This window comes from Rhododendron vialii, chromosome 9a, assembly GCF_030253575.1.
Source record: "Rhododendron vialii isolate Sample 1 chromosome 9a, ASM3025357v1".
Taxonomy (NCBI): Eukaryota; Viridiplantae; Streptophyta; class Magnoliopsida; order Ericales; family Ericaceae; genus Rhododendron; species Rhododendron vialii.
In genome coordinates this window covers 10,197,433-10,341,611 of record NC_080565.1, presented here as the reverse complement: position 1 = coordinate 10,341,611, position 144,179 = coordinate 10,197,433, and the positions used below count along the sequence as shown (strand labels likewise).

The 144,179-nt window shown below is 40.2% G+C and overlaps 7 protein-coding genes and 1 long non-coding RNA gene across 10 annotated transcripts in view; 4 read left to right on the top strand and 4 right to left on the bottom strand.

Annotated features, from left to right (window-relative positions):
- The first annotated feature begins 3,224 nt into the window (after positions 1-3,224).
- Positions 3,225-12,257, top strand: LOC131299453 (small ubiquitin-related modifier 2-like). Its single transcript, XM_058325014.1, has 3 exons — positions 3,225-3,509; positions 10,496-10,645; positions 11,884-12,257. The coding sequence occupies exons 1-3, from the start codon at positions 3,420-3,422 to the stop codon at positions 11,953-11,955; spliced, it is 312 nt and encodes a 103-aa protein (XP_058180997.1). The 5' UTR covers positions 3,225-3,419; the 3' UTR covers positions 11,956-12,257.
- A 38,916-nt stretch (positions 12,258-51,173) lies between these two features.
- On the top strand, positions 51,174-56,474 carry LOC131299444 (F-box/LRR-repeat protein At3g48880-like). 2 transcript variants are annotated; one of them, XM_058324998.1, is made up of 3 exons: positions 51,174-51,376; positions 55,115-55,467; positions 55,881-56,474. In XM_058324998.1, exons 2-3 carry the CDS (start codon positions 55,115-55,117, stop codon positions 56,374-56,376), a joined length of 849 nt encoding a protein of 282 aa, XP_058180981.1. In that variant the 5' UTR covers positions 51,174-51,376; the 3' UTR covers positions 56,377-56,474. The 2 variants fall into 2 exon arrangements, with proteins under 2 accessions (XP_058180981.1, XP_058180982.1); XM_058324999.1 differs by lacking the exon at positions 51,174-51,376 and adding an exon at positions 52,789-53,612.
- A 17,820-nt stretch (positions 56,475-74,294) lies between these two features.
- LOC131299450 (uncharacterized) lies at positions 74,295-76,506 on the bottom strand. The gene is made up of 2 exons (XM_058325007.1): positions 76,316-76,506; positions 74,295-75,425 (listed from the first exon to the last, which is right to left on the bottom strand). The coding sequence occupies exon 2, from the start codon at positions 75,420-75,422 to the stop codon at positions 74,802-74,804; it is 621 nt and encodes a 206-aa protein (XP_058180990.1). The 5' UTR covers positions 75,423-75,425; positions 76,316-76,506; the 3' UTR covers positions 74,295-74,801.
- A 2,775-nt stretch (positions 76,507-79,281) lies between these two features.
- On the top strand, positions 79,282-89,623 carry LOC131299433 (purple acid phosphatase 15-like). Of its 2 annotated transcripts, XM_058324982.1 has the most exons (8): positions 79,282-79,767; positions 80,767-80,958; positions 83,404-83,737; positions 84,782-84,999; positions 85,436-85,626; positions 87,066-87,347; positions 88,858-88,987; positions 89,387-89,623. In XM_058324982.1, exons 1-7 carry the CDS (start codon positions 79,512-79,514, stop codon positions 88,969-88,971), a joined length of 1,587 nt encoding a protein of 528 aa, XP_058180965.1. In that variant the 5' UTR covers positions 79,282-79,511; the 3' UTR covers positions 88,972-88,987; positions 89,387-89,623. The 2 variants fall into 2 exon arrangements, with proteins under 2 accessions (XP_058180965.1, XP_058180964.1); XM_058324981.1 differs by lacking the exon at positions 89,387-89,623 and having other exon boundaries at positions 88,858-89,139.
- A 1,109-nt stretch (positions 89,624-90,732) lies between these two features.
- On the bottom strand, positions 90,733-96,060 carry LOC131299449 (PLASMODESMATA CALLOSE-BINDING PROTEIN 3). Its single transcript, XM_058325006.1, has 3 exons — positions 95,539-96,060; positions 94,315-94,348; positions 90,733-91,301 (listed from the first exon to the last, which is right to left on the bottom strand). The coding sequence occupies exons 1-3, from the start codon at positions 95,861-95,863 to the stop codon at positions 91,034-91,036; spliced, it is 627 nt and encodes a 208-aa protein (XP_058180989.1). The 5' UTR covers positions 95,864-96,060; the 3' UTR covers positions 90,733-91,033.
- A 6,619-nt stretch (positions 96,061-102,679) lies between these two features.
- LOC131299601 (uncharacterized) lies at positions 102,680-105,678 on the bottom strand. Its single transcript, XM_058325187.1, has 4 exons — positions 105,408-105,678; positions 104,375-105,128; positions 103,431-104,308; positions 102,680-103,164 (listed from the first exon to the last, which is right to left on the bottom strand). Exons 1-4 carry the CDS (start codon positions 105,676-105,678, stop codon positions 102,680-102,682), a joined length of 2,388 nt encoding a protein of 795 aa, XP_058181170.1.
- A 1,077-nt stretch (positions 105,679-106,755) lies between these two features.
- On the bottom strand, positions 106,756-109,250 carry LOC131299600 (uncharacterized). Its single transcript, XM_058325185.1, has 2 exons — positions 108,995-109,250; positions 106,756-108,901 (listed from the first exon to the last, which is right to left on the bottom strand). Exons 1-2 carry the CDS (start codon positions 109,248-109,250, stop codon positions 106,761-106,763), a joined length of 2,397 nt encoding a protein of 798 aa, XP_058181168.1. The 3' UTR covers positions 106,756-106,760.
- A 34,118-nt stretch (positions 109,251-143,368) lies between these two features.
- The window catches only part of LOC131299462 (uncharacterized), a 15,044-nt gene continuing 14,233 nt past the window's right edge, over positions 143,369-144,179 (top strand). Inside the window, exon 1 of the long non-coding RNA XR_009190781.1 lies at positions 143,369-143,690. This is a non-coding gene — a long non-coding RNA (uncharacterized LOC131299462). The remainder of the gene's footprint in view (positions 143,691-144,179) is intronic.

Below are 144,179 nucleotides of genomic sequence, written 5' to 3'. Positions count from 1 at the left end.
AAAAGTTGTCGACTGAAACTCTCTAATTAATTTCGTGTGATGTTAATGGGTAATGTTCAAAATTTCCACCCCTACCTCCGTACCATGTCATTGATCCACTATTTTTTTTTTTAAGGTGTGCTGATATATTAATTCTATTTGAGAAAGTCAAAGAAAAAATTGGTTAGCTTTTTACAAACTAACCCCCATAGATTGATTGAAATCTACTCCCTTCGTCTCATTTTGTTTGTCCATTTTTTACGATCGTGCTAGCTTTCAATCGCTTACATCTTTTACCATAGATCTCTAAAATATGCAATATCTTGTTTGATAGTTCTCGACTAGTCCTATTATACAAAGTTACTATCATTATAAACATTACAGATTAAAAGAAGCGATTGAAATATTGCACAAAAAAAAAAATGGACATACAAATTGGGACAAGTGGAGTATTATACGAGGAAGGATGGTGTAGACTCCACTAGAAGACATTTTTAGTGAAGGGTTGAGATGGATTTCTCTTATATTTCAGCAAAATTTAATCATGATTCAATAAGCTATATAGGTAATTTTATGGGAAGTGCCGTAGACATGGATAATTTACTGGTACCTATAAAAGTAGAGAATGATAGGTAATGTTCAAAATCTAATAAAGTTGAATTTATTGCACGTCCCCATAAATAGTAAAGAATTTACTGTACATGACCATGACCAGCAATTTGAGAAGTAGGAGTAATATGTAATTAAAGCTTACAACCTGTTAAAGAGATTGACAAAAATCCATGATATTTGATATTACATTCATTTGGTCATTGATTCTTTAGGGGTCCCCACCAATCAGCAAAGTACTCCTGTAATAAGTAATATTGCAACAGGAAATTAAAATCCATAATATTTGATGTTACATTCATTTCGTCATTGATTCATGAGACATTCAAAATGAGATCTATATTAATTAGATATACTTCAAACAAAACTGAAAATTTAAACTTTTGAAGGAAAAGTGAAATAATGTTGTGATTTGTTGCAAATAGAGATGAAAATAGAGTTTTGGATTGGAGTTGCAATGGATAATTGAATAGTAAAGTCTATATATGCATTTCTTGGATTAAATAAAGAGATTTAGGCCCTGTTTGGCTAAATAAATTAATTAGTTTTTTTTTTTTGTTCTTATTCAATTTTTTTTTTCATATTTATTAGTTTTTTGTCAATTTTTTAGAAATTATCACATCGTCATAATGAGAAAAATTTAAAAAGTAAAAAATTATGATCAAAATTCAATTTCTTTTGATAAAAACGAAAAAATTGGCTTATTTATCGCTTTCATTGACCACGAAAGTGGGCCGGAGGCAATTTGGCAGTGTTCGGAAACTTATTTATCGCTTTCATGGACTCAAAAAGTCTTGTAATGAAATCATTGTCATGCAGAGACAGAACAACCAAACCACCACCATTACTGGCAAAGAACAAACCTCACGATGGAAGAAATCGCAGAGGCCCCTTAATAGCTAGCTTAGCCCCTCCCCCTAGCTACCACGTACATGCGGCCTACAATGAAGAAAAGGGAACCCAGAAAATGACTGGTAATTAATTACAAATGAAAGTTACCACCACGCCTCTCTCTCTCTCTCTCTCTCTCTCTCTCTCAATTACAAATGAAAGTTACCACCACGCCTCTCTCTCTCTCTCTCTCTCTCTCTCTCATGTGAGAGACTGTTTGTAAATAAATGTTCACTAGACTAGAAATAGAAAAAGGAAACCAGAAAATGACTAGGGGTTGTTTGTTTCCCTAATTTTCAGCTTCTCATTATCTCCTCTTTTCCAATTCTGACTCTTTCTTTGCTCCCCTTTCTTTTTTAATTTTAACAACGTGCGCAGGTGTCCAAGTCAGTTTACATGTGGATTAATTCTATGGGATCCCAATCCTAGAATTCACTGATAGAACCCAATTAAATCCTAAGCCAAATCATGTATGGATCCAAAGAGTTGAGAACACCTAAGAAGTTTCGTACCTAAAAACTGAGGAGGAATTAAATCCTAGATTTCAAATGTCGACGATCAGGCTATTCCCTTGATCCCATCTCCTTCACTCTCTAAATTAGACCATTATTTCTATCGTCTTGACTTATCCCATGCCTCTACATGCGACTCCTTGGAACATTTGCAGAACACAAACAAATTGGCGAAGTTTTCTGAATCTAGGTTTTGAGTCCGTATGTGTCATAAAAATTTTGTAACAAACACCATAAAAATTTTAAGGTTTTTACGGTATCCATCACGTGCATATATTTGTAATTTTTTTTTTAAACTTTTAAAATGGTTACATTTCTCCTAGCTCGTGTTTAAGGTGCAACTGCTCCTTGTGTGGAGGTACATATTTATTGTGTGAGAATGTAAGTTCTACGTGCCATATGCGTAGAATGCATGTATGTGAGGGCCGAGCGAACTGGTGCAATTATATTTTTAACTGGATATATACTTTTTATTTTGTTGGTAGACAATGTAAGATTTTTCTAATTATTATCTTTCTTTTTTCATTTTAAAATGTGATAATTCTTAACTTATTTTTAAAAATATATAGAAAATAATATAGATGATGCAAAATTACGTGAAGAATTAAAAAGATGCTCCCAATTAAATTACTCAGAATCCAAATATATTAAGAAATAAGTAGAATGCTAATAAATGAGAGAGAATGGAGGAGTAGTATCGGTAAAATTAATGTTTGAGTTTCTGTTGTTTGATCGCATTCGAGGCGGGACTTAACAAGACCCAATCTCATACCGACCTTGTAATATCATGGCGCTTGTTTAATGTGCATGTGTAGATCACAAAATAGGGGAGAGAGAGAGAGAGAGAGAGAGAGAGAGAGAGAGAGAGAGAGAGAGAGAGAGAGAGAGAGAGAGAGAGGCGTGTGTTTTTTTTCCCCTCTTCTCGTTTTGTGCGTGAGAAGGGTATAATTGCCCATGTGATTCCGCTCAAAAAGGTTGAATCCCATGTCTAAATTTGTAATTAGAACTCATCGATCTATCCATGGCATTGAGATTTTCAAACCTAGGCCACTGAAATGTAATTACGTAAATAATTATGCTACAATTACACATATTTACATACACAATCATACAAATTCTCTCACATTAAATATGGAGCCCACGTATATATACCGGATGTATGGACCCCATGTTTGATAAAAAAACGTTTGTACAATTGTATAAATGTGTGTGGATAGAGAATTATTGCTCTTTGATATATTCCCCAACCTATATTTCGTCAGCTGTACATGACAGTAACCACCTCTCTCTCTCTCTCTCTTTCCCTCCCTCCCTCCCTCTCTCTCTTTCTCTCTCTCTCTCTCTCTCTTCACAAAATCCCCAGGAGAAACCCACCTAGTTTATTAGATTTGTGGGGTCTGTTTGAACTTTGAAGCAGGAGAAAAAAAGATGCCCGGAGCAGAAAACAACAGCAGCAGGAAGAGACCACTGGAGCAGCCCTCATCAGCTTCTACTTTAAGTCTCAAGGTCAAGGGTCAGGTCTGTGTGTTTCTTCATTTCTTAGTTTCTATCTAAACACATATACATACACATATACGTGCATAGACTCAAGTGCATTCATCAGCTATCCTCTGTTTGTTTGGATTAAGATTTATTTATTTATTTTTGATATGAAGTTTGGATCTTTGGTTAGAGCATGAACACAAGAATGAACACAAGAATAGCCAAATGGGCATTTGTAGCTATTTTACCTAGTTAACATCCCAAAAACAGGGTACAGCAGCTTAGGTAAACAAAAAGGTTACTACCTCAACGAAAAAACCTCTCTACTTTTCCCGAGCTACTATTCACAAGGTATCCAATTGCTTTTTTCTCTCTCCTCCCTCATCAGGGTTTGATTTCTCTCTCTCACCAAGTATATTTTATGAATAGTTGATGGATAGAGAGTCTTGGTGCATATTGAAGGAGAAAAGGAATTGGGAAACACAGAAAGTACCTTTTTGGGTAGGTAGTTTTGCTATGCTTGATGTACATGCTCTTACTTGTTCTGTGTTCCGTTGATACGACAGGGTTGGGTCAGGTGCAGAGTTCAGGTGGGGTTAGTCATGATCTGATCAGAATTGATCGTCTATCATTTGGTAATGTATGATGTCCCGGATGAGCTTGCGCACATTTCGGACAAATTCCTGCACCCCTCTCCATGCCTTTTCACTCTATTATACGTGGGGTGAGATGACCCTAAAAGTTACCGGCATGGAGAATCGAACGTAAAACCTTAAGTGGGAGCGAATTCCTAAGTCCCAATCACACCCAATGTGTGGGCCCTAGGCTATGCGCACCCACTAAGCACGTCTCTAACCACACCCCTTGCATATATGTGCGGGCTACGGACTAGGGCCTACACATATGTGAGAGAGGTATGACTGGAGGTGTTCCACCAACCGGGTCCACCCAGTGTGGGCCCACACATGTGGGGTGCGATTGTTGGGTGTGTCTGTATTTTTCCTTCGCCAAAGGAGGAGTCTTACCCCAACCACATATGATCATCTTTTTCGTCAATATTTTTCTATTTGTTTGATATTTGAATTTTGAAGGTTTTAATTTTTGAAAAAAAAAATAGGAACACTTAATCAATCGGTACAACCTCTCTTACACACTATTACAATAATCGTAAAATATGACAGTTTAAAAGTGTCATTAAATGTGAAAGGTGATAGTTTTGAAACTGTCATCTATGGAGATATCATTAAAAGTCTGAGCCTACCTGTGATCAACTTCTTTACTTTTCGTTTTTTGAGCCTTTTCCTTTACGAAATTAGATGGAAAGAGAAAGACCGCCTCAAATGGCTAAAGGAGGGCGATAGAAAGAGACCAGATTGATTCATCTCTCAACCACACTGAAGCGGAAATAAGAAAAGACTTGGCTTCCCTACCCCTTTCTTCGTCTTCTGATTTCTACCTTGCAAAGGCCTCCCTTTCAAAAGTGAACTATGGCACCTTACCTCACAGCCCTTGAGTTCCGAAAAAAGGAAAGGGCATCTTTCCATGTTTTACTATAGGTCCTGTCTTGTCTTATTTCAATGCTTTGAAACCAAGGCTTACCCACAGTGAACGACCATAGAGATCCGTAGTCAATCAATCGGATGGTCCCTGAAGAGTCACCCCCGGGAAGTCTCCCCATAGTTTGGTACGCCCCTTGGACCTTAGCCCCTTAACGGCCTGTTTGGATGGCGGAGAAGAAGGCGGATTTGTGAGGTGGCCGGATTTGTAGTCCTAGTCCCACTCAACTCCGGTGTTTGGTTGAGTTTTGAGAGAGCCAGAGATGAACACTGTAGCGGCTTCAAATCCACTTGGAGGTGGATTTGTGAAGCGCTGGTCTGACCCCGTCGGTGGCAAATCCGAGGGTTTTCAGCCGGTTTTACCCCTCCAAATCCCCCCTTGGACCAGAAGAGAAAGAAAAAGAAAAAAGAAATTCGGTTACAGAGAGAGAGAAACGAAGACAGAAAAGACTACCGCTCGTCACTGAAGCCTCCCTCGTCGCCGGAGCTGCTCTCTCTCCTCCCACCCTCCCTCTTCCTCTGCTCCTTCGCTAGGGCCCTCTCTAAACTGTAATCAGAAGAAATTTTGAGGGAGATTTGAGGATTTGAGTTTTTCAGTGGTGAAGGTATAGGGAATTTGGGGTATTTGAGTGTATACGGTGGGGATTTGGGCATTTGGTTGCAGTCGCAGGTGGGGAAGAAGTAAAGTGGGGAGGGGATTTTGGGATTTCGGTGGTAAAGAAGGCAATAACATATACATATGTATATGTATATGTATTATGTATGTATGTATGAATTATGTTTTTAAAAAATTACCACTCACATATTTTCAACCACTCTAAATAAATACATAACGATTTTATTTTATAAAATTTGGTTTTAAATTTTTTTATAAAAAAATCATAATAAATATTAAGGTTTCAACATTGTAAAGATAAAATGAATTTATTTTATCCAAAAAATAATGATAAATATGTATATATTCTAATTATAATGGAATTAATCCTTATTATCTATTAAATTAATAAAATGGGAGCAACGAAATCATTTGACATCTTATCCCATCATATCTATCCTCCAAATCCCCCTTCTCAAAAAAGCATCCAAACACCTCATTACAAATTCACCCTTTTTAAGGGATGTGACCACCATTCTTAACATATTACCCCTTATTACATATCCACCCTCAAATCCACTCTCATTACATATCCACATAAATCAAATCCTCCATCCAAACGGACCGTAAGGGTTGGGTTCTAGCGGCGGGCTCTTTGGTCATCCGGACCCATATCCGGTAAAAGTGGTGGCCTGGTTGGCCCCACACTCTTTATCATGCGTGTCTATGGGAGCTGTTTGTGCTAGCAATTTGGCGCTCGCCTTAATTAAACAGTCATTAATATCTATAAAGATGAAGTTTTATAAACGTAATGGAAAGTAAAAGAAGACAGTTGTGAAACATCATTAAAGTACTTTAAACCCATCATCTTTTGTAACGATCCGCTCCAGCCCTGTTCAATATTGTCCGCTTTGAACACCAAACCCCATCAAACCTCTCGGTGAGGTCACTCATCCCAGGATTACTCCCAATGCGAGCACGCTTAACTATGAAGTTTTAATTAGTTTTGGTACCCTCATAGTTTTAAAAGGCCTTGCACAAGGTAGGATGACGATATATTATTTATAGCACACAACTGACATTTCACCAAGCGATGTGAGACCACCCTCGGCTGACCCTTTTGGTCATCGATCTGACAGCCCCCCGCAAGGGTCCCAACTGCCCTTAGGCCAGTTGACCACTACCTGGAACTCTCCAGGGGCGGGGAGTCACAATCTCCCCCACTTAGGAACACACGTTCTTGTGTGGGTTCGAGATTCTGTCCCACATTTTCAGTTGGCACAAGCTCTGATACCATATGTAACGACCCACTCCCGATTTGAGTCTTCAAAGCAACTACGCTCATAGATAGTGCCGTTTCCTCTAAAAATAAATTTTTGTTCTTCAATATCACTTATAAGGAGAGACTGATATTAAAAAAAAAAAGAATAGTTATGTCATTATTTTACAAAGTGATATCATAAATATATTAGATCACAGTTTTGGAGAAATTGACTTTAAAAAGAAAGAATAGTTATGTCACTATTTTAGAAAGTGACATCATAAATATATTATATCACAGTTTTTTAGATGACTGACATTATTTATCTATTGCAATCTTTTTAATTACGATTTTTTCAAAAATTGACATCTTTTTACTTTTTCACGCGTCATCTTTTAACAATATTATAGTAGTGACAAATGATGGTGGGACCACCAAGGCACCAATCTATCGCGTGGGGCCCAAAAAAGGACATTCGTGAGAGATGCTATAACGTACCAGTGGATGTGCCCTAGCATTGCTTTACTTTTGTAAAGCTTCATCAACGTGGGACAGGGAATTAAAGGGTCAGTGCTGTGAGAAACCTAGATGCTATGAGTGTACGTAAATGGGGCTTACTTTCGAGTTCATAACTTGATCAGAACTGTTCTTTTGGTGGGCTCGTCGAACAAGTAATTTTGTGCAAAAAATTTCATAAATTGGAACTGGGTATGTAACCACACGATCGGGGGCGATATCAATCATAGTCTTTCACAACATTGTTATTTGTTAGTTTACGTGATATAATCATCTGTCTATCTAAAAAATGTTTGATCAACTTGTTTTTCCTATCTTATGGAGTCCATAGTACGGACTATCTACTCAACGAGCCTGACAGGATGATCATTTCGGGTCACAAAGATGGACCTTTGGTTAGCTTTCCAATGCTCACAGTACCGACATTGTAATTTGGGCTCACAGCGTCTACCCCAGACCCCGCATTGCTCCCAAGCAGGAATCAATATTTTCTTGGGACATTGTTCCTTTAGTATGTTGACCACACACCTAGTATTACCACTTTTGTCATTTCACTTGCCCTAATCAAACTTGTTGATGTCTTTTACATATCTTTTTATTTGCTTAGCAATAAGAATTTATTGATCATTTGATCAAGAGTACAACGATTAAAGGGACAAAAGGCATGGCGCCATCACAACAAGAAATAGGCATCTCAACTGTGTTAGCACTCCTACACCCAACAATCATATGCCACCCTACACCCAAGAGGAAAGAAAAATACACAGTTGGCGAGAAGCCAACCAAGGGGAACATCCGGATTAAATATATATAAAGATTAGTTGAAGCAAAACCAAAACGAAAAGGAAGCATCCCATTAACACGAGAAAAGTGAAATCTTCACTTGTCAAACTGAAGCAGAAAGCCGTATAACATTTGAGCCAAGCTTGCTTTTTCATTCTCACAACATTTGCACCATCAACAAACATAGGTATATCATCGATAGGACCAGCCACAAAGGAAAACGGAACCCCAATCCGAGTATCAGTAACGCTAGAAAAATTGAAACTTTAGTATTAAACTACTGCATCAGGAGAAACCACCTGTGGCTAAAATTAAACCATGACCCTTGAGACATCACCCAAAAGTTAGTAGAGCTAGCCAACCCCTAAACCCTCGCTTGTCTAATTCCCCTCCGAACATCTTTTGAAATCCTCAGTACTTATAATCCTTGATGTTTTATTTTCCTTTGATCCATATAGCCGCTCTCACCTTCACAAGATCACTGATCTCCTATGCTTCAGGGGTTATATTCTTGAAGATTAGATCATTTCTTGTCTTCCATATTGATCATTTCTTGAAGATTAGATCATTTCTTGCATTTTACTCCAAATTTGCTTGCAAACCACTATTCCATAAGCTTCAACAGATCACCGGGGCAAGACCACACTAGGTTCCAATACTGAATAATTGCAAAATACTCCAAGAAAATTAACAATGCATAAGAAGGTGCTTTGGTGTTTCCTCCTCTGCTGAACATGGTGAACACTACTCTCACCATTACCACTCCGGAGTACAATGCATCTTCTTAGCAGAACTGATTTGGCGTCAATCCTTTTTTTAGTTTAGTTGATCAGTTTTCATCCTTATGCATGCTTTAGGTAAAATCATGACTGTCTGTCTTGTCTCATTTGTGAGACCCAAAAATACGGTTAATTGAAATGGATCTCTTCATTCTATTTATGTTATGGAAAGGATCTTAATCCTTCCAATGCAGATAAGTTGTAAAGAAGCCTGGGGACCATATTTAGGTAATATTTACCAAGTAAACATATTTATTTCACCTTTAATCAATGCTTGTAATGCCAATTTTGCTTTGGCATTAGTTTCATAATCGTGTTCTATTTTCCTATATTTTGTCCTTTTAACTATAGCGTCTTATGAACAACCTACTGGATTTTGTGTGGCAATCAATTATTTCAATTTTCAAGGAATTTTGTGGCTAACTAGCTATTTAGTTCGTCGGCTTCTTTTCTTCACACAACTCTCTGCATCAATTTTGTTGTTCGTTCATATTCATTAGTTCCAATTAGTCTCCCACAGAAATCATTGTGGTGACGTATTTGGTTATGCAACTTGAAATATCTTAGTGGCCAATAATCTTTGCATATCATTTTCACAGTATGATCAAATCAACTTAGCTCATAAATTTATTGTAATTATTAATTACTTCATTCGTTTGTCCAAATATATTGCCAAATACTGAACTATGTTAGTAGAAACGATGATGGAGAAATAAGGAGAAAATGTTAGCACTCAAATTGAGTAATTTCAATTGGATCAGTGAATGCGATAATTGTCTAGATTCCCATTGCGAATCCGTTCATAAACTTGTGGTTATGCATTTATTTGTTCTTCTTATTGACGGGAGATTAGTTGGGAACTCTTTGAATGGTGACCCCAGAAGCCATTTGTGCAAGAAATCTACTCACAAAACTCAAGTTTGCCCAACAAAATTAATAGTAAAATTTTCTGATCTTTTGTGCTTTGTTAGATTGCTGCTGTTCCATTGCAGCACCGCACATACATTGAAATGCTAAGAGCAGTTTACAAATTAATATCTCTTATAAGTATGTGATCATGGATGGACACATCCTTTTAACTTTGAGAGGCGTTTGCCTATGTAAGCGAAAACATTGAAGAGAGCATGCAAAATATTACATCAAATCGTACCCGCAAATAGATTTCATTCAAGAACAAAGAACTCCTTTACACTCTAAGGAATAGATTCAAGATTACAAGCCTTAGCTAGGTAACATCCAAAATCGTTCTTGACTATCCGCTTTATGTTTGTGTTCTTCCATTTGTCTCAAAGGTGAGGACCCTATCAAATACTACTCCGATAAATTTTGAGATGACGGTTGCCTAAAGAACATGCCTTAGGTTCACATAAACCAGTAGCCCTGATATTTTTCCATTTGTGATTCTTTTACCTTGATAGACTCTCTAGTCTCTTCACACTGGCTTCAAAATCCCTCAAATTCAGAGGTATTACTCTGTTATCTCATTATATATCTTGTTTCTCCCCTTTGTTATTTGTTCACATGATTTGTAGGATGGCATTGAAGTGCTTTTCAGTATCAAACGTAGCACCGTGTTGAAAAAGCTCCTGGTGGCTTATTGCCAAAAGCGAAACTTTGACTACAAAACCATGGAGTTCCTCTACAATGGCGATTGCTTTTCTCATAATCGATCCGCTGAAGATGTAAATCTCTCTCTCTCTCTTTCTCTCTTTCTCTCTCTCTCTCTCTCTCTCTCTCTTACATACACACACATACGGAGGCACATACTCACATAACATTGGTCATTTTCCTTATCTTATTCTTACGTGTTACTTCATATGGATTATGTATTTGGCTACAACAAGTCAGTCACTTGGCAATGATGAGTGGCGCGCAAATGGTATTGGTGTAATGTGTCGAAGCAAAAATAAAATTTCATGGTCTGGTATGCAAGGACAACTGTTGTGAAATGCCTTCCGAAATTTTTTCGAAGTATCAAAGAGTTGAAAATTATTTGAACGCATCATACGGTGATAGTGAGAACTTATATAGGTCAAAGTCTTTTAGAGTTAATTCTGAAATGTTCCTTATCCCCCGGTGCTATAATGCCTGCTTTGGATCACCAACACTCGGATAAGGGCATGGGATCCACATCCGACATACTAATGGAGATTCACCTAAGCATGTTTTACATTGTAATATGGTTATCATTCATAAAGTTAGTATAGCAACAATTGAAAATCCAACTAATGTTTACTGGATCTAGTCGAAAATTAAAGTTATTTTTCACTATTATGTCAAATGTTCTCGATTTCTTTCATATACGAAAATAAGCACACTTGGGCCTTGCGTTTGCTGGCTGGAAATTGAATGGTTAACCACCAACCGATCATCATTTATTAACCACCCATATGTATTCTTTATTCTATCCGTAGAAATTGAATGCTTATGCCACTTTGTTGAACTCTTTATTTGTATGGCTGTCCACTATTACAGTTAGGTAGCCTGTCCATTCCATTAGCATTTCTAATTGTTGATATTTTGTCCAAGTATTTCAAAAGCAGAGGTGAACAAAATTTAGCAATCTTAGCTATGGAAAATAAGTGAATATGCTGTAAGTAATATTTTTCGAAGAGCAATGCTATGCAAAGTCATAAACAGAAAGACATATGCACAAAAAATTAATAGAAAATGATCTTGAATTTCCATCCAAGTCCCATCAAGATGTCTGTTAGTTGCTTAAACGCCACAGCTCCATCATTCTGGTCAGAATATTGTACATACAAACCAACAGAACAACATTTATCACTTGTCAAATTGGCACCATTCTTGTAGCTGATATTACAAAACTGTTTAATTTTATTTTTTCTGAATTTCTGTCCATTGTTTTGAACTGCACATGCTGTATGATGAAGGAGAGATTTTGTATTTGAATGTGCAGCTTAACATGGGCGAAGAGGATGAAATCGATGCCATGTGGCACCAAGATGGAGGTGGCTGTGTGGGAAAATGACTGCATACACATACATATAGTGCAAACATGGGTTCTGGCAATGTGGATATTTAGCACTATTTGCTTGTGGCATGCTTGTGTTTGAACTAACCAGCGAAGTTTTCTTTTTTCGTAGCGTTTCTAATTTTCGGTTTATGTGATGCAAAACTCTGGATATTTTTCTTCACATATTGTTAGGTTACCCTTTTTCTAGTGGCGAATTTCTTCAAAACCGCAGTGCAGGGGTGTTTTTAATCCTTAATTCCTTTGAATCGGGAGGGTTAATCCCGATTTTTTACGGTTGTTATCTCTGTCATTCATTATTCGTACACACTTGCTTGATTTAACTTGCATATCATTGGACCATTGCGGGGGACATACTAGCACTACTTAGTGAGACGGAGCGAAGAGCCTATTGCGCGTTGTTTCGTTTGACCAGCCTATCTTCTTTATATAAGCAAGCTCCCTCCGGCCATCAACGGATTGGATGGCCCCAGATAGCGTTCCCTTGATGCCCAGATAGCGTTATTGGATTAGCAAATGGTACAAGACAAAGTAAGTAGTCGTACAATGCCAAATAAGGTCTCTGGGCTTCCCGTGAGAGTTGTGAACTTCGATGAAGGGGTGTTTTTAATCCTTGATTCCTTTGAATCCGGAGGGTTAATCCAGGTTTTGTATGGTTGTTATCTGTCATTCGCTACTCGCACGCACTTGCTTGGTTTAAGTTGTCTATCATTGGATCATTGCATGGTAAAGAAACTCTATGTCCTGGCAGGGGCAGGGCGAATGCCTAATATTTGGCTAACATCCATATATGTGGCACTAGCGTTGTGTCCGTTCTATGCACGGGCAAAACTAAACCATTTTAGCATTGTGCCCATTCGAACCTATTTTTATTAATTGTCCCGTGCATCGAACGGATACAACGCTAGAATGAGTTAATTTTGCCCGTGCATAAAACGGGCACAATACTAGTTTTTAATTAATTGTATATCTATATCGACATACATTTCTTAATCAATAAACTAACTACTTTACAATGAAGGAAATCATAATATATGAGTGAAAATAGCATAAGCAACATTATGAGAGGGAATGTGAACAATTCAATTGATAAAAAATTTAAAGTTCTGTTATTGTCAGTAGGTAATTACAAAATGAAGACTAACAAATTTTGGTGGAGGGTGCGGTGGAAGCAAGAGGCTAACAAATTTTAACCATGAGCTAAAACATCTAGTAGCAGTGAACATTTCGTTTCCTTTTTTGCTTTTAAGTGGACAATTTGTGCCATCCATGGGAGTATGGAAGTCAGGAAGTGGAAGTGAACGTGTGGTATGAAAGTTACAGAGTATGGAGTATGGACGTGGGAGTTGGGACATATACGTGCTTCTTTTCTTTTTTTATTAATGTTTTGAAAATTACAATTGTAGAGACCCGTATTTTTCAGAAAATATTTAAAGATCATATAAATGTCGAAAATTGGGAATAATGAGAAAAAGTGGTTTAATGGGTGATTAATTGATTTGGGGATTGAAGTGAAAGAATAGAGTGTTGAGGGATTAAGTGTGTGATTTTAGGATATGTGAGTATAAATAGGGGTGTATGTATGTAGGAGAGCATTTTTTCTCCATTCTCCTTCTCTCTCTACCATCCCTTTCTCTCTCTCTCCACCGGCTCATCTATCTCTCTTCTCTTCTCACTCAAAAACCTCACTCAATCTTGCAAAACCTTCAAGAATAAACCTCCCTCCGACCTTTCGATCGTGCCTAGAGCTTGGAAATCCTTGGGTCAAGCCCGAATCGAAGATTTGAAGTCCAAGAAAACTAGAGCTCGTTCCAATCTCGAAGATCTTTGTTATCGTCTTGAGGTAGGGATTTCTTTACCTCTTTTATGTGTATATATGTTGAAATGATGTAGAAATCGTGCTTGGATCTTCCCCCTTTGGTGCTTTGAATGTCTGTCAAACTGCAGAAAATCGCCTTGAAACAGCACGGTATTGATACCCAAAAATGGGGTATCAATACCCCATCCGTCTCTGGACTTCCAGCCTGCCAGGTATTGATACCTGACTCGGGGGTATCAATACCCCTTGTTGTTCTGGACAGCTTTGATGCTGTTTTGTGTTCCTTCGATTGTTTCAACCCCTAATCGCTTCTAAACCCCTTTCGGATACCTTTTAGCTCATCTTTTTCTTATCTAATTGACTTCCTATGATTAGTGGATGTTATTCTTGAACCGTTGGCCCTCCGTTAGTAACGATTAAATGATAGTTTACTTGATTAAATGTCAATAAGATGCAATTTGTGATTGATTGATTAATTATGAACGTTTGTGGTATATATGTGATATAGTCGGCATGTTGTAACACATTTCATGTATGATTGTGGTCTCGGGAAGGTTATAGCTTGTATATCGAGCAAGGAAATAATTGTTGATGTCAGGAGTTGATTTAGGAAGTCTCGTAACGCAAGGGGTGGTAATACGAAGACTTAGGCAGTCCCGTAACGCAAGGGGCGGTAATACGGTGACCTGAGTTGTTAGGGATCACTGTGACGCAAGGGGTGGTAACACGGTAATCCTCGTGGTGTTATACGGTAACGCAAGGGGTGGAAATACCGATGGAGGTGATTGGCGACAGTGGGTTGTATCGAGGTTATTTGAGTTGTTTGACATTGAGTGAACTTGGTGACATCTTAAGCTATAGGCATGTGATAGAATGATCACGATGAACATTGGGAATACCCTTAAATCAGTTGTTTTCCATCGTTTGAGCTGTACGTCTTGGCTTCGTTTCACTTGCACATTTCATCATGTTTGCATATAGAATTGGTAAAGGTTTTCCTATTAGGCTAATGTAGCTCAACCTAATCTTTCTTTTCAGGACAAAATGCTGGACAATAGCTCGCATACTATGTGTGCTTGGGAATGAAAGACCCTCTTTTTTTTTGGAAGTTAACCTCAAGTAGTTACTTAGCATCTTTGTATTAACTTTATTTTAACAGAGATGTAATTGTAGCTTATTATCTCAATCCTTTTAACTAAACGTTTGTAACATTCTAAACAGGATCGTACTTGCATTTATGTATATTCGGGGCCGAAGTACCACAGTTGTAAATCTTTGATTGTGGGGATTTAAATTGTAATTTAAGACAGATGGGAACTCTTTTGGGTAATATGTATGATATGCGAGGTTCTTTATTTAAAATGTATTACTTAAATATGTTGAAAATCAAGGGCGTGACAAATTGGTATCAGAGCGTCTAGGTTTGAATACTTTGAGACCGTGGGGAGACGTTTAGTCTCATGGGTTCAAAATATTACGACTTTCTACATAAATCATATGTGCTTGTGTGATCGATGTTCATTATACTAAGTGACATCGTATTTACATTTGAATAGAGCGACGTGTTGTTGTCGACTCGTGTTAGGAGTTAGAGGCTTGACCTTGTAGGTGCTTTGGTTGCCGTTGATTGCTCCCTTTCTTTAATTCTTGCGATGGCTTAAAATTACTTGTTCTGCGAGTATGTATGTTTGTAGAAAGTTAGGTCTTAATGTGATTGATGTGAGGTGATTAGACTTGGTGATGGTTATGTTTTTGTGAGTATTCTGTGTGTTTGCCTTTGTCATATGCTAAATACACTTGGTGTTTGTTTGTGTTATCTTGAGTGATAGAGTTTGAATCCACAATGTGTCTAATATGTTTATGTTAAGAGATGTTTGATTACTAAAGGTGGATATATATGTGGGCACGCGCCCCCGGAAATTTCTAATTTGTGAAAATCGGGTGCGGCCCTTTTTGTTAGAAAAAGCGCGGCGAAACGCCTCGATTCAGAGTCGCCACTCGGGTTTTAGCGGTGAAAACACCCAAGGAACCGAACTCGAAAACGTTTGCCACGTTTGTTTGAGTTTGAAAAAGGCATAGACTGGTCCGTCGTCACCTTCGATATCTGAGGTTCGGGAGCCAGGTTACGAGAGGGGAAGGGTTTTATGGCACCCCTCTCGCCCAATCCGGAGATCGGTCTCTACTCGGGCATTTTGTAAAAGCGCTTGCATTTTTCTCTCATTTGATCATTTTTAGCCAGTTAGGGCGGGGGAACAGTTAACGGGGGTTAAAACTTTAACAAGTTGTGATTTATGTGACAAAATGTTTAGGAATGGCTTGATTGCAATGCTAAATATAGATTGAGAACAAGCACTGAGCAAACTGGACAAATTGCAGTACGCTGCCCCGCAAAGGCCTGAGCAAGTTCTACCAGCATGCACTGGTCGAGCCACTGCATGCTGGTTTGACTTGCGCACGCCACAAGGAGATTGGCGTACTCCACTCATCTAGTTTCACAGTCCTTGTTTGCAACCCTCTGGGCTCTGGAAAAGGACCAGCGCACACCCAGGACAAACCATACAGTTAAATAAGCAGGATATAAATATTTACAGACAGCTGGGATGTCTTGAAGCCACGAACATAGACAAGAAACCCCCTAAACAGAGTGGGGACAGAAAAGAGGCCAAGACTGAACTAAGATGCAAGAGCCAGCCACTGGATCCTAGCTTTAACTGCCGTACGCCAGTCATGGACTGCCGTACGCAGGTTTGATCCTGATCCAGTGCTTGACTTTTACATCATCTGGGCTCTGGAACGTGACTAGAAGGATCCCAGAGGCCTACCAAACAGATAAAGAATAAGCAATAAAGTTTGTGTAAACAGTAGCAAACACACAGAAAATTGTAAACTGGTTATTTAGCATGCAAGAGTGATTGACAGAAAAACAGAACAAAAGAATGACGATCCATGATCCCCACGCCAGTTGTGCTCATACTGCCAAAACTGGCGTACGGCATAGGTTTACTGGCGTGCGCCATGTTCGATCTGATACGATCGTCATATTTTACCAGTTTGAGGCCAGGACTAGTATTACTTACTAACCTGGGCCTCAACGGTTCCCCTCAGGGGTCGAAAACAGAAAAGAACGTAAAGGTGGTATACCTCTTGGTATTGAGGTTTGGTGGTTGTGTTGAGCTTTAGAGATTGAAGATGGAGGTTGTATGGTGACTGAACATCAGTGGGTGTATGGAAGTGGACTTCCTTCTTTTCTCTTTCAATAGAAGAAGAAGAGCAAGAAGAGAGGAGAAGGGAGCTCTATGCTTCTTAAAGAGACTAACCCCTTGCAAATGAATGCAAGGGGGGTATTTATAGAGGGGGAGTGACTGAGATCAGTCTGGTGCTAAGGCCTGTTTGGCTGGTTAAGACAAGGTTAGAGCCTCCCATGCATTAAATACATGGGACTTGCCTTGATGGGGGGTGTAGGAGAGAAAGGGAACGTCTCTGCCAAAAGTAATCATCAGGGACGCTGTAGCCGACGTCAGGGTGGCACAAAAGTCCCGCCCAAGTTGCTGCATAAAGTTGATTTGACTGGGTTTGACTGGCGTGCGCCAGTAAAAGATGGGCCACTGGTCGATGACTGACACGTGGCAGATGACTGGCGTACGCCTTCAGGACGCTGGCGTATGCCAATTGGGTTTTGCTGGGGCTGTTTGGCTCTGGTTTGAAGGGTTTGAAAGGGGTTTTGAGAGAGGTTCCGGACGCTCAAAGCTCAACCACACCTTTGTCCTTAAACTGTTTTCGACTAAGATCATCATTGGGGAAATAAAAGATCGACAAATAACGTTATCTGGACAGTCCAGAATGGGGTGTCTACAGAAGCCCCCCTTTGACGGCACTTGATGCACCATTGACTGGAGACAAGTAACGTCAAAGGTTTTCTAGACACCCTCTTTCAAGGCTATCCAGAATGCAAGAACTTTGAAGAACCTGTTTGATTTGACGTAGGGGTGGATAGACCGCTGCTTCGCTGTCTTTGATAGCCAGATCACGGAATGTGGACTCTCCTGGGGAATGATCCCTTTTGCAAAAGCATCGACTCTGCTCGGGAAAGCAGATGGTAGGACGGATAGATCGTCTTTGAATTGAATTTGGACGGATAGATCGCCGTTGATTTGAAATTGGACGAGAGGATCGTCGTTGACTTGAAATTGGACGAGTGGATCATCGTTGATTTGAATTTGGACGAGTGGATCGTCGTTGATTTGAAATTGGACGGATAGATCGTCGTTGATTTGAAATTGGACGAGTGGATCGTCGTTGATTTGAAATTGGACGAGTGGATCGTCGTTGATTTGAAATTGGACGAGTGGATCGTCGTTGATTTGAATTTGGACGAGTGGATCGTCGTTGATTTGAAATTGGACGGATAGATCATCGTTGATTTGAAATTGGACGAGTGGATCGTCGTTGATTTGAAATTGGACGAGTGGATCGTCGTTGATTTGAAATTGGACGAGTCTCTGCTTGGAGATGGGTCCATGTGAGCTAATATGAAGCTGGGCCACCTCGGGCCTCGAGGTGGAAGCAAATTTGAACCTTCATAAAAGAGTTGGGCCTGCGGCCCAAAATTTAGTGGCGTACAGCATAATCTCACTGGCGTACGCCAGCTATCTTGATCGAACCAGCCCAGATCCAGCCCAGACCCAGCCCAGCACGGTCCCTACGTCGTACAAACTTCTGTATCAGACGGGAAACCGCCATTCTTCAGTTTTCGAACTCTAAACTCCCAAAAACTCTCTCAAAACTCTTCAACCTCCTAGTCAATCTCTCATCTTCTCCATCATCCACTCGGCCCACTCCATCCATGGCTGAATCCGGTGAAGGTGGTGGCAATGGTGATGCCGGAGAAGAAAGGAACCCACCAAGGGGTGAAATCGAGGTCCCGGGGCCACGAATCGACGATCAAACGACGGTAGGGGCTTCATCGAGCATCGGTGCAGACAGTACAGGCAGCGACGATGGCGGTGGTGGCCATGCAGCAGAGGCAAGTGGTGGTGATGGGCGGTGTACGCCAGGGGAGGAGGGGCGTACGCCAGCCGTTGTCCGTACAGTGGGTCCTCAGGTTCGGCGATTGGACCCACGGAGCGGTGTAGAGGGCGTGGTGATTACTGGTCTGGGCCCGGCTGGAGCCGGCGGCAGTGGCAGTGGCAGTGGCAGTGGTGACGGTGGTGATCGACCGGGGACACCACCGAGGGATCCGGCGAGGGGCAAGGGTCCCGTGGTTGAGGAGGGAGTGTCCGGAGAGGTACCCATGGGGGAGGTGGAGTTTAGGCCTGCAGTGGGGTCTTCAGCGCACGTACCCATCACTCGGGGGGACTTTGCCGAGTTTGTGTCCGAGGAAGAACTCGGCCGGTTGCTCCGGGAGAACCCGGGGGTGGTGGCTGCAGTACTGGCAGCAAGGGAGGATAGAGCCCGGCAAGTAGAGAGAGCGCAGGAGGAGGAGCGCTTGAGGGAGGAGGCCGAGAGGGCCAGGGCCGAGGAGGAGGCCTTTGTGAGCGAGACCGGGGCAGCAGAGGAGGCTCAGGGGGAGGTGTGGTCCTTTGAGCGGGCGGTGACACTCGCAGAGTCTGTACGGCTGGCACCCCGCGCTAGGTTTGACGCGGCCACGTACGTTCTGCCCGAGCCACACGTGTTTATTCCGTCTGGGATTGATAGCCTGGCACCTTTGAGGGGAAGCTACGACGCAGAGCTTGTTCTGAGAGACCCTCAAAGACACCTGTCCGTGAACTGGGCGCAGGTATTCCTTTGAACTTTTCCTTCGATATGCATGTCTTGTCATTTGAATCCAAATGTAGCTTTGAACTGTTGTAGCGTAGTTCGCAATGCCTGTTGACTGTAACCCTGAACTATAATTTGATAGAGAAAGTAGAACTTCGAATAGCGTACCTCGACTTTTGAAACTTAACTTGAATGATAGAACACTCGAAGTAGTTGAATCGACTTACAAGATGCCCAATGACTTTGAGAAAACGGTTAGTGCCAAACTAGAATCGACCATAAGTGGCTTTGATCAATAATACTGTCCTTTGAACTTGAATTCGACTAAGTAGATTGCCATGACATGACGGACGCCCGGATGGCGTGCCCAATAGCTTGAATCGACCATATTGATAAACTGAAAACTCGTGCAATCGACTGAGAGATGTACCTTGAGAAAAGGGAGGCCTTGTAGCTCGGAACCTGACTAAGGAATACCTCTGAACTGATTCGACTGATAGCAGGACTGGACAGGAGAATACAAGTGCCCGGTAGCTCTGTTCGACCTTTATGATACCTGTTTCGCCTGTAGAGTTACTTTTGAAATTCTGAATTCGACTAACTGTGTGGTTTGCAATTATTGATGAAATCCTTTCTACTGTCTGTCTTTGCTGTGCAGAGGGGGGCAGCCAGCACTCGGGGCCATGGAGGTCCAGCGAGCTCGCTTGAGTTGTACAGGAGCTTGCCCGAGCGAGTCAGGGCCTTGGTTGACGCTGCAGGGTTCCGGCTGTTTATCCTTACTCTGACGGCCGTGAAGAGCGACCACGCTCTGCTGACAGCATTGGCCGAGAGGTGGTGGGATTCCTCAAATACCTTCCACTTGCCGATTAGGGAGATGACGGTGACCCCGTCTGACTTTGCAGCGCTCACAGGCTTGAGGGTAGGTGGAGAGCCTATCCCGTTTGACTCAGAGATTTACAGGGATCCCGAGGCTCTGGCGTGGTTTTTGGGGCAGGCGCCGGCGGGTGAGGCAGAGACCGTCCATTATGACCAGTTTAAGCGGTATTTGCACGGGAGGGAGCCGGAGTCAGACTTGGAGGCGGAGCAGATGGCGAGGGCCTACTTGTTGTACTTGTTCGGGGCCACCTTGTACCCGAACCAACGATCCACGGTGCACCTGTCCTACTTACCGGCCCTCCATGACTTAGGCGCAGCTTCGAGGTTTAACTGGGGAGGAGCAGCTCTGGGTGCCAGCTATAGTTTCATGGGAGAGTTCTCGCGCGGAAAGAAGGCGACGGCCGGCTACTGGAGAGTGTGGGAGGTAGGAAACAAAGCTTGTCATTTACTTCCCGTTTTTCTATTTCTTGCATTTGTCTTTAGTTTGCCTATAAACTGTATTCTGACACTTTGATTGCCTGACCATTTGCAGCTGTGGGCCTATGAAGTGCTGAAGATGTACCCGCCGGAGAACAAGTGCCCGAATCTGAGGATGCTCCCTCGTGCCATGATCTGGGGTCCCATGTACAGCGGCAAGAAGAAGTCGAGAGGGAGCCTCCTAGCCTTCCGGTCGTACTTGGACGAGCTGTCGGGTACCCAGGTACGGAACATGCCAAACTGATTATCCTGCCTTTTAGAATTGCTTTAATGCTGTCGCTGATGTTTTAAAATCTGTGCCATTGTCCTACAGGTGGATTGGAACCCGTGGAGTAGCGCCGAGCCTGAGCCTGAGTACCTAGCACAAAGCAGGGTGGTGACAGCAAGCCGGGTGTTGTTGGAGTCTGCTTTCGGGTGGCGGTGGTACCTGGGTGATCGGGTGACACGGCAGTCACTGGGCTCTCTTGAGTATCAGGTGCCTGGGCCACTGCCTCCTCATGCTTCTCACACGGATAAGTACACGCTGGCCGAGCTGAGGCGTTTCACTGTTCCGGCCGGGCTTGCTGCCTTTCTGAGGCCTGGGCGTGACTATGCGGTCTACCGGAGGCAGCGCTTGGAGTGTTGGAGCATGTTGCCGTGCAGAGCGAGGCGCTTGAGGCTGGCGAGGAGAGGCGGAGCCGGGAGAGCAGGACAGCCCAGCCGAGAGAAAGGAGCGACTATGCCACAGCAACGGGGCTGCCTCGGCTTTCTTGGACTCTAGCTGTGCGGGACACGGCAGGAGAGGAGGCTGTAGTTCAGTTCGAGCCCGCCAGGACAGACCCAGCAGAGATCACAGGGCCGGTAAGACATTCCTTTACCCTTTTGTAGTTCCCGTATTTGTTTTCAGTATGTACACTTGACTTGCATTCTGATTCTGTCCCGAAATCTGTCACAGGCTCCGATAGAATGGGTACGGGAGGCAGCTCGCCTGATGAAGGCCATGGAGAAAGAGTTCCACAGGATAGCCGGCGGCGCCTCTTTGCAGTTGGAGTACCCATCACCAGCTCCAGCTCCCGTTGAGCAGCCTCAAGTATAACTTTTCCTTTTACTTTTGATCAGGATTGCTTTTGACATTTCCTGCACTCAGCATTTCAATATATACAATATGCACAATGTATGTTAACTGAATTGAATGACTATGCAGGGACATGCTAGGGCGGCTCCTAGGAGGAAGAGCGTGCGGCCTCCCCCAGCAAAGAAAGCAGCTTCGAGCTCTTCCCGGCCAGCGGCAAGGGTGGAACGGGGAGTGCAAATCACTCCGGCCAGCGAGGAGCTCCAGTTCCGCCGGGAGCTGAGGAAGAGGCCTGCAGAGAAGAAGCCTGCCGAGGGACCCTCGCAGAAGAAAAGGAGAGAAGAAGAAGAGGCAGAGGAAGAAGAGGAAGAGGAGACGTCCCTTAGCAGCGGCTCCGACTCGGCGAGCGATCCGAGGTTCTGGATAGACCCTCGAGAGGTAGAGGACAGCGAGGACGACGACGACGAGGAAGACCTTTTTGATGACTGAGGGCTATCACCGAGCCTTAGTTTGTTTTGCCAGTACTTGCCACTTTTGGATAGATACTTTGATACTTCGACATTTTGGATGGGGCCTGCGTGCCCCTTGATTTTGTGGGCGAGTGTGCCCTGATACATTTAGCTCTGCCCGGGCCATTGTGCCGTTTGATACTTGATACATTTCCACCGTTAGCTTTGACACAGTAGTATATAACATATGCATTTTCTGTTTTATCTCTTTCCCATTACTTTGGTGAGACTTGGTAAAGGAAAAGAACAAAACATCCGCTAATATCTAACATGCATTGATGAATACTTTGAGTCGACAACAAACACTTGCATACGCACATAATTGACTTTGCTCGAAGAGAAGATGGATAAAAAAGTCCTAGGATACGACACGTATCCCAGACACGCGGGGGATACGGGAGTTTTGGGCGCCGGTAGGCCAAACTCCAAGATTCTCCCCGGGGAAAGAAACTGACCCTTTTGAAAGGTAACATAGGTGTATAATGACTTGCACGAGCCATAAAAACCGGAAAAATTGCCCCGGTGCAAGAGAAATAGCTAAAAATGTCGCAAAAATGGACATAAGACGCCAAAGATGACTCGATATGGTCCCGGACTGAAAACGACGCCCCCACACAGTCACACAAGGCCTATGTAACATGTATGGTATGACAAAACTTGGCAAGAGCCCCGGAAACGAGTTTTGGCCATCCGTATCCTTGATTTTAGCTTGACACGGGCCACCGGGGGTCCAAAATCTTTATCGGGCATGGCTTTTAGAATCCAACGCGCTGCCATAGCCTTAAATGATGTTTGTGACTTGTATGAATCCTCAAATGGCAAAAACCAACCCCGGAATCAAAAACGAACATGCGGAGGCAGTAGCTGCTGCAAACTGGTTTCTGGTGAAACCTACTGGCGCACGCCAGAAGTTGAGGCCCGTACGCCAGTAAGTGGGGGACACGGACACGCCAGTTATAAACTGGCGTACGCCAGGTTCTTGAACGCCAGATCCACTTGACTGACCAACTGTCCTTTTTCAGGGGCCACTTTGTTTTTACTTCCACACGGTTTGCACACGGTTTCTGGGTTCTCAGGGGGCAGTGTCCTTTGCAGAGGGGAGGTTTGGAAGCTAGCATGAAGCTTTGGTGGCTTAATGGTGATGAAAGGGTAAGGCCAAGGCCTATAAAGCAGAGGCATAAGTTCTGTAGTCTTCAAGACTGCATTGCTTCCCCTTTTCCCCAGTATACTTCAACATTTGCCATGGATAACCCCCTCCCGACTTTACTTAGGCCCTGGTTAGCGCAATTTCTAAGCGTAGACTGGCTCAATTTTCAATACCACGGCCTCACCTCGTTCCGCTTTCTTCGACATGTGCCACTCCGCCCAGCGCTCTTGCAGGCTGCTCTCAGATTCTGGGATCCGGACGTCCATGTCTTTCGCTTTGGCGACGACGAGATGTGCCCCACTGTCGAGGAATTCCAGGCGTACCTTCGGACCTTCTCGTCCCCTACGCTTGTAGTTCCACCCTACCAAGCGAGCATGCCTAAACTGTTGGCCAGTTCACTCAACATTTCCCGGGGCTTGGCGAATACTATCCTCGAGGGCGGCCAATTGAATACCATGCGGTTGATCGAAATGTACAGCCCGGACGGCGACTTGGATAGTGATGACGCCCAGGCGCGCCGCCGCTTCGCCTTGGTAATTTGCTTGCTGGCCGCCTATTTGCTCGTGCCGGCCCATGGGCAGGTCAGCCCTTCGCTTGTGAGCGTTGCTGCACAGATGGGGGCGCGAAGGAATGTGGTCCCTTTGGTCCTGGCTGAGACACTCTCGGGTTTGGACTTGGTGTATACGGGCCAGTCGGCCGTTTTCAGCGGCAGCCCTCTCTTGCTTCAGGTAATCTCACTCAGCTCACCTTTTTTCGATTTTTCTCACGTTCTCATTTTACCTCGACGCTCGGCTTAGGCTGCTCCCTAGCTCCTTACTTGTCTTTTCGCTCAGGTTTTATCTGGCTTCTTACTTGTCTTTTCCTCTCGTGCAGTTGTGGCTGTTGGACAGGCTGAATCTTTTGCACCCTCCGGTGGCGGGTTGGAATCTCTTTCCGAAAAGGATTCATCAAAGGGAGATGCGCTACCCTGACATGGATACAGAAGGCTGGTACGAGTTCATGCAGCAAATGCAGCCTGACGAGATTGCCTGGAGGTGCCCCTGGTTGGATCTCCCGGACATGGCCATCCGCTCCGATGGGTTCGACAGGGTGGTGATCGCGGGCCTGTCGAGCTTCACTTTCTACATCCCCGGCCGTGTTCTTCGACAGTTGGGTGCTTCTCAAGAGAACCACCGCATCAGCATTGGGGATTTCCGTGTCCCGAATTTCAATGCTCAAACACTCAATGGTTACCAACGGCGCTGGGGCCTTAGAGCCCTTCAGGCTGAGATGCCGGATTTTTCAACAGGGTTGAGGAGCCGCTACAGACAGTGGCTGAGAGCAGAGGTGAATGCAAGAGAAAATATTGACTGACTCCAGGCCACTTTGCTATGCTTAGAATAAACTGCGAGCTGTTAGGCTTCTTAAGCATTTTGTTCTGTTTTTCATGCTCCAACTGTTTTTTTTAAGGCTTTTATGCTCAGCTTATGTATTAGAAGTAGTAATTTTCAATAAAGTTGAAAGACAACGGGTTTCCCCCTTTTTGATTCGCTTCAGTGCTGCCTTTGACTTGTGATCGACCTCCTCAAACTGCGATGTGGACCCAAGAACGTCAAACCTGGATCGAAATTTTGATGGAATGTGACCGAATCTCAAGGTGAGATTGCCTACGTATCCCTTTTTCCAGGGAATCAGGTTAGAACGTAGTTCAGGCCAAGGTTCACTCGTGTATTTTACCTCTCCTTTTACGCTCTAACTTTTGCCTAATACCGCCTTTTCAGGTTTTCGGTCTAGCGAGCTTTCGACTTTTGCCTATTTATTTTTGCCTAGAACCGCCTCCTTAGGTTTTCGGTCTAGCAGGCTGCTCTAACTTTTGCTTGGAATCGCCCACCCTTGTGGTTTTTCGACCCAACGAGCATCTCTCAGGGAAAATAACGCTTGAGCTGATCCAGGTTGACCATGGTGTTGAATTCATTGCCGTCGAGGTCGATGAGCTTAGCAGCACCCCCAGATAGGATGGTCTTGATGATGTATGGCCCGGCTCGCTTCGGCCTGAATTTCCCGCGGAGATCAAACACTGGAGCCCGGATCTCCTTTGTGACCATGTCTCCTTCGACCAAGCCGCTGGACTTCACCTTTTTGTTGAATGCTCGAGCAACTCGACGCTGATAACCCTGAACATGATACAAAGCCCGGAGTCTTCTCTCATCAAATAACATCAACTCGATAAACCTTCTGCTTAACCAGTCAGATTCCTCAAGACCGCTTTCGACCATGATTCTCAGCGACGGTACCTCGAGCTCGATGGGAAGTACTGCCTCCATCCCATAGACTAAAGAGAAAGGAGTTGCACCAGTTGAAGTACGGATAGACGTCCGGTATCCCCAGAGGGCGAGAGGCAGCTGCTCGTGCCAATCCCGTGCAGACTCGGCAGTCTTCTTGATGATCATCTCGACATTCTTGTTTGCAGCTTCGACCGCCCCATTTGTTTGTGGGCGATAGGTCGTTGAATGGTGGATCTCGATACCAAATTCCTCGAAGAGCTCCAGAACCCTCCCCTTGAAATGACTTCCGTTATCGGATACGAATGCCTGAGGAACCCCGTACCGGTAAATGATGTTCTTTCGAATGAACTGAGCAACTTGAACCGTTGTCAGTGTCTTGTAAGACTCAGCCTCGACCCATTTGGTGAAATAGTCTATCGCCACTAGTATGAACTTGTGGCCGTTTGAAGCAGACGGTCTGATCATCCCGATTACATCGATGCCCCAAACAGAGAATGGCCACGGTGAAGACATGCCATACAGCTTAGATGGAGGGACATGCTGCAAGTTTGCGTGGATTTGGCATTTGTAACAACGCCGGACATAGTCGATGCACTGCGTCTCCATTGTAGACTAGTAATAACCCTGCCTGAGGATTTTCCTAGCGAGCATGACGCCGCTCATGTGAGGCCCGCAGACTCCTTCGTGGACCTCCTCCATTATCTTTATTGCCTCGACGCCGTTGACACAGAGCTTGTGCATTCCGCAGTGCGACCTTCGATACAGCTTCCCCCCACAGATGATGTACTGAGAAGCCAGCCTCTGTAAGGCAATCCGGTCCTTCTTCATGGCCTCAGTAGGAAACTCCCCGCGCTCCACAAAGTTCCAAATGTCATGGTACCATGGTAGGCCATCATCGACATCATCAATGGCGTTGATATACTCGTAAGCGGGCAGGTCCCTCTGTTCAATCACGATTGGCCGCAACTTAACACCTATTGGAAGTTCGATCATTGAAGCCAAAGTCGCCAAAGCATCGGTGAACTGATTCTTCAAGCGTGGGACATGGGTGAAAGTCACCTTATTGAAGCGAGGAATCAGTTCTTCCAAATCTTGGTGATAAGGCTTCAGCTTTTCTTCACGAACCTTCCAATCTCCATTGGCTTGGGAAACCACCAAGTTCGAATCGCCAATTACTTCTAACTTCTCGACTCCTAAAGCGATAGCAGCTTCCATTCCGACGATGCAGGCCTCATACTCGGCTTGATTGTTGGTGACATCGAAATTCAGCTTGAAGGCGAGCGGAATGTGAGCACCGGCGGGCGTGATCAACAACACTCCAATCCCAAACCCCCTCTGGTTAGCAGCCCCATCAAAATAGAGCGTCCATACTTCCTCGACCACTGTTAGGACCTCTTCGTCGGGGAATGTGAAATCCACGTCTTCCGGGCCGTCGATCGGGTGATCGGCTAGAAATTCGGCCACAGCGCGCCCCTTTACAGACTTCCTCGTGACATGTTGGAGTTCGAACTCAGCCAGCAGAAGCAACCAACGTGCTAGCTTATGGGTGAGCCCAGGCTTCTCGAACAGGTACTTGATAGGATCCATCCGAGAAATCAGTCTCACCGAATAGGCTAGCATGTAGTGTCTAAGCTTTCTTGTAGCCCAAACTAGCGCCCAACACGTCTTTTCCAGAGGGGTATAGCGCTCCTCAGATCCGACCATCTTCTTGCTTAGGTAGTGCACAGCCTTCTCGACCCCATTGCTTCCTTCCTGTGCTAGCAGACATCCCATGGCTGTTGAAGAAACGGACAGATAGAGAATCAGAGGCCGACCCGGCGTTGGCGGCATCAGTACCGGTGGGTTCTGCAAATACCTCTGAATAGACTCGAAAGCGGTCTGGCATTTCTCCGTCCATTCGAATGGGACCCCCTTTTTGAGCAAATGGAATAACGGCCTGCAGGTTAGAGTCAACTTGGAGATAAACCTGCTGATGAACTGGACCTTCCCTAGAAAACTTCGCACACCTTTTTCCGACTTGGGCGGCTCCATCTCAAGAATTGCTTTGATCTTGGAAGGATCCACTTCAATTCCCCTTGCGGTGATCAGAAACCCCAACATTTTTCCAGACGTGACCCCAAACGTGCACTTTTGCGGGTTCAGGCGCACGTTGTATTTGCGGAGCCTTTCGAGAAATTGCCTGAGTGTCGAAAGATAGTCTTTTTCCTCCTTTGCCTTCACGATCATGTCATCGACGTAGATCTCGACAGTCTTATGGATAAAATCGTGAAACAAGGTCGTTTGAGCCCGTTGGAAAGTGCACCCGGCGTTCTTCAGTCCAAACGGCATTTTTACATAGCAGTAAGTGCCCCATTCCGTGACAAACGTTGTTTTCTCTTGATCCTCGGGTGCCACAGAGATCTGGTTGTAACCAGAGAATCCGTCGACAAAAGAGAGCAAGGCATGCCCGCCGTGTTGTCCACAAGCATGTCAATGTGTGGCAAGGGAAAACTGTCTTTGGGGCTTGCCTTGTTTAAGTCCCGGAAGTCGACGCAGACTCGGATCTTTCCATCCTTCTTAGGAACGGGCACGATATTGGCCACCCATTTGGGGTATTCTGCAACCCTTATGAACCCTGCATCAATCTGCTTTGTAACCTCTTCCTTGATCTTCTGAACCCAATCCGGCCTCATCCTGCGGAGCTTCTGTTTGACGGGGACAGCCCCAGGCTCCAACGGGATCCGATGCTGCACTATTTCAGGATCGATGCCGGGCATATCCCTGTGAGACCACGCGAAAACCTCGGGAAATTCCTTGAGGAGCTCGATCGTTCCGGCATGATTTTTCGGGGACAGATTTGCACCGATTTGCATCATGCGGGGGTCATCCTTGTCTTTCAAATTTACAAAAATTACTTCTTCTTTTAGAGGCTGAGCATGCCTTTCGTCTTCCTTTTCGATGAGGGAACGCAACTCAGCCGGGATGTCCCCGTCGAAGTCTGTTCCTTCATCGTCAGGGTCGACACAGTTTATATAGAAGCTAGCAAAGTAGTCAGAAGTAGGATCATGCATTTCATAAAACCCCACGGGGTTGCCAAGTACAACAGACTCGAACTCGAAGTAAAAGCTACGACGTGGAGGGCCAAGAGGCACAAGCTCCGACTCTGAGCTAGACTTAGACTTGACAGACTCTATGTCAGACTCAGACTCATCGTCAATGCATGTTAGACGCGGAGTGAAAATGCAGTTATTGAGACTTCCCTGTGCCTTCACGATGAGAGAAGTAGGATCCTTGAGAGCATTTGAGGAGTCGGGCCCGAGCATCAGCACTTCAGCTTCTTCGCCCTTGCCAACCAAACCTACTTGGGAGAACAGCATCTCCAGATCCCCTTGATCAAAAGCCTTCAGCCAGTCAAACTCTCCCTTAGTCTGACCCAGCTGCTTCTCGAACTCCTGTTTGGCCAGTTTTTCTTCGGCCGTCTCCTCATCAGACCAGGTGTCCGTAGCAAATATTTCAAATCCCGGCAGCCAAGTGGAAGTCTCCGGATCCCAAAACGGCTCTATCTGTCCCGAATAAGCAGAGCCTCCTCCCTCTCGCACGAAGTAGCTGTCGGGGTTACCAAAAAGGGTTCGAGGTTTTCCCGTGTCTTTCCTCCTTTCGGCGTTTTTGGCCGGTGGAGTGTAACTGAGACCAAAACGACCTTTGTTGGAAGGAAAGACAGGGAACTCAGCGATCCCTTGTTGGTTGACCCCGAGTCCTAGGCCCGGCATGAATGACATCTTCCTCATCATTTCGAGGACAGTTGAGCTTATGGTGAAGTCATCATCCATGGCAATGGCGAGGACAGAGCCAGATGTGTCGAAAGAGAAACCCCCGAAGTCCGAGTCTTCTTCACCGTGCATAATACCCAAAACAGGTGTGCCGTCATCCGTGAGCGGGCGGATCCCAGAGTCTGCGCAGATTGTTATGGTTTCGGTAGGCAGCCCCAGCATGACTTTCTGGTGCAGGGTTGAAGGTACAGCCATAATGTCGGCCCTATGAAGCCAAGGCCTGCCCAGCAGCAGGTTAAAGGTGGCGGGGACGTCGACCACGTGGAACTCTACATCCATTTTGAAACCCTCAGCATCCAGTTTCAGCATCAGAGTTCCTTCCACCATGCGGCGAGTGCTGTCGTATGCCTTGACGGCCAGATTGGAGGGCGTTAGGTCACTCTTTGAGAATCCCAAACGGTAGGCAACCCTCATCGGGCAAACGTTGATAGCCGAGCCGTTGTCAGTTAGCACGGTTGGCACCCAATGTCCTCGGCACTTGACGGTGATGTGCAGCGGGCGGTTGTGAGCAGTTCCTTCAACGGGCAGATCCCTTTCGGTGAAAGTGACGGAGTGTTTAGAGAGAAGTGGCAGCACGAGAGCAATCATGGCCTCGGGAGTGATGTCGATCGGTACCGTGAGCCGGGCCAACGCGGAGGATAGCTTCTCTCGATGCTCCTTTGATGACGAAATTAGGCCCCAGATAGAGACAGCGGCCGGAATCCGTTCGAGCTGTTTCAAAATGGCGTCTTCTTCTGGAACCCCATTTGGAAAGAGCGGATCAGTTCTCTGAGCAGCGGGAACAGTGGCTTTCTGACCGGGCGGATTGGACGAGCTTCCAGCTTGGAGGTTGGAGGGCTGAAACACTCGGCCGCTCCTAGTGACATTGGCCACGTCCCACCAAGATGATGAGTCAATAGAATCCCACAGATCGGCCGGTACTTCTTCCAGCTTGCGCTTCCCTCTGTCCGTTGATGCCACCGTTGCAGCCGAGTCTGTCCCCAGAGCGGTGTCCCATTCCAAGTCTTCCATCATTAGACCTTCCCAAAAGGCGGGATCCTGTGCAGCCTCTTCTTCAAATGGTGCTCCCGGGTTAGTGACGAACGGAACGTCCCAAAATCCTCCATCGACGAGAGCAGCATTGACGGTCCACACTTCGTTCCCCATGTTTAGGTCGACAATGTTGTCGACGTCCCAAATATCAGCTGGCGGTGAGGTCATAACGGTTTCTTTCGCGTCCCAGAGGTCGGCCGGAAGCGCATCTAGAACCATGATTGAGCAGTCGTCCCCGGGAGCAGAAACAATAAGGCAAGGCTGTTCCACAGAGACGAAGTCGAGAGTAGGATCGAATTCATGGATGCGACGGTTGAGCGTGTCAGCAATAGCATTTACCAAGGGTAACATGGCGCCTAGTGGGCGACGAACATCGGGCACAACCTCCCCCTCTTGGAACTGGTCCCAGTACTTCTCATCGAAGTCGTTTTGGTCCACATCAGTCTCGAGACCTTGACCCAATTGCCATCCACCAGGCTGTGGATCCCACACGTATTCCTCGGCTTCTACTTCGACTGGGTTTAATTCAGGCTGGTAAAAGAGCGCGAACAAAGAGAGACCATCCAGAGGGTCAGCCTGTGCCGCGTTCCATTCTACCTGCCACTGGTCTAGCCATATTTGATTGACCTGAGGGTGCGCGGGGAACCCCATGTTATACTGTTCAGTCCAATCACTGCAAAGCTCTTCCCATTCCTTGGCTCTGTCCTCCATGGCCCATCCGGCCGCCATCATGTTAATGCTTGGTTCGGAGGGGAAGGGTACAACTGGTCTTGGGTTGAAGGTTGAGGTAATATGGTCGGTGGGGTTGAATATGGTGGAGCTGAGGTTTATCTGGTTCACTTGAGGGTTAGGGTCATGTTTGGGTAAGGAATTGGAGATGACGTTGGGCTTTGCGGGTGGAGTAGGAAGGGTGCCATTGTCCACCAAATCCTGTATCGCATGACGGAGGCGGTAGCAGGAGTCGGTGTAATGGCCGGGCATTTGGTGATACGCACAGAAAGCGTTGGGGTTATGGCTAGGGGGTGGATTTTGAGGAAGTGGAGTTGGGGCTAGAGGCCTGAGGTGTCCGGTTTTGATTAGCTTTTCCAACACCGAGGAGAGAGGCGCCTCGAAGTTGGCGAAGTTACGGGGTTGATTGCGATTTCGGGGTCTTTGAGGGGTTTGAACTTGGTTAATGTCGGCAATGTGGTTAGAGTTTTGGGTAGAGGGGTTGTTGGCAGAGTTCGCGTTGGCGTAGCTGTTGCCATCGAACAAAGCAGTGCTGTTCCAGGTGTATGCACGGGGCTTTGATTTTGAGGCTGAGGTGGAGGAGGAATTGTCACTCCTAGGCAGAACGCCGGTTTGAAGGGCTTCTTCGATGGCCAGCCCGGAGTCATAGAAGGTTTCGAAGTTTGCACCCTGAACCAACACGAGGTTTTTGGCGAAGTCGGGCTGCAGATTACGGGAGATGATGCAGATCTGATCCTTCTCGCTTGGGCGATCGGGCATGAGAGCGGCCTTGGCTCTCCATCTTTGGATAAAGTCTGCAAAGGACTCCTTTGCAGTCATCTTGGTGGATTCCAACTCCCGAGTGGTCATTTTGAGTTGGGCGTTGTAGCTATACTGAGCATTGAAGGCCGTGCCAATGTCCTCCCATGTTCGTCTCTTGGAGATGTCGAGCGACAGAAACCATTGGAAGGCGGGACCGGCAAGAGTTTGCGGAAGCAAGAGGTTAACAAATTTTAACCATGAGCTAAAACATCTAGTAGCAGTGCACATTTCGTTTCCTTTTTTGCTTTTAAGTGGACAATTTGTGCCATCCATGGGAGTATGGAAGTCAGGAAGTGGAAGTGAACGTGTGGTATGAAAGTTACAGAGTATGGAGTATGGACGTGGGAGTTGGGACATATACGTGCTTCTTTTCTTTTTTTATTAATGTTTTGAAAATTACAATTGTAGAGACCCGTATTTTTCAGAAAATATTTAAAGATCATATAAATGTCGAAAATTGGGAATAATGAGAAAAAGTGGTTTAATGGGTGATTAATTGATTTGGGGATTGAAGTGAAAGAATAGAGTGTTGAGGGATTAAGTGTGTGATTTTAGGATATGTGAGTATAAATAGGGGTGTATGTATGTAGGAGAGCATTTTTTCTCCATTCTCCTTCTCTCTCTACCATCCCTTTCTCTCTCTCTCCACCGGCTCATCTATCTCTCTTCTCTTCTCACTCAAAAACCTCACTCAATCTTGCAAAACCTTCAAGAATAAACCTCCCTCCGACCTTTCGATCGTGCCTAGAGCTTGGAAATCCTTGGGTCAAGCCCGAATCGAAGATTTGAAGTCCAAGAAAACTAGAGCTCGTTCCAATCTCGAAGATCTTTGTTATCGTCTTGAGGTAGGGATTTCTTTACCTCTTTTATGTGTATATATGTTGAAATGATGTAGAAATCGTGCTTGGATCTTCCCCCTTTGGTGCTTTGAATGTCTGTCAAACTGCAGAAAATCGCCTTGAAACAGCACGGTATTGATACCCAAAAATGGGGTATCAATACCCCATCCGTCTCTGGACTTCCAGCCTGCCAGGTATTGATACCTGACTCGGGGGTATCAATACCCCTTGTTGTTCTGGACAGCTTTGATGCTGTTTTGTGTTCCTTCGATTGTTTCAACCCCTAATCGCTTCTAAACCCCTTTCGGATACCTTTTAGCTCATCTTTTTCTTATCTAATTGACTTCCTATGATTAGTGGATGTTATTCTTGAACCGTTGGCCCTCCGTTAGTAACGATTAAATGATAGTTTACTTGATTAAATGTCAATAAGATGCAATTTGTGATTGATTGATTAATTATGAACGTTTGTGGTATATATGTGATATAGTCGGCATGTTGTAACACATTTCATGTATGATTGTGGTCTCGGGAAGGTTATAGCTTGTATATCGAGCAAGGAAATAATTGTTGATGTCAGGAGTTGATTTAGGAAGTCTCGTAACGCAAGGGGTGGTAATACGAAGACTTAGGCAGTCCCGTAACGCAAGGGGCGGTAATACGGTGACCTGAGTTGTTAGGGATCACTGTGACGCAAGGGGTGGTAACACGGTAATCCTTGTGGTGTTATACGGTAACGCAAGGGGTGGAAATACCGATGGAGGTGATTGGCGACAGTGGGTTGTATCGAGGTTATTTGAGTTGTTTGACATTGAGTGAACTTGGTGACATCTTAAGCTATAGGCATGTGATAGAATGATCACGATGAACATTGGGAATACCCTTAAATCAGTTGTTTTCCATCGTTTGAGCTGTACGTCTTGGCTTCGTTTCACTTGCACATTTCATCATGTTTGCATATAGAATTGGTAAAGGTTTTCCTATTAGGCTAATGTAGCTCAACCTAATCTTTCTTTTCAGGACAAAATGCTGGACAATAGCTCGCATACTATGTGTGCTTGGGAATGAAAGACCCTCTTTTTTTTTGGAAGTTAACCTCAAGTAGTTACTTAGCATCTTTGTATTAACTTTATTTTAACAGAGATGTAATTGTAACTTATTATCTCAATCCTTTTAACTAAACGTTTGTAACATTCTAAACAGGATCGTACTTGCATTTATGTATATTCGGGGCCGAAGTACCACAGTTGTAAATCTTTGATTGTGGGGATTTAAATTGTAATTTAAGACAGATGGGAACTCTTTTGGGTAATATGTATGATATGCGAGGTTCTTTATTTAAAATGTATTACTTAAATATGTTGAAAATCGAGGGCGTGACAAATTGGTATCAGAGCGTCTAGGTTTGAATACTTTGAGACCGTGGGGAGACGTTTAGTCTCATGGGTTCAAAATATTACGACTTTCTACATAAATCATATGTGCTTGTGTGATCGATGTTCATTATACTAAGTGACATCGTATTTACATTTGAATAGAGCGACGTGTTGTTGTCGACTCGTGTTAGGAGTTAGAGGCTTGACCTTGTAGGTGCTTTGGTTGCCGTTGATTGCTCCCTTTCTTTAATTCTTGCGATGGCTTAAAATTACTTGTTCTGCGAGTATGTATGTTTGTAGAAAGTTAGGTCTTAATGTGATTGATGTGAGGTGATTAGACTTGGTGATGGTTATGTTTTTGTGAGTATTCTGTGTGTTTGCCTTTGTCATATGCTAAATACACTTGGTGTTTGTTTGTGTTATCTTGAGTGATAGAGTTTGAATCCACAATGTGTCTAATATGTTTATGTTAAGAGATGTTTGATTACTAAAGGTGGATATATATGTGGGCACGCGCCCCCGGAAATTTCTAATTTGTGAAAATCGGGTGCGGCCCTTTTTGTTAGAAAAAGCGCGGCGAAACGCCTCGATTCAGAGTCGCCACTCGGGTTTTAGCGGTGAAAACACCCAAGGAACCGAACTCGAAAACGTTTGCCACGTTTGTTTGAGTTTGAAAAAGGCATAGACTGGTCCGTCGTCACCTTCGATATCTGAGGTTCGGGAGCCAGGTTACGAGAGGGGAAGGGTTTTATGGCACCCCTCTCGCCCAATCCGGAGATCGGTCTCTACTCGGGCATTTTGTAAAAGCGCTTGCATTTTTCTCTCATTTGATCATTTTTAGCCAGTTAGGGCGGGGGAACAGTTAACGGGGGTTAAAACTTTAACAAGTTGTGATTTATGTGACAAAATGTTTAGGAATGGCTTGATTGCAATGCTAAATATAGATTGAGAACAAGCACTGAGCAAACTGGACAAATTGCAGTACGCTGCCCCGCAAAGGCCTGAGCAAGTTCTACCAGCATGCACTGGTCGAGCCACTGCATGCTGGTTTGACTTGCGCACGCCACAAGGAGACTGGCGTACTCCACTCATCTAGTTTCACAGTCCTTGTTTGCAACCCTCTGGGCTCTGGAAAAGGACCAGCGCACACCCAGGACAAACCATACAGTTAAATAAGCAGGATATAAATATTTACAGACAGCTGGGATGTCTTGAAGCCACGAACATAGACAAGAAACCCCCTAAACAGAGTGGGGACAGAAAAGAGGCCAAGACTGAACTAAGATGCAAGAGCCAGCCACTGGATCCTAGCTTTAACTGCCGTACGCCAGTCATGGACTGCCGTACGCAGGTTTGATCCTGATCCAGTGCTTGACTTTTACATCATCTGGGCTCTGGAATGTGACCAGAAGGATCCCAGAGGCCTACCAAACAGATAAAGAATAAGCAACAAAGTTTGTGTAAACAGTAACAAACACACAGAAAATTGTAAACTGGTTATTTAGCATGCAAGAGTGATTGACAGAAAAACAGAACAAAAGAATGACGATCCATGATCCCCACGCCAGTTTTGCTCATACTGCCATAACTGGCGTACGGCATAGGTTTACTGGCGTGCGCCATGTTCGATCTGATACGATCGTCATATTTTACCAGTTTGAGGCCAGGACTAGTATTACTTACTAACCTGGGCCTCAACGGTTCCCCTCAGGGGTCGAAAACAGAAAAGAACGTAAAGGTGGTATACCTCTTGGTATTGAGGTTTGGTGGTTGTGTTGAGCTTTAGAGATTGAAGATGGAGGTTGTATGGTGACTGAACATTAGTGGGTGTATGGAAGTGGACTTCCTTCTTTTCTCTTTCAATAGAAGAAGAAGAGCAAGAAGAGAGGAGAAGGGAGCTCTATGCTTCTTAAAGAGACTAACCCCTTGCAAATGAATGCAAGGGGGGTATTTATAGAGGGGGAGTGACTGAGATCAGTCTGGTGCTAAGGCCTGTTTGGCTGGTTAAGACAAGGTTGGAGCCTCCCATGCATTAAATACATGGGACTTGCCTTGATGGGGGGTGTAGGAGAGAGAGGGAACGTCTCTGCCAAAAGTAATCATCAGGGACGCTGTAGCCGACGTCAGGGTGGCACAAAAGTCCCGCCCAAGTTGCTGCATAAAGTTGATTTGACTGGGTTTGACTGGCGTGCGCCATTATTAACTGGCGTGCGCCAGTAAAAGATCGGCCACTGGTCGATGACTGACACGTGGCAGATGACTGGCGTACGCCTTCAGGACGCTGGCGTATGCCAATTGGGTTTTGCTGGGGCTGTTTGGCTCTGGTTTGAAGGGTTTGAAAGGGGTTTTGAGAGAGGTTCCGGACGCTCAAAGCTCAACCACACCTTTGTCCTTAAACTGTTTTCGACTAAGATCATCATTGGGGAAATAAAAGATCGACAAATAACGTTATCTGGACAGTCCAGAATGGGGTGTCTACAGAAGCCCCCCTTTGACGGCACTTGATGCACCATTGACTGGAGACAAGTAACGTCAAAGGTTTTCTAGACACCCTCTTTCAAGGCTATCCAGAATGCAAGAACTTTGAAGAACCTGTTTGATTCGACATAGGGGCGGATAGACCGCTGCTTCGCTGTCTTTGATAGCCAGATCACGGAATGTGGACTCTCCTGGGGAATGATCCCTTTTGCAAAAGCATCGACTCTGCTCGGGAAAGCAGATGGTAGGACGGATAGATCGTCTTTGAATTGAATTTGGACGGATAGATCGCCGTTGATTTGAAATTGGACGAGAGGATCGTCGTTGACTTGAAATTGGACGAGTGGATCGTCGTTGATTTAAATTTGGACGAGTGGATCGTCGTTGATTTGAAATTGGACGGATAGATCGTCGTTGATTTGAAATTGGACGAGTGGATCGTCGTTGATTTGAAATTGGACGAGTGGATCGTCGTTGATTTGAATTTGGACGAGTGGATCGTCATTGATTTGAAATTGGACGGATAGATCGTCGTTGATTTGAAATTGGACGAGTGGATCGTCGTTGATTTGAAATTGGACGAGTGGATCGTCGTTGATTTGAAATTGGACGAGTCTCTGCTTGGGGATGGGTCCATGTGAGCTAATATGAAGCTGGGCCACCTCGGGCCTCGAGGTGGAAGCAAATTTGAACCTTCATAAGAGAGTTGGGCCTGCGGCCCAAAATTTAGTGGCATACAGCATAATCTCACTGGCGTACGCCAGCTATCTTGATCGAACCAGCCCAGATCCAGCCCAGACCCGGCCCAGCACGGTCCCTACGTCGTACAAACTTCTGTATCAAACGGGAAACCGCCATTCTTCAGTTTTCGAACTCTAAACTCCCAAAAACTCTCTCAAAACTCTTCAACCTCCTACTCAATCTCTCATCTTCTCCATCATCCACTCGGCCCACTCCATCCATGGCTGAATCCGGTGAAGGTGGTGGCAATGGTGATGCCGGAGAAGAAAGGAACCCACCAAGGGGTGAAATCGAGGTCCCGGGGCCACGAATCGACGATCAAACGACGGTAGGGGCTTCATCGAGCATCGGTGCAGACAGTACAAGTAGCGACGATGGCGGTGGTGGCCATGCAGCAGAGGCAAGTGGTGGTGATGGGCGGCGTACGCCAGGGGAGGAGGGGCGTACGCCAGCCGTTGTCCGTACAGTGGGTCCTCAGGTTCGGCGATTGGACCCACGGAGCGGTGTAGAGGGCGTGGTGATTACTGGTCTGACACAATATCACGACAGGGTGTAAAGTATTGCGTATCTGAGTTAAAGGAATTCAACTATTTTCTCTTTTAGATCAGTTACTCCGAAGGTTTTGCCTAAGTAGGTGTTTGATTTTGAAGGGAGTGTTAGTGTTGGAGAGCTCTAGTACTTATTAGGATCTAAACCAAAATTAGTGGATAGCTTGGTGGATCATGGGAAATTAGGAGATGTTTTTAAGATCACATTGCCTGTTTATCTTTACGATATAAATATATATATATATATATGTATATATATGTAGTGGAGTAAATGACTTTTGTGATAACGAAGAGCCCTTGAACATCTTTTGTCTTGAACCCTGAAGGGAGAGAGGACTCGGTCTTTATTGTATGTCCTATTGAATGTTTGACTGACGCTTGTCTTTTGTAAGTGAAGTGCTTGTGTGCCCAATTGCCTAACCCTTACATGCTTATGTGCTTCACGCGATGTGGGGTATATGCTTATATGATCTTACTTGGTTGAGAGTGAATCGACACACCCTAGGTATGGTGCGCTATTAAATCTAGACCTAGGTGTAAAGCGAGTTGTTGTCGTGATAAGACAAGCGATCTGGGCCCAAGTTGGGAATCTTTTGAAGTCGATGAGTGTACCAGAGTTTGTAGGATAAAATGCGAGGAGACTTAGGGTTATCAAAAAAAAGAAGAGGAGAAGTATTAATTGTCTGGATTGTTGTTTTGAGTGACTACATCTAGAGAGTGGCTAGGAGCACCTTAAATCCTACTTGTTAACCCTTTTTATATAGGCAATTAGGGCTGTAGTGCTGTTGTCAGTTGAACGCCATGTGTAGTCTTGAGGCATCCAAATGCATCTCTTTTTCTTGAGTTATTTGAGTAAGTGTGGTCAAGTTATAGTGTTGGATGACTCGTTTATTGATATGAAAACAATGTGTGATAACTATATGGACCTTAAAATGCAGGTAAAGGAATGTGAAATGGTCCTATAACATCTCTATATGATTTGTGTTCAAGAAATGAGATGTTGCTTTTCCTTATGTCATGTAGAAAGACAAGAGAGTTTAATTGGTGGAGAGTTATTATTTATTGTGGGAGTTTGCAGTTTAAAGAAGTATAAGGGAGGTTGCTATGGCAATAAGAGATAGAGTTCCCCAATGAGTTGAGTCATAGTGACTATTAGAGTGGGAAACCTTGACTAAGAGTAAAGGCTTTGGGTCAATTAGAATGTATGAGTCAGGTTCAAAACATCAGAAAGTGTCAAATTGTTATCGTAAAGGTTTAGAAGAGAGCACTTATGAAGCATTAGAGTTGTTACTACTTACATGAGGGAACTAGTTTTGTGACAAATGTTGAAATCATAAATTACAGTTTTTCGGATTAGCTTGCAACACGAGATGAAAAAAAAATTTCTAACATGATTTGATGGTAAAATTTGGTAGATCTAGATTGTAATTAAGTTGGTTTCGAGCTTAGAGAATGATTGTTTGGGGATATACAAATTTCTTTTGTAAATTATCGTGACGGTGGGTGTGTATTACCTAAAAGCGAGTGGGGTTATGTTGCTTTTCAAATTTTGAAGATGAGTTGGTTACGTAACCAGTTGTGGAGAATAAAGATAAACTGCCTAGTTTAGAATATTTTGACTTTTGGCACTAGTAGTCAAGGATGGTGACGAACTGAGGGAGTAGTAATAGGAATTAGCGGTTGGAGGAGTCTTTATTATTGTGGTTGTTATTATTGTTTCTTCTAATATTGTCTTTCAACATGGCCTCCTTTGCAACGTGTCTTGAGGGGTCATGGAAGTATGTTACTTGATGACTTCATTGTGGTGTTTATGAATCATGCAAAAAAAAAAATTAGATACCCTATCTTACAAGGAATTTGTATTTGTATTTGCAACAATAGATTGAATATACGTGAAACCTAGGCCCTGACATGATTAAGATGAACTATGTCATGAGGAGGAGGGAAGGAGTTGATTATTTAGCTAAAAACCTGTATGATGATTGAGAATCCTTGCGAGTTTGGTATAGTAATCAACAAAAGCATTGTGTGATAGATTTGGGATTGTTCTTAGGATTTGAGAAAACTAGATTTTGGTATCCTAGAATTGAATAACGAGTTAGATTTCAACACCTGAGGTAGAATAGTTGAAATTGGTGGCCAGAAGTTCCTAATTAACTTTTTATGTGTTGAAAGTAATTGTTCAAATGCAGTTTTGTTGTTCAAATGCAGTTATTATGCTAAAACAACCTATGAAGCTATTGTGATTGATTGTTAAATGCTAATGCATGGGCAGAACCTATATTTTTATAAATATAGATGTATTTTAAGTACGTAGAGTTAACGATTATGCGCCAAAATTAATGGTACTTGCTGGAAATGTGGCTTAGAAACATAAGTCACCCCGTAGGTGTTGGAATTAAACCCTTATGGCTGGGAACTGAAGTTTTGTGACAAGAAATGATAGTTTAAGGGCCGAACTAGCTAAGTAAGGGAAGGAAATGGTTTTAGAATGTGGACATTGAGTGCTTAAGTGTATAAAATAAGTAGTGCATGTGGGAGATTGATTGTATGTGCTAAGATTTGGTGAATAAGTGCTTAATTAGATTCTATTTGAGGATAATGTGATCCAAAGTATTAACGTACTAGCTGAAAGTAAAAATCTAGATGGTGAACTTAACTGACATGAATGTTACACAGTTGAGAATTTGATCAAGAGGGATGTTGTAGCTTGTAGTGGTATTTGGTGCGATTATTCGTTTCTTGGTAATAGGATCTTCGCGGATTCCTGTTTTCGAGCAATTTCTTATTCTTAAACTGTGGATCTGGTTCCAATTTGTTTGTGAGATTTGAAGTCACTCTTAACTTGTGCTTGTGATGCTTAAATTGCAAAAATTTTCTTGAGGATTGTGTGACGATATTTGATTGAACAATTGGTAGTTGTCTCTACAGAATCATATTTGAGGCTAGAACTAATGAATAAGGAAGTGTGTTACACTAGAGATGAGATGTTTGAAGGGGCTCAACGATAGATGTTATGAGTCATAGCCATGGATGGTTAAGCTGTGTATTTTTTTTGTTGGTTCTTGTGCTTGTTTGGTCCTTGAGTTCAGTTTGTTGTTTCAACTAAAAGTATTAGTTCGACTGCCAATAGCGTTTGTGATTTTACGATGTAGGTTTCGAGCATAAACTTGGGTTGATACAGGATTTTCAGTTTATAGGGTTCATGTCCTTAGGCTTATTAGGAGAAGTTGAAGACTTGGTAATCAACAACAAATAGTTGCTTGAGAGTTAATGTACGAATTGTAAAGTTCAAAATTTGTGCGATAGATTTTGGTATCGGAGTTGAAGGATTCTAACGGTTTTGTGCATGAAGTTCAAGAGAATCGGCCAAAGATGAAAACTTATACTTATATATACATTGGGAAATTGGATGGTTGAAGTGCTTTGGGTGTTTCTCCTTGAGCGATAAGAGTATGAGTTTAATTATCTATTTCACTTTCTAACTTGATTCTAGAGAGAGATTCGTTGGTTTGAGACCAAGATTAAGATTTGAAGTATGAAGTTTGTTCAAAGACCATAAATTTGATTACTGGTAAGAAGTGAAGATTGCTTAGTTGTACGCTTGTTGTGTTCTATTGGATCATAGTGGTTGTAAGCTCATCGTGTCTATTTAACCGATTCGTAATGCACATGTCTTAGCATTGTATGATTGGAATGATTTAGTTAATCAAATTTTGGGACGAAATTTCTTTAAGGAGGATAGGATATAGAGACCCGTATTTTTCAGAAAATATTTAAAGATCACATAAATGTCAAAAATTGGGAATAATGAGAAAAAGTGGTTTAATGGGTGATTAATTGATTTGGGGATTGAAGTGAAAGAATAGAGTGTTGAGGGATTAAGTGTGTGATTTAAGGATATGTGAGTATAAATAGGGGTGTATGTATGTAGGAGAGCATTTTTTCTCCATTCCCCCTCTCTCTCTACCGTCCCTTTCTCTTTCTCTCCACCGGCTCATCTATCTCTCTCCTCTTCTCACTCAAAAACCTCACTCAATCTTGCAAAACCTTCAAGAATAAACCTCCCTCTGACCTTTCGATCGTGCCTAGAGCTTGGAAATCCTTGGCTCAAGCTCGAATCAAAGATTTGAAGTCCAAGAAAACTAGGACTCGTTCGAATCTCGAAGATCTTTGTTATCGTCTCGAGGTAGGGAATTCTTTACCTCTTTTATGTGTATATATGTTGAAATGATGTAGAAATCGTGCTTGGATCTTTCCCCTTTGGTGCTTTCAATGTCTGTCAAACTATAGAAAATCGCCTTGAAACAGCGCGGTATTGATACCCAAAAATGGGGTATCAATACCCCATCCGTCTCTGGACTTCTGGCCTGCCAGGTATTGATACCTGACTCGGGGGTATCAATACCCCTTGTTGTTCTAGACAGTTTTGATGATGTTTTGTGTTCCTTCAATCGTTTCAACCCCCAATCGCTTCTAAACCCCTTTCGGATACCTTTTAGCTCATCTTTTGCTTATCTAATTGACTTCCTATGATTAGTGGATGTTATTCTTGAACCGTTGGCCCTCCGTTAGTAACGATTAAATGATAATTTACTTGATTAAATGTCAATAAGATGCAATTTGTGATTGATTGATTAATTATGAACGTTTGTGGTATATATGTGATATAGTCGGCATGTTGTAACACATTTCATGTATGATTGTGGTCTCGGGAAGGTTATAGCTTGTATATCGAGTAAGGAAATAGTTGTTGATGTCCGGAGTTGATTTAGGAAGTCTCGTAACGCAAGGGGTGGTAATACGAAGACTTAGGCAGTCCCATAACGCAAGGGGTGGTAATACGGTGACCCGAGTTGTTAGGGATCACTGTGACGCAAGGGGTGGTAACACGGAATCCTCGTGGTGTTATACGGTAACGCAAGGGGTGCAAATACCGATGGAGGCGATTGGCGACAGTGGGTTGTATCGAGGTTATTTGAGTTGTTTGACATTGAGTGAACTTGGTGACATCTTAAGCTATAGGCATGTGATAGAATGATCACGATGAATGTTGGGAATACCCTTAAATCAGTTGTTTTCCATCATTTGAGCTGTACGTCTTGGCTTCGTTTCACTTGCACATTTCATCATGTTTACATATAGAACTGGTAAAGGTTTTCCTATTGGGCTAGTGTAGCTCAACCTAATCTTTCTTTTCAGGACAAAATGCTGGACAATAGCTCACATACTATGTGTGCTTGGGAATGAAAGACCCTCTTTTTTTTTGGAAGTTAACCTCAAGTAGTTACTTAGCATCTTTGTATTTAGCATCTTTGTATTAACTTTATTTTAACAGAGATGTAATTGTAACTTATTATCTCAATCCTTTTAACTAAACATTTGTAACATTTTAAACAGGATCGTACTTGCATTTATGTATATTCGGGGCCGAAGTACCACAGTTGTAAATCTTTGATCGTAGGGATTTAAATTGTAATTTAAGATAGAAGGGAACTCTTTTTGGGTAATATGTATGATATGCGAGGTTCTTTATTTAAAATGTATTACTTAAATATGTTGAAAATCGAGGGCGTGACAACAATCTAGGAATTTAGGATTGGGGGATTGGAGGCTTTTGGGGCTCAATCACATTTTGTAGGGTATTGAGTAGCGTTGTCCCCATTTAATAAACGGGACAATTGAAAAAAAAAATTGAGTTTGACCTTCTTCTTTTTTTCTGTGCACCAAACACTAGCATTGTGGTTGTTCGATGCACAAAATGACAAAACTTTAATGCCTTTATCATTGTCCAGTACATCGAGTGGGCACAATGCTAGTGCTTGGTGCATGTGACAACTAAAAAATATTGAAGTCAGTTTAATTTTGTGGTATTCGCCATCTAAGAAAAACAAAGTTTTGTTCTGTTCCGTGCATGAATAGGGACGATCATTGATATTGCATTATGTGTGAGATGAACCGTACACATATGTGAGAAAGTTGTGGTTGATAGGAGTGTATGTAGCATTGTAGACTTTTTATTTCTGGTAACATAAAGATGGCATGAAATTATCCTGAAAAATGGGCATGACTATTAAACAAAATCTAGAGACAATTGATGAGCACTGAAATCAAATGTTGTTGATCACAATCTCTTATTCAAAATCTAGAGACAAAAAAAGTGGAAACAACATTAGGAAAGCGAATGTGAGAATATTAAACAAAGAGGCAAGAAAATGCATGAATACAAATAAAATAAAATAAAATAAACCTTTGAGCAGTTGATGAGAACTTAAAACAAACATTTTAGTGAATTGAGCAATCTCCTAATTGGCTAATTCAATATAGTTCTTGAACATAGCCTTTTGCTTTCAAAATCTGCAGAACAAAAAAGTTCAAACAATTCCGTTAATTAGGAAAGAAACTGTGGGGGAAGTGAAGATACATGACAAAGAGCGGTGGAGTTACTACGTATGAATTGATTTGTTAACTTTCCCTTTTGACAGCAATATAGAAATGGTGAGGATTAAAGAAGAGGAAAAGTGAGGAGTTGCATTCCCTTTTTTTTGGCTGCAATATTGAAATGGTGAGGATTAAAGAAGAGGAAAAGTGAGGAGTTGCATTGGTGAGGATTAATTAATTAAAGAATGGAAAAAGTGGTGAGAAGTTGCATGAGAAGAGATTAAATAGTAGAAGAAGAGAAAAGTGGTGAACGTGGGGTTTTTTTTTAGTGGGCAAGTGTTTTAGGAGGAAAGGAGGGAGGGGTGAACGTGGGAGTTTTTTTTGTAACGGGTATGTGTTTTAGGAGGAAATGAGGGAGGGGTGAATGGGAAAAGTGGTGAACGTGGGATTTTTTTCTGTATGAGGGAACGTGATTTTTTTTTTTTTGTTGCCTTTTGGGAACGTGCGGTTTTTTTTTTTTTAAAGATAATGAAAAATCTAGAAATTAAGGATTGGAGGTTTGGAGGGTTTGGAAGGTGAACTACATTCCTATAGTATATTGATATATATATATATATATATATATATATACCCCATAGGTTTATATACTGATTGCTCAATATGGTGTCCGATGCCCTGTTCATTGCCAATACCATTGTTCTTGCTCGATATAGTGTCCGATACCCTATTCACAGCTGATACCATTGTACTTCCAGCGGGCCGATATTGGAAAGATGAAGCATTCCGAACAAGTTTTTTGGGACAAATTTTGGGAACCTTGAAGGGGAGATAGTGAAGTTTGCTACTCATGTCAATAGATTCTACCATTAGGGTTTGGAAGATTTCACGTGTTTCGTACTATGTTAAAGCTTAGTAATGCCAACGTATGATTAGTTTCGGATGAAAAATCCTAGCTCGCCTAGGTATATAAATATTTGCTATGTTTGATCTCTTTAATAAATCTATCCACCAACCAATAAATAAATTAGTCGCATGAAAGGAAGCAATAATTAAATAGATAATGCTAGGATATACGTGGAAAACCCCAAATACAGGTAAAAACTAAGGGAAGGAATCAAATCACTATAATCATTGTGCAGTTATAGATATACCTATCCAAACGAAGTAAATCCTCACAACGTTCTAAGTATCACCTGCTGAGTCACACATACACAGCACCCAGTGGTTGATTGCCGTCACCTTGAATTCTCATGCCTTACAATACTCTTCCGGAAATCCACCGAAAGCGAATCAAACTAAGTTGATTTGATAAAGTGAAAACTTCTTGGAGTTATCATTGTATATCAATGATCGAGAGATCCCACTTTGCAGTACTCCAAGACACCAAAAAACCACAAAATCCTCTTCAACGCATATTCTTATAGCTCACGGCTTCCCCACCCAAACATAAAGAGGCCACCCTGTTTCTTTCTTGTTCTGTTCTCATTTTTCTTAGGAATGAAAGTTCCCCTCATTTTATTGCCTAAGGAGACACATGTCCTTGTATAGAAATAAACCTTTCAGGCCTCTGATTAATGCTATGGCTTCAAAGACCGACTTGCCGACCAACCCGTAAATTAATCTAAAAAATTCTTTTTCCTTTTCTCACCCCAGCAAATGATTTGCCGATATATCAATTCCATGTGTAGTGGATCATTTCTATGTGCAGCAAATCCTTTCCATGAGCACGAAATTCTTTTTTCCAAAACTTTTACGAACCGGCCTAGTAATAACTTGACTAACGTCTACCGCTCTTAAATACAAAATAATATTGATTTCCTTCCACTTCCTAAACAGACACTCTAGGAATAAATAAAAAATAAATTACAATTCGATATTATGGGATACACGCTAATATGTGTTAATTTTGTGATATATTATGGGATACACGCTAATATGCATTTTTTTTTTTGTAATGTTACCAGTAAAAAAGGAGTTAATTTTGTGATATCTCTCTTTCATGGACTCATCTAAGTTTGTTGTAGATATTTCCTTTTGTTCTTGCTTTCCTATTTTTTCTTTTGGCTTCTGACTGTTAATTTCTTTTACATAATTTACCTTTTTTGAGTTTTCAGCGACATCTAGTAGGATTCGGCCTCGACCACAGATTAAGGTTGACCGTTGAGATTCCGGCAAAATTAGATTAAGTTTCCATCCTTCTTTTGTCCTGCAATGTCTCATCCCTCACAAGAAAGGTATGGATCTTGAAACCCTAGCTCCCTTTTTACACAACTTGGTTGTAGTTGATCACGACATTTGTCTTTAATTTTGATTAGTGAGTGGTTAATATCTAACTGGAATGGAAATAACAACACGAGATTCACCTTTTTTTGTGCTAATGATGTTTTATCAACTGGAAACTCATCTGAGTCATCTTCAGGTGGGTTCCGTCAGTTTTCTTGAGGTGCACTTTCTTACCAATGGTCCATGTTGGCACCAATTGTAGAGTTAATCTAGATCTCTTCGTGGAATCCTTTGGTGCTAAGCAATTTTTGCTCCAATATTCCCTATCCTTAGTGGTTAGGTTTTGATGTTTGTTTGATTGGTATGTATGCTTGCTTGCTAAAATTACAAAGAAATGGAAGGAATTTATCGATGTCATGCTTTCTGTTCTCGAGGATTATTGGTGGCTGTTTGTCTGATTACTATGATTTACTTGCTGAGATCATAAGGAAATTAGAGTGAACTAACTTTTCAATATCGCATTTTCTTTTGGCCTATTTTCTTTTATGTAGTTAAGATAAGATATTTGACGGGAGAGGTGCGTGCAAAATTGAAAGGGGATTTCATACCACATATATATAAAAGATCAATGAGAAGTTATAGGTCAAGATTGATACCGGGATGGGGTTAATGGGAGTTAGAACGAGACTAATACCGGGATGGGGTAGTAAGAGAAAAAAGGTGTTATAGGGCCAAGATTGATGAGGTAAGACTAATATTGGGACAGGTTAGTAACAAAGACATTTGATCATTTTGTATAATATCACATCCTTATGATTTGTACATCATGCAATCCCATTACATTTGATTGTGAAGGCCATAGGAGACTCAATGGAAATATTTTAAAGGTCCATAGGAGACTCAATGGAAATATTTTAATGCTACGGTGTTGTCCGTCACTCCATCTCAATGTCTCCAACTTGACTTTCTTTGTTAGTCTAGAATGGTTAGATGAACGTTACGTATTTGGTTTTTGTTTAGATAGGGGAATTATGTTGTAGTTTTTGAAGTGTGAATAGTAGTATTCAAGCCATCGGTTTTAACAAACATTTCCATTTAGAATTTGATGTTGGTGTTAAGTGTTGATTTGCTGATTGCAATGTTGGATGTATCCGTATGATATCCAAGTACCTATGTTCGACACTCCGTTTAGGGGTATGAGATCAGTGTTCAACATATATCGTTGGACATTCACATAGCACACATACTTGGTAATGCAAAGTTCGACACTTCGTTCAGGGGTATGAGATCGGTGTTCAACATATATCGTTAGACATTCACATAGCACACATACTTGGTAATGCAAATTTATCAGGAAATATGCATTTCCAAGTTTGGGTATTACCACAAAGTTTTAATTGTGTTTAACATTTTGTATAGATTTCTCTATGGTCATTTGGTTGATATATTATGCCTAATGTATTTTCTATCTTCTCTGCGAAATGCTGTATGGACATATTTTGAAAGATATTTTTTATTATTTTCTATATGCAAGTAACTGGAATGATAGGTCTGATTCTTTTTTTTTTTGGATGCTATCTTTAATTTTCATGAGGAATTACTGTATTGGTTTTGAATTTCATTGTTACGTAGCTGGATTTTTGAGTTGGGTTATAAACTAAATGGATCATCTCTTATCATTTTTTGGAACAGTATTTTATTTAAGGATGCGAATGAGAATGAGGACAACTGGTATCTATGGAAGCAAGACGGGGTGTTGTTCCAGTGGTTTGTGGAATTGCCACGCTTCAGGATATGGTTTTTACCTTTTTATTGCCTTGCTAGATGATAAGGTTTAGAATTGGCTTTAGCATGATCCATGACCGTCTTTATTTGCTGCTTCAAATTGAACAATTCAATGAATATGCTTGAGTTATTGTTTTCTGCATAGTTAGTTCCGTTGGGTAGGGGTTCATATATTGCACGCGAGTCCATTATTTATTTGTTTGTACTAATCGTTTGAGTCGTGCCTTCAGGCACGGGCATTCACTAGTTGCCAAATAAGACACACCACGAAATATGGACCTTACATCAGAGAACTCTCCATTGTCTTGTATTTGATCCAATCCAGCAATAGGACTAGATCCTCTTTGCATGCTTTTAGCCCTTCCTGAGTCTACTTTGATAATCGAGATTGTTTACCTTTTAATTTAGACATCGAAGAGAATATAAGTCATGCCAAAAATTATTCTGATTAGATATGGTTTGGTATGATTTCAGGACGCATTTATACCACAAAAAGAATTGCAAGACTGGGTCAAAATCCATTTTTCTCAAAATAAATTTATTCCAAAAGCATATCAGAATATCTGCTTAATTTGATTTTTGACATAACTGACGTTTCACTCATAAAATTCAAGTGTCTCAATTATTGAAGTGGTGATGAAAAAGACCTGAAATGGACCGGACAATATCGTCTGCATGTGTTTTTTTTTTTTTTCATTTCATTACTCTTTCTTAGATTGTATCTAAACACACAAATAGACACATACAATTATGTGCATTCACATGTTCTCCTCTGTTTGTTTGGCTTATGTTCTTTTTCTTTTTTAAATCATCTTGGTTGGCTTATGTTACTTGGGTTTTTTGTGTTTTGAAAATGGGTGTTTGAGATGAAAAAGTAAGATAGGGTTTAGTGGTTTTTGTTTTTTGTTTGCTGCCAATTTTCTTTTTAAAAAAATTACCAAACTTTTTCTTCTTCATTACGAAGGCAAGCAATTGGTTTGGGGATAACACGTGGTGTGGTGGGGTATTATTCTGAATAATGAAGAAGATAAAAACTACCATACATTTCTTACTATCAATGATATTCATTGTTCGTACAAAAAAAAAAAAAAACTACTGTACATCCTCAATGCTCTTTCTCTTTTTTTCGAATTGTAAAAAGTTGCAACATTTCAGGTTTGCGTTCTCTCTTTTTTGACTTTTTCTAAATCAAATTGTACACTCATTGCGTATGCCGAGCCGCTGGCATGTATAAACTTTAACATGTATATATATGAACTTATTTATGTACAAATTAAAAATTTTATTTGCAATTTTTGGCCCATATGAGAGTGAGTAATATTTTCGAATCATTAAGGTACATGAACAAGTTTGAGTTCAACTTAAATCTAGAGAAGCACAACTCGAGTTCGGATCATCGAATTTTTATTAAGTTCGAGCTTGGCTTGTGTTTGCTTAAAAACTTAATGAACGAACATGAATACTCTAAAGCTCAACTCGATTTCGCTCATTTACAGCCTAGTTAGCATATTAGTGGTGTCATAAAAAAAATGTTAAATGACGAATAATTCTAACCATTTCAAATTGGGCATTGATGCATTTTCGTTAACAATGAGTATTTAACAAATTCTTTTTTAAACAAAGAAAAATTCTTTCAAATTAGATCAAGATTGCTAGATACAGATATTATAGGGTAATGAATCAATTGGGTTAGCTTAGTTGACCAATACTCTTGCATCTTAATAAGAGGTCAGAGGTTTGAGTCTAGGACTATTGTATGCTAATAGGAGGTCAGAGGTTTGAGTCTTCCCACTTGCCGGTGGGTGTTCTTCTTTTAGGATTATTTCTCCTCCTAATACGGGCTTGTAGTTGGGTTGGATTTATAGTGGAAGAGTTGTCGGGCTTATTAACTTGTGGACTCTTAATACACAATTGATGTAACGTCCTGCAATTTGTACTTCATAATTCATATATGATGTCATGATCTCTCCCATCGATTGAACGAAAAACAAATGCTCCCCATTGAAAATTGTGTAACTCTGACCTCAAATTATTATTTTTTCAAAATTAGTTTTTAATTGTTTTTTGCATAAAAGTATTTACTGAAATCTTTTAAAGGGGCAAAAATATTTGAAAAAGTATTTTTGCAAAAAATTATAATGCACGTTTTTTTTGTATAGAACATTTAAAGTGGAACAAAGAGAATAATAATAAAATAAAATGAGTCATGTATTGAAAAAGGGGCGATTATTCGCAGCCCCGTATTTTCTCCCTTAACCCATTAAAAATTTTCAATTATACTCGACAGTTAGTTACCGAAATTGAGATATATTTTTAGCATATAATTACTGAAATATAATATTTTTTTCAACAGTTATTTATCGAAAATATATTTTCGGTAGTTGTTTACCGAAGATTGAACATATTTTCGACATGTAGGTACTGAAATATAATCTTGTTTTCAACAACTATTTACCGAAATGTTATTTATGATTTTCAATAACTATTTACTGAAATGCGATGAGCTAAGAGAAAAAATACAGTGCTGCGAATAGTCACCCCTCGAAAAAAGAGTGAAAATCATCCTCCATATTCTGTCGGGACAAAGAAAAATTGTGAAGTCCAAAATACGGAGAGAAAAACGAAAAGAAGAAGAGGGAATGACAAACCCTAGTAGCCTCAATATGGAAAGGGAAGAGTATAAAACAAGGGAAAGATTTCCTACACAAACGACTTAAGAAGTGATCATCAAAATCAAAGTTAGTAGACCAAGTTACCCATCTGGGTTATATCAGAGGTAGAGTGTCTCTTGACTCTCTCTGTCTTTATCAGCTTGCTGGGTTTTTTATTTGTCTTGCTTTGTTGAAACTTGGGGATACTTGTTTTTTGGAGATGTTGGGGCTAATTCAGGGCTCTCTCTTATTGGGTTCTTTTTTTTCTTTTGTCTATGGCATTGGTTGTATGAGTCCATGGCATGGGTAGGAATTTTTTTTTTGGATCGGCAGGTAGAATTTTTTTGTCTAAGGCATTTCTTGATTAGGTTGCCCTGCTTGCTTGATTAGGTTACTAGAGAGACCCCAACCCACTTAAGAGAGAGAAACACTATCCTATTTATAGATTGTGTAGTCAAAAATCTCATCTCATTTCTAGACTTGAGTGTAACATCATCTCTTGTTGCACTTTGTATACCTTTTGATCTGTAGTGTAGCACACTGGTAGAATAGGCTGTGGTTTTGCCGTTTCTATGCTACATTGCCAGTCCTTGTGTGTCTTTTCCATTCGTCCCACTAGTACACTTCGTATTTTCTACCGTGGTTGGTTGAGGTAGGATAAAAATGATGAACTTATCGTAAAAAGGGTTGTGTAAGTTGGTGAGATAAATTAGGTGCTATTTGACATACACAATGGGGATTAGTAGTCCCAATCAATTGATAATTTGAACCAGTTTTTTGTACAAAAAGTACGAGTGTCCGTCAACATAAACCTTTCTCCTGCCGATAAAAAAGAAAAGAAAACATAAACCTTTCTCCTATGCCTGCATGCTCCTGTGGGGTCTCCTCTCTTGATGGAATCTGGAAGGACTTGATTGAAGTACTATATTGAGAATGTTCCTATTAAGATCCAAATTTATAGTAGTTGAGGGGATTTGAACCATTGTGTCCGTTCCATATAGCAATATGGTCTTACACATCAAGTTTGTGTCGTTCCCTTGTACCGTATAGTACTATGTTATGACTTAGTATCTATCTTAAAATTGGTTTAACTAGTTGTATTTGGAGCTAGTTTTGTAACATTATGTTAGTTATATGAGGTGACTACTGGCCAACATGCTCTTCCATTTTAAAACAGCTCTTAATTGTTTGTCACCTTTGTGCATCATATATGCATAAAATTTGAGGAGAGAATTGAACTTAATTTTGATTCTTCATTGAAGTTGTACTGTACAAAGCATGGAAGGATGGACATGATACCCAACTTTTAACTCTCTCGCTCTTTCTCTCTCTATAACACACACACACACACACACACACACACACACACACACACACACACACACCCCCCAAACCATTGGGGTGTTGGATCATCCAACTTGGATGATTGTGTAGATTAAGTCTTGAAAGTGGTTGGAGTTTAATTGTGCCGCAAGGCTAGTGTGGTAATTGTGTGTGCTCTTGTTTCCCCTTTTTGTAATTTGTTTTCTGGGAAGTAGTATACTGTGTGGTTTTGTGTTTTAGTTTCTCTCTGCCCAACTAATATACTGTGTGACTGTTTTAATTTCTCTCTGAGCAACATTGACATTGTATATGTCCAAAGAGAAGAGGTGCTCCTTCCTATTGTAATATGTTATATAGGCATAAATAAAACGTGTTTGTGTGTATTTTCATGTCACCCACCAGCGGGATGCGACGATGAATTATGGTGCTGACATATTGGCAGAGGACCTTGTAAGCTTTATAGGCTGAGCTCTTTTTTGGTTGGCATTTTCATGCCTAAAACCCACATTTGCATGTATTCTTTATTATTGAGTTGTACTTTATTTAATTAATTTCTAGAACGTATGTACTAGGGTGTGGAAAGGAATCTCATATGGGTGTATTTTTTTTTTGAGTGCGGTAGTTGTTAGTCAAGTGAAACGGGTGTGTTCTTGACACTTTGGAAGAAGATGATTTCGCTCAAGCAAGATGGGCTGTTTTGTCTACACGAAAATTTGCTCTATAAATACCTTCCCATTAGGTCATAAAATGTTACCTGCGCCAAAATAAAGTCCAGAACATATATCTCTCATCTCCTCACTCTTTTGGCTGCTAGGGTTTGTGCACCTTGAAGACCAGTGAAGGTTTTTCAATACCTTGCGCAAAATAATCATCTTCGAGGGTTTGTCTGCTTAAACATATTCAATCTCTACCTAAAGCTTTTCGTGGAGTTTGAAAGGCGATTCGATTGGAAGGATTCAAGATTCGGTGATCATGCGGGGGTATGATGAACGTAGATTCGGCTAGTAGGTCTTAGGATTGAGGATACACGGTCACTGAGTAAGACTTCTTGTAATCACACATGGTTTATAGTGCATGATTCCTTCCCGTGATTTTTTCCCGTTTTAGGGTTTTTCATGTAAACCTTGTGCCCCACTTATATTTTCTACTTTGATTTGTGCAATTGGAGTTCACTGGTTGAAGTTAGTTTATTCGTTGCATCGATTCAGAGATTTCAGACCTAATTGTCCATAACATACAAAGCCATTTGGTTCGTGGTGTAATTAAATATGATACGAGAAGCGTCTGTATCTCTCCATTGCAAGGTTTTCCCATAACTTACACTAGAGGCTGGGCACGCTCGATGCGTGTGCACATTGAATAATGTATAAAAACTTATCATACATGATGACGTAATGCGTGTGCATGTTGAATACTGTATAGAAACTCAACATCTTACATAAGAAAAATGTGCATATTTCCTCTTAAATGTGAAAAATGGGTTAGATGGATATTTTCTCTTGGTTACAAAGTGGTGTAAAGGGATAAGTGGATGGAAAAGTGGAGTATCTGACATTGGAAGAACTGGTATGGTGGGGACTCAATTTGAGTTTTTTTTTTTCCCCGTTTCTGAAATGGATTGAAGTTCAAACAAAGTAATGGACCGAGTTTGATCACTGTTCCAGACTTTGATAACTGCTGAAAGTTTTATAGATGGGTTTAGTGTGCCCCGGCAGTTATTGGGTGCAGGGATTAACTAAAATGTGAAAACGTTTTTTTTATGTGTGTCAATTTGGAAGAGCAAAATGTGAGCCAGCCTCAAAGGAGAGTCCACACCAATTGATGCTCTCCCTTTATGGATAGAATAGATTTTCCAGGAGTAATTGTTATGCTTACCATCTGTTTTGCTATTTTTTAATTTACCAATCCTACATGGCATTTCATAGCAGTTTGCATATTGGTCCCCAATTGCACCAATTGTATCCTATGTGGCATTTCATACCAGTTTGCATAATTGGTCCCGAGTTGTAGCATTTCATACTGGTTTGCATAAATGATCCAGAATTGCACCAATTGTATCCTACAGTTATGAAATTCGCCTCATAGATTCTAAACAAAAAAAATGGTAGAAGTACATGTAAGCGTACAAATTTTAATTTTCTGTGCATGGGTAGTGAACAACATTCGGAGTTCATAGTCAGTTCTACTGTTTGTATTTGTGTGATTTTTTAAGTGCTGGTGGGGGTGTATATTCATGGGATATGTATAGCCTAAGGTCAACTTGTTTTTTTTTAAACTAAAATCTTCATTGACAGTATCTTATTAGGTTATTGAAGCAAGTAGCTAAATGATTTTCCGAGTTATTGGTTCTTTTGGTATTAATTGTGTTGATTCTTCACAAGTGTATATTCATGGGACTGTATTAGTTAAGTGAATCCCTTTCTATAATCATGGAACTAATTATTTGCCTGAAAGCTTCATTGTGACGGTGTTTTATTTAGTTCTTGAATATCCTTTTTTTCCCGGAAGTTAATAATTGCCCTTTATTTGCATTGGTGTAGATGGATGAAAGAAAATGGGAGGAGCTCGATAAGGATTGCTTGGTGAATGTGATTAGGAGAGTGGGAGTTGAATCTCTCCTGTTGAGTGTTCCCTTTGTGTGCAAGACATGGTACGAAGCCACGTTGAGTCCCCTATGCTGGCAACGACTTGCTTTTCCCCAAATGTGGCCGGATGATGGTAATGGGACTTATAGTGGCTTCACATCAAGATTAGTGAATAGCTATCAAGTGAAAGGCTACTTCCCTTTCACGAGATTTATCATGTCCATAGTCAAGCGCAGCAATAGATCTGCAACCTTTCTTGCTCTTCCCGTCTGTTGCACAAAAGAAGCTTTGCTTTATGTTGCAGATGAGTAAGTTTCATAGCTAGATTTGTTCATATCAGTTGTGTAATTTCCCAATGTGCTTTTAGGATAACTAGTGATCCAAAAATGATAACATGGTATCAGAGTATCAGTTACAGGTGGTCTAGTTTAAGCCTTGTTACTCCTATTATCTCTGTCATTATTCCAGTCTGTCTCTTGGTCTTCAAATGAAAGACAAGCTCGCAAGGTTCTTGGTTTTGTTTGTAGTTTGGGCCCCATTTTCTTGAGGGTTAACTTTTTTGAGGCCTCTTGCAAAAAAAAAAAAAAAAGGATCAAGTCTGACATTGAAGCTCTTTTTTTTGCAAACATTTTTATTACTTTGTTTCACTGAAGGGTGGAGGGAAGGATAACACTTTGTATTGGCATTTGATGACCCTTGTTTTGTTTGTTTTATTCACCAGATGTCCGAAATTAAGGGCTTTGTTGCTGCCTTATGAATTTGACTTGAATTACTATAGCGTGATCCCGGGCCTTCTAAGCAAATGGACACATTTGGAGTTCTTGGTACTCGGAGACTGCCTTAATATGGAAGAAATCCTTGCCCAAGTCAATACTGTCTGCAAGCACTTAGTTGGATTTGGTATTATAATTGCCTACTTTGAGGAAAACGAAGCATCTGCTATTGTCAGCTTTCTGCCAAACATAAAATACCTGTCTCTAAGTCATGCATTCATGAAACGGGCGGATCTGGTGACAATTTTGAAGGGATGCAAAGAACTTGTGTATTTTGATATAAGCCACTGTCAAGGTATTGAAGCTGGTGATGGTAAGATACTAAAGCTTGCTTCTCATATTAGAGTATTCAAGGACGAGGGTTCAATGAGGGATGAACATTTGTGCGATGGTTGCCCTTCATTTCCTATTGACGGGTTTCTTGATGGTTATTGCTCTGACTAATAGTGTTCGGTGTTGTGTATGTACCTAAAATCTCTATTGTGTTATTTATGTGACGATGCAAATTTTTATTGAATTTGCTAGTTTGTTTTGCGATTGAACTCCACAATATAACAGTGCTCACTTGCTATTCCGTTGAGAATTCGGCATACAGCTTAAGACTATACATATTCGGTTTTTTAGATTCTCAAACTGCATTAAAGGATTGTCTTACCGCATTTAGATAACCTTCAAAATATAGCAAAAAGTAATTCCGCTTGTTCGTGCAACCTTTGGAGCGTAAATGTATTTTCACTAGGTTTTGTTTGTTTTCATAATTCGAACAACTGGTATTCATGCATGTCTGGTGCAGGCCCCTTGAAATGCCATATTGTCTATTTTACTGGGAGCTGAAATGTTGGGCAGCTCTTTTTGCCTCACTGGATGAGTTTTGTGTGTTCACTGTGGTCATTGCAGCTGGTATTACTTTTAACTGGCCTACGGGCACATGAAGAAAAGGTGGAGTAGAAGATAAAAATATGACTAAGTTTCCTGCTTTTAGATTGTCCTCACAAAAATTGAAAAAAGGGCCACGGCTTTAAGAGGAAAAAGGGACACGGCTCGATGTTTGGATTGAGCCTTGGTTTTTTATATTGTTTGCTTCCTTGAGCTTGGTTTGTTGTTGCCTCTTGTATTTTGTTTTCGGCTGGAAGCTTGCTAATCAGTTGTTTGGGTTTTGGATAGCAACTCAAGCAGGGTAATATAACAGTGTCGGTGATACAGCCCAAATATCTGCCAATTCGAACCAATATTGGCCAATATAAAGTACATAACGGTATCGGATGTTTGACATTCATGTTACGTAGCGGTTTTATTTGAAAACCTGATAGGAGTGACTTGTGAGGGAGCAGGTTTCAACCTTAGCAAAAATGTCCTGTCTGGCTTCAATGCCTTATTCTCTTGGCCCTTTGCCTTTATCTTGTTCTATAAAATTCTTTATTAGCCTATCAAAATAACACTTCCCTGCTTTTAACAGGGGCTGTGGAGAGCTAAATTCCGCTAATTCTCTCAAAATTGGAACAGTATTCCTACAGTGGGGTTTATGGCACTTGTAATTGCGCAGGGTTGACAAATTAGGTCAAGGAAAAAATTATTCTTTATTTTCTCAATTAGCTCAAGTTTCTGGCATCAGTGTACAAATTTAAGCTCTTTGTCTCGGTTTACATAAACGATAGAGGGGTTCAAAACATCGGGTTCACTACTCAACTATCTACTCAACTATTAAATCGTATAGGTTTTAAAAAGGGAAGATTCAAGGCCAGAAATTACTTTTTCCAATCCAGAGATTATCTGCCCTACTCTCTTCGAGTTTGCATCATTTTTTGCGTCGTCGTTTTGCTCACTTTCTCTATTTTGGGGATTGCTGAAAGTGGATTAAGTTCAAGAGGATCATGTCAACTGTGAGCCAAATTTATGTGTGAACCAACCACCTTTTAGCGATTAAAAAAAAAACACCTTTTGAGATGTTCAAGTGAGTTTAGATATATTCTTAAGAAAGAGGCTTAAACCATTGAAAGAATCAACAAAATTCTTTATGGGACGTCGAATGAGAAATTGACTCCCAAATTAGGCTTTGTGGAATCACCCCATGCATCCATACTGGCTAGACATGTCGCATATGATGGGTATATAAGTCTCATGTTTGCGAATTGGATAGGCCCCGAGTGTACCCAACTTTTCGAAGGGCAGGAGGACAAAGGCGAATTAGGCTTGGCTTGACGCCAGATTTGGTTCGTGGGCTTACGGTTACGGTTCTGTTGTCTAGGCTTGGCTATGTATGTTTACTCCCCTAAAATTATAGGTATGGCTTGTACTTATATATGTATGTTTACTCCCTAAAATTGGACTTGGGCATGGACTTGTTACGACGAAGATTGAGCATACATAAAATGAAGAGGATGTGAATTAATTATAAAGGAAAATATATACATAAAATTCAATGGCGAAGGTAATGATAAACCTAGACGATTCCATCCACACAAAAAATAAAAAAATAAAAAATTCAAGAGGATCGAGCATCACCTTTCAAAATTTCTCATAACTTCAAACATTTTCTCTTACTAAATTTGTTACATTTCATGTTCAAGCCTTAATCCATGAGGGTTAATATAGTATCATTAATCATAAGAAACCTTTTCCTTTGCTTCTGTGCTTACTGCTTAGCATTATCAGTACCATGCTTGCTGCTAAATTATTTGGAAAGTGAATTGAGGAGACAACAAAATGTGGAAGGATATGAAAAATTGGTTAATGCGTAGTAATGAGGAGAGATAGAGAGGAAAGTGAGTGATAGTCACACCAAAAGAAAGAACAGTCATAGAGACAATAATGGCGATAAAAGGAAGGGTGTGTGTAATTTTGTAATTGTTATAAAACTAGTGCAATAAATAAGATTGCAAAAACTAAATTAAGAAATGGACACAAATATATATAGAAAGATAGCTACTTCAGGAACTATCAAGAGCAGAGTAGATCTTCAGGACCTACTATATTTTATTCTCTGTCTTTTCTTTCTCTCTTGCTCGATGATCTTTCTCTACACAATGTGTAACGCTCCGATTTTCAGGAATAAAATCGGAGGCATTAAATATTAATTTTTGAAAATTATTTAAATTAAATTCAAAATCCAAAACGGATAATTCATCCTAAAGATTCATCTATTACAAACCACTGTAGAAATACTTAAAATAGTCTTCGTGGTAATAAACTAGACAAAATAACCGAGCCGTCTTCCAGGTTTGATACGGATCCCAAGCGTATTCTGGCTCGACTCCCACCTCTGGATTCTCCTCTGCATAAAATTGCTCGCCTTCGGGATTCTGTGTCTCTTCTTGATTTTCTGCAAAATCTAGCACGGAAGCCAGGCAATCCGTACCTGAGTGATAGAGTTCACCCCGTAATATAATTCAACCCAACTACCCCTCTTACTTTACAGCTAGCAAGTAATAGAATAATAAATATGCGAAAAGTAGAATAAGGATTTACAAACACCAATTTATTACTATTCATTATCCTAATGTGAAATCTAAGATCTCTCCACGAGATCTTTCTTCCCACAACCGCTAGCCATGCTCGGTCCCATGAGATCACTTCCCTTTGCTGTCGCAGATACACCTAAGTTATATACCGAGTGTGCACCCCAATAACTACAAGGGAAAAGCTTATCATGCCTGAATCACAACTAGGGTTCGCCTATCTTGTATACCACTTCACAAATTACTTCACAATCATCACTGGACTCCAGCCAGTTTCAATCTCATCACAAATCTCATCACATCTCAAAATCCCGCCTGCAGGCAATCTCTAGAAAGAAAAACTTATCAATTTATCCATTACCTAGCATCGTCTAAGTGAATTCTATTCCGCATACCACCCCATGTCTCTAGGGTCCAATCTAGCATTCAAATCAAGTAGTGGTGCAACGTACAATTAATCAAATAATAAACAAAACAATTAGTAAGCAATGCAATCACGCAACTTTTTATGAATGGGCCGTTGCCCTTAATCTCGTATGGTCAAGATGATAATAAGTAAGAACCTTTTAAAAGAATTTAAAAAAAATATTTTTCTAGGCTCCCATTAATTATTTTTAAGTAATTAGATTGATTAAAAACTGATTAAATACATTAATTAGGTAAAAATATTAGAATAATTAACATGACCTTAATAAGAGTCCTAAAGGTCCTATCCAACCAGTTGAGTCTCAAAAGTTGGGTTCGGAGGGTCGCGGAATTAATTTAAATGAAGACGTTAAATAAAGTGGCCGAAAGTGAAGTAAATAGATAATAAATAATTTATAGATTAAAATATGTTGAGGTTAACAAAGTTTCATCTTTGGAATGTAAGGAGTCTAAATAAAATTACTCGGGCATTAATAATAAGATTTATGAGGTCGTAAGGTAATTTTGATTGAAAATACTATAAAAATAACAATAAATAGTAAATTAAATAAAAAAATATTAAATTAATAAGATATCATCTTTGAGATGCAAGGAGTCTAGGAAAAATAGTTTGGGTGTTAAAACGTTGTTTGGAAGGTCGCACAGATTTTTTGTTTGTAAACTTTGAAAGATAATTAATAAATAATTTAATAAATAGGTAATTAAATAAAAAAATATGATTTTAACAAGTTATGATCTTTGAGGTGTGAAAAGTCTATAAAAATAGTCCGGGTGTCAAAAATGGTGTTCGAAAAGTCGCAAAACACATTCAAACCAAAACTGCCCAAACCGCGAGGTTGGACCGGTCAACCTTGCGGTTAGACCTTCTGCCGCAAGGTTGAACCTGGTTCTTGCGGCCCGAACCTTGCGGCCGCAAGGTACGTTCCAGATTTGATTTTTTTGTTTGTTTTTCTCACGGTTTTTGATGCATGGAACCATAAGGGTCATTGGGTTACGCATAAAAACACTTAATAAGCATAGATGAGTGGTTGGAAGGGATTATCATACCTCGATTGGATCGAATTGAATAAAAAACGAAACTTGAATTTTTGGAGAATGTGACTTCGGTTTCTTCGATCGGGAGACCTTGGGTCCGAATTGGATGATGTTTAGGGATGCTTGGGGTTGGGGAAAAAGTTTGGAACAGTCAATTTGGGTTTCAGTTGGTTTTTGGACACAAACCCACTTTTCTCTCTCTTACTTTCTCTCTCTAAAACTCCATGGATTGGAGCTTGGTTTTCTTCGATTTTTCTCTCTTCTGGACTGGTAGGGCGTGGGAAGTATTATGGTATGCCCTAGGGTCAGAGTTATAGGGTATTTATAGGAGAATTTTGAAGAGGGTGATAGAATTGAATTAATGAAAATTCTATCTTTTGGGCCTTTTAAATGGCAGGATAAGGACAAATATATGGTCAGGGAGGAAATAGAGACTGAGTAGAAGAGGGAGAGATGGAAAGAGTTTGTAATTATGCATGCATGTAATTTGTAAAGAAAAATAAAAATAGGATAAGATATGTCACGTCCTCGAATTTTAACATAATTATAAATGATTTTCATAATAAAAATACTCACAAATATCCGTACTGTACCCAAAAGATCACTGTGTTCCCATTCCCTCAATTAAGCTTCCAAGTCCATAATGTTCCAACATATTACTACATTGGCTCGACGGCCCCAGATTATCATAAGTAGCGAAGTTCGAAAAAGAATTAGTGGTTACAATATTTCGAGTCAAAAGAATTACAATTTTAGTTACAAATACATCTTTCAAAATAAATTTACAAAGATGAATAGGCAACTCCTTCGGTTAACTTTCAAAAATAATGTCCACACTCCAAGCACGCCAAGCAATGCAAGCTATGGTTCCGGGTTAACACCTGAAAATAACATAAGGCTTGAGCTACACTAGCCCAGTAGAAAAGTCTACGCAAACTCTATATGCAAATGAGATGAAAGATGTCGATGAAACATAGACTTTCGAATAACAAAGGGAGCATGGATGAGACACAAGTACTATATTAGAAATTTAGAACGTAAACGAACACTTCACTCTTGACAGTTAACCTATCTTTGTCCTTCGAATTCATTTTTACTCATCTTTCGATCTTCACGCATCCACCTCATATGGTTACGTTACAACCGCTTAGTATCTCATAAGTTCCCTATGGATCCTTGATGGGCACACAAGAAATCCTTCACATCGTCGCATCACGATATCAATCAAAAGACATTCCGGGCATTAGGACCCCGTATACCCAATTTACATTCCGGGTGATAATGACCCCGTACATCCAATTCTCATTCCGGGTTCTCAGGACCCCGTATATCCGATTTTCATTCCGGGTTCTTTAGGCCCCGTACATTTGATCACATGTTTTGTTCCCAGCTTCAGGTTCAATAGAAATCAATCCTTACATTACATGTTTCTCGTTTCATTGATTAGCTACCGTTTCTGTCATCTTATCATTCACATGTTCTGAAACCGTCATTAATTCCCCTTTAAGCGATCTACTAACCTTTTACTTCAAGTTAAACCCATGACCCACGCATCAACTACTCACTGCGGTTTTCAGTTCAAATTAGGCGGTAGCATATCACATTATATTCGTAATCCATTAAAGTCAATCCGTTGATCCTAGTTTCCGTGATAATTAACTCAATAAGTTCATTCAAGTCCATCGGGCATGTTTTTAGGTATGAAATATGTATTATTCTCCAAACACTAGAAATGATGCGAAAACGAACCCAATAGAGTCAATGAAAAGCTTCGACACGCGAGTTGAAGGATATAGGAAAGCAGCTGAAAGATACTGCAGCAGCTCAAGGAAGCAGCTGAAAGCAGCTCAAACTCCTAGTCTCCTACCGGTAGGCAGGCAAGTCCTACCGGTAGAACTTGAAGACAGAAAGGCCAACATTTCGGTAGAACCTAGACCTACCGGTAGGTGAACAAGTCCTACCGGTAGAAACTCCAATTCACGCAACCTACCGGTAGGCAAGCAAGTCCTACCGGTAGAACTTGGAAACAGAAAGGTCAACATTCGAATTTGTGCTTGACCTACCGGTAGGTATGGAATTCCTACCGGTAGAAGTTCGATACGTTGAGCAGCTTTTGAGCTGCTGCTGTACGTTTGAGCTGGTTACGAAGAAATTCCTCAATTGTTCTACCGGTAGGGAAAAGGCTCCTACCGGTAGGGAATCGATTTTCTGGTAAAGTAACAACGTTCTACCGGTAGAAAGGGCAGGCCTACCGGTAGGAATCTAGGAAAAACAGACAATTCTAACAGCAACTACGAATTTTCAATCCAAACTTAAACACGACATTACAAGCACGATTCATGCACCAAATCACCCATAAAACATATAAAGAGAGGTAGAATTCCCTACCTCGAGTATCCAAGCCGAAACCAAAGAGATTATGCAAGCCCTAGCTTCCGGAATCCCAACCGAGCTAAATACACCGAACCGAGCTCTATCCAATGCGATACGAGCCCGATCACACAAGTAGAAAATGGAGTTGAGGTTGATAGTTTTGGGTTTTGAGTTTAGAGGCGAGTTTTTGGGTGAGAGAGTGAGAGAGATGAAGAGAGCCGGGAGAGGAGAGAGAGAACCGAGAGATGGAGAGGGAGGAGAGAAAATGAATTTTCTCTCCTGGCACACACACACATATACACACATGCACTATATTACACTAACACCCATAATTTCCATATTCTTGCACATTAACCTACAACCACAATCTCCACACTAAACCATCACTTATCCCTTTATAAAATATTAAAATTAAAAAAAAATAAGGAAATTTACGGGTCTCTACATTCTACCCTCCTTAAAGAAATTTCGTCCCGAAATTTGCCAAACCAGGTCCAACGCTACCAAGCATCATATAGATACGCAAAATCACAACAACTTATATATGTAACGGTTCAATAATCATGAAAGTGCTACGTCATACTCACATCAATCAACTAAAACGAAGGTGGATATCTCCTTCGAACTTCGTCCCCCTTTCCCCATGTAAACTCATATTAATCGTATCGTATTGCCTCTCAAAACTTGGCTACACAAATCTAGGATACGTGTCGGATTCTCACCTTAGGACACGTCGGCTTTTAACTCAATTTTGGACCTCTCTAACACATGCAATAGACTCGTTTCATACAGATTCGTTTCATACTTCCTCAATACCTATGTATTAAAATGCATCAAGAATACCTGATAGTCCAATTGACTTCCCGAGACTTCCATCTGGAATGGGCGGTGATCAATCGCCTCTTCCAACTGGATTTCGTCAGTTGTCGCCTGGGTATCCGAAAGACACGCACCGTATCCGATACATAACGTATTCTTCAAACTATAAAAGCTCCTCCTTTTTCTGCCTCAACGAAACTAACCTCAACGCGGCAATAATTTACGAAATACGTCCTCCCACTTCGAATGACAAAGGGGTATCAACAACGGTCAACATCATCCTTCGGTTATCTCAAACGAAACAATGAGCTTCAAGACTCAGACAACACTGATCAAGGACTCAAAGAATGGAGACGAGGCATCCGGAATCCAAGGAACACATGAAATCTTTAAATTCGCTAAACACCCAACTCAACGTACCGAGGAACATAGAAATAACCGATCATAACCTTTTTATTGCTCTACAAGCCAAATGAGTTTATGAACAATCTCTTGCAAATGATAGATTTCAATACTGGGGACAAGCACATAGCAACAGGACAGCTCATTAAGTAAACAAACTGAGGCAAGATTGACAATGTGTTTAATACCAAGGACAAGCAAAACTTCTAACAGAGTGAAATTGAGCAATATAGAATGAGTTTTATGCTTTCAGAGTCAAGGGACTACCACGAAGGCTACAAATCTGAACATGACAGAGACCAACTACAACAAGTGAATTTGAATCGAACAATAACTATAAATCAATATCAACCAATAGGTCACCAAAAATTTGTCTCCAATAAGTGAGTGTTAAGACACAATAACTTGAGTAGAGTAGCAGTTTTCAATAAATAGACCAGTAGCAGCAATGATGGAATTTAGACCAATCAATAAAGTCTAATTGAGCAAGCCGATATGAAGCAAAAGTAAGTTCAGATCTCGTAACTTCAACGTTGAGGAGTCACAACAAACTGTAATGCTAAAGTAGGCAAAAATGGCAAGTCCGCATCTAATGGCACCAATGAATTTGTATAATATGGAATATGGAAAATCTTTAAAGCGGCCACAAACTCAATGCACCAACTCATAATAAACCCAAGAATCTAGGAAAAGAAACTTCATCTGCCCCACTAGTCCACGAGTCTAGGAAACTAGTACATACGCCTTGGCAAACGAGTATCCTGATACCAATGATGAGCACAATATGAAAGATAGCGCCAAAACTAACGAATGATGCGCAACCATACTTAGACTAATACCGAAAGGTGCATAACTCTTGATAATCTAGAACGAAATAGTATAGAACAAACTATGTACCTCCAAGGCTGAGGACTATATCAGATTTTTTTTTTTTTTAAACGCCCGAGAGAGGCCACAATCACAACAAGATTTGAATTTGACAACACAAAAGGATGCGATGTCGTTGAAGACATCACTACTAACTTAGCTTTAATAGATAGGGGCTGTAACAACAGAGATCAAGTGAATAGCTACTGCAAACTAAGAAACTTGTAACCATAGCAATAGAATTTCAATTCGACTAACGAGATTTTATACCATGAATCGTAACATAAGGGGTAGAATGAGAATAATAGACGAGAAGTACTCATAGATTTCAACAATAGTTACTTCAAAATCAATAGTAGGTACACCACATGGTACTTCATGACAAGGATTCGTGTAGCACAGAGTAGCACTTGAAAGGATCGTGTGGTAATAGATGCAGATGTCAAAATCTATTCAAGCTAATGAACAAACGACTTCATGGATAGCAAGCCCAGATACAATTTTCAATCAAGGTTCAACTAAACCATAGAGAGAAGAGCGGGAAAAGAAAAACTCGGATGAAGACACGCTCGACATATAGCAAGCAATCACTGGCATAGCCAATCTTTTCTCAAGACAAGACCAAACCTCACCTCACGTAAGACACTGAGATCACAGACAAAACGATAACCTGAAACAACCAACTCATTGTCTCGGCTAATACTATCTGGAGGTGTTACTCAACAAATAAGAATGGTCTAGGAATCCTTGGTGTTCAAATTCAAGTAAAAGAAAAGATGCAAACCACGGAAAGATGATATGTTCCCAAATTAAAAGAATCCTAGCAAAGGATTAAACGAGAGAGGAGAAATTACCCCACACATCTGGTGTCTCTGGAGTTTGAGAAATGGTAAAACTCGCTCCTCGCTCAGCGCGTGACCCTTGACCCGAAGTAGACTGGAATTGGGAGTGATGTCGAACTAGACTCTGCCCTGGTCTCACTGAACTAGGCCCACTATGCTCTCCTACTTTTTGAGGGCATCTTCTCGCAAGATGATTAGGTGCACCGCAAATGAAACATGTCTTCCGCTGTTGCGAACACTGAGCACGAAAGTGACCTGACTGACCACACCGATGGCACACAATTTGTGGTCTGACAAAAGCTCCATGACTTCCCGAAGAAGTAGGCGGCCCCAAACTCTGTTGAACATGCAATGATTGATGTGGTTCTCGCTGTCGCTTTCTCCCTTGGCTCTCAGAACTTCCCGAAGGCAAACTTGCACTAGAGGTCGGTTGCTTAGTTTCCCACACTTTTGGTTCTCCCTGCGCACCCACTGGATTCTCAACACTCCTTGCACATTCAACAATCTCGGAAAACCTTCCAATGCGCTGGCTCACAACCAACAACTTAATGGATGGGTGTAATCCCTTCTCAAAACGCCTACACTTTCTTTCTTCTGATGCCACTAATTCCGGAGCAAAACGGGACAGAGACTGAAATTTCGTAGCATATTCGGAGACGGTCATATTACCTTGTTCTAGTTTCTCAAATTGTTCTCTAAGTTGCTCGCGATACGTTTCTGGAAAATATTGATTCTCGAAGAGTTCTTCAAACTCAGCCCAAGTCAAGTTCTCTGCATCAGGTTCATTTATTCGAGTAACCGTCCTTGACATTCTCCTAATGTCTCTTCTTGCTCCTAAAACTGATTCCCACCACTCATTCGCCTCGCCAGTAAGTTGAATGGCCACAATGCTCACTCGTAGGTCATCTTCAGTAATCCTAAGAGCGTTAAAGATTTTACGAACTTGTGCAAGCCAATGGTCGGCCACAAGAGGATCGCTACTCTCCCCATCGAATTGAGGTGGTTTCATACGATGGAATGCCCTCATTGCTTCCATGGCACGGTCATTTGTGTTAGCCCTAAGTGCTGGGTTCAGAAGGTTTGACTCTGCAAGTGCCGCTACAATTTCCCTAGCAAGGTTATTTTGACGTCTCGGAGGCATCGCGCTACAATGATTGAAAACATAACACAATCAACGACAACAACTATCAACAATAACAACCACGACTACATCGTGAGACTAAACGTCCGACTTTCCCAACACAAGCCAACCATGCCTTGACAATCTACATTATCGTCAATGCAATGTAATGCCAATGTACTGACTCCTTACTGCAAGCACACATATCATGTAAAAATTTTGCTATGATTTTGAACCCATGAGACTAAAGTCTCCCCACGGTCTCAAAGTATTCAAACCTAGACGCTTTGATACCAAGTTGTCACGTCCTCGAATTTTAACATAATTATAAATGATTTTCATAATAAAAATACTCACAAATATCCGTACTGTACCCAAAAGATCACTGTGTTCCCATTCCCTCAATTAAGCTTCCAAGTCCATAATGTTCCAACATATTACTACATTGGCTCGACGGCCCCAGATTATCATAAGTAGCGAAGTTCGAAAAAGAATTAGTGGTTACAATATTTCGAGTCAAAAGAATTACAATTTTAGTTACAAATACATCTTTCAAAATAAATTTACAAAGATGAATAGGCAACTCCTTCGGTTAACTTTCAAAAATAATGTCCACACTCCAAGCACGCCAAGCAATGCAAGCTATGGTTCCGGGTTAACACCTGAAAATAACATAAGGCTTGAGCTACACTAGCCCAGTAGAAAAGTCTACGCAAACTCTATATGCAAATGAGATGAAAGATGTCGATGAAACATAGACTTTCGAATAACAAAGGGAGCATGGATGAGACACAAGTACTATATTAGAAATTTAGAACGTAAACGAACACTTCACTCTTGACAGTTAACCTATCTTTGTCCTTCGAATTCATTTTTACTCATCTTTCGATCTTCACGCATCCACCTCATATGGTTACGTTACAACCGCTTAGTATCTCATAAGTTCCCTATGGATCCTTGATGGGCACACAAGAAATCCTTCACATCGTCGCATCACGATATCAATCAAAAGACATTCCGGGCATTAGGACCCCGTATACCCAATTTACATTCCGGGTGATAATGACCCCGTACATCCAATTCTCATTCCGGGTTCTCAGGACCCCGTATATCCGATTTTCATTCCGGGTTCTTTAGGCCCCGTACATTTGATCACATGTTTTGTTCCCAGCTTCAGGTTCAATAGAAATCAATCCTTACATTACATGTTTCTCGTTTCATTGATTAGCTACCGTTTCTGTCATCTTATCATTCACATGTTCTGAAACCGTCATTAATTCCCCTTTAAGCGATCTACTAACCTTTTACTTCAAGTTAAACCCATGACCCACGCATCAACTACTCACTGCGGTTTTCAGTTCAAATTAGGCGGTAGCATATCACATTATATTCGTAATCCATTAAAGTCAATCCGTTGATCCTAGTTTCCGTGATAATTAACTCAATAAGTTCATTCAAGTCCATCGGGCATGTTTTTAGGTATGAAATATGTATTATTCTCCAAACACTAGAAATGATGCGAAAACGAACCCAATAGAGTCAATGAAAAGCTTCGACACGCGAGTTGAAGGATATAGGAAAGCAGCTGAAAGATACTGCAGCAGCTCAAGGAAGCAGCTGAAAGCAGCTCAAACTCCTAGTCTCCTACCGGTAGGCAGGCAAGTCCTACCGGTAGAACTTGAAGACAGAAAGGCCAACATTTCGGTAGAACCTAGACCTACCGGTAGGTGAACAAGTCCTACCGGTAGAAACTCCAATTCACGCAACCTACCGGTAGGCAAGCAAGTCCTACCGGTAGAACTTGGAAACAGAAAGGTCAACATTCGAATTTGTGCTTGACCTACCGGTAGGTATGGAATTCCTACCGGTAGAAGTTCGATACGTTGAGCAGCTTTTGAGCTGCTGCTGTACGTTTGAGCTGGTTACGAAGAAATTCCTCAATTGTTCTACCGGTAGGGAAAAGGCTCCTACCGGTAGGGAATCGATTTTCTGGTAAAGTAACAACGTTCTACCGGTAGAAAGGGCAGGCCTACCGGTAGGAATCTAGGAAAAACAGACAATTCTAACAGCAACTACGAATTTTCAATCCAAACTTAAACACGACATTACAAGCACGATTCATGCACCAAATCACCCATAAAACATATAAAGAGAGGTAGAATTCCCTACCTCGAGTATCCAAGTTGAAACCAAAGAGATTATGCAAGCCCTAGCTTCCGGAATCCCAACCGAGCTAAATACACCGAACCGAGCTCTATCCAATGCGATACGAGCCCGATCACACAAGTAGAAAATGGAGTTGAGGTTGATAGTTTTGGGTTTTGAGTTTAGAGGCGAGTTTTTGGGTGAGAGAGTGAGAGAGATGAAGAGAGCCGGGAGAGGAGAGAGAGAACCGAGAGATGGAGAGGGAGGAGAGAAAATGAATTTTCTCTCCTGGCACACACACACATATACACACATGCACTATATTACACTAACACCCATAATTTCCATATTCTTGCACATTAACCTACAACCACAATCTCCACACTAAACCATCACTTATCCCTTTATAAAATATTAAAATTAAAAAAAAATAAGGAAATTTACGGGTCTCTACAAGATAATTATATTTGTATATACCTATTAAGGAAGGAATTTTTATTATTATTATGAATAGGAAATTGAATTCTACACTCCCTTTTTTGACATTTACACTCCTTTTTTTGGATTTTAGTGTTGAAAGTGTATGTAATTTTTTTCCTAAAAGACAAAAAAAAGAGTGTAGATATCAAAAAAGGAAGTGTAGAATTCAATTTCCTTATGAATAATATAGATATATTTATATTTTTAACGATATTATTAATGGTAAAAATACGGGTTGTTACACAATGTACATCATATTTATAGGCAGAAAAACTAAGAGGTGTAATCAATATACTGACTATTTCATCTAACCCAAAATAGTGCCCTATTAATGTTCTTGTTCCTTTGTCTTCCAAGTGGATCATACACAATAATTCACAACACTCCCCCTTGGATGATCACTTATTAAGAATATGCAATGCTAAAACCTTATCAAGGAAAATCCTGGGGAAAAAACCTTTAACGAAGGAAAAAGAGTACATCATTCTTGCTTCTCTTGCAATATGGCTTTAGTCTTCAGATTGTCTCGTTAAAACCTTGCTAAGGAAAACCCAATGGGACAAAAACTTAGGCTAAGGAAAAAGAGTGCAATCATTTTCAAGTTATTGACTCGCCCTCAATGCTGGAAGATAAATCTTTGAGTCAATGCATTCTGATACTGTTTACCAACTTCTTGAATGTTGTGGCTGGTAATGCCTTAGTGAATAAGTCTGCCAGATTGTCACTAGACCATATCTGCTAAACATCAATATCACCATTTTTCTGAAGGTCATGAGTATAGAAGAATTTTGGTGATATGTGCTTAGTTCTGTCTCCTTTGATATAACCTCCCTTGATCTGTGTGATACATGCAACATTATCTTCATACAATAATGTCGGATGATTTTTGATTGACGACAATCCACATTTTTCCCGAATGTGTTGAATCATAGATCTCAACCAAATACATTCGCGACTTGTTTCATGAATTGCGATAATCTCAGAGTGATTGGAAGAAGTAGCAGTCAACGTTTGCTTTACCAGAATGCCACGAAATAGCAGTACCACCGTAAGTGAACACATATCCTGTTTGTGATCGGGCTTTATGTGGACCTGATAAATAACCAGCATCTGCATATCCGATTAATTGTGATGTTGATCCATTTGAATAGAATAAGCCCAAGTCAGACGTTCCTCGGAGATAACGTAATATGTGTTTAACTCCTTTCCAATGCCTCTAAGTTGGAGCAGAACTATATCGAGCCAACAAATTGACCGAAAATGCAATATCCGGTCTTGTACAATTTGCTAGGTACATAAGGGCGCCGATTGCAATCATATATGGTACTTCAGGACCGAGTATATCTTCTCCCTCTTCTAGAGGTCGAAACAGATCTTTGTTTCCGTCGAGTGATCTAACAATCATTGGCGTACTCAAAAGGATGTGCCTTATCCATGTAAAATTGCTTCAGGACTTTTTCCTGTATGTCGACTGATGTACTAGAATCCCATTTGACAAATGCTCGATCTGCAGGCCGAGACAATACTTTGTTTTGCCAAGATCTTTCATTTCAAACTCTTTCTTTAAATATTCTACGGTTTTTATAAGCTCTTCCGGAGTTCCAACGAGATTTAAATTATCGACATAAACCGCAATAATCGCAAATTCAGAGTTTGATTTATTAGTAAAAATACATGGACAAATAGGATCATTTTCATATCCTTCCTTTAGCAAATAATCACTAAGCCATTTATACCCCATACGACCAGATTGTTTCAATCCATATAAAGATTTTTGTAGCTTAAGAGAATAAACACTTCAAGATTTTGATATGTATGCTTCAGGCATAGTATATCCTTCAGGGACTTTCATGTATATGTCAGCATCTAGTGATCCATATAAGTATGCAGTCACTACGTCCATCAGGTGCATATCTAGACATTCCATGACTACTAAGCTGATCAAAAATCTAAATGTGATTGCATCCATTACAGGAGAGCATGTCTCCTCATAATCAATTCCAAGTCTCTGCGAGAAACCTTATGCAACAAGTCGTGCTTTATAGCACACAACTTCATTCTTCTCATTGCGCTTTCGCATAAACACCCACTTGTATCCTACAGGCTGTATCCCTTTAGGGGTTTGAACTACAGGTCCAAATACTTCCCTTTTTGCAAGAGAATTTAGTTCTGCTTGAATTGCTCCTTTCCACATTGGCCAATCATTTCTATGTCGACATTCTTCGACAGTTTGTGATTCACTTTCTTCATTACTTTCTGTAATGTTCTCATTACTTCTAGTAATGTCAAGAGCAACTGTAAACGAAAATACGTTGTCTACAACGGTTTTGTTTCTATCCAATATTTCATCCGTGTTCATATAGTGTATTGAGATCTCATTACTTTCAGGTACCTGTTCCTCTTCAGAAAATAACTCTTCGGGAGATTTCTCTTCAGAAGATTCATACTTACGAGAAAATATTGATAGATTCGTTCTTTCATTTGCCTGTTTTGTGGGTTTAGCCTCGCCAGGAGTGTTTGAATTTGTTATCTTGGTCTCTTCGAGAGTACTAGCTACTTCAGCCTCTTTGCCTTGATTTTTCCTCTTCCGGGGAAATTTATCTCTTGCATCGACAGGTCTCCCACGCTTCTGGCGTGCCTTAGACTCATCACCTGCTAAGCCAGTAGTTTGTTCTACAAGAACTTCAATGCGTGCTGGAATGTTAGCAGCTGGTATATGAGACTTAGTTACCTTCTCTGTGTCGGTGAATGCATCCGGTAGTTGATTTGCAATACCTTGCAAATGAATAATTCTTTGAACTTCTAGGTCACATTGATTAGTACGCGGATCAAGATGAGATAATGTCAAAGCATTCCAAGTAATTTCACCTCGAGCTTCTGGCTGCGATTTATCTCCCCTTGATGGTGGGAACACTGATTCATCAAAATGGCAATCCTCAAAACGTGCCTTAAAAAGATCATATGTTAAGGGTTCAAGGTATCTAATGATAGATGGAGAGTCAAAACCTATAGAGATACCAAGTCTACATTGAGGACCCATTTTAGTACGTTGGGGAGGTGCAATAGGTACATACACAGCACAACCAAAAACTCTTAAGTGAGAGATATTCGGTTGTTGACCAAATACAAGTTGTGTAGGCGAGTATTTGTGATATGCAGTAGGCCTAACACGAATTAGAGAAGCAGCATGTAAAATAGCATGACCCCAAGCAGAAACTGGTAATTTTGGTTTCATGAGTATCGGGCGAGCAATCAGTTGAAGTCTTTTAATAAAAGACTCAGCTAAACCATTCTGGGTATGTGTGTGTGCAACAGGATGTTCAACATCAATACCTATTGACATGCAATAATCATTAAATGCTTGAGATGTGAATTCTCCAGCATTGTCCAGACGAATTGTCTTGATTGGGTGATTCGAAAATTATGATCGTAATCTGATTATCTGGGCAAGAAATCTAGCAAATGCAACATTTCGTGTAGATAATAAACAAGTATGTGACCATCTGGTTGAGGCATCAACTAAAATCATGAAATAGCGAAATGGTCCACAAGATGGGTGTATTGGACCACAAATATCCCTTTGAACTCTTTTTTAAAAGGATGGAGACTCAATAATGACTTTAGAGAGAGATGGTCTAATTATCAGTTTCCCTTGTGAACAAGCATTACAGGGGTAATTGCTGGGCAAAAGAATCTTCTGGTTCTTTAACGGATGCCCATGTGAATTTTCGACAATACGACGCATCATTATTGAACCTGGATGCCCAAGGCGATCATGTCGTAGCATGGAAAGTTTTGGATTAGAGCACTTCTGGTGCATAACCGCATATGATTCAATTGTTCTAATTGTCGTATAATATAGCCCAAAAGAGAATGTAGAAAGTTTTTCTAACACTAGCTTCTGGCCAGATACATTAGAAGTGATATATAAATACTCTTCTTTGCCTTGGCTGATGGTTTCAATATGGTAACCATTACGACGTATATCTTTGAAACTTAGCAGATTTCTTCTAAATCTGGTAGAATACAAAGCATTGTCAATACTTAAATTTGTCCCATTTGTTAACACAATATTCGCTCTTCCAAAGCCTTCAATTAGGTTCGCGGAACCTTATATTGTATTGACATTTGCTTGTATATTTGTCAATTGTTTAAAATATTTGTTATCCTGAAGAATGATATGTGTTGTACCACTGTCTACCAAACAAATATTTTCACTAGTTATCTTTGTTTTTGACAACGCATTGTTAGTATCTATGTCCCTATTATAAGCAAGACATAAATTTAAAGATTTCATAAATAGATAACTGAAACACACCTTAACATTTTATTACAAAGACAAATACAACATGACGTATTTCTTACAACATGATTGAAAACATAAAAACATAGTCAAGTTTATTACATGCAATATAAGTAGGAAATGATAATTTAGTCTAACTGCTGGGACCATTCAGGGTAGTCGTTTTCATCATAGAGATCATTTTTCGTTCCACTTGGTTCACCGATATACTCAGAGATATCAAAAGACGAGATATCAAAAGGTTCAAAAAGGTCAGGTTGATTATTATGCATTTGATCAGTGAAGTTTGTTTCAATTTCCTTTTCCTTTCCTTTGATAGATGCTTGGTAAAGATCTGCCAAATGCCTCGGCGTACGACAGGTACGCGACCAATGTCCTTTCGCTCCACATCTGTAGTAGGAGTCCTCAGAATTCCTGGGAGGCTTATTTTCTAAATTCTTACCTTTTCCTGCAGACACTTCTGGTCTAGTCCACTTATTCCACTTCTGGGGAATATTTGGTTTCTTGCCTGATTTCTGAACATATCCTCCATGGACTTGGTGGTTATGGCTACCACGCCTATGCCCACGTCCACGACCATGGCCACGACCATGACCTCGTCCCTAATTGGGAAAAGAGACTCTATTCGCTTCTGAGAATGGTATAGAGCCAGCTGGACAAGACTTGTGATTCCTCATTAACAACTCGTTATTCTGTTCAGCAACCAAGAGACAGGAAATTAAATCTGAGTATTTCTCAAACCCACGCTCTCTGTATTGCTGCTGCAGCAGCAAATTGTTTGCATGAAAAGTGGTAAAAGTTTTTTCCAACATATCTTTTTCATTGATAGTTTCACCACATAATTTTAAGATCGAAACTATCTTGAACAGAGTGGAGTTATACTCGCTAATAGATTTATAATCTTGCACCCTTAAATTTAACCAGTGATAACGAGCTCTTGGCAGTATCACTGCTTTTTGGTGCCCGTACCTTTCCTTCAGATTATTCCATAAGGTTAATGGGTCCTTAACCGTAAGGTATTCGGACTTCAGGTCTTCGTGGAGGTGGTGGCGAATAAATATCATTGCTTTGGCGCGATCCTTCAAGGACGCGTCATTACCAATTTTAATCGTTTCTCCTATTTCCATGGCATCGAGGTGAATTTCAATGTCAAGAATCCATGATAAATAATTTCTTCCTGAAATATCGAGTGCTGCAAATTCCAATTTTGTGTAGTTCGACATTGTCTATAAAAATAAGAGATTTCAATTTAGATAAACATTTAAATAAGGGATAATTGAATGAGTGACTCATATTTAATGAACTGCAATAATAAATCTAAGAAAACATTATACAAATATGAGGGACAAACCATATATATCTGAAACCTTGAGGAAACAAGGGTTATAAAATCAATTCAATTCCAACTTCTATTTTCTATCTATTTCAAGATACTGACTTGCAATATACATATGCATTTATTCTATTTCTCTATATACATACATATTTTGTAAGAGCCATGCATGTTCAGACAACAAGAATCCGAAGGAAATTTGCTATTTGAATTTTGACTCAAGCTATCGAATTTTATACCAAAGACTGTTTATGCTTCTTGTTATCAATAAAATAAATGCTCAGTCCTTTCCCATGACAAGTTGATAAGAGTGAACAAATAGTAATGTAGATGACAAATTTAAACATTCATCTAGAAAAATAACAGAGGGGATGAAATAAATAAATAAGTTTGCTGGTATATGGTTAACCACTGGGGTTAGCTCAGTGGCCAAATTCGTGGTTTCCCTTAAGGAGGTCACGGGTTTGAAGCGGTGTGATGGATTCAATATTGAAGACCCACCCACTTTGTTGCAAAAAATACTTCGGATATTCTCAATTTTTTCATATTGTGCAAAATACTTCAAGTATTTTACCCTTTTTTTCACATATATATAAGTATTTACTAGTAGAATACTTCAGGTATTCCTTTATTGTAAATAGAATTCTTCAGGATTCATAATTGGTATCTACTGCATGTATCCCCTTTTTTTTAGCATATACTACTTACGTATATTATGCAGGAGAAAGATATAGTAAGCAGAGTATATGAACAAGTGAATTACAGGAAATGTAAACCATTTACCTTTTTCAGTAGGGTAGAGACTCGTGCTGATAACGTGTTATAAAACTAGTGCAATAAATAAGATTGCAGAAACTAAATTAAGAAGTGGACACAAATATATATAGACAGATAGCTACTTCAGGAACTATCAAGAGCAGAGTAGATCTTCAGGACCTACTATATTTTATTCTCTGTCTTTTCTTTCTCTCTTGCTCGATGATTTTTCTCTACACAATGTACATCATATTTATAGGCAGAAAAACTAAGAGGTGTAATCAATATACCGACTATTTCATCTAACCCAAATAGTGCCCTATTAATGTTCTTGTTCCTTTGTCTTCCAAGTTGATCATACACAATAATTCACAACAGTAATAACTTTATCTAGACAAGAAAAAACGTACCAATAAATTCATATGTATTCTTTTGCAGAACTTTATGTAACTTCTATATTTTGTAGTCCTGAAGTAGATGTATTGTGAGAGAACGAATTGTCTCGTAAAACGAAAAATAAATATTTAAAAAATAAAAACATTAGCCATGATATATTTTTATTATTATTTCTAGTATGGAAATAAGCTATCCATGAACAGAAATGCTAAGGTTATAGCAAACCTTGTACAACAGCTGCGTACAGATTCATTTTGCGTCCGTCTCGTATCTCATAAAGATGATCGGAGTTGCTTATTTTGTTAAAGGTCTCTGCAAAAAATTATCTCAATCCGATATCAGTAAGGGCGTTTATGAATCATACAACTTTGCTTCGAGATTTGGCCAGAATTTCTAAAGCAAAATTGGATGATTTGTAAACTCCCTTACCAGTATTGGATTAAGGTGATTTTTTTACAAGGATCCTGAATAATATATTTTGAACAAAATGAGCGATTTCGATCATCTTTGTGGGACCCAAGACGAGCACAAAATGAATCTGTATACAACTGTTGTATTGGGGTTGCAATACCTGTTGCAAAGCGGTACGATACCGTACCGAAACGTACCAAAGCACTCATATGGTACAATACCGTACCAAAACACCCATACGGTACCATACCATACCATATCAAAACGATACGATACCGTACCAAAACGTACCAAAGCACCCATACGGTACAATACCGTAACAAAACACCCATACGGTACAATACCGTACAAAAACACCCATACGTTATCATACCATACCAAAACGGTACCATACCGTACCAAAGCACCCATACGGTACAATATCGTACAAAAACACCGATAGGGTACCATACCATACCAAAACGGTATCATATCGTATCAAAGAATCCATACGATACAATATCATATCAAAATATCCATACGATACCGTACCATACCAAAAATGTACCACATCGTACCAAAACGTACTAAAACACCCATACGGATCCATACCATGCCAAAACGGTACCATACTGAACCAAAACTTACCAAAGCACCCATACGATACAAAGACCATACAAAAACACCCATATGGTACCACAAGATACATAAACGGCACCATACCGTACAAAAACATACCAAAGCATCCATATGGTATAATACCGTATCATAACACCCATATGGTTCAATACCGTATAAAAACACCCATACGTTATCATACCATACCGTACCAAAGCACCCATACGGTACAATACCATACCAAAACACCCATAAGGCACCATACCATATCAAAACGGTATGATACCGTACCAAAACGTACCAAAGCACCCATACGGTACAATACCGTACCAAAACACCTATAAGGCATCATATCATACCAAAATGGTACAATACCGTGCCAAACGTACCAAAGCACTCATACGGTACAATGCCGTACCAAAACACCCATACAGTACCATACCATACCATACCGTACCAAAACGTACCAAAGCATCCATACAGTATAATACAGTACCAAAACACCTATATGGTACCATACTATACCAAAATAATACGATACCGTACCAAAACGTATCAAAGCACTCATACGGTACAATACTGTACCGTAACACCCATATGGTACAATACTATACAAAAACACCCATACGTTATCATACCATATCAAAATGGTACCATACCGTACCAAAACGTACCAAAGCACCCATACGGTATAATACCGTACCAAAACTTACCAAAGCACCCATACGGTACAATATCGTACTAAAACACCCATACGGTACCATGCCATAGAAAAACGGTACCATACCGTAGCAAAACTTACCAAAGCAACCATACGGTACAAAACCGTACAAAAACACCCTTACGGTACCAACCATACTACAACGGTACCATACCATACAAAAACGTACCAAAGCACCCATATGGTACAATACTATAGAAAAACATTCATACGTTATCATACCATACCAAAATGGTACCATACGGTAAAATATTGTACCAAAACACCCATACAGTACCATACCATATCAAAACAGTATGATACCGTACAAAAAATTAACACAAAACTTACAAATGTAGAAACATATGAATGAGGGAAAAAATAATGTGACTTTTTAGCCGTAACAAGCAACGAAAAAAATAAGAAGAAAACTGGTGAGTGGTTGTGTAGGTGTGCAGTGTGCTTATGAGTGCGTGTGGGTTGGTGCGAGAGAAATATGAGGAGGATGGACCAAGGGTAATTTAGTGGCCATATTTAATGCCATCCAACCTTAACTTGATAGAGGGGGGTATCCGAGTAATAATTTCAAAAGTAAGGAGGGCAATGAAAGATGAAGTTCACTGGGAGAGAGCTACCAGATGAACGTTTCTCGAACAAGTGGGCTCAGAATGGCCCAAACTAGACCAAAGTCGACAAGATCAAGACTGGACTGGGCTGGGCTCAGTCGAGCTGATGCTCTCCTTCTCTCTTGGGGTCATTCAGGCTAACAACCCGTAACGGTTGGAATGTCCCACCACTACCATCCCCTCCCTCCCTGGTCCCTCCTCACTTTCTATCTCTGTATTTTCTCTCTTTTTCAACAAACCCTTCTCTTTCCCACCTTTCCTCTCACCTCAACCTATGCATACACATGTTAGATACATGTGAGATAGAATGGCACTCTATACATGTGAAACAAGAAAACAAACACATACCCCAGGATTCGCAGTATATGCTCTAATGGTTCCATCCATCCAACAAATTTTTTCCCTTTTAAGAACCCTTTTCCAACTCCTTTATATATCACCTCTCTATCTCTCTCGATCAATCGATCGATTCATGTAATCTCTTGGCACAGCCATGTCAATTGGGATTCCTCTGTTTCTTGTGGTTAGCTTCGTTTTAGCTCATGGTCATGGCAAAAGAATTCCAACGACCCTCGAAGGACCCTTCAAGCCTGTGACGGTTCCACTTGACAACAGCTTCCGTGGAGGGGCAGTAGATTTGCCGGAAACCGATCCGCGGGTGCAGAGGACGGTTGTAGGGTTTGAGCCTGAGCAAATATCTGTCTCCCTCTCCTCAACTTATGACTCTGTTTGGATTTCTTGGATCACTGGTATGTTTGTTTCCAATTTTTTTTTTCATCCTTAATACGATTGGGATTTAGTTAAATTTGAAGAGATAGAATAGAGCTAGAAGATGTGGCATCTGAGTTGGGTTTTTGGTATATAATGCATTGCTTAAGAAATGGAATCAATTCATGGGTTGGCCTGTTTTCCAGGAAAACAAATTTTCCGCCCGACAATGCTGTATCGATGACTGTGTGGGGCCCATTTCTGGGTGCTACACGAAGTGTTCTTCAGTTTTAAAATAATGTTTTGAGTAAACTTGTAAAATTCAGCTCAATCAGGTAATTGTATGTGCTTGAACGCCTTGGATTTCTTTGCGTGGAACCCTAAAGTGGGTCCCATACAACTATCAGTACGCTTTTCTTCGGTATGCATAGTATATTGGTTTAAAGGCAATTTATAAACTATAAACAATATTGATTAGTGTTGTCCATCTTCCTCTGGCTAGTTTTATTTTTCTTTTTTTCTTGACACTACTTCTGAATGTTTGTATATATGCCTCAATGAACTGTTTTTTATTATAAAATAATGTTGACTTCATAGTTCACTGTTAGATTAAGTTCTGATAGGCTGATTTGTACTAATCCGAATTAAATCAGTGCTTGGGTTGCTTTCCGATTAGAAAATACTAATGTTTTTGCTTCAAAAGTAATTCAAATAAAACAATGGTGATTCGTGAATGGAAAAAGATGATTTGTGGAATGAATGTTCATTCTCAAAATTTGTTATATGCTTTTGTAGATAGCCCTAAAGGAACTGTGAAATGATTTCGTTTTCTGCTGTTTGATTAAGTCTGTTGACATGGCTTAAATCGTTGTTCATATAGACATACATGGTTGATGTAGAATGAAATTGCTACTATCTCAAAAAATTAAACTCTAGGCAAGCATCTGAACATATCGTAATTGATCTGCTGCGTTCAAATGCATACGTAAAAGACATTGGATGCCAGTTATTTGAGAAAGTTTGGTTAAATTGCATTGCAGGGGAATACCAAATTGGCGATAACATTAAACCATTTAACCCTGATATGATTGCAAGTGTTGTTTACTATGGGAGGGTGAGATTTGCATTGACTCGTCAAGCGCCTGGCCATTCTCTCATTTACAGTCAACTTTATCCTTTTGAAGGCCTTCAGAACTACACTTCTGGAATTATACACCACGTCCGTCTCACAGGTATTATCACCAGTACAGATTCTGAACTCTCCCACAATTTTAAATTCACTCTAGATTTGTTAAAACATTCCAATTCTTGGGGATTCATGTTAAACTAAAGAATCCACTTATGTTAAATTTCCCGTCAGGTTTACATTTAATTTTTCCTACGAAGTACTTTTTAGGTGTGAATAACAAATTCATTGACAGAAAACATACTTACAAGAGCCAAGGCATACCTTCCAAACTAACAAACAAAGGAACTAAGCTCAGCTAAAAAGCGGAGGCAAAAATCCTATGGGGGATTTGCCAACGGCCGCAAATCATTTTGCTTAGGGGAGTCGGTTATACAGAAGAGAACTGGGAACTCCTAATATGAGCATCAAAAGAAATTTTCTGTAGTACAGCGAGATAGGACTTTTTAATGCCTTGGAATAAGAGTTCCTTTCTTGTCAAATGTAGAATCATCATATTATCCCCATAAGGCATGAAATGTCAGCATCCTACTATGTTGTTCTTTAGAGGTTCCACCTAAATGACAGACGTGGTTCCTGATATTCCTGGAGTACGTGCAGCCAGAATAGGATGCAGTGTGTAGTTCCTGCGGGCAGAGAGCTAAAGATGACGGAATAGCCCCCAATTACTGAGTTTATCTTTGATTCTGAGCTTCTTTTCCGCGGCCATCCATGGAATAAAACTATGCGTATATGTACATGTAGGGAACAGAACTAATTTGTGCGAATGCACAATAGGGCCATGGGTTCTAATGGCATCCCACGTAGTTGCAGCAGAATATGTAGAAGTGGGAGAAACTGCCCATAAAACTTTATCTTCAACAGTGGAACTAGGCTAAAAAAGTGGCTTTAGAGAAGTGGGAAAGGGCCATGTCCATTGAGCATCAAAGATTACCAAAGATACCTTCTGAAAGGGGAATCCCTGAAGAATGAAGAGCTCATTTTGGTTATTACTAGAAGTGCTTTATTCCTTTGATACTCTCAAGTTTCTGATTGACACCAGACTACATAGTCAGTTTATGTGCATGAGCATTTACATTTAACTGGAACTATTACCGGCTACCCAAGATTAATGTTGGTTGATTTTTCTGTTCAAAGTGCCTCCTAAAGAGATAAGATTCTAATATCCTAGCACTTTCTGGAAGTTACTGCAAGCGATGGATGGTCGGTAGAAGTTTTTCTCCTCTAATTAGTTACACTTGGTTTCTGTGAAAGGCCCATGGACTATGAGTAAATATTCCCATATGAATGTTTAATTGTTTTTTCGGAATCAGTTTTCAAGAACACTTTCGGAATTGTTACGGTTAAAGAACTTGCTCTCAAGGAAATTTTTTCGGAACAACTTCTATTTTAAGAATGTACCGATTTTATTTTTTTGTTTTCTTTAATATCCATTTCAGCAAAAAAAGAAACGATTACCATATGATAACCATGAGTAGATTATCTTTTTAAGAAAACAAATTTTTTAGGAAGTGTTGTGGGAAACTATTTTTGAAAACAGAAAGCAAATAGGGAAATACTATTTCTACTCAGCTCAGTCAGCTTCTTCCTTTGTCTGCCCCTGCTCCCACTGTTTTCCCTTTTTAACTATGGTAGTGGGGATCCTATGGACAATTGTATGAGGTTTCTACATTTCAGTTTCTACTAGGTTTTAGATTGAGTTTGGGATCCTTAATTCAGCTTCAAGGTTTGTGGACATAGATACGGACACCTATGATCCATGTAGACTTTGCCATTAAATTAGATGTTATGATCCTTTTGTAGAACAACCAAATGGCAGCCCAGAATCTATACAAACTGATGAAAATTAACATACTCTGGCACAAGATCATGCTATAGTTTCTAGAAGCAGACTTTGAAGTTTGGATAATGTGCAGAAAGAATAGAGAAGCATAATCAAATGGGAAATAGATACAAACAAAGAAACTTGAACCCGTGACCTTCCCCTCGCATGAGCTCTAGTACTACGATAAATCATTATTCGCCCCAAAAGCTTAAGGTATTTGGGAAATGGACTATACTAGGCATCCCCAACAAGGTGTGCATATAGCACTGTTGACACGAAGCATTTGTGAGCCCTTGTACCCATATTCCAGCTTTGATGGTAGTTTTGCAATAACACATACAAAACGAAAACTCTCTTACATGTTATGGTATATTATCACATTTTTCCGCACAACATGCAACAACTTGAGTAGACCCATCGAATGGTGCCACTTCCGGATTGAAATCCTGGCTCCGCCACTATTCAGGCAATACTTCTCACAATCATGCAAATCACATCCATTACAGTTGACTTCTTCAGAGAAGAAAAACATAGTGATACAAAGATAAACAAAAGAAAAACAGAACTGAAGTATGTCCTTTATTAATATTTACTGAGTAGCTTTTATTATGGTGTCAAGACTTCTCTACTTCACTATATTTGAGGTTGTTTAGTTTGTTTTTTCAGGGTTGCAGCCTGATACAGTATACTATTATAAATGCGGAGATCCTTCTATACCAGCAATGAGCAATACGTTCTATTTTAAGACAATGCCTGTTTCTGGTCCAATGAGTTATCCAAAGAGGATTGCAGTGGTGGGAGACACGGGCCTTACATACAATACCACTTCAACAATTGGCCACTTGATGAGAAACAGTCCTGATCTTGTTCTATTAGTCGGGGATGTTACTTATGCTAACTTATATCTCACAAATGGTACTGGGTCCGACTGTTACTCTTGTTCATTTGCAAACACTCCCATTCATGAGACGTATCAGCCTCGTTGGGATTATTGGGGCAGGTAACATTCAAGTATGTCATTCTTATCTTCATCTTCATTTTTCTCCTTTCTATTTATTTGGTACAACAAATCTGTCAAAAACCTTTTAGTGGGCAATAAGATCAAACAGGATAGGCTTCTGAACGGTAAATGCAGGTGGTTCACCATCTTTTATAAAACTAATTTAAGCATAAGCAATGATTAGACAACAATAAGAACATTGGATCCCTCCTATAATACTCGTAGAAGTATGTGGAATGGTCCAGAACTATGTTTCCTGGTACAAGTCTCAGTGCGTGTCTGTCCGTGTGGGTGTCAGACCTTTCGAAACTTTAATCTTGGGTTGTTAGGATATTGTGTCCAAAGGTTGGGTATGGTACAGAAACACATCCTGAACTCATTGTATTACCATCACTCCATCAGATGATATTCTTAGACAATGCGTAGTGTGTCATTAAAAATGTACATGAATCAAAATCAAAAGGGGTTAAAAAACATGGAATTTTATGTACCATCCTGGTGGAAGGCTCAAAATATTTCTTTTCTAGCTAATGTGAGCCTTATTTTCTTCAAATACTGTATGAAATAGAGGATGCAAGTGTCCAGATGGGATACATCGTCACTTATATCCCCTACACTAGTGCTTGTCATGTCCTTGTCATGTCCATCAGACATGGGGATTGTGGTGAAACTGAAATAGTTCATGTAAACACCGGTTTTGAAGATTTGAAACAGTTCTTGGGATGAAAGTCATGTCAAAGCTAGTGCTTAGTTGTTTAGATGCATATGATCGCGCAAAACCATATTGAGTGTCAGTAAACCTTTGCCAAGCAGTGAAGAAACATAAATGCCATATCCCAGCCAGGACATGGTACATGCTTCCCGTTTATTCAGGTGGATTGCTCCCCTAGATTCAACTCAACCACTAACACCGGACAACCATTGCATGGTTCTACTTACTATAGGGTTCTTTGTGTTCTTTTTAGTCCATTTTATAGTTACATGTTTCTTTTACTACAATTCAGTGCAATGTATGTTATGCATGTATTATCGTGTTAATTTCAGGTTTATGCAGCCTCTGGTGTCCAAAGTTCCAATAATGGTGGTAGAAGGAAACCATGAACTAGAACTACAGGCTGGAAATGTGACCTTTGCAGCTTACAGTTCTCGATTTGCATTCCCGTCCGAGGAAAGTGAATCTCTGTCCACATTCTATTATTCTTTCACTGCTGGGGGCATACATTGCATAATGCTTGGGGCCTACATTGATTACAATAAATTAGGTAAACATAAAACTTCAGCCTCCCTTCGATTTGTCAACCTTTACATTTGTAAGGATACAATTACGTCGCTTATTGTATGTTCGAGTTTAAACAACTGCTTTGAAGGAATGTTCTACAAACGTTGATTTAATTTAATAGAAGATGGTAGTATATCCAGGGTTCGCTCTAAATGTTTCAATCTTGCACAATTTCAGATTAGGTTTTGGTCTTATAAAATTCGGTAAACCTGAACTAAGTTAAAAGCAAAGAGATTTCTTGCACAATTTTATCCTGTAGACTGTAGAGGTTCACTTGATTTTATTGGACTGTGGATACTGAAAATTCAAATTAGCCACCAAGAAATCTTGGAGTCATGACTCACCACCAAATGTCACTTATGTTTAAAATTCATGCCAGTAGCTAAGGAGATCTCTAACTTCCCCGAATCCCATCATAGGAAATCAATACAAATGGTTGGAGAGAGACCTTGCTAAAGTTGACAGAAAAGTGACTCCATGGTTGGTAGCTACTTGGCATCCACCTTGGTACAGCACCTACAAGGCACACTATAGAGAGGCAGAGTGCATGAAGGTAGCAATGGAAGAACTCCTCTACAAATATGCTGTCGACTTGGTGTTTAATGGACATGTAAGTGCCTATTTTCATTGAGTACTGTTTGTCTATAATGGTGTTTGTTACGGACTGTGTGATTCTAACATGATTAATGTGACTATGTGAGCAAAAGAAGTTGAAGAGACTCCCGCACCCATCTATAAGATCTTGGCACGCAAATCTTTTAAAGCTTGACTGACCTCTTATTCAATCGATAACAAGCAATGCAGCTTCAACCTTCTTCTAGCAAGAAACTTTGAAGTTTATAAAACTTTATTTTCGTGATTCTCCCATCTAGGTTGCCCTACTTTGACATATTGGAACAAACCCATTGCTCAGCTCTAGCCTCAGTGGTGTAACCTTCCCTTCTCTCCAAAATTAACCTTAGACTAAGATTATCTATCTGCTTCATTCACTCTCTTTTTTAAATTATTACTTTCAAGTTGAAAATGTTGAACCTTTAGGTCTTGATCTTCAATGTTTTACAGTTCTAGATTGAAGGGTTAGGGACTGAATAAAACTTATCTGGTAAAATGAATATCTCAGTTTTTTTTTGGTCATTGTAATTTAAGTTTACCAGTCTTGATTTTTATTTACTTCAGATTTTGACCTTGTGAAACTTTTTGATAAGGAATACTTTAGCATAAAATGGTTTTTTTTTTTTTTTGGCTCAGAACAGACACAAGTAGACTGGAAGATCCTTGTTCAACCATTCTGAAACAATGCTTTCCTAATTATGTTCAAATGCATTATCACAGTTAAGCACTTTTTCATTGGCTCATACGGAGTGGAAGGAAAGTGATTTGTTTCTTATAAAGCTTTTATTTACGTTCATATCCGCCAACTATCATACTTTTTTTATTTGGTTCCCGTAAGACCATCTTGCTTTAAAACAAAAGAAAGTGATTTACCTGCATTGATTCTGTTTCTTTCAGCCATTTGTGCCATGGCTGAGCTAGTAAAATATGGCCATGTTTCATAGAAGCAATTTACTGAAAACATCATCAGAATTGTCATACTAGTAATCTTATTGTCATACTGATAATCTTTGTATGACAAGATGGCATACTACTAAAAACCTTTAAGAAATGCTGCAAAGTCGAACTGGACCTATAGGACATACTTTTCTTACTGGCAATACCTCATATTAGAATACGAGCTTTCAATTTGATGACTTAAAGTCCGCATTGTCATCTGAATTCAACATCAATGGAGTAAGAAATTATTTGGGACATGTGCATGAACTGTTACCTTATGTTGGTGCAATTGCCGCTTCCCCATATTTGTAAAAATAAAGATAAAAATTGATGACGTACATGTAATGTAATTCCAAGGAAAATTAATATTGCGTACATAAAGCAAACAAGTAGTACATCAATTTTGTATCTTTAAGATCTACGTATTGGTTTGTGCATTCGCAACTGAGTACATGTTTACAGTGGCAATGGTTCTAACTATGCTTCAGAAATTGACAGGTCCATGCATATGAGAGGTCCAATCGAGTATATAACTATACCTTGGATCCATGTGGTCCTGTCTATATCACAGTTGGTGATGGTGGTAACCGAGAAAAGATGGCGATACCTCATGCTGATGAAATGGGTAATTGTCCTGACCCATCCACCACACCAGATTTTATGGGTGGATTCTGTGCATACAATTTTACCTCAGGCCCAGCAGCCGGTAGGTTCTGTTGGGATAGGCAGCCTGATTACAGTGCGCTCAGGGAAACTAGCTTTGGCCATGGGATTCTAGAGGTACCCGAATTTCTTTCCAACGCACTGCATCGAACATTTTTGGCCATTTCCCTTAAGTATGATGAAATACGAATGATCTTGATAAATCATTCGGAAGATACTATTGAGGAGACCAGTGTAAGTATTTAGCTGTTTGAAATGATTGGGGAAATTCTTCTTTGAAAAGGCTGCCATGATATAAAACATCAGTCAAATCACTATCTTGCAATCAAACGATCAAAAGTTTTGTCCCGGCCAAAAAAAAAAAAAAAACAGAACAGATCAGAACAGAACAGGACTTGTTCTTTTCTTTGCCATGGCACTAAGAAGTTCTTACCCAATTGTACCGAGCAGGACACAAGGATCCTAGTCGATACAACTGGGATGATGTTATTACATATCCACTGGTTTCCCATATATTTTTCTAGAAAGTTTTTATAAGAGATCCTAAAAACAGTAAACAAACTCTGGCAAAAACCTGTTTTGCCGTTCTTGAGCCAAATTTTGCTCTATAAGTAGTGAAGCCATTTTCTTGCCACATCCTCAATTAGTGTAAGAGCTATTTTGGAGCCTCTGGCTACAATTGTCATTGAAATCTCCATGACACTTGGGTGTGGTGACTTGCAATGGGCAAGCACCTAGAAATATTACTGCAAGGCATATACTATTTAAAAGTTGAAGATCTCCACTAGCCATAGATTTCACTTATGCACTTTTGCTTTCAGAATGAGTGGTTGTAGAAACTAGAAAGCCCTCAACGGTATGGCTGAAATATCAACTTTGAGCATTGACATGGGTGACCTTTTCAGATTATCTCCAATAACTTGCCATTTCTTTTTCCAAAACAACCTTTTTGGCAGGAGATCCAGAAAAGTGCCCCCATGGCTTACCCAAACCGTGGTCAGAAACTGTGTTGCCATTCTCGAGCCAAATACTGTGAAGCCATTTTCTTCCCACATCCTCAACAAGTGTGAGAGCTCTTTCGGAGCCTCTAGCTGTATGCGTCAGTTAAATCTGCAGGACACTCAAAATGTTCTGCCCACAACCAATTGTTAGGGTCAATAACTCTTTGAAAAGTAAAATGTGAAATACGAAATCCAAAACTAGTGGTTTTGTGAGTTATGATAGACAAGCAACTACAAATGTTATGGTTAGGCTGATAATATTTCAGCTTGTAGATTCCCACTAGCCATAGACTTCAGTCGTGCGTACATGTTTTCAGAATGGGAGATTGTAGAAAGCCTTTGATGGTACGGCTGAACTTTCAACTTTGGAAAAGTGATGTATTACACGGAGAAAAATGTAGTAGCGTGTAGTAACTAGTAACATGATTCTTAACAAGAAAATAAGGAAAAGAAAAAAGCCATAGAATGTTAGAATATGGAATACTTTCAATTAAACTATAGTTACATTTGGGTGGCTTAACCGATCTGATCTTGGGTTACTGAATGACTATAACTCAAATTCATCCAGTACTTTTTATCTGTTCCTGTCAATGCTAGAATTTGAAACTGGCAATTTTTTATGGCAGGTGAAGAATGAAACCCATGCCCTATGGTCATGGTATCGGAATCAGGACATGTACGACATGGCTGGAGATCAGATCTACATTGTAAGGCAACCTGATAGGTGCCCAGTGGAATGAAAGGGAATCAGTAAACGTATAGAAAACTGAAATGAAGCCTATCAGGCAAAAATGAAGAAAAATTCTTTCTAACTGTAAAACCCAACCATCAACAGTAACATGAAGTGTTTGATAACTGACAATATGCTGCTTTGAAATATGATATGCTGCTCTGTAATTCTTCATCCACAATTAGGGTGAGTGTTTGTGGCCTTAACTCGTCTTTCCATTACATATCTTATTTACACATTTAGTGAACTTTTGACCGAAACGTCAAAAAAAAGTATGGAAAAGAGGATTGTAAAAGCAAGAAATTCACAGCGAAACTTCAAAAAGGTTCAGAAAACACAATAGTAAATCATTTGGAATCATTAGGCCAACTTCAGCCTTAGTATGTATGCCTGCAATTGACCTACCCTTTTTGTGGCTTCATCAGGTTAATGAGTTCCAATAAGTTGCAAGCAAAATGCCCTGAAAGACAGACATTAGAGAATATTTTGTAGCACGGATGGTCATGTATCAGAGGTGCATTTGGTTACTATGGCCATTACCTTCCACATTCTTGGATGCATGGATTAGTAACCATTGAGCAATTTGTAACAGAAATAACCAAAAAAAAGTGTTTTATAAGACTATTAAAGTTCAAAATAAAAAATCCTCATTTTCAGCCTTTCCATGCTCATATAAGTCTCTTTTCGCCCTCCGTTTAAGCTGAAAAAGGGTGGTTGGAGCAGGGGGAGGAGATGTTTGGTGTTTCAGTTTGATAAATCGCAGAAGTATTGTGAATGGAGGGAAATGAGCCTGTTGATAATTGTTTTCAGTGTGGGGAGCATGTCGACAACTTCATGCAAAATAATAGTACTAATATATGTGGGAAAGATAAGAAGGGCGGTAGTACAGGGAACGGAATGAAGTATTAGGCCCAATTCTTTTTTCCATATTTGGTTGGTTTAGGAAAATGAGAAGAAAAGAAATACTAAATCTTTTTCCTTTCGTTCAAACATATAGCAAGTGAATGCGTATAAGTATTCAGTAATTCCATATCCCTATCCCTTGACAAATATATGACCTAATACAGTGCAAAGTGATTCTCTTTGCCTTCTAGTTCTATACACCGCCTTTTTCTGTACATGAATGCAACTTCATTGAGTTTTACCCTTCTATTGATTACCCAAGGGATAGATGGAAACGGCTAGGCGCCCAACTAGTCGGATGCTAGGTGCTAGGCGACTGACTAGTTGGCCCCCTAGGCACTAGGCCCCGCCACGGCCCCTCTGCCGGACTAATGCCTAGCGACTTTTACCGTACTGTATGAAAGATGCTGAGAGCCACAGTATGAGCTTCAACTGCAAGCGAAGTATTAGTCTTAGGATGATAAACCTAGCTTTAAAGCTGTTCTGGAAATTGTAAGTTAGAAATGGGACCATTTGGACATCAGTTGGATTCCCAGAATCACTTTGAAATGTTCTCTTACATTTTACGAAGATCTCAAAGGGTCGCAGCCTGGAAGTGACCTTGTGGTTGAGCCACCTCATCTCAAAGGAATTAAAGCTTTCAAAATCATGGAACCCGAACTTTGTTAAGGTCGTGTCCGAATTATCGATGATGCAAACAGAACCTAATAGCAATTAAATCCACACACAACCTGCTTCTTTGTGTTCTATGCATTACAATTTACCATGGTAATGAATCAATGATGCTAATAGACAACCACAGCATTTGAAATGGACCGCTGAATTGAATTTGAAACATCTACGATGGAGTGGAGATTGAAGGATTCGCTTAAACGTAGAACTGCCCAACCATTGAATTGAATTTGAAACATCTACATTTGGATGGAGTTTCAATGATCCACTTAAACCTAGAATTGCATGCCTAATGCATAACCGAAAAAGTAGAAAAAAAAAAAAAAAAACTTTTTTCCAAATCAGCTGTGTTATTTAGTTAATTTGGTAACAACTTTTTTACCATCAGAGCACAAAATGAAGCTAAAGATCAAATGCTATTCTAATCGAAAGAAGGCCCCAATTTCTACCTAAACTGTAGCAAACCTAGTCTTCTTCCACTTCAAAATGGCCTAAACCTAAATGAACTGCCATACGAATAACACAAGAAGCGAGCAAGAGAGCGAAATCAAGACTTTGAGCATTGACAACTCCAAACAAGCTTTAGAATTGTTGGTGTTGGTGATAGGTCCCAAACCGGGTGTGAGACCTCCGTTGTTGCCGGTGGTTCCTGGCGGGGGTGGTGCGTATAAAGATGGAGTCCTTGGTGTCGTTCCGGGCAGTGTCCCTCCAGTTCCGGGTGTTGTTCCTCCTGCTCCTGTTCCGGGCGTTGTTCCTCCCGCTGTGCTGCAATTTTTAAGAATCAAAGACCGTTAATTACTAGCGATACAAAGTAACTCCCTCAATCCCATTTTGTTTGTTCATTTTCAAGAGTTGTGTTTTTCAATCAAATCAACATGTATTTTCTTGACTAGCTTCTATTTTTTATTTCTTAAAAAGAACTTGTAAAGAGTGTGCATCTAGTTACTAACAACGAACAAAGTATATACTAAATCTAGACGATTATTTGCTAAATCCGGGGTAGGAGATTAATCACAAACAAAATGGGAGTAGCACATATGTCTCAAACAATTTTCCCAATATCATTATTGAGGTTCGAAATCTTATCACAAACTTGTAGAATCCAATACAAGCTTGTATGAATCTCATTTGCCCATTCTATCTACTACTCAGTGTAATCATTTCATTCAGTTTTTTCCTCCCCTATAAACAACTTACTCCATTGTTAGAGCTTGTCCTATATTGATTAAATATAACATTCAAATCTAGTACATGAGCCTGTGCGGCCTATCCATTCATTGTCAATTAGTTTTAAGTTGGATGCTTTAATATGGTATCAGAATTATGTTTTTGAAGGCTTGGACAAGCCTCTATGTCGTTACTTAGTAAGGGTGTAAGTGTTACCCACCATCTGTGAAATCCTTGCAGGTTTATGTTTGTTGATCGCAATTATCATTAGCTCCACAAGTGTTTGCTACCATGCCTTCTCTGTCCAAAGATCTAGTAGTTCTTTGTCCTTACCCTCTCCTAAACTTCATATTGTTCTCCATAAAGCTACTTGTTCTTGCACTACTCATCAAATTTCTCACTATGTCGCCTATGATCGTTTATCTCCTCCTCTTCTCGCTTTCACTTCATGAGTTTCCTCTATAGATGTCCCTAACATTGTACATGAGGCTGTTTCTTTGTTTGAGTGACAGACAACAATGGAGGCTAAGATGTCTGCTCTCCATAAGAATGACACTTGGGAGTTGGTTCCTCTCCTACCAGAAAAGTCTATTGTTGGTTGTCAGTGGGTCTTTACGGTCAAATACAATACGGATGGGACTGTTGAATGGTACAAGGCACGCCTTGTGGCCAAATGCTATGCGCAAACATATTGAGTTGATTATGCAGAAACTTTTTTCCCAGTCGCCAAAATTACCTCTATTTGGGTTCTTATTTCTCTAGTCGCTAATCTTGGTTAATTGTCCCTTGTTTCAATTGGATGTCAAGAATGATTTCTTACATGGTGACGTGCTCGAAAAGATATACATGGAACAACCACCTGGATTTGTTGGTCAGGGAGAGCATTCTCAGGTTTGTTGTCTTTGCAGAGCTCTAACAACCATCAAATAAAATTTGATATTTTTATTTTCATGCCAGTGTTCAAGTTTTCATAGCACTTCGTGTTTCACTAAATTAAGGGAACAATATTTTTACCACCAAGGTACGTAGTAGCCTAGTGGCTCATGATTCACTCCCATAGGGTTTGGTGGCCTTGAGGTCACGGGTTTGAGTCGTGCTAACGACGCTCTCTCGAACTTGGTTCTTCTACGAAGCCCAATTGTGGTCCGCTAGTCATTGGTGGGGCAGTAGTTACTATGACTCTTTGGTCACTTTCGAGACTTGCTGTAGGTCTGGATTCCCTATGATTATACCCATGGGAGGCTGTTGAGCCCAGTCTGGAGTCCTTATATCAACCCCTTTTGAATTCTTAATTGTTAGATTTGCGCAAATATTTTAGATTAGTCATTTGTTTCGACTAGAACAATTTATAATTTAGAAAGAAAATATACTCCCTCTATCCCAATTTAATACTCCCTCCGTTCCTTTTTTGTGTCCAGTATTCTATTTTGGGCTGTCCCTTAATAAATGTCCATTTTGTAAAGTAAGGGGGGTAAAAGTTGATACATTGTCTATTTTGTCCCTAAAAGTAGATTTCATTTTGAAAAGTTAGTGAGTAAAAGTATAATGATGATGGGTAAGTAGGAAAAGTAGAGGAAAAAGTTGATATGAAAGGTGTAATGATGATGTCTTTTTAATAAGTTGAAGTTACGAAGCAGGACACTTAAAAAGGGACGGAGGGAGTAGTTCTTTTTGGGAGTTTGTGTCACTTTTCAATTGATTTTATCTTGTAATTTATAATGTTTTATGTGACTTCAAAAACATTGTATTACAGAATTAATCGAGACCTATCAAACAAAATCCATATTCGATATAATATTCATTTCGAATTTAAATATAAAACTAGTTTTTTAACCGGTTATAATATAATGAAAGACTATTAAATTGGGACGGAGGGAGTAATGATCTAAAGCAAAAAAGATAGTTCGAAAAAAGACAAATTTATTATTTTTTTCATCATTTTTTGTATTTTTTTTACGAACACAGAGGCAAATAATGCATTTACTATTTTGGTAATGTACACATGTGACTAGGCAAAATCCCTATTCAAATCTGCTGTTTTGTACTTTAGCTAGTCAAAAGCTCTACGTGTCTTCTTGCAATCTCTCTATACTATCACAGCTACATGCATAATGTTCTAAGAGAATAAATTTTTTACACCGCCGGTATAAACATTTGTTTCCTCCAAATCAATTACATCGCGTCACATTGCAAAACAGTGGTCCCAATCAATATATCATGGCGACGTAACGCAATATGATTGATTTGGAGGAAATAAATGTTTATACCGACGGTATAAATAATTTAATCTCATGCTGTAACTTTCTTTTTAATAATTAATTACTGGACTTTGTTCTTGGAGGAGAGAGAAGAAGAGGGTTGCATGGGAGAGAGATAATGTTTGTTTATGTTTACCTTTGCTACAATGCCTAGCTTCTTTTGAGATGTACTGTAGCATTTTTGTAAAATGCCTAGCTTGATAGCTAGGCTGTTGCACCCTCCTTTTTGTGAAATCACCTTCTATTTTAGCTAAAAGTTTGATATAGAGAGGCTTGTGCACATTAAAGAGGTGAATATATCAACAACTTTGGAAATGGAAATGGCAAAAAGAGGACTAAAACTAAAGGTGTACCTCGGAGACGATGGAAACACACAAGATCCATAACCTGAAAAAGCAAAAAATAAAATATTAGAAAAAAAATGCGATGATTACATTTACCTAGTTGTAAAGAATAAAGATGTCCAATAAAGTGTGGCCAAATTTCAGCAAATCTATTTATGAATATCTTGTTCAAACATAAAAATGGAGAGAGAGAGAGAGAGAGAGAGAGAGAGAGAGAGAGAGAGAGAAATCTAAATGAGCAATGCTAGGAGCACGATTTTTTACAACTCCTCGGAAAATAATTGTGTTCATAACTGTTTGATGTATGTGATCCTTAGGTCCAGCCCTATGGCTAGACCCAAGAAGCCATTGCCTTAAGCCCTCATATTTTTGCCCCAAAATAGGGCCCCCAACTCCAAGTAAATATTTACTTTTTCCATCTTACAAAGTTTGTCCGGTTTGCAAAAACGAGGATTAAAAAATAATGCATTTCTTTCACTAAAAAATTAAATTTTTTTCATAAACTAAAAGAACTCAATGATATCTAATAAATTGTTGAAATTTTCTTGTAAAAAATTTACTACTATTTTTGAATTCTCGTTTTGCGAATCGGACAAATTTTATGGGGAGGGTTAGCCCGCAATATCAGCAGTTATCTGCCTTTGGACCAGCGGTGGGGCATTGTTCTTTAAGCTTTTAGTGGCTAAATGGTTGGGAAAAAAAATTCTTCTTGAATTTTTGCCTCCTGAAATTTGAACTCAGCCAAAATGGATTTACATGTAGCAATGGCACCACAGAACCACTGTGAAAAAAATGATAACAGCCATGCAAACAAATTATATAGCTATATTTTCCATGCAAAGCTTCAGTAACACTCTTTAGTCCTCTTATTTTTTCTTAATTTTTTCTGTTATGTTTCGTTTAAGTGTTTTTACAAACTCAAATTCACTAAAAGCAACAAGAAAAATATATGTTGTACATATGTATATCTATGTATTTTGAATTTGACAACAATAATAGATAGCGCACCATCTTGTGAGTTCACATAGGGCCTTCAAATGTATAGGACAGGCCTTGGTGATTGTGCATACATATCGAACAGTTTCAGCTACGATTAACACCTTAAAAGAGAAGTTATAATATTTTCACGAGGTGCTGATAAAATATACTAATGTATAGATGCTAAAAATTAAAAACACATGCACACGAAGAGATAGAGAGAGAGAGAGAGAGAGAGAGAGAGAGGTGACTAACTGGGGTCAGTTTCGGCAACGGTTGCAGCTCCACCGAAGTTGCAGCTACCAGGGGCATTAGCCTTGCGCTGGTAATAACTATTGAAGGCATAAGAGGCATGGGCCTGAATCGTATTAGGCAGAAAACACAGCCCAGACGACTGAATCGGCGAGCAATCGGCTCCGGCTCCACAGGCGTAGTCTAGCGCCGTCTGCAGCGCCGGGCTGCTGGCGTCGCTCCGAGCCACGCACCACGACGCTCCTGCTACCCTCACATACAACAACTGCGCCGCCATTAACGAGAGAAATACTGCTGTTATACCAACTGCCTTAAACTGTGATGCCATGGCTGGAAACGGAAGCTGTTAAATATGGCTGCTGCTGTGGAGTGAGTAACGTGGGTTGCCGAAGGGGGTGAGGAGAGAGAAGGGAAGTCTAGAGAGAGAGAGAGAGAATCAAGTGTTGCTCTCTTTACTTTTCCACTGTTCTATTTTTGCTTTTCTTTTCTTTTGTTTTGCTTCTGTCTTCTCTTTTGTCTTTTGCTTTTTTCTCTTTTTTGTGTGAAATGTTTTTTTGTTTATTTATAGTCTGCCAATTTGGGTGACGGTCCAAAAGCGTGGTTAAGCATTTAATTTTGACATTTATGTATGTGACATCAATTAAATGGTAAACATGTAAGATATTTGCACGTTTATCGGACAGAATTAAGTTTGGTCATAATCTAGCTTTTATTGAAAGAGTTGCACGGTAATATTTTTGTTTAATTGACGAAAGTCAATATTGTTAGAATACTTTCGATTAAAACATTTGAAGAGGAGTTCAACTTGTGACCTCATTTCTTCAAACACTTAAGTGCATTCCTGATGTCGTTGAGCCAAAGGCTTCTTACGTGTAATATATATGCATGAGATGTGTGATTCAACCGTCATAAAAGAAGATTACAGTTTGGTAATAACAAAGAGACTAAGAGCTCGTTCCAGAACATTTTTTTAAAAAATAAGTACTTATTTTACATTTTCAAACTCAAAAATAATGTAAATGAAAAATAACTTTTAAATTTTTTTTGCACTTTATTAAAGACAAGATCCATATTGTATATTTTTAGATTTCAATAAGCCCATCATTTTTGAGCTTGAAATTGCCTTCTTAAAAAATAAGTACTTATTTCGCGTTCCGGAATGGAGCCTAATAACTTATAACCGGAGGGTGCGCCAATGCCATTTATGAGCTATGCGTTTATTATAGTAATCTGAACCGTTTATTTTGTAGAGTCCGTAGAATTTTGGGTTCACGCAAAAGAATCAGCTTTATTGGACATCTATAGATATATCAAAAATTAATTATTGGTTTATAAAACGGACGGCCTAGATTCTGTTAATAGTTTTTAAGTTAAAATGTTCATGGCTGTCTGTTTTATAAATCATCAAAATTTAATTTTTGATCCACCTATCGATGTCCAATAAATCTGGTTTCTTGCATGAATACATTACTTTGCAAGCCCTACAAGATAAACGGTTCAGATTAGTGCAATGAGCACACTGTGGAGCCCACAATCTCAATGGAAGGCAGAAATCCCATGGTTTCCATCCCATTGGAAAATAAAAATATGCAAATCAAAAAGAAAAAAGGGTTATCGTACCAGTTACTTGAGTCCTGTATGGTTTGTACGTTTTATTAGTTTATTAAAATAGATTTGTTTACTTTGAAATTGAATTTGAACACAAATGTGTTTAGATTCAAATCCAAAATAAGAGTGTCAAGAACTTAACTGGTCTTAAATGGGTATTTTGTAAGCATGCAAGTACAACTGTTGAGTGATGAATGACATTTTATGAAAGTATATTCGAGGAGCTGCTCTCTCTAATGGCAAATTAATGATAATTTGCAATCAGGAATAGTACATTAACCAAATGACTAGTCGTGTACAGTAGCGAAGTCAAGATTTTGACCTTGGGAGGGCCAGTTTAATAGACATATATATATTTTTATTGAAATGTATAGTTATTATTCCTTCCATCCATTTTTAAGTGTCTCACTTCATAACTTCAACTTATTGAGAAACATCATCATTACACTTTTCACATCAATTTTTATCTCTAATTTCCCTACTTACCTTCTATGGAGACATCATCATTACACTTTTACTTACTAACTTTTCAAAATGGAAATGTACCAACATTTACTCACTAATTTTTACAAAATAGACACTTATTTAGGGACAGCTTAAAATGGAATACTGAATTTTAAAAAGAGGACGGAGGGAGTATTTATCCAGGGTGTGTGTTGTCCCTCCCAAAACGACGTAGTTTTAGAACACGCCCACATAGAGAACACCACCTCGTTTGACACTCATTTTTTGCCTTCCACGTACCCACCAAAACGACCCCGTTTTGGTGGTAAAGAAAAAGAAAACCCAAATTTGAACGAGAGAAATTTATTCACGGAGGAACCTTAAATAAGTTATTCACAGCTTCGCACAATCTCACCCGTCCATTTCGGCAATGAATGGTTGAGATGTGTTATTAATTTTGACCGGCAAAAAATACTTTTTGCCCGTCAAAATTGGTTTTCAATTTGAACCGTCCAAAGACTCCAAAACACTTTTAGACGTGTGAAATTGGGCTTCGTAAACTTAGTTTATGAAAACCTCTGTAAAAAATAAGGTTATTCTCAATCTGAACACTTTTGAAAAAAACTGCTTATTTCGGGTCCATCGATTTAAAAGTATTACTGTGTAAAGTCCTTAATTAGATGAAAATGCCCTGTCTTCTGAGTTCTCTCGCGTGCGCCTCCCTCGTCTCTCTCTCTCTCTCTCTCTCTCTTGTTTCGCGCAATCGTTGGTTATATGAAACAACTCCTGGATAAATGGCCCACTGGTTCATGAGAGAAGAGAGACAGAGGAGTGTCTTCCTTTCTCATTACTCCCTTGCCCACCGGTTCATGTGCTCAGCTACTGCAGTTAGGGCTGCAAACGATCCGAGCCGTTCGCGAGCGGCTCGAAGCTCGGCTCGACAACGGCTCGGCTCGGCTCGGTTCGAGAAACAAACGAACGACTTCGAGCTCAAGTCCTGGGCTCGTTTCATAAACGAGCCGAGCTCGAGCTAGTCGAAACTCGGCTCGAATTGACTCGCGAGCTCAACTATATTATATATATTTATATATAAAGGAATTTTCAAGTGAGGGATCCCTCATTTTGTTAAAATGAGGGATTTTCATTTCCCGATCAAATTTTAAAAATCTGAACCGTTCAATGTGTGCAGAACGTAATTTTAAGGGTCCCCTCGAGAAATTAGCAAAAAAAATGACCGGGAAGGGCGTCATCCGAGCAGTTTTTTTTGAACCGTTCAATGAAAACTGCTCGGATGAAGCCCTTCCCGGTCATTTTTTTTGCTGATTTCTCACGGGGACCCTTAAAATCACGTTCTGATCACTTTGACCGGCTCGGGTCATCGAAATTCAATCGGGAAGGGGAGTCCCGTATTTTAATAAAATGAGGGATCCCTCACCGGAACCTAACTCTTTATATATATATATTTTACATATTTATATTTATTTATATATATATATTTATATATATTTGTTTCATAAACGAGCAGAGCGAGCCGAGCTCGAGCTCTGTAAATACATCTCGAGCCGAGCTCGAGCTCGAGTCCTGCAGCTCGTCACGAGCTCGAGCTCCAACTAAATTTTTGACGAGTCGAGCTCGAACACTCTAAAACTCGACTCGACTCGGCTCGTTTGCAGCCCTAACTGCAGTACTACTTCCTTTCTCCCATAGTAGTATTAGTATTACAGTAATGATACCCACCGCACCACTCACTGCACGTGTGCCGGACCCACTCCGGCCACCGAATGGCTGATCCAAACCGTCTAAAAATTCTATAAAAAAAAAAAGAGTGGGCCTACGCAAAAAATCAATGGCATCCGACGTGTGTAGGTGCTCGATCCGAAAGTATTATATTGATTGGGCCCCACAGTTGGATATGTGGCAGTTCAACTTTATGACTACTACTTCTCCTAGGCTAGAGCTGGGCAACAGACACGAGACACGATAACACAATACGAACCGAACACGAAGTTAGCGGGTTAGGGTTGAACATTTCTGACACGAAACACGAAAATGACATGACTCGAGAACACGAATTCTAAATGGGTCGGGTTCGAGTTGAACACGCGAGACACGAAATTGACACGATCAACATAGTTACGAATCTGTGTCACCCATTTTCACGAACATGTATACATAATATATGGTATATCTGCAATTCTATATAGAGTTAGGCAACAGACACGATAACACGACACGAACCGGACACGAAGTTAACGGGTTAGGGTTGAGCATTTCTGACACGAAACACGAAAATGACACGACTCGAGAAACACGAATTCTAAATGGATTGGGTGATTTGTGACACGAACCCGACTGACACGACACGAACACGACCCGACCTGACTTTTTACCCAAGTCTATCCTAGGCTAAGCTACTGTCAATATGTGATGCTACCACGTGAGACGGGTCATTGAATGTGGTGACTAAATAATGGCCAGTTTTTAACAAACCACTTGCCTTTCTGAACTCTTTTTTTTCTTTATTTTTTTCCCGCATTTCTTTACATTAAATTTTTACGAATTATTGATTTGTGTCGAGGAGAGGAATTGAAAAAAGTTAAAAATTATGACTTTCATTTATTTTTTAAATTTTTGTTAAAAAATATCCACGAGACGGGTCAATTAAAAAATATCCACGAGACGGGTCATTGAATGTGGTGACTAAATAATGGCCAGTTTTTAACAAAACCACTTGCCTTTCTGAACTCTTTTTTTTTCTTTATTTTTTTCCCGCATTTCTTTACATTAAATTTTTACGAATTATTGATTTGTGTCGAGGAGAGGAATTGAAAAAAGTTAAAAATTATGACTTTCATTTATTTTTTAAATTTTTGTTAAAAAATATCCACGAAAAAGCCCAGAAAATATTTTTTGGACTTTTCTTTTTCGGATTTTTTCTTGGATTATTTCAGAAGAGAATAGATTGGCACAAATAACATTATCAATTGCTTCATTTTGAAAACAGAAAATGAATATATTGAAACAGATAATATTATCTTTTTGTTTTTTTACAAGGTACAAATGATAAATTAACACAGATAATATTATCTGAGAGTTTGGGACCTTTTTTGTGATTTAGTTTTTTTTATTGAAAATAAAAGATAACATTGTATTTGAAGCTTGTCTATTTTTTGTTTTAGTTTGATGCCACGATCATAGAAATAAATAAGGTTTTTTGTGTCACACATATAACTTTATTTGTGTGTGTTTATTTGTTTATTAAGATGGTAAAGTAAAACACGTAAAATGTTTTTTCTTTTGTCACACAAATAATGCTCAGTATGTATTTATTTGTGTTAGTTGTGTTACAAAGTAACACATACGTATAATCTTATATTGTGTTATTTTGCCATCCTTATAACAAAATAAGCACACCCACAAATAAAGTTATATGCGTGACACAAAATATACAGATAATCTTCTTCTTTTTTATGTGTGACACCAAACCAATAACATTATATGTATTCTCGTAATAAAACCAACATAAATGGTTATCAGTTCAAATCTATACTATGTATTGTTTTGAGAAGGCCAACAGATAATATTATCTTTGCTAATCATGTACTGTGTATAATCGCAATAAAATCAACAGATATAGTTATCTATCAAAATTTATACTCTTTATTATCCCAAAAGACTGACAAATAATGTTGTTTGTCCAAATTCATACTATGTACTTTTCTCAAAAAAACCAATCGATAAGGTTATCTCTACGAATTCTGTACTCTATATAATCGCAATAAAATTAACAGATTTGGTTATCTATCCAAATCTATACTCTTTCATATCCAAAAAAAATAGACAAATAAGGTTATCTGTCTATATCAACATATGCAGTTCATTTTTTGACTTAAGGCCACTTTTTTGTTGTAAAAATGTGAAGGTAATTTTTTTGATGTAACAACTTTTTTTTCTTATTCATTACTAAAAACAGTTGAGTTGCCTAAAAGGGAAAAAAAATGTTACTCCTTCCGTCCATTTTTAAGTGTCCTGCTTCGTAATTCCAACTTATTAAAAAGACATCATTATTATACCTTTCACATCAACTTTTTCCTCCACTTTCCCTACTTACCCATCATCATTATACTTTTACTCATTTACTTTTTAAAATGGAATCTACTTTTAGGGACAAAATAGACAATTCACCAACTTTTACCCATTAACTTTACAAAATAGACACTTATTAAGGGACAGCCCAAAATAAAATACCGGACTATAAATAAGGCATGGAGGGAGTATATACTTACTATAAATGTCACATATATACAAAAACAGTCATTTTCAAATAAGGAGGTCCATATTTTAGTTAAAATAAGGACCTCTCTATTCCTCCCATTTTCCGTTAGAATTTCGATGATCCGAGCCGCTCAATGTGTTCAAAACGTGATTTTAAAAGTACTCGCAAGGAATCAGCAAAAAAAATGACCGGGAAGGGCTTCATCCGAGCAGTTTTTATTTGAACCGTTCGATAAAAAATAAACAAAAACTGCTCGGATGAAGCCTTTCCGATCATTTTTTTTTGCTGATTTCTCGCGTGTACCCTTAAAATCACGTTCTGAACACATTGAGCAGCTTGAATCATCGAAATTCTATCGGAAAAGAGAGGTCCTTATTTTATTAAGTAAATGTGGTCCTTAGGAGAAGGAGACTCTATACAAAAAATAAAATAAAATAACTTAGGTAAAAACCAAAAAGAAACATGGCAACCAAAAGATATAGTGGTTTTTTTTGGGTGAAAATTAAATTGCATTAATTAGGAAATAATAGTAATTCATCTAATTGCATGGCAAAAAGGATATGGTGGTTGTACCATAACAATCCCTAAAAAGTTATTGTACTTCCAAGAGAACTTTTTCCCCTTTCCACTGCCTCCCACCCAACCTTGTTCTTTGTGCTCCTTCACCGAAGTACCTCAGTCAATATTGAGGAAAGTCAAAAGGCCATTTTTTTCCCGAAAAAATAGATGGATTATTATTAATCAGAAACATGGATGGTCAGAACACCCGACATCAGACAGGGAAAGATCAGTGATAGACTAGGGGACAGGACCCCCTCAGGAAACCAATCTAGCACCTGATAGGGCTTTTTTCGCCAACGAATGGGCAACCCTATTACAAGAACGTTTAACATGAGTAAATCGACAAGAAGAAAATAGAGGTAATAGGTCAATACAGTCTGAGAGAATCGAGCTACAATCAGAGAAAGACTTTCCTTCTTGCATAAGAGCTTGGACCACTTCAAGTGAGTCTCCTTCAATAATAACATGTGATAGACCGTTAGTGGCAGCAAAAACCATTGCTTCCCAAAACCCCATAGCTTCGACAGAACGAGGAGCTAGCAGACCCGTGAAAGGGATAGAAGCCATCCCCAAAATTTGTCCCAGATAATCCCGGGCCACCAAACCAACACCCACAATCATTTTTTCCTTACAAAGAGCACTGTCTACATTAATCTTGACCATACCAACAGGAGGCAAACACCACTTAGGAACCGGTAATGGATCAGCAGAGACTAAGGTAGACTTTTTTGGCCCAGACGCTAAATGGAAATTCGAGCATAAGTCCAAGCCTTTTCCAAAATACGAGTCGTTGTCCAGCTCTGGCTGTTAAAAAGCAAATCATTCGAGGCTTTCCAGATAAACCAACAGATAGAGAGAAAAAGGGCTTCCATATCCTCCGTCCCCCCGTTGTTCTAGAATGACTTCGAGATGGAGCCCCACCACTCGAAAAAGTGGGTGGTGCCCCAGAAGGAAGAGATAGCAGAAGCAAACGGGGATCGACGCCACACATCTTTAGACGACTTACATTGAAAGAGCATATGTTCAAGGGTTTCAACATGTGATTGGCAGTGAGGACAATATGGAAGAACATCAACATTCCTCCGATGCAGATTATACATGACAGCAATAGCATTATGAGAACAACGCCACATAAACATCTTAATCTTATTAGGAATGGGAACAGACCAAAGAGATTTCCAGAGGGGGTTCAAAGCATCACCTGAGCTTGATTCCCCCCTTTCACGGGAGTACCGTAAAAAAATGCTATTCATAGCCAAATGATACGCATATTTTACTGAGAAAGAGCCATTGCTAGTGTAATGCCACGTACCTTTATCCCTAATTCCTTGAGAACTTATCGGAATGGAGAGAATAGATTCCACATCTAAATTTGAAAATAAAGACTTTATCAAAGCAAAATTCCACCAGTGCGTCTCATCATCAATAAGATCAGCCACTCGGTTGATATCATAAAAAGGGGAATCCGCCAATGGGGGAGGGCTAAGAGTCTTAAAAGATAAGGACCGAGGAAGCCACGGATCCTTCCAAATATCAATAGAAGACCCATCACCCACACTCCATCGCCACCCCTTCTTAAGGATAGTTCTGCCAGCGACAATACTTCTCCAGGCCCAAGAAGCAGCATTAGGACAAGGGGCATCCCAAAAGGATAAATTATGAAAGTACTTCCATTTGAAAAGTTGCTGGAATAAAGAACGAGGCCCTTGAAGTAACCTCCAACCTTGTTTAGCTAAGAATGCAAGATTAACAGCATGACTATCACGAAAACCCAGCCCTCCCTTTGACTTCCGCTCACATAACTTGTTCCAACGGACCCAACTAATCTTATTCTCACTCTCTTTTGCCCCCCACCAGAATTTACGAATAGCACAACTAAGATTTCTGCACACTTACTTTGGTAAAAGAAAACATTGCATGACATAATTGGGCATGGTCGAAGCCACTGACTTAATCATGACCTCTTTATCAGCAGGGTTCAATGTCGAGTCTCTCCAACTTTTTAATCTGTCCAAAACACGATCAGAAACATACTTAAAAACTTCCGTTTTGGATTTGCCAATAATGGACGGTAGCCCCAAGTACTTGCCTCCCTGAGTCTCAATTCGGATATTCAGGAAGTTGGAAATCCCTTGTTTAACATCGTTGGGCATATTTGGACTAAAAAACAAAGTAGATTTCGCCTTGTTTACCATCTGTCCAAAAGCACCTTCATATTTGCGGAGAATGTCCTCAATAGCGTGACAACCAGCATCTGAAGCTTCCCAGAAAAGAATGGAGTCATCAGCGAAAAAAAGATGGGAAATCGGAGGGCAATGTAAACCCACCTTAATCCCTCGAAGAGTCTGGTCTTCAATCTCCTTCTGAATAAGATAATGGAAGTCCTCAGCGCACAGAATAAAGAGATATGGGGAAAGGGGACAGCCTTGCCGAATACCTCTGGACGGGGAAAAAAGGTCGCCCTTATTGCCATTAATAACAGTAGCAAATGAGACAGAAGTCAAACAAGCCATAACCCACCGGATCCATTGTTCATCAAAACCAAATCGACGTAACACTGCCTCCGAGTAAGGCCACTCAATGCGGTCATAGGCTTTCACCATATCCAACTTTAGTGCAACCCAGCCCTTTTTGCCATAATACCAATTTTTGAGCGAGTGCATCAGTTCGTGCGCATTCAAAACACTATCCGAGATTTGTCGACCTCCAATAAAAGTACTCTGATTCTTTGAAATAATATAGGAAAGAAAAGGTTTGAGGCGGTTGGCTAGGATTTTGGTAATGATTTTATAGGATATATTGCATAGGCTTATGGGTCTGAACGAGCTAGGTTTAGTAGGACACTTTATTTTTGGGATTAGAGTGATCAAGGTTTGGTTTACACTACGAAGAAGGTGGGAGGTATGAAAAAAGCTTTTCACTGTAGCTACTACATCAGGTCCAACTATATCCTAGTAGGTTTGGAAAAAAAGGGGAGTCATACCATCAACACCAGGGGCTTTGGATGGCTCCATGCCTTTGAGGGCAGAAAAAACCTCCAAATCTGTCACAGGGCCTATCAAAGATCTATTCATAGCACCAGTAATTTTATGGGGGATAGCTTGCACGGTATCTTGGACATTGAGTATAGGGTTAGCAGTGAAAAGGTTAGAGAAAAACTGTTTGAATTCCGACTGAACCTCGATAGGATCACATGTCCAAGTACCATCACTCTTTTCAATACCAGATATGCGATTAGTAGAGCGCCGCTGCATAACTGAGGCGTGAAAGAAACGTGTATTTTTATCTCCATGTTGAAGCCAATTAATTCTGGACTTTTGTTTTCAGAAAAGTTCTTCCTTGTCCCATTCAAGCTTTAACCGCCACTTCAAATTCTGGATTGTCCCCGGAGGAGGGCCCTTATCAGAGTTTCTAAGCCTAAAAACCTTTGATTTTAGCTCCTCAATCACCTTACCAGTATCAGCCTGTTTCCATCTTTTCCAGTTAGTAAGACAGGATCGACATGTTTGGATTTTCTTAAACACCGAAAAGGACCTAGACCCTTGAATAGAACTAGCCCAAGACTGACGGATAATCTCACGAACCTCATCATCATTAGCCCATCGTGCATCAAACCGAAAAGGAACACGGCTTCTGGTTGAGATCGCCCTGAGATTCAGGAGAAGAGCATTATGGTCAGATCCCATGGTTTCTAGATGAGTGACTGACGACTGGTTAAAAAGTAGACACCACAAAGGGGTTGCCAATACTCTATCAAGTCGCTTTTGAATATAATCATCCCTGCTCCTATTGTTATGCCAAGTGAAAGGATATCCTGAGAAGCCCAAATCCACCAAACCACAATCATCGATAAACTTCTGAAAACCACGAAAGGACCACGAAGGACCGGTATTCCCACCCGATTTTTCATCAGAACACATAATATCATTCATGTCACCCCAGATCATCCAATCATCACCAAGACAGGACTTATAATTCACGAAAAAATCCCATGGCTTCCTTCTTTCGTTATCAACTGGGCTAAAGTACACATTAACCAATCTCCAAGACTTATTCAGCACTTCATCAAAAATACGAACATCAATGAACCACGAACACATTTTAACTTAGGTAACAGAGGATTTACCTTTCCAAAAGAGGGCCAATCCGCCAGAAGAACCCACCGGATCAACATGAATAGCACTATCCATATTCAGAGACCTTCTAATTAAATCCAGCCTGTGCACTTTGTTTTTCGTTTCCGAAAGAAAAAACAAAGTGGGGGAATGGAGTCTAGCGAGCTCCTTAAGTTGATGGAATGTCAGGGGGCTCCCCACACCCTGACAATTCTAGCAGATCATTGAGCAAATGGAGACCATTTCGAGCTGGTCTCCACCACCATATCCGAATTGCCATCTATACCCACAGAGGCCACCACAACCGCAGAGCAAAATTTCTTTCGAGGGGTCTCATCTATGGTTAAAGCAGATTCTACCCAGCCATCAAGACCTGGGCTTTGGTTCTCCAGATTCCGTTTTCCATTCCGATTAAGAGCAGGTTTCGGGATAGAGGAGACAGTTTTGGGAAGGCTTCTACCGTTAATATCCCCCAAGGCACGTCGCCTACCATGTTTGATGGTTGGAGCACCAACGATACGCTTCGATCGGCCTCTGCCATGTGGGACGCCATAAGTAATAGGGATATCAAATAGGGTAGGGGAAGTGAGAGAAGGGATATATGAGGCTTGAATATCTGGAAGGAGGGTATCCTGACTAGAGGAAGGGATGGTGGTGGATAGGAGGGGGATAATAGGGATTTGATTTTGGGGGAGGGAAGAGGGGGGAGATTTGGCACTGGTTAGGACAGAGGGATACTGTGTGGGTAGGGTAAGGAGAGGAATTTCCAAATTCGACTTGGTTAAAGGGGTTGGGATAATGAGCTGGGTCAAAGTGTGATTAGGAGAATGGACTATAGTAGGGGGGTGTTGGGCCAAGTTTAAAGAGGAGTTATCACAGAGGTGCGATAGATTGGGTATTTGAGAAGATTTGGTTACGGGAGTAGGTGGGCTAGAAAAGTAATTCGGGGAATGAGATAGTTGATCAGGACAAGACTGGGCTTTGGGCCTGGACCCTCGATATGGAAAATCCTTAATAATCTGCTCCAAATTTAGGTTGAGCTGATCCCATCTCAATTTTTGGTTCGGATTGGGATTGACATCCACAGATCTCTCTGCAAGATAAGCTTCCGTTAGCATCTCCTTATGAGCAGAATCTTCCGCAACAGAATCCGAAATATTAATCCTTCCTTTCCGATTGGAACAAGAATTCGAAATTCCAGTCCGAAAATCTCTCCCCTGATTCTCCGCAGAGGATTCTCCTGATTCCGAAATCGGAATCCCTGCTCTCGGAATCTCCGTCGAGCCAGTCTCGTCCGGCCGCCGCCCTGGTTGAGTTGCTGGTGATGCCCGAAGCCACTCACCATATTGTGCTGAAAGCACCACATCATCCTCTAAACCCAGAAACCGCTTGATACAATTCAAAAACTCATGACCTACACTACCACAATATCGACAGAAAGCAGGAAGCTTTTCATAGCGAAATTCGATCCAAATCGGTTTATCCTCTGACAGCCTTACCATACAACCCCGTTTAAGAGGTTGTGTAACATTAAGAACTGTACGAATTCTCAAGAAACGACCTTCATGACTCCACGATTGCGGGATCACAACATCATCAACATCTTCAAACCGCATACCCAATTTAACACCCACATCCTTAGAGAGAAATTGCAGGGGGAGTCCCCATGCCTGAATCCACATCGGGGTGAAATCAAAAAGATAATCTTTAAGGGCCTTGTTAGGTTGCCATCGCTCCAAATTAAGAAAATGATTATTAAAGAACCATGGCTTCCCACGCAAGACCCTTGTGGCATCCAGTTCAGACGGGAAAATGAATTGGAAAATACCACCACCAACAGCCAACACACGAAAATTTTTTGGGTTTCCCCATACCTTTCCCATTGTATTCCTAAGCCCCACCAGATTAGGGGCCTTTTGAGAGATTACCTTGCCAAGAAGACTTGTTTGGCATTCCGCCAGACTATCAACAACGTCCTCATGGGAGAGAATGATAGCACCCTGCTCTTCATCAGTAAGGGTGAACAACTTAAAACGCAGAGAGAGATCATCCTCGCCTTTAGCATCTGGATGAGTTTCCACCCGCGGGGGGTAGAAGCCATAAGTTAAGGATATAGCAGAAATAGTATCGGGTAAGAGGAGGGAGGGGAGATGGGTGAGACACAGGAGAAAGATTAAGGGTAAGCAGATATGGAGGGGAGAGGAAGGAAAGGGTTCGAGGGGTAAAGGTAGAAGAAAGGCAGAAAACCTACTCAAAGAGTAGACGAGGAACTTGCAGAGTAAGACAAAAAAACCCTCATTGAGGGACTCGTTTGTTGTCAAAAGGCCATTACTCACTTTCATTTCTAAAGTAAGAATCATCCCTACATATTCTCAAAAAACGTCTGAAGTTTAGATGGTTGGCCCGACTTCGGCCCAAGCCGTTTGGCTCTGAAGAAGAGGATGAGCCGCCCCACATGACGGTGGTTCGCCGCCGGCGATTGTGGCAACAACTCCATCTCCGACAAAAGGCTCCGGCGACTCCTTCTCAGTCCTTATCTCCGGTGCCCAGCATCGCCTCGCCGCCAACGCTATCCACCATAGCTGCCTCTTCTTTGGTCCACAGAGTTCAACAGATCTCTCCCTCTCTAGCACGGGTCTATTGTTCTTTCGGGCGTATTTTATGAGTTTGGGGTGTTTTTGGAAATCGGGTGACAGAAGTCTTGGCGCCATGACGAAAACTTTGAATGTCCTTATTGCATTATAAGTCCCTATACTATGGACTGCTGGCCAAAGCTCCCTTTGTTTTGGTGGGTGGAAGGCAAAAAATGAGTGCCAAACACGGTGTTGTTCTCCATGTGGGCTTGTTCCAAAAAACTACGTCGTTTTGGGAGGGACAACACGCATGTTGTCGGATTGTACTTATTATATCATAAGATATTTGCTTTCCAATACATTACATTTGTACATTGAAATGATTCTAACTTAATGCAGTTAAAGTATATAGTTGAGACCAATCATTTTATTTTTTTCCTTTAGGTTACGTCTTCAATTGTCACGTCTTTATTTTTTAGGAGTATTAAAGAAATTGAGAAATTAGAATATAAAATAACTATTTTTTTATCAAATCAAACGAAAATTATTAAGATTATAAGTAGTTATGCATGAATAATTATTAATAATATTCAAAATCAGGTGTATAATTAAAAAACAACAATTTTAGAACTCGGATGCTCAAGAGCGGGGCACAGGGTGGGAGTGTTGGGGGCAACATAGCTCCGCCCCTGATTTTGTATACTATGGATGCAACTTGTGTGATATATAATGAAAATGTAGTCATGTGAGCTTAGTATTAAGTGAAAATTATAGATCGATTGAGAGTATATAATCTATCCCTTCTTTACTTAAACTTACATACGTAAAAAGTTTCTTTCAAAAATCATTTAAGATATGAAATAGCAATATATTCTCAAAAAAAGTGAAAAGGAAAAATGCGGTTGAAATATTAAAACGCGTCACTATTGTTTCTTGGTTCTTGAGTATCTTCCCTCCGTCTTTGTCAGATCAGCCAAGGATATGTAAATTAGCGGACACTGCCACAAACACGTAGTCGAAGAATTGTAAATTCAGATCGCTAACAAACAGGTTTATTCTTGATTGATGTAGTACGTTATCTCTAATTGGGATTGTCCATTCATGAATCTCGATTTTGACGACAATATCTAAATTGTCCTCATCCCTTATTAGTGGTTTCAAATGTTTCTTAAATACCTGTGACAAATAAGTACTCTAGACAACAATAAGACATGTAAAGAAGCATCGTATCTAACAAATTAAAATTTGTAATTCATAAATTCTGTTTTCTGGAACACACCTATATAACCCGAACTGATCGAGTAACGAATTTTCCACCAAACGTGATAGATGGTGGACATGAGGTTATCAAAGAACCTATTATAATAGCAATTCATGAGGAACGTTGCTAATTAATATAGATTTGGAATGCAACTATTAGAGCAAGTTCAATGGGAGGATGGAAAATATGCGGATGGATAGTTATTTTAGTGTCAAAAAGTGATTAAAAGTTAGATGGATAATAGGACTCCCTCCTCTCCAATGGGGGAATGGATAATTATCTTAGGATGAAAATTTGATTAACTAACTTTTTCTCCATTTTTCCCGCAAATTAATTCAACTGAAATAAAAAATAATTATACAAAATGCAAAATGCCAACTGGCAGAAAAGAAATTAAAAAAAAAAAATACAAAATGCCAACGGACAGATTGAACTTAAAAAAAAGAAAAGAAAAGGAGCCAACAGGCAGATGCCCAGCCCAACCCCCCATACCCCACACTTTTCATCTCTTCTTCTCATCTCTCTCTCTCTCTCCCTGTCTCAAAGCAACTCCAGATGGGAGAACAAAACCTCACCGACTGAGATTTTGTTCTCTCTCTCAACCCTCCTCTTGATCGACCACAAAGAAAAACCCCGATCAGACCCTCTTTCTCCTCTCTCAACAGACTGATGAGAATGGAACCCCTCTTTCCGTCAAATCTCCGATGAGGGTTGTTGCCGGTGAGATAGGGTAGATTATCTGGCCTTTTTCTAGATTTTGACGAGCAAGGGCATATTTTTCGACTAGTTCCGGCAACGCAGGTATACTACAACTGTCCATTTTTCTGGTAAATTAGTTGGGGTGATGAGCTGTCTAAGGATGGAAAGATGCATCTAGGGATGGGTATATCCATCCCCATACATATCAAAGCTATTTTCCATCCCCCATTGGAGCACTGATTTTTGATTTACGGTTGTGTCATGCCCTCGATTTTCAACATAAGTAATAATCACTTTTAATAAATAAAGTCCTCGCTATAATACAAATAATACCCAAATAACATTTTTTCCCATGTTCTCAAATTAAATTCAAATATTACATTCTTGACTCGAAGGCCTCAAGTTATCAAAATACTAGTATCCGAAGAAAAATAATATTACAATTTACAATAATCATCTTTCCAAATGATTCTTTCGAATCATATGAAATGTAACTCTGATCCTCTTGAATGTCTTTTAAAGTTATGTTTCAACAAGCACTATAAGCACACCATGCCAACTTTCTTGAATTCTACTTGAAAATGATAGGGTGAGCTACATTAGCCTAGTAGAGAAATTTATACTTAAGCTATATGAAAATGCGATGAACCATGCCCCCAAAAAGTGAGTGAATGCTACAAGATATCATAAAAAAACATGTGTCTTTCACCCAAACGAGCATACTATAGCCAAGGGGATTAAGATTTTATAAGGGTATCCATAACAGCTCACACGCCAAACTAGAAGCAGAAACCAACTCGAATCATTTTAATTAAACCACAACTTGTCTACAACCGTCACTTATCCATTGCTACAATAATTCAAAATTCAAATTCTCATATGAATACTCCATTCTGCCTCAATTTCACATTGTAGATTAACAAAACCCTTTTTACATAAAACTTTCATTTTTTATTGCAAAATAGTGTAGAGGAATACCAAACTAGTACAAGTCAAGCTCCGTTGATTCGAATTTGAATACCGGAATCTGTTGATTTCTGCCCAAATACCGAAGACCGTTGATTCGCCCATGAATACCAGAGGATTTTTAATAAAAATCCTTTTCCTTTTAAAACCTCAAAATAAAACTCAACCATTTGTCCCTTTTTCATTAGTCGAACATCAATCTGTACATTGTCATTCTCTGATTCGCGGGATTTCGCATGTTTTTCGGTCATTTCACCGAATGGTGATACCCGTTCATTTTCGTTTCCGGTCATCTCACCGAATGGTGATACCGGTTCAGTTTCATTTCCAGTCATCTCACCCTTTCGGCCGTTTCACCGAATGGTGATACCCATTCAGTTTTATTTTCGGTCATCTCACCCTTTCGGCCATTTCACCGAATGGTGATACCCGTTCATGTCAAGTCGGATCATCTCACCACCAAGTGGTGATACCCGTAGTGTCATTTCTCAATTCTCTAATCATGTTTTCATGATCTTCTCATCTAACAACACATCATCACATGAGCATATCTCAATTTTCAGCAGAGCAGTCTATGTTCGAAAATTTATTAAAAATTGCATACTCAATATTTTTCAATGATTCCAATGCCAAAACATCACCAACTTACCAATCTTTGAAACCCATAATTAAAACCCATAACCAATAGGTTGTTTAACGATGAAAAACGCAGCTCTATATGCTATCCAAATTTTCAAATTACAAGGCAATCTTCTAAAAATCACTATAAATCGAGTTCTTAATATTTTTGAGCGATTCCAGTTTCAAAAGTTGTGCAATCGGACGAAGTTTAAATGAAGCCAGGGAATCCAAGTCAAATTCGCACTCCAAAGATAGAAAAACAGGCAATTATAGTAGCTACATGAATCTGCCCAACAGCAGCTTGACAGATTGCAGATAGTCTTCTAAAATTCACCATAAATTGAAACCTCAATGGTTTCGAGTGATTCCCACAGCAATAGAACAAGCTTTAAGTCTACTCTATTTTATATGAAGGAACCAAAATTCAATTCCAAATTTAAGAAAGTGAAAAAACCCCAAAAACCGAGAGCCTATTATGCAGATTTTCAGAAATGAAGGAGACAGCCTCTAACGACGACTTTAAGCACGATCTAAGTGTATAACCAGCTCATAAACACATAGAATGAGTAAGGGATCCCTACCTCATGGGTTTTGAGCAAAACCCAACTGTTTAACCAAGTCAACCGAAATCCAACGTTGATCGTAATTTTTTTCTTAGATGGATTGAAAGCCCTCGCTCCGTAGAACAACTTTAATTGTTGGCCTTTACCCGGAATCTTGCTCTAAGAAGATGAAATCATAGAGAGAAGTTGAGGGAGAGTTTTCGGAGGGAGAGAACAAAGAGAGACAAAAAAAGAGTTAGAGAGAGAAGGTGCGGCGCGTGTGTGTCTCCACCCACCCACGCACACACATATCTACATATACCAATGCATTTAACACTTGCACCCTTCTACCAATGAATCTATCACGTTAACCCTAAATTAAATAACCACGTCTTTCTAGTATTTCCACTATTTATGCCTTTACTAGCATTTATGATATTTTTTAAAAAATACGGGTCTCCACAGGCTAGAAAATGACTATCATACTTTAGTGTTCAGAAGACACATACTTACAATCTATCATTAATCATGTCAGGATGCCCCTGCTTTGTCTATTCTTCCAAAGAAGAACCTTGTCAAAATGAATATTGGGATGCAGGCTTTGTTATTACAACCTGCCAAAGCCATATCGCAATTCCCTTTTCAGGTCATATAGTTGGCATCTGTTTTTAAACATCATCTTCTATACTTATGTTTAGATACTGATTAAATTCTTGCTTGACTGTTTCAGCAACTTCCAATTTCTTTGGAATTACCTGTTTCTGCTAATATTATAGAAAATCTGGCTCGACCAAAGGCTATTGAGCAAATGCTTTAGGTTTCAAAGGGGGATCCTATTCCAATTCCCTTAAAAGCTCTGGAACAGGGTTCTTTGCTACTTGCAACTACATCTGCTTTAATGGTCCTTGCTTCGAAAAGCCTTCAAGAATAAGATTCTGATATTTTTACATCATCCTCTTCAGATAAGGTAATTTTAAATCAAAGCATACACATATTCCTTTGTTACTCACTGTACTCATTCTTTTACCTATCTTTTATCTCAAATCTTGAAAAATCAGGAAATTGATCAAGCTATTTCCAATACTGTTGTTTCCAATTTTGATCAGGTAAAAGAATTATTTATCTTTTATTTGGGATTCTTTTGTCACAGTCTTATTCATTATTTTGCTTTTCTGCAGATGGTTGAGACTATTAGTGGTCTTGAGACAATTTTGTTAATGGAGTCTTGCTCTTCGAAGTCTACCTTTGAGCTTTCTTCTCCTCATTTGACTGATCTACCTTTGGTAACATTCGATCTACCATTCTTCAAGAACTAATTAATAAGGTTTTGCGATCAAATTTTTGACCGAATTCTTCTCATTTCCTCCAATCTTTTGGAGAATGTCAAACAGCTTTTGAGTCATTCTAAATTTTCAAACCCTCCATCTTTTAAAATTAATCATGCTCCAACTGAATGTGAAGTTTCTTTGTTAATAAGCTATCTCAAAGCTTTAAATAACTTAGAACTTCTTGTTCTTCTTGAACATGGGTTAATTCAACCCTTCAAAGTGTGTTATCAAGCTTTGTTTTTATCCAACAGGCTTCCCTCTTCCATTGCTTCAACTCTTCAACAGTCTCTTGCTCAATTCAATGCATTATTTTCTCAAAATCAATTCTTATCTAAGGCCATGTTTGATAAGTGTGTTAGGCCTTGGGATAGGATTGCTAATCCTATGGGCTTCCTAACTCTTTGTTTGGTTGTCAAACTAAGGATGGGATTGAGAAAAGGATGGGATTAGTAATCCCACACTTTTCCCGAATTACTAATACCATGGGGTATTAGGCATTACTAATCCTGTCCCAAGCTCCCTCGTCCAAAATGACCACCTTGCCCATGGTTTTTTAACTCAATACCAATAATACCCTCCATTACACACCTCACCTACCCACCCAAAACCCTAATATGCTCCTATTTCACACCTTTTATTTGTAGATGGTTGTTTCCTCTTTGTGGAATATAATGTTGAACATGCTTGGTGTTTGAAATGGTTATTTGTTGCTTTGTGAAGTGCTATTTCTTGATGGTTTGAAGTAGCAGTTTTGTGTTCTTCTTTCTTGCCTGCTGCTTACTTCTTCATGAATTGAAGTTGCAGTTCTTGTTGGACTACTTGCTGATCGTTGCCATTTGGATTACTTCTTGCTGCATAATCTGTTGATTAGGGAGTGATATTATATGTATCTTATAATTTGGGTGTTGTTTGGATTGATTTCTTGTCAATCCTTGGAGCATGAATAACATATAATTGTCGTGGTGTAGGGTGCCAACCTTGTTGGGATGCTACTCCAACGTTGTGATACTATCTTTTCTTGCTCTCAAACTGTTGTACTTTTTTCTTTATTAATATAATTCCTTTTTCATTGTTAAAAAAAAATCACGAAGGGAAAGTATGATATTAGTTGCAGACTTTTGGTTTCGTATCTGTATTTCATACCAACTTGTCTTCTCTTGACTTGGAAGTAGGTAGTTGGTTGAAAGAAATAATAAGGTGTTTGGTAGTTGTCAACAGAAAAATTTCCTTTTCTTTTGGCTGGTACGAATTGGTTTTGTGTGGATTTGGAGAGTTCAACCATTGCTATCTAATATTCATAGTAGGCTATGAAGCTTCATTGAAAATAATTAGATTTATTATAATAAGATGTTATCTGTTGTGTTTTCTCATTTTTCTTCTTTTATGGGACTTTTGGTAAAAAATGTATGCTTACTGTATTCTAAATATATGTTGGTTTAATGCAGGGTGGTTGTCCAATAAGAATTTCAAAATTGATTGGATGAAAAAAAATTACAAACTGTCCAAAAATTGCAAATTCGTGAGCTGGTCATGCATGCGATTCCATAGACTAGGTTTTCACCCATGGGTATAATTGGAAAATGTAATTTGTATCCTATCCCTTGGTGTTCCAATCAAACAAAGGATTAGGATTGGTAATCACAATCCTATAATTTAATCCTTACACAATCAAACACCCACTTGGGATTACACTCGGTATTACTAATCTCATCTCCTTACTAATCCCATCTAATCCAACACACTTATCAAACGGGCCTAAGAGTATTGAGCCTACAACTTCAAGAGTGGAAAAGATAGAGGCTCGGGCTTTCGAGACTACTTCTCATCTTTCATCTTACCAATCTCGAGTGACCAAACTTGAGGAACTACTTGCGACCTTAATGTGTGTTGTAATAAGAGTATCCCAAGCGTAGGGTTAGGTTGGTTAGAAGCATAATACCTGGAAGTTCGGGGTCGAATCCACATGGAGCTCACCTATAACTCATTTGGAAGTTTGCTTGTGTAGATTTTTTAGCGTTAGGACCACCAACCTAAGTTCGGCGTTGAGACGCCCAACTGAGAGATTTAGTAAATGGCTACTTAATCTAACTATGGCGTTTTAACTGGAGATAAAACTAAAGGCTAGGTCTATGGATAATCAACACCCATAACACAAAGATGTACTTGTCCTCTTTTTAACAAAGGTGTTAAGCTTGTCTAGGGTTTTTGAGACATTTAAACAAACACTTAAAGTGACATAGCTCAAAGCATCAAATGTGGCAAGTAGCCTAATCTTTGCCGACATTTGATCAAAGAGGTTAACACCTCTTAGTTTTGGTACATAAAATTAACCTTAAACCATGATTAAGCTAAAAAAAAAAGAGATTTACAAGAGAAGAACAAGAAACACCCATGGTTACGGGATGCTAACCATCCCACAACCTAGCCTTGCTACACTACTCACACATATTAAAAGGAGACATGAGATGAGCTAGGGCAAAGACAAGGTAAAAACTAAACATCAAGATTACTTGAAATAAAGACAAGATCCTTAAAGAGGAGAGGAATTCTTACAACTTTAATGCACACCCACCTCAAAACCTAACAATCAATGCTCTATTGAAGAGAGATTGAAAGTTAAAGAAGAGAGGGAGGTAGAGAGAGAAAGAGATGGTGTATTAAAGATAGAAGATGCCCTAAAAACGTGCAAATGGGGTTTATATACTACCCTTTTTTAGTTACAAAAGAAAAAGAAAAAGAAAATAAAAGTCTGTAAAATCTAGGGATCCTCTACCGGTAGAAACAGACCTCCTACCGGCAGGACGACTTCAAAACAAAAAGGTGCACTGCTTGAACTGCGTTTCTACTGGTAGGTGTTGAATGGTGCAACTTGGTGGCTTTACTGCTTTCAGTTTGCACCGGTAGGCTCAAGTTCCTACTGGTAAGTATTCTGGGCTGGGTCTGTTCTTCACTCAACCTCATGTTAGGCTTCGGCTTGACTTTCCTGGGACTTCCACGACATTTGCCCAAGCTCAGACATCGCTCTTTTTGGAACTCTTGAGCTTCCAATCGCATGAGAGCATATCAATGGCGTCGAATGCGCCTTATTCTTATAGAAAACCTGCAAATACCAAAAACGCACCTTTCGCGCAATATCATTCAAAATTATAGAGTTATGAGTGCAAGCATGGAAAAAAATGAGCAAGATAAGCCCAATAATTTACACTATTGTGGGCTTATCAGGAACTCAGAAAAGAAAAAATGGTCAGAGGAAGAACTGAAGAAGGTCAATAATGAGCTTGATGAAGCCTCATTTAATCTTCTTATGCTCTAAAATGAAGCTTCAAAGAGTCAATCAATGCTTACAAAGTTCATTCCTGCACTTCGAACGATGCAAAAGGAGAAAGCTGCTCAAACTCCTTTTTTAGAAAATAACATCAATTCCTTACAAACTGTGTTATCAGAAATTGTGATGTAATTAACTCTCACTTATGACAATTATTTGAAATATTTAAACTTATCAGTGATAGCAACGCCTTGACTCTTCATTATCCAATGCTTAAAGAGTCTCGAATTACGTTAACTTCTAAATGAATACAGCTGTATTAGCCTTGCATTAACTAGGCACAAATTTTTTGAATTGAGTTTAAAACCTAATGCCCCATCTATCCACTTTCAGGGTTATTAATGATTGTCCTAAGATTTTTCCTAATATAAATATGGGTCTCGTGGAAAGAAGATGCCCATCTTATCTTTTCACTTCTTTCATCTTTTCCAAAACTGCTATGTCTACCTCCACAACCACTGTTCCCAAACTCTCCAACGAGCAACTGGAGATCATGCTCGAACATGTCCAAACTTTCATCCTGCTCCTCAGGAATGACATCCAGAGGGATCTCCCTCCTCTCAGAGGAAGGGTCAAGCTTTTGGAGGATAGGACCGCTAAACTGGAGGCGATCATAAAAAATTCTTAAACTCATTTTGTGAATGACTCTTAAAGTCATTTTATTTTGGCATTTTCTTTCAATCAACCCTTTGGTTGTACCTCTATCAGGTTCAATCAACCCTTAGGTTGTACCTCTATCAGGGGATGGCATTCCCCCTTTGTGAATGCCAGTAAAATTTTTGAATATAACATCCTTTTGCTCTATTGTTCCAGTTTCATGGCTTCGAATTCTAATGGTATGGCTTCGAAATGGTTATATCTAGATAACCAAAGTCGTATTATTTAAGTCTACGTGAATCCCTAAATATGAACCAAACCATTTGGTCAGAACAAAAAGAATGAATTGACATTCTCTTTCTGTTTCTACTCTAACTCGATCAAGTTCCACTTAGAGTAATAATATATGAACAAGTCATCTCATACTTACCCATCATTTATTATGTTGGGACTCTAACTCGTTTTCTTTTCTCTTCTCTTTCTTTCCTCTGCTGCTTCTGACTTTTGATATCTCCATGGATGACAAGCAACCAATGCTAGAGATGGAGGGAAAACCTGAAGAGAAGCTCACTCCAGAACTTGTCATGTATGCCATGAGTCTTATTAGTCAGATGTTGTACAAAGTGGAGAATGAACCAAGACTTGAGGTTCATCCCCGATCCTGTCTCATAGGAGTATCTGATCCTCTTATGTTGACACATTCTGACATAACTGAGTTCTTCGAAGAATCTGAAGGTTCAGGAAAGAAAACTGAATAGGACAAGACTCCTGATAGTCCTAGGGACACTTATGGAAAGACCTCAAAATAGATTGACTTTTTAGTTGTTTGGACTTTTACTCTTGCTTTTGTGTTTATGGACTTTTAGGGCCACTTTTGTTGAGGGATGCACCTCCCCTTCTTGTGAGGTGCACGATATATATATATATATCAAGAACTTCTATGTTTTGCCATCTCATAGTTCGTTCTATATGACTTTTTCTTTCAATAAATCTTTATTCTGATAAGAAAAAAAAAAAGGAAGTGACCCTTCGAAGGGTTACCTTTTATTAAATGATTCCCATATAGAAGGAAAATAAGACTTCAGATGCCTTCCATTTATCTTTCTTCAATGAACATATCCATTTAGATTTCTTAAATAATATGCTCCTCCTTTCAGGACTCTATGGATTTGGAATGGTCCAGTCCATGTTGGAGCCCATTTTCCCAATCCATCAATTCTGACTCTTCTATCTTTGATAGATAAGATAACTTTCCAAACAAGATCTCCCTCATCGAAGCTTTGAAGAGCTACTTTTTTATAACTTCTGGCTATTTTGGCCTTCTGTAACATAATCTGGTTTAAAGCTTTTACTCTGGCATCATCAATGTCTTCCAACTCCATATGCATGGCTTGATGATATGCCTCTGTATCTAAATCATTTTGAGATACTACCCTTTGAGATCTCACAGCTATTTCCATAAGCAATACAACATCATGCCCATAAGTTAGGGCAAATGGAGTAGTGCCTATACTAGTTCTTTTTGTATTTCTATATGCCCACAAAGTATCTAGTAGCAAGTTATGCCATATCTCTGGATTCTTATCTACCATTCTTTGGATCCGTTTCTTGATAATCTTGTTAGTAGATTCTGCTTTGCCATTAGATTGAGCATAATATGTGCTGGTATATATTAAAGAAATTCAGTGGTTATTAGCAAAAGCTTTGACCAACTTTCCTTCAAATATATACCCATTATCTACTATTATGATTTGAGAGTTTCCAAACCTATAAATGATACCTTTTATGAATTCGATAACATGGGTTTGTTTAACCTCCTCATAAGCTTGAGCTTCCACCCATTTAGTAAAATAATCAGTAGCTAATAAAATGAATTTATGCTTTTCTGAAGAAGGAGGGTAAATCATCCTAATCATGTCTATAGCCCATCCTCTGAAAGGCCATAGTTTTATTACATATTGTAAATCTGTGATTGGCAAATGCTTAAGTGGCCTAGTCCTTTGACAAGCTTGACATCCTTTTACATAATCTACGCAGTCTTTAAGGATAGTAGGCCAATAATAACCATATCTCTTTATTAGCCATCTCATTGTTATACTAGCTTGATGTGCTCCACAAATTCCTTCATGGACCTCAGCCATTACTTTGAATGCATTCACCTTGTTTCTGTAGGGTGGCATTCCCGAACACATACATTTAGTTGCCGAACACGTGATAATCGGGAGCACGTAGTAAGTATGATAGGACTTACCGCCGGGCAATATAGTGGACAGCAGTATGGACCAATGATATGAGAAGTCATTGATCCATGCTGTCTGTTCGGCAAATTAAGGGCCAAAATACATGTGAAGTAGATGGTCCAAAGCAGACCGTTCGGTTATAAAACAGCCGAACAGATAAAGCAAAGAGCCAAGCAAGTGATACGAGGGATCACGGGTTAAAAGCAATGCAAATGGTATGTGGGACCATAGTTTGAATATAGACAGGACAGTCATCATGCTAAAACAAGTGTTCGGCAAGATGGACCAGTGACATGAGAAGTCCTATTAGAGGGAACATTCTGGAAGAGTCCAAGAAACAATAGTATTCCGATTAGGAAATAAGATCCCGAGAATATAGGATCTGATAAAGATACCCAACGAGTATGGGATGTTCGGCTTGCTATGGAAAAGAGTCCTACAAGGATTAAAGTAATGAACTGATTAAGGAAAAAAGAATCCTTGATATCCTGGGATTCCTATACGAGTTAGGAATCCTAGGGCAACACGGATGCTTGGCGAGCAAGCATACGTAAATCTATAAATAAGAGGAAAACCTAGAGGTAAAAGGTACGCAATACCTTGCATTCTTGCTTTCCTACTGATAATTAGGGTTTAATTGCTAGTACGTGATACTAACAAAGGCATCGGAGGGCCTTTGCCACGAGAGGCAAAGGTGCACTCACCCCCTGTCTATTTTGTAGATTAGGGTTCAGACGTTGAGCTAGGGTTCCGGTGAAGAGGCACGAATAAGCCGTTGCAATCCAGTTGATCCGAAGCATCAATTGTTTTCATCCCCCTACAATTGGCGCCGTCTGTGGGAAACGAAAGAATTCCCTTTTGAAATACGACCATGGTGGAAGTAACTCCAGCAACACCGCATGAACCAAAAGATGTGTTAGATGGAGGAAGGGACAAATCACCACCTGGGGCTCCGAGAAAGCCCCAGGGTGGGCACAGGAGGAACACGAGTAAGGACCGCCCCCTTACCGTGCATCATAACTCCAAAAATAGAGGAGATGGAGAGACGGCTTCGAGATCCACGAGAAGGAGTAAATCCCATCAAAGGGATGAATCAATCGCACACTCCAGGAGTGTGCACCATAGCGATGACGTTCTTGATAGAAAGAGGCAAGAAGTCGAGGAGTATGCTCGTCTGATTAAAAAACGAGAGCATGAGATCAGAGAATTGGAAAGAATTAGGGAGCATTCGGAGGATTCTGGACTATCTCGAAGAAATTCTAGAGGCAGTAGGTATGCTGTGGTACAATACAGAAAAGCTCCTTCACGAGGAAGAAGGAGCAGAAGCAGGAGCAGAAGTCCTGTTATAGGGCGTCATGAGGCTTCTCCACGAAAAAGGGGAAGAAAAAGTAGAAGCCGAACACCAGAGAGAAGGACTTCTTCACGAAAAAGGAGGAGCAGAGACCGAAGTTCTACCCCCGAGGAAGAGGACACGAGAAAGCATCATCGAGACAGGTACGAGAGACCTGATGCTGATTGGGTCAAGGCTTCGGCCCACAAGTCAAAGGAGCAAGAGGATGGGACAGTAACTGCACGAGAAGCAGCGCGCAAGGCCCTGAGTAATATTGCAGCCTCCCCCTTTACAAAAAGGCTACAAGAAGCAAAATTGCCGAGCAGAGTGAAGCACGGAGCGTTCGTACTTTATGAGACAAATACGGATCCCGTGGCTCACATACAGCATTATCAACAGGCCATGTTTATGCATGAAGGGGATGATTCCATCTTGTGCAAGATGTTTCCCTCCAATCTTGGCAAGGTGGCTTTATCCTGGTTTCATAAGTTGGCCCCACGATCCATACGAGGATGGAGGCAGTTGGCAGAGGAATTCACTGCTCGGTTCTTAACAAGCAGAAAAGCCCCAAAGACTTTTGAGAGTCTTTCCACCATGAAGCAAGAGGAGAATGAGCAGATCAGGGATTATGCAAAGAAGTACTGGGAAACTTTCAACGAGATTGAAAGTTGCAGTGAAGAGTATGCAATTGCTACGTTCAAAACTGGTTTGCTTGTTCGGGGAGAGCTGCGCCGTTCATTGAATAAACATCCAGTAGCCACCTTGGCTAAATTGATGGAACGGATAGAGCAACACGCCAGAATGGAGGATGACATACTCCGTGAGGATGGCAGGACGGTTGCCGAACAGCCGAAGGCACCTGCCAAAAAAGTGGATAAGCCAGAACCCAAGACTTACAAAGACAAAAGGGAGTACGGGCAGGCTAAGAAAGAGCCATACAAGGACAAGCAAGCTCCTGACCCCAAGTCCTTCTTTTCTATCACTACGGTTTGGAAGGAGCCAATATACAGGATTCTTTATCGAATAAAGAATCAGCCATATTTTAAATGGCCCCCAAGTCTAGGCGGAGACAAAGATGCAAAACGTGCTACGAATCAGCACTGCAGTTATCACAAAGATTGGGGCCATATGACCGAGGATTGTGAGGTATACAAGAGGCACCTTGATGATTTGGTCTCACGGGGCAATCTCAAGGAGTTTATCCAGGAGGACCCTAAAGAGAAAGGGAAGGCTATGGAGCTGGGTTACGAGCAACACCCTAAAGGCGTGATCCATATGATACATGGGTTGGCTGCACCTTATACGAGGAGTGAGGTGAGGCTGTTGCAAAGACAGGTCAAACACGATCAGCACGTGATGCGATTGGGAAACAAGAGAGGGCGAGAGACTGATGTATGCAATGAGAGCTTGGCATTCAGTGATGATGACTTGGGGGAGGTCCAAATACCCCACAACGATGCATTGGTCGTAACCCTACGAGTTGGGGAATATGACATCGAGAGAATTCTAGTGGACTCGGGGAGTTGTACAGAGGTATTGTACTATGATGCATTCAAAAGGCTGGGCCTGGCCCAATCAGATTTAGAACAGTCAACAACACCTCTTATTGGGTTCGGTGCAGGAGCAGTCTGGCCCCTTGGAAAGGTAACGTTACCTGTTCGAGCTGGATCAGTGGTGTTGAGAACAGACTTTTTGGTGGTCGATGTCCCATCTTCCTATAACGCGATTATAGGGAGGACGTGGTTGCACAAAATGAGAGCAGTCTCCTCGACTTATCACCAGATGGTGAAATTCCCAAGTTCAAATGGGACTGAAGTCCTTAAAGGCAACCAAAAGGTGGCACAACAATGTCTGATTTCTATCATCAAAACAGCTCCAAAGGCCCTCCATGTTCATACATTAGAAGTACCAGATCAACCAACCATCGAGGATGTTGGAAGAAGCCCGGCTGAAAAAGTGATTGAAGGATTGGAAAAGATTCAGATCAACGAGACTGATCCTGAAAGATATTTTTTAATTGGGGAATCACTACCAGCAAACGAAAAGGCTGAGTCGATAAGATTTCTAAAGGAGTATATTGATGTTTTTGCATGGGTGCCAGAGGAAATGCCCGGAGTGGATGCAGATGTGATCTGTCACCATTTAAACATTGACCCTCAGCACAAGCCGATCATTCAGAAAAAACGAATGGCAGCCGTGCAGCATGTAGATGCAGTGATTGAGGAGGTCGATCGATTACTGGAGGCCAAGGCAATACGTGAAGTCTATTACCCAGAGTGGTTATCCAACACTGTTGTGGTAAAGAAGAAGAATGGTAAGTGGCGTGTCTGCGTGGACTTCACAGACCTGAACAAAGCGTGTCCTAAGGACAGTTTTCCTTTGCCCAGGATTGACAATTGGTTGATGCAACCTCTGGTTACGAGCGAATGAGTTTTCTCGATGCATATCGAGGATATCATCAGATTGCTATGTTTGAACCTGATCAAGAGAAGACTTCGTTCATCACACCACGAGGGTTATACTGTTACAGTGTCATGCCGTTTGGGCTGAGGAATGCTGGGGCTACATACCAAAGACTTGCAACCATTATGTTCAAGAAGCTCATTGGGAAGACTTTGGAAGTTTACATAGATGATATGGTGGTAAAGAGTCGAGAAAAAGGAGGGCATATTACTGACTTAAAAGAAGTGTTCGAAATCCTGAGGAAGTATAAACTAAAACTCAACGCCTCGAAGTGTGCGTTTGGAGTTGGTTCAGGAAAGCTGGGCCATTTGGTAACTATGAGAGGGATAGAGGCAAATCCCGATCAGATTGATGCCTTACAGAGACTACAGAGTCCCAAAACTACCAAGGAAGTCCAGAGGCTGACTGGAATGGCAGCGGCACTTAACAGATTCATCAGCAGGTCAAGCGACAAATGCAGACCCTTTTTTCAGCTATTGAAAAAGAGGGAGGGATTTGAATGGGGAGCAGAATGTGAGCAAGCTTTCCAGGACCTGAAGAAGTACCTGGCCGAGCCCCCACTGTTGTCAACTCCACAGCCTGGTGAGTCTTTAATTCTGTACTTAGCTGTTTCCGAGCATGCAGTAAGTGCAGTTCTGTTGAGGGATTTGGGGATCGAGCAAATCCCTATTTATTATGTTAGCAAGACATTGTTGGATGCAGAGACGAGATATCTGCCTTTAGAAAAATTTGTCCTGGCACTTAGGACAGCCACAAGGAAATTGCCACATTACTTCCAAAGCCATAAAGTTGTAATATATACTGAGTATCCATTAAAATCACTGCTTCGAAAGGCAGACTTTTCGGGAAGGATCTCGACATGGTCCGTGGAGTTAAGCCAGTATGATCTCGAATATCAGCCACGCACAGCAATCAAAGGCCAAGTGTTGGCAGATTTTGTGGCAGAATTTTCACCCACTGTGGCTCCCCTACCTCCTACGAGAAAGGAACAGGTGACAGAGACATCATCCATGAAGGATCAACCTGCAGCCGAACAGGATCCCACGGAGTGGAAGCTATTCGTTGACGGATCAACATGTAATACTGGTTCTGGAATTGGGGTTGTCCTTTTTCCTCCCCAAGGAGTTCTGATTGAACTATCTATTCGGCTTGGATTCAGTGCATCGAATAATGTGGCTGAATATGAGGCACTCTTGGCTGGATTAAGAAGTGCAAAGACCCTTAAAGCAGAACGGGTCAGGGTGTATTGTGATTCCCAGCTTGTTGTGAATCAGCTGTCCGGCGAGTACGAGACTCGAAATGAAAAGATGGTGGCCTACGTGCAGGCAGCCAAGGACTTGCTTGATACCTTCAAGAGGGTATATATTGAGCAAATAAGTTCAGGACAGAATGCTCATGCGGATTCCTTAGCTTGGTTGGCTGCAGCTGTACCAACTGAGTTCAAAAGAAGGGTGGCAGTAGAATATCTAAATGAGCCGAGCATTGGGAGGAGTATAGACTTGGTCTTGGACGTGAACCAAGGTCCAAGTTGGATGGACCCAATCATGGAGTTCTTACGAGACGAGATACTCCCTTCTGACAAAAAGGAGGCCCACAAGATAAGGGTCAAATCTGCTAAGTTTTGGCTGTCCCCAGAGGGAAAATTGTACAGAAAATCCTTTACAGGCCCATATTTACTATGTATACATCCTGAGATGGTACAAAAGTTCCTTCATGAAATCCACGAGGGAATATGTGGGAGCCATGCTGGAGGCAGATCTATTGCCCACCGAGCAATTACTCAAGGCTACTGGTGGCCACACATGCAAGAAGATGCAAAGGTGTATGTAAAGATTTGTGAGAAGTGTCAAAAGTTCTTACCAATGATTCGAACACCCGCCGAAGATCTGGTGCCTTTGACAAGTCCCTGGCCTTTTGCTCAATGGGGGATGGATATCGTGGGTCCATTGCACAAAGCAACTGGGAATCGAAAATTCCTGCTTGTAGCAACTGATTATTTTACAAAGTGGATTGAGGCAGAACCACTAGCCAAAATCACTGAACCTATGATAGAAAGGTTCGTGTGGAAAAGCATAATCACTCGTTTTGGGGTCCCTTATTCATTGATCACAGACAATGGATCCTAATTCCAGAAGAAATTCAAGGCTTTTTGTGCCCAATATGGAATAAGAAATTATTATTCCACCCCAGCCTACCCTCAGAGTAATGGGCAAGCAGAGGCGTCTAATAAAACTATCCTTGATGGAATCAAGAAAAGACTGGACAAAGCTAAGGGAAAGTGGCCTGACGAGTTACCATTGGTCCTGTGGGCTCATCGAACAACGCCTAGGAGGTCTACGGGAGAGACCCCCTATTCATTGGCCTATGGAACAGAGGCTGTCATACCTCTGGAGGTAGGCCTGCCGACCAACAGGACCGTTTTGGTTGAAAGTGGAGGCAATGACAGGGCCCTTCAAATCGAGCTTGACCTTGCCGAGGAGAGGAGAGAAAAAGCCTTGGTACATCTTGCTTCTTACCAAGAACAGCTGATGAAAAGCTACAACAAGCATGTTCACCCTCGAGAATTTGGTGTTGGGGACCTCATGCTACGAAAAGTGCTCGGCAACACCAAGGTGGCTAACGAAGGCAAGTTGGGGGCAAATTGGGAAGGTCCGTATCGAGTGACTGAGATTGTAGGCATAGGGGCCTATAAATTGGTAGATTTGGATGGTAATCCAATTCCGAGGCCTTGGAATGTTCATAATCTACGAAAGTTCTTTGTTTAAAAGAAGCATTCAGTTCTGTTTTAGATTTGCACTACGTGATTGTGTGGGAATTACGAATATAATTCCCTTGTTCTATATTTTAGTTGCAAGGGGTACGAATAAACGCCCTCTTGAGTTTTACCGATTATGAATAAAATCACTTTTTTAGTATAATTGTTATGTTCTAAATCTAGAATATTGGTATTTGTTTTAAATACGAACTACGAGATTAGTTTCCCTCATTCGTATTGGGGAGCAGGGTATACAGTTCAGTACGTGAAACTGAAAATCAAGTATGAAACACTTGTAAGATTTTCAAAACTTTAAGTACGTGATACTTAGGCGTTTTTGCGTGAATACTTCCAATACACAAGTAGTTCTAAGTACGTAATACTTAGAAGTTGTGGTGTGAGTACGTAAAACTCAACGAATGCAAGTACGAGACTCTTGTAAACGTTTATTGGCATGGCTTGAAAACATAACGAGTATATGTTAGCCACATTTGTTCAAGTACGAGAAACTTAAAAACATTAAGTACGTGACACTTAAACACAAGTATGAAAAACTTGTGTGATTAAGTATGAGCACACTCATGTGTGAAAGATTTGCTAAAAGTACGAAATACTTATGCAAACAAATGATGCTTAAACAGTACGAAATACTTAGATTGAAAATTGCATACGAACAGATGCAGCAAACATGGAAGCCGAGCAAAACATAAAAGTTATGCCACGAAGGGCCGAATACCTGTTTTAAAATAAAGTATTGATAGTACTGATACCACGCAGGGTAAAGAAGGCTATGGTCATGCAAGACCAGCCGGATGATTTTTAAAACTACCTGTTTACTATCCTAATCCAGGTTCTGAACCTCAGGAGGGACATCAGCCTCATCAACAGCAGTAGCAGTTTGTACCTCTGGGATAACAATCTCAGTGGTCACTTCCAGAACAGATGATTGCACAACGTCATTTTGTGCTTCAACTTGTATTTCTTCATCAACATCTGCAAAATCGTCAATCTGTTGATCAACATCGTCTGCTGGAGCTGCAACTTGGCGACTTGGTAGATCATTCTCAACCCATAGGGGAGAATCCTCAGCAACTCCTGCCTTTGTAAGGCACGCCTCCCAGCAAGCAACCCAGATTTGGTCTTGAATATCAGGCATCTGCTCGACATAACTTGATGTTGTGGCGTCAAAACCCTTCTGATAACCATCTTCAAAGGATGCCTTTTTGGTGCTGTCCATCTCGGCCAAAACTTGATGGAGGCTCTCCTCCGTGGTCACAAGCTTGCCCTTTGTCTCAGACAAATCCGCTTTAGCTTTATCTCTCTCTCTCTAATCTTGTGACTGTTCGGATCAGCCTGGTGTTGTCATTTAAAAGCCTGATCCTCTCGGCTTCAGCTTCCTGGAATTTTTGGCCCAGTACGACCATTTTTTGGATAAACTATAGCAAATACCAAAACGTGAGTAACTTTTTTCTTAAAACTTACAAAGATGAAGCTTTAAAAAGAGAAGTTTTTTACCTTGATTCCACTGACGAGACCAGTGGACACAAGCCGATCAGGGGGAGATAAAGACTCTTTCTGTAAGTCAACAGGGAGTAGCAACCCTTGGGCCAGAGCAAGTGCTGTCTCCGACGAACTAGCACTATCCCCGACGTGAACGGGACGGTCTCCTCTAGTGAATAGAGGAGTCCATGTTTGAGGAAGTACTTGGGTAGTTGGTGAAACGGGGTGATGTGTTTCGGTGTCTGCTTGAGAAGCAGTACCAGTATGGTCTTCTGATCTAGGCCGTTTGTCTCTGTGAGCATCACTGGCCTCTATGGTAGTCTCCACTTCATGAGATGAAGTGGAGCGGTTCGAACCTCCTCTGTTACGACGGGGTGCAGGAGGGGCGTTCCCTATGGAAGCTACCCGACCAGATCCCCGTCCCCGAGAAGAGACGGTGAGGAGAGAGCTGAGGTTTAAAGGCTGACGTGTCATGGTGCTAGAGTTAGGAGAAAATTGAGAGTAACCTGAAGAGGATGATTGACTGGTGTCAAGATTCACTACTGGCTGTTTGGGTTGAAGAGGAATGACCGGTCTGGATCTTCGAACTCTAACTCGAGGTAACGGAACTCCTTCGGAAATAGGGATTTCACCCAATTGACCAGCTACAGTTACTCCTGCGTTGGCTCTTGTGCTCCTAGGCTGAGGAGCAGTTGATGTGGAAGCAGCACTGGTGCTGGGGTGAGCAAGCCTCCTGTCGATAACACCTCTGTACGCAGGATCGTATCGCAGAAGCACGTCAGCGTCACGACCCCGACCAGCTGTTCGGGTACCAGGCACGCCTTTATATTTTAGGACTTTGTTAATATCCTCTGTTCGGATGTTGCTTGGTGTACGTCTGGGACGATGATTAACGTTTTCAGCTGCAAAATTCAAATCGAAAAACCAAATTTAGCACATGGAAAGGCTACGAGAAAGCAGTAAATGAAGAATTGTAAAAGAGTAAAATCAAGAGCATACGTGGATAGCCCCATATGTGGGGGCAATGGAGCCCCAGCACTTGGCCATCTTCCCCTAAAGGCTCGAATGCTCCAGTCACATAGAGGAAGTCGATCTCGTGGTCACGAGCAGAATCTGGCAGATTGAGCACGAAGCGCTTCTCTGCTCTCCTAACTTTGAAGTAGTAAGTATTGTACTCAGGGTTTAGTACTATACTATACCACCACTGGATGTCCCAGATTCCTAAATTGGTCTCTAGAATCCCATTTAGGGCTATAGTCCCCATTATCAATCTGAAAACGTTCGTAGAAACTTGCATGGGTGTAAGACGGTGCCAGCTTAAAATCTGGCGAAGTAATGGATGAAGGGGGAAACGGACCCCGCCTTCGACAATAGACACGATTGGGATACACATTCTATCCCACGATCCAGCGTCCCTATCCGCTCCTAATGGGGCGAGTTCAAGCCCTACGTTTTCAGGAGTATTGTATTTTTCTCTAAATGCCGCCATGGCAGCAGGGGTATCACAAAACTTCCTAAACTTACTGGGTCTAGGAGGGTTGTCATCCGCCATGAGTATATTCAGAAAAGAAGAAAAGATGGAAATGGGTACGAATTGAAACCCTAGAAACGACCCACAAAATCTGAGAATGAGATCTCAGATGGAAACCTAAGAAGAAGAAAGGGAATGAGAGCGAGAATCTTACGAGAATATTGTGACGATTCCCTGGAGTGCAATCGAGTTTGCAGACGGCGGCAATGGCGGAAAGCTTTAAAGAGAAAAACTGAAAGTTTGAATGTTTTGGATGAAAAACCAAAAAGAACCCTTTCAGGGGTTTAAGGGTAAGAGACGGAGACGAAACGTCTCCTCTCACGCCGTTGCAGATTAAAGTAACGGAAAGCAGAAACCGTTCTGACACCGTTTCATAGAACATCGGTTCGAAATTAATGCTAGGCATACGAAAACGTGCCACGTGGAGTCGTTTACCCCGAAATGGTATAATGACAGAGGTGTCAAAAGGCATCAATGAGATATTGAAAATATGACTGCACGGGATCAGAAGAGTCTGGTCTAATTTAAATCCTGTTTCTAAGCATCATATTTTTCCCCCGAACAGTGGTAAATAAATGAAGCTGGGGAGCAATTGTAGGGAGGCATTCCCAAACACATACATTTGGTTGCCGAACACGTGATAATCGGGAGCACGTAGTAAGTATGATAGGACTTACCGCCGGGCAATATAGTGGACAGCAGTATGGACCAATGATATGAGAAGTCATTGATCCATGCTGTCTGTTCGGCAAATTAAGGGCCAAAATACATGTGAAGTAGATGGTCCAAAGCAGACCGTTCGGTTATAAAACAGCCGAACAGATAAAGCAAAGAGCCAAGCAAGTGATACGAGGGATCACGGGTTAAAAGCAATGCAAATGGTATGTGGGACCATAGTTTGAATATAGACAGGACAGTCATCATGCTAAAACAAGTGTTCGGCAAGATGGACCAGTGACATGAGAAGTCCTATTAGAGGGAACATTCTGGAAGAGTCCAAGAAACAATAGTATTCCGATTAGGAAATAAGATCCCGAGAATATAGGATCTGATAAAGATACCCAACGAGTATGGGATGTTCGGCTTGTTATGGAAAAGAGTCCTACAAGGATTAAAGTAATGAACTGATTAAGGAAAAGAGAATCCTTGATATCCTGGGATTCCTATACGAGTTAGGAATCCTAGGGCAACACGGATGCTTGGCCAGCAAGCATACGTAAATCTATAAATAAGTGGAAAACCTATAGGTAAAAGGTATGCAATACCTTGCATTCTTGCTTTCCTACTGATAATTAGGGTTTAATTGCTAGTACGTGATACTAACAAAGGCATCGGAGGGCCTTTGCCACGAGAGGCAAAGGTGCACTCACCCCCTGTCTATTTTGTAGATTAGGGTTCAGACGTCGAGCTAGGGTTCCGGTGAAGAGGCACGAATAAGCCGTTGCAATCCAATTGATCCGAAGCATCAATTGTTTTCATCCCCCTACAGTTTCAACATTTTAAAAGAAGACCATCCATTCCTCTTTCGAATAACTCATTATTGTACATAATGTAGTTTATTGACTTTAGCCTAGTTGTTTTATCAGTAGTGGCATCAGGTTTGTTTAAGTATTCAATTAATGTTTGTCTCCAATCTACATTCTAAATTGGAGGAACATCTATCTCTAATACTTCAAAGTCACTTAACCTGCTGCTCAACATAGGTAGGGACTTTCTCAAAGTTAATTGACAAAATTTCTTCTCATTTTCTGATAAAATTTTATAACCAGATGCCCTCTGAGCTATCTCATCAGCTTCCTCATTAAAGAATCTGGGGATGTATGTCAGGGTAATCATAAAAAATTGAGCTATCAGTTTCTTGGCATGTTGGTAATATATTAATAAAGCTGGATTAGTGCATCAAAATTGTCCATTCAACTGGTTAATTACTAATTGAGAATCCCCAAAGATTTCAACAGCGTCAACTTTCAGTTTAAGTAGAATTTTTAGACCTATGATTAAGGCTTCATATTCTGCTTGAGTGTTAGAATACTGTCCTTCATTAAGTTGAAATCTATACTTGGTTTTCAAACCTTTAAGGTACTCTAATACTATCCCTACCCCAGCCATTTCAACTGTTTTAGATCCATCGAACCATAGTTTCCATGGTTTGATTTCAACTACAGCAGCTTTGAATGGTTCAGTCACTTTGATCCCATTAGGATGATCAGCCAAAAAATTGGCCAATGCTTGTCCTTTTACTGACTTTTGAGGAATGTATTCAAGACAAAACTTAATTAAAGACATAATCCATTTCCCAATCTTCCCACTAAGCACAGGCTTTGAAAACATATGCTTAATTACATTAGTTTGAGAAATAACATAGGTTACTCTAGGTAACATATAATACCTGAGTTTCTTAGAAGCATAAAATAAAGCTAAACATAGTTTCTCTACTGCAGAATACTTGCATTCACAGGAGTTTAGAAACCTACTAAGATAATAAACTGCTCTCTCCTTGCCATCTTCATTGTCTTCAGCTAACAGTACTCCTATTGAGTTTTGAGTTGCTGCTAGGTACAACTTTACTGGCTCCCCTTTGATAGGGGGCATCAACACGGGTGGACTGATTAAGTACTCCTTAATGGCTTCGAAAGCATCATCATGCTCTTTAGACCACTTGAACTCTTCTTCCTCCTTTAGCTTCAACAAAAAAGAGAAAATTTTAGTCTTTCCTGCAATATTAGATATAATTCTTTGTAGGAAATTCAATTGACCAAGAAACCTTTGTAACTCCTTCTTGTTGGAAGGTGGCTTGGCTTCAATAATAACCTTTGCTTTGTTCTTGTCAACCTGTATTCCTTTGTTATGGACTAGATATCCAAGAAATTTTCCAGCTGATACTCCAAAAGCACACTTTTTTGGATTAAATTTCAATTGATAGTGCTTCATCTGTTGAAATGCCTTTTTTAAATGTTTAAGGTGATCATCATTGGAGCTTGACTTCACAATTATATCATCTATGTAATATTCTAGAAAACTTCCAACTAAATCATGAAAAATGGTATTCATAGCTCTCTAATAAGTGGCTCCAGCATTTTTCAACCCAAATGGCATTTTAACCCATTCAAAAATTCTAATGTTATCAGGGCATGGAAAAGTTATTTTATGCACATCCTCTACAGATTTGATTATATCCTGAATGCCTATCCAAAATGGATAATATCTTGTGCCCAGATGAACTGTCTACAAGCATATCCACATTAGGCATAGGATATTCATCTTTAGGAGTTGCAGTGTTAAGATTTCTAAAGTCAACACAAATTCTTATGCTTCCATTCTTTTTAGGCATTGGAACTACATTAGATAGCCATTCAACATACCTTCTTGTCCTAATGAAGCCTGCATCCAAAAGCCTTTGCAATTCTTTCTTAACACCTACAATAGTTTCTGGACTCATCTTTCTGGTTGGTTGTTTGACAGGTTTGAATTGTGGCTTGATAGGTAACCTATGTGCCACCAATCCTCTGTCCAATCCCGGTAATTCCTTATAACTCCAAGCAAAGCATTCTTTGTTGGCTTTTAATAGTTCTATTAACCTAACTTTCACACCCGATTCAAGCTATCGATTAATAAACACTGGATTAGGATTGTCTTTGTCTCCCAACTTTACTTCCTCCAAAAGATCTTGGGATTCGATTTGCTCCTTAGATGTCAGTTGTTTGTCCTCCAAATAAGGCTCATCTAACAGAACATCTTCCCATATATTGTCCTCTTGAATCTTTTGTTCTATTCCCAGAGCAATATATCTTACTAAAGCCAATGAGTTGGCTTCTTCTTCAGCCTCTTCCTTGGCCTTACATCCAAGTAGCATCATCTTTTGGGGTGTTGGTTCATCCTCTCTAAACAGGATTGCTAGACTCCCCATGTTAAAGACCTCAGTCCAATCGGCTCGCTTCCTCGGTTCTTTTACAACCTCAAATTCTTCCTCACTCTTTGGCCAGACATCATTGGCGAATATCTCAAACCCTGGTAGCAAAGTAGTGGTTTCCTTATCCTAAAACGGTTTTGGCTGCCCTTGGTAGACTTGCTTTGCTTTCTCTTTAACAAAGTAGTCTTCCAGTCTCCCTTTTTCACCTTACTGTCGCCTGAAGGTAGGTAGCTAAGACCGGTAATGCGTATCAGAGCTCCGCGAGCTTCAAACTTTGTGGGTCCCTATAAGTTCTTTCCTAGCCCCAAACCCAGCATGTAGGACATCTTCTTCATTATCTTTATGGTGACATTACTAATGATAAAGTCATCATCGATTCTAACTGAGAAAACAAAATTGGAGGTATCTAACGAGAAGCCTCTTAGAGCAATGTCTTCCTCCCTATGCTGAATTTCCAAGAGTGGGGCATTGTCTTCAGTAGGCGCACGAATTCCAGAGTCTCCGTGAATGGTGAGCATTCCTGTCTCAAGTCCCAAACGAATTTTTTGATGGAGAGTAGAGGGTACAACCATGATATCTGGTCGATGAAGCCAAGGCCTTCCTAACAGTAAGTTAAAGGAAGCAGGGATGCTTACTACGTGAAATTCCACCTCAGTTTGGTAGGATCCGAAAGTCATAGGAAGCATAAGGGTCCCGACTACATCTCGACGAGTGTTATCATATGCTCGGACTTTGACTTCTGATGGAGAGAAGTCCTTATTTTTGTATCCCAAGCAGTAAGCAACACAGAGCGGGCAAACATTGATTGCTGATCCATTGTCAATTAGGATTATCGAGACCCATTTATCACAGCATTTCAAGGTGACATGGAGCGGTCTATTATGATCAGTTCCCTCAGCGGGCAGGTCTCGATCGGTGAAGGTTATGGCATGCTCGATGGGTATGGTTTTGATGAGTGCCGCAAGCTCATCGGGGGTTATAGCATAAAGAACTTTTAAATGAGAAAGGGCTTGAATGAGTCCTTCACGATGGCGAGTGGAGTGAACAAGTACATCTCAAATAGACATTTTAACCTAAGTCTGCTCGAGTTGTTGCTTGATCATTCTTTTGGATTTTTTCTCAAGATGGGAGGGCTCTTTGGCTGGTGGAGCAAAATGATGGAAAGTATTTTTGGTTAGGGTGGTGAAAGGGTTTGAGGGCTCTTTGGCTGATGAAGCTGCAAGGTTAGAGGATTCTTCGGTTTGGAGGTTGGGAGGTTGATAGATACAGCCACTCCTAGTCAGATGGTCAATCTGACGATACTTTGATTCCTCACTCCATAAGTCGATGGGAGCCTTGCGCTTGGTTCCAATGGTGGTGTCTTGGAGGTTGGATGCTAGATCGGTGATAACCAAATCTTCCCAAATATCCTCTGGCTTCCATTGTTCAACTTCCATTAGTGCCTTGTTTACGGTCCATTCCTCATTTCCCACTTTTATGTTGACAACTTCAGAGTTGGCCCATGGACTCGCTTTGGCCCCTGGTTCATCTTCCCACAAGTTCATCATGGCGACATCAACGTCTTTCGGGAAGGTGACCGATGGTTCAAACTCAACTTCTTCCACAATGTAATCCATGGGGTTACACTCATTACTGGCTACCTCTTCCTCAGGCTTTGGAAATTCTGGATTCGGATGCCATGGTGTGTGGTCAACATTGCTGTCAAAATCATTGAAATAGTAGAAGTCCGAGCAAAGTGGAGCAAGTTTTGGCCAACAGCAGCCTGCCATCTCAAGTTGGTACTCTTTAACAAACATTGCAGGTAGAGAAAACATATTCAGCGGGTCATCTCTAGCTAAAAGCTGATACTCATCCGGGGTTGGGTCCTATTTCCATTCGGAAACTTCTTGGGGGATTTGATAGTTCTCATTCTGGCCTTCGAACATTATGTATAGAGAAAATCCATCGAGAGGGTCAACATGAACATTCTGCCAATCACTTCCCATCCAGGTTCGAATAGCGATTCAGCATCCCTCTGAAAATTTGCTGCTTCAAAATTTTCCCAATCAGAAATGAGGTCTCCCCACGTATTTTTCCATTCCCACAAAAAGTAAATAGCAGTTTCCTCGAAAATTTCCACAATCGGTTTAGGTTGGGTATCAGGGTAATGAAGAGAGTTAGATTAAAATCTTGCGTGGTTTGGTCTAGGGTTAGGGCGATTTTGTTGATACGGAGATGGGTGTTATGTTGTGGTAAAGGGTTTGAAATGATATTTGGTTTATCTGGAGGATGGGTGTTAATAACCTTATTATCGATGAGATTTTGGATCTCATGACGAAGGCGAATGCAGTTGTCGGTGGTATGGTCGGTCATCTGGTGGAATTCACAGTAAACGCTTTGGTTTAGGATTTGTGGAATTGTTTGTGGTGGCTGGAGAGGTTTCAACACCCAGATTTCTGTGAGTTTCTTAAATAATGTAGATTTGGGGATGCTGAATTGGGTGAAGGCTCAGTTTTGAGATTTTGGCTTTTTGGAGATTTGGTTAACTTTTGCGGGTTTGGCGGATGAGGTTCCTGCCTAATTGGTATTCCCGAAAAGAACGTTGCTGTTACCATAGTATACTCTTTTGGTCTTTGATCATGTTTCCTTTTTCTCCAAGGTACCATCCTGTAAAGCTTCCTCCACAGCCAACCCAGAGTCATAGAAGGTTTCAAAGTTTGGGGCGGCTTAGGAAAGAACCATGTATGGGGCAAAGGAACTCGGTAAGTTCTTTGTTATGATTCGTATCTGTTCCCTAAGATCCAACTTGTTTTGCATTTGAGTGGCCTTAGCTCTCTAATGTTTTACAAAATCAGCGAAGCTTTCTTTCTCACTCGTCTTAGTACTTTCTAGTTCCATTGTGGTCATTTTTAGATCAACATTAAAATCGTATTGGGCTACAAAAGCTGTCCCAATATCTTCCCAAGTCTTTTTCTTGGATGGCTCGAAAGTAAGGAACCATTGCAAGGCGGGACCAGACAGAGACTCATGGAATAATTGTTCCATAGCTTCTTTTTCGATTCCTCACATGGTGAGAGAGCCAACATACCCCTGAAGGTGCGCCTTTGGGTCACCAGTGCCGTCAAATTTTGCAAAGTCCACGCCTTTGAATTTTTCTGGCAGTTTGGCATTCGGGAATAAACACAACTTGTTCATGTCAACCTCTTCTTTCCCAAGTCGCTAGGTTTCTTGAACAGACTCTTCTAGCTTGCTGATTTTGGCAATAAGAGTAGCCAACTTTGGATTTGTAGCTGGCGCTTCTTCTTTGGGCCGCTCAGACTGCGAATGAGGTTTAGTTTGAAACTTATCACTAATTTCTTGCAGTGTTTCCATTATCATGATCAGGTCATTCTTCATAGATGCAACAGAAAGCTTGAGTTGTGCGTCGATATTGGCAATGGACTGCTTGAATTGGGCGTCCAAAGTGGTCATATTTTGCCTGAGCTCCTCCACCCCATTTCCTTGATCAACCATTGGTAAGGTATTTTCAGGAGGGATTTCTGTTAATGGTTCTTGCGGTGTTTTTGCTGACGGTTGCCCTTCCTGTACTACCTGAACCTCAAATAGCTGAGTGCCTTCCAGGGTGTCTATATGAACCAATCTTTGGCGTGGACGAAACCAATTGGGTACAGTCTCTTCTCATAAGCGTCCAATGTTTCAGAGCTAGCAATAAAGCAAAAAGGATCGACTCACAACTAATCTCGGATATTCGCCCTGCCTGCTACATGCCTTTTAAAGACTAAACCTAAGACCTATCGTGACCTAGCCTCCACTTAAGGTGTTCGTACAAAAGATTTCTGACAATCTGGGTAGGTGTTGTCAGGTAGGTTAAATTTTGAATGCTTCAGAACCAGAGCCAATCTCCTTACCTTGACCATCCGAGGCAGAGCAATATGACTATCGGAATCCATATATGCACACACTTAATGTTGGTCCTAGATCAAGGGAGCCGTTCGGGTACGACACACACCAGAGGTATCCTAAACTCCATAGATTTAGAGTCTCCTAGACTAACCAGGAGGAGATGAAGAATCCTAAGGGAACCTTATCCTCTAGCCTGTAGGATGCAATGATGCATGAATGATATGAATGTACAGAAAAGAGATGCACATAAACAAGATATATCACATAAGTCCCCCGCGGGTTCCTGTCTTAATTGGGAAGGTTCTATGGCTATGTACGAGTGCAAAGGCCGGTTTGGGTCTCAGCAAGGTTCCCCGGACTAGAGCCAAGATGTACTTCCCATTGTCAAGTGTATTGTAAGACAATGGTCGAGCAATACGATGGCTTATCATGGTTGAGGGTTGCCAGGCATCTCGGGACAGCTTGTCATCGGTAAATCGAGCAAGATTGCCAGAACACTAGCGAGGCTTGTGCGTTGCAAAGTGTACGGGATAAAAGAGTTTTATTTTCTAAAAGATATTGAAAATGCCCATTTGAAAATGTCTTTTGAGCTTGGCTCTCGAAATTATACAATTCTTTGAAAACGTAAGTTTCAAAGTTTCGAATAATATATTTCCCTAGTAGAGTTGCCACTGTGGGCTCCCCGCCCGGCGCGCCCTCGAAGAGTCGTCACCCGGATTTTTGAGATGGATGATCCGAGAAATCAAGAACTCATTTGAAAAAGGCTTTTGATCTAGCAAAAATGTCGAGACTTTGGGTTCGGGAGCCACGTTACAAACGGGAAAGATTTTGTTGAAAAAGCACCCTATTTGCCCGGTAAAATCGATTTCTACTAAATATTTTTAAAGGGAAAAAATTTCGTAGATCTTTTGAAAAATGAAACTTTTTAATAAACAAGTAAAGGGGGAAGGGTCATGGGGAAATATATCACATTGGCATGCACGTGGTGCTACTTGTACAGAAATAATAAGAGTATGATGTTAAGAGATGAAATAACTAACCAATAAACTGTCTAGATCAGAACCATTCTCACACGGCTTACCATAATGCCGCACACGGTCTATCTGCTTTGCTATCAAACTATCATTAATACCTAGAACAACTCACAGTGTGTTATATATCCCGTGCGTCATTCTTTAAAGATATCGGAAGATGCACAACCGCTGATCCGTCTTGGAACAGTACCATCTCTTCAAGTCATAAACGTAAAATAATTTTCAGTGCATTTGATCACTGGGGATGATCAAGAAAATCTCTTTTGGATATAAAATATGGCTTGTAGATATGGTCTTATTCTTAAAAGTGTTAATGACATTATTTCAACAATACAAACAGGCTTGATGATAGATGGCCATGATCTAGACTGTTTAAACAAACAAATAGTAACTAATAAAGGACTGCGCTCCTGAATATACTACACCGTGCGACGCATCAGAATGCCGCACGGCGTGGTATGTCCAATACAGTGACTGTTTTTGTTTTTGAAAATAGTTTTTAAGTCAATTTTTAACCCAAAAGAGGTTAAACCTGACTATAGGAAAAAGTCCCCTCAGGGGCCAGGACAGGGCCTAGCCCAAAAAAACTTGATTTTTACCTTTAATTTTGAGCTTGAATAAGGACGGATGGTAAAGGATGAGTGTAGACAAGATCGGGTGAGAAATGATGAGTACAGGTGAAAGAGGTTGTTGGGTGTCTTGGTAGGTAAGGTTTTAAAGTGAGTAAAAGACTAATTTTGATGGTGAGGAGAAAAATGAAGCATTTTGAGAAAGAAAATACTTAGAGAATGTCTTTTTGGGACAACATTCTTAAGACTTGGAAGTAGGGAATGAGTGTATGGGCCAGATGAGAGAGATATTGGAAATTCATGGGCCTCTTTCTCTTGAGTGGATGTGTGTATTTATAGGCAAAAACCAAATATTTTGAATTCAAATGGTGGAGCTGTTTTCTAGGCGGGCTAAAAGTGCTTTTTCAGCTAAGCCATTTCGTAGCTGTGGCTCAAACAGGCGTGGCCGACAACTTACTGAGCCAGTCAGAACTTTTCCCTACAATGCCGTGCGGTTAACCTCATGACTTCGTGTGGCGTAATAAGTTTTACTACGTCGTGCGGTGTAAAAGTGTTCTGTGCGGTATTCTAGGTCTAGTCTAGGGCTTTTTGGGCTTATCTGAGTTTTTGGTTTGTTTGGATTTTTGGGCTAAGGAAGTCTTTTATTCAAGTTCTCAAAGGTATTGTTTCCTTTATTTCATCATCGGGACATTCAAAGAACCTCCGAGGTCCGAATTGGGATGTCTACAATCACCATCACTCCACCACCACCATTACACCACTATCGCTAGAACTACAACTCCACCACCACCGTCGCCACCACTCCACCACCATCGCCACCACCACAATCACCATTACACCGTTATTATAAGTACATTGTGACAATTAGTAAATTAAGAGATAATTGGAACTAAAATTAATTTATCATTTTTTTAATTCAGTACTTAATATGTTTAGAAAACAGCTTTTCAGCTTAAAAATTTCAGCATTTAGCTTTTAGTACTTAATTTTTCAGCATTCAGTTTCACTTTTCAATTTTATCAAACATGCCCTAAGTTGTGAGCTATAATTAATGAATTATAACCCTACCTTGTACAATGCCTTTTAAAGCCGTGAGGATGTTAAAGCTCATTTAAACTTCAAAATTAAGCGTGCTCACTTTGGAGTAATCCTGGGATGGGTGACCTACATGGAGCACCATGGAGCTTAGGCAGCCAAAACAGAAAATATTGTACATGGTAAGAGTGGGTCATTAAAAATAACCCATATTAACCTACATATTTATGCATTTAGGGCCATTTCCACTAACAAAAAAATACTAAAAACTTAACTCATTTTACTAAGTAGTTTTCTTTAACAAAAAAGTTTTTATAACTCAACAACTTTGTCACTCACATACCAAGTAAAAAAAAAGTCACTACCGAAAATAAATTGACAATTCTCAACAACTATAATTTCCTACTGAAAATACCTAATAACTTTTCGATCACAATTAAAAATTTATAATTTTTTCACTACCGAAACATTCTCATAAATGGGTTTAATATGGGTCCAATATAGATTAGGGACTGAGGGACTGTGTAGCGTAGCTCCATGCTGCATAGCGTACTATGCACGGTAAATCATCGCCGCTCCGGTCTCACTTTGATAATCGAAAACGTTTACTTTGTAGAGTTCGTCGAATAGAATAAGTGTTCACAAAATTAGTTCAATCCGATATTATTAAATGCCTCATCCGAATATTATTATCTTAAAACAAATGGATTCAAAACGCTAGATAAAATCCACTATTTTTTTGGTACACTTTAATAATTTCAAGGATAATAATGTTTGGATGAATCACTTAATGATATTCGATCGAGCTGATTTTTGATACACTTATTCTACTCAACGAGTTTTATAAATTAAACGTTTTTGATTATCAAAGCGAGATCGGAGCGATGGCAAGTGCATCGTATGCTGCGTAGCACAGTCCCTACTAGAGGTGAGGTCTACAAGCACAAGTCTGTTTACCTCGTGTCAGAAAGGTCCAATCTAGTCCCCGTCTATCACGTGCTGTCTTCTGACCTGGCGTGCACCAACTTTGTAGGCTGCGTGGGGCCCGGCAGCGAAACCCATAGATTCTCGCGCACAATAATACAAAATTCGCTTAAGCTTTGCCAATTAGGAGATAAAATTATACACGGAGGGGCCGCGTAAAGGGTTTGTGCGGCAAAGCTCTGTATAATTGACACCTCACCTATTCTTCCTCTTTCATTTTTTCTTTTGGCACCCTATGGACCAGAAACTTGATTATGAGAGTTTGACATAAAAATTAATTATGACCCTTTAGAATAAAATGATCAGAAAAATAAGATCTTCACATTGGTTTAAACGGATTGAAAATTGGAGCACTTAATTTTTTAAAGTTTCAAAAAATTAAGTGCTCAAATTTTCAATCTGTTTGAACTAGTACGAAGATCTTATTTTTATCATCATATTATTCTAGAGGTTCAAAATTACTTTTTTCTCTAGAGCTCTCATAATTAAATATCTACTCTATAGGGTCCCAAATAAAGAGTAGATATTTAATTATGAGAGTTTTGGAGACAAAAATTAATTATGACCCTTTAGAATAATATGATGATAAAAATAAGATTTTCGTACTGGTTCAAACGGATTTAAAATTTGAACACTTGCTCCAATTTTTAATCCGTTTGAACCAGTGTGAAGATCTTATTCTTCTGATCATTTTATTTTAAAGGGTCATAATTAATTTTTGTCTCTAAAACTCTCATAATCAAGTTTCTGGTCCATAGGGTGCCAAAAGAAAAAATGAAAGAGGAAGAATAGGTGAGGTGTCAATTATTCAGAGCTTTGCCGCACAAACCCTTTACACGGCCCCTCCGTGTATAATTTTATCTCTGCCAATTAGTGCTACATTAGCATAACATCAGAGTAGGCATATGCATAAGTTTAGGTAAAGTAGAGAAGTAGAGCCAAAAAAGTGCAGTGCAGCAGATTAGCAAAACGCAGAGGTAAAATGCATTTTCTAAAATGGTTCGGGAGAAATAACTAAGCACTGTTCATTATGTACCGTTTACTTTATTATTGTTTTACAAAACTGACACGTTCTCTTTCCTCCCTTCTATCCTTGTTTGAATTTTATAATACTATAAATATCATATTTTATCATATTTTAATAGATGGAGAGTATTATATACAGAACATTAGTGTGGTGTTTTAGTCGAAAGAAGGCAGCAAAAATACATTTCTCCACTGTTTACCTGCCATTTTCACGAACTATTGATGTACTTGCTTACTGTGTTATGCACAGTAATCTTCCTTTTTGTGGGGCCCATCAGATAAAGAGACGAAAAAGAGAGAGGGTATACCTGGGGGAAAGATAAAGGCCGAAGAAATGGAGGAGAGAGAGAGTGGCCGACTACCAGTACCAACAACTTTTTCACCATTCCGATACTTTTTCACAAATTAGGTCCCGTTTCAAAAATCTTCTTAAAAAATAAGCAGTTTATTTTATATTTTTAAACTCAAAAATAATATAAATGAAAAATATTTTTTTAATTTTTTTTGTATCGTATAAAATAAATAAAATTCATATTGCATATTTTTAAATTTCAATAAATTTATAATTTTTGAGCTCGAAATTACCTTTTTAAAAAATAGAAACTTTTTTACTGTTCTGGAAAGGGCTCTTAGTCAGCAACTTTTTGCAAATCTTCTCCTTAAAACACTATTGGGCTTTACATTTTACACTTAAAAATGGATCCCACATTTTACACTCGTGTTAAATAACAAAATAAGATTTTAACTCTATTATTGGACATGACCTTACCATCTCGATCGTAATCACCATAGCTCTCAGCCTCTCACTCGTTCTTTTTCCAACAAAATGATTCAAAGTGGAATTGTCTGTGACACTTGGAAAAACATCTCTCTCTCTCTCTCTCTCTCTCTCTCTCCGGAGAGTAATTACATATCCGTAGCTCTTACCTCTGCCGCAGTGGAGAGACAGCAATTGCGGTTGAAAATTTCCCCGAATTCTGGTAAGTAACTTCAAGTCCATGCTCCTAGCTAAATCCTCTCTTTTTATTCCAGTTTCTCTGGATGTGGAATTTGGCAGCCAGAAATGGCTTTGCCAAGTAGTCGCTAGATTAAATTATCCTTAACTTGAGTGAGTTTCATGTGGCAAAAAAGTTCTCACTCCCTCCTCATGCATTAATTCTGATAGCAAACGGAGTTAAGAATTGACGAGGTGAGTGAACTGACTTAGGTGAAGATCGACTCCATCACACGAGGAGGTTAATTAGATCATCCAAATTAAAACTAAGCTGAGTTAATTAGCTCTCATGTCATGTGAGATTTATTGGATTAGAGCTGCTTCAATTCCCACCCTCCCCCCTTGACCGTCTCCCTTCTTGCCAAATTACGACAATACCTCCAATCTCCACTTTTTTTTTAATTAAATTAAAATTATTTTTTATTTAACTTCTTAATTTTTTAATCTTATTATTTTATTTTATTTTAATTTGACT

Bases quoted from the DNA above. Each gene is read 5' to 3' on its own strand.
- LOC131299601 (XM_058325187.1), bottom strand. From the start codon at position 105,678: ATGCAGCGGCGCTCTACTAATCGCATATCTGGTATTGAAAAGAGTGAT. The intron at 105,129-105,407 runs GTATGACTCCCC...CTTTTATTGGAG, and splicing joins CAAAGCCCCTGGTGTTGATG to GTCGACAAATCTCGGATAGT. The intron at 103,165-103,430 runs GTAAGTCGTCTA...ATTTCCATTTAG, and splicing joins TGAACATATGCTCTTTCAAT to CGTCTGGGCCAAAAAAGTCT.
- LOC131299433 (XM_058324982.1), top strand. From the start codon at position 79,512: ATGTCAATTGGGATTCCTCTGTTTCTTGTGGTTAGCTTCGTTTTAGCT. The intron at 83,738-84,781 runs GTAACATTCAAG...TGTTAATTTCAG, and splicing joins CGTTGGGATTATTGGGGCAG to GTTTATGCAGCCTCTGGTGT. The intron at 85,627-87,065 runs GTAAGTGCCTAT...AGAAATTGACAG, and splicing joins ACTTGGTGTTTAATGGACAT to GTCCATGCATATGAGAGGTC.
- LOC131299449 (XM_058325006.1), bottom strand. From the start codon at position 95,863: ATGGCATCACAGTTTAAGGCAGTTGGTATAACAGCAGTATTTCTCTCG. The intron at 94,349-95,538 runs GTTAGTCACCTC...TTGCTTTTTCAG, and splicing joins CGTTGCCGAAACTGACCCCA to GTTATGGATCTTGTGTGTTT. The intron at 91,302-94,314 runs GTACACCTTTAG...TAAAAATTGCAG, and splicing joins GTGTTTCCATCGTCTCCGAG to CACAGCGGGAGGAACAACGC.
- LOC131299444 (XM_058324998.1), top strand. From the start codon at position 55,115: ATGGATGAAAGAAAATGGGAGGAGCTCGATAAGGATTGCTTGGTGAAT. The intron at 55,468-55,880 runs GTAAGTTTCATA...TTTATTCACCAG, and splicing joins TTGCTTTATGTTGCAGATGA to ATGTCCGAAATTAAGGGCTT.
- LOC131299453 (XM_058325014.1), top strand. From the start codon at position 3,420: ATGCCCGGAGCAGAAAACAACAGCAGCAGGAAGAGACCACTGGAGCAG. The intron at 3,510-10,495 runs GTCTGTGTGTTT...CATGATTTGTAG, and splicing joins GTCTCAAGGTCAAGGGTCAG to GATGGCATTGAAGTGCTTTT. The intron at 10,646-11,883 runs GTAAATCTCTCT...TTGAATGTGCAG, and splicing joins ATAATCGATCCGCTGAAGAT to CTTAACATGGGCGAAGAGGA.
- LOC131299450 (XM_058325007.1), bottom strand. From the start codon at position 75,422: ATGTCGAACTACACAAAATTGGAATTTGCAGCACTCGATATTTCAGGA.
- LOC131299600 (XM_058325185.1), bottom strand. From the start codon at position 109,250: ATGGCGCCAAGACTTCTGTCACCCGATTTCCAAAAACACCCCAAACTC. The intron at 108,902-108,994 runs GTGGGGCGGCTC...GAGAATATGTAG, and splicing joins CGGCGGCGAACCACCGTCAT to GGATGATTCTTACTTTAGAA.